Consider the following 144,179-nt stretch of genomic DNA (forward strand, 5'->3'; position numbering starts at 1 on the left):
CTTTAGTATGTGCATGTATTTAGCTTTTCCAAGACTGCCCACATTTATAACACTTTTGAAGATAATAAAAAAGGAAATTGCATTTTGAACAAAACATAGCTGTCACCAAAGTCACAAAAATGCAGACTACAGTGTCAATCTGAATTGCCATGCTAGGCCAAGCTTATTTTATTACATACATTCTGCTTTCTAAGTACTAGTTAAGTTCATAATGTAAACATGAAGCATACAGAGTTAAAATTCAAGGCCACAATATTTCTGATTGTCCCTTTCTGTGTCTTTGGTTGGCCGAGATCAACTCGTAGTGTATAAATGCATAAGTTATATAATTATTATATAAAAAGGAAAAAAAATAACGTTGACTTGTATATTTCATTCTGACAAACGCACAGCGTTCGCGACTCGGAAAAGAAAAACTGGCGCTGCCTAACAAAAATATCTATATGATTTCAGACTTTGGCAAATGGGGATTGTCTCTTACCTCCAACCAGTAGAAAACAAACTCCCTTTAGAAGAATGAGGTCCTAAGTGTCACTTTTAAATATCAGACAATTCCAGTTTTACATTTTTATAAAGAGATGCATACTCTGATACTACAACTTTCCCCTTCTTAGACTTAATAAAAAAATCAAGTCTTTTCTTTGATAATACTGGAAATGGCATAATAGTCAACAGAATATTTCTCAAGTCCAAACAAGTAATTCTTCATAGTTCAAACACTGTCCAGTTTTCAGTTTCCCCTATATCTACAGGAAATGTCTTCTCCTTCACTCTTTCCTTCTCTTACCCCTTTCCACTTCGTGTATCCGACCCAGGGGCTCTTGTGCAGGTCCAGTTCATTTTAGTAGAACTTGCACTAGAGGACTTCCTGGTGTGTTGTGCCCTTTTGTCTACAATCACACACTTGCCCTTCAGCACATTCTCAGTCCCGATAATTGGCTCAGAGCTCTTTAACACTGTCAAGGAATCGTAAAGCTTGCATTGTCTTCACAGTTTTGAAATAGCTGATCCCTCCCTCTTAATAATGGAATGTATTTAAGTTCATCCCAGCTGAAACCGCTGCACTGAAAAACAAATATTTATGACACTGTTCTGTAGGTTTGTTTTTGTTTTGTTTTTTTTTATAAAAAAAATGCAGGTAGTTTTTTTTAATGCATATACTGTACTGTATCCTAGTCTGTAACAGAATTATCCTTATATTGCGGTAGTAGAGTCCCAATATGCATTAGCATATCAATCGTGACATAAAAGCTTATAAACATTTCCTGAAACCCATTTTATAGTTTGTCATTACATACTTTTCTACCTAGGACAGTATTTCATTGTTTGATGTGTAAATTCAATGTCAACATACATTTTACATAATAGCATCTTTAAACTTCTTTAATACTCTCCTGTAATCCTTTTTTTTTAATTAAAAAAAAAGCATTTGTATATGGCATTTTTCAGTCCCAGTCAACCTTGTCATGTCTTTTAGGCACTTTTTGCTCATATCCTCCAATAAAATTCATTGTATTCCTTGGAGAAATGTCCTCTTATTATTTTGTTTCTTCCTTTAGTAGTAAGTGCCAAGGTGAGAAGGCATGTGGGTGGCCGGGAGCCTAGTGTTAGGATAGATACTTCCAGCTGGTGAATTCCAGTATGGAGTGGGTCCGGCAAAAAAGTTGGAGGAAGTGACAGGCAAAGCAGGAGCATGGGGAGCAACAAAGTTCATTTTCTGGGGATGTGCATGGTAGGAACTCATGTAGGGCAGGTCTGATGGATATTTGTACATGGATGATTCTGGAGGATGTGGCTGGAGAGCTTGAGCAATCCCATGGAAGTCAAACTTGTAGGCATAACGCTTACCATGGACTTTAGTCATTATATTTTTGTCGTAGTAGTAACGGAGAGCACGGCTGAGCTTGTCATAGTTCATGTTGGGTTTGCTCTTCCTCTCCCCCCAGCGTCGGGCTACTTCATCAGGGTCAGTCATCTTGAACTCTCCATTTGTGCCCTCCCAGGTGATACAATTGGAATTGGAGCTATCTGATAGAAGCTCCAGCAAGAACTGCCATAGCTGTATCTGCCCACTTCCTGTGGTCAGGAGGAAAAATAGGGTAAATGAATTGAGTACCGGTAATAGCTGGAAAACATTTAGCTTTGCATTTTCAGCTGTGCCAGATTCTGGTGAGAAAGTATTTGAAGGACTGCTCATCAACCCAAATCAAACTGGAACATTTAACCAGATTCTGTAGGCCATGTTATAATATACTGTTTTCCTTACTTATGAAGACCAGAGAAATATGAACAAATTCTGCACAGTAAGATTAACACAGCCAATCACTGGATTTAATAGTATAAACAAACAACAACAACAATAGTGTTAGGGTTGCTTAGTATCTTTTACCAGTTACAGGTAGGTACCGGTAGCCGTGTTGGTCTGCCATAATCGAAGCAAAATAAAAAATAAAAAAAATTCCTTCCAGTAGCACCTTAGAGACCAACTAAGTTTGTTCTTGGTATGAGATTTTAATGATCTAAGGCACCAAGTTACTGCTTATATGAGTCTACTTCTTCTTCTCAAGCAGCAGCCAATATGTTATGGTGCAAACCTCTTTCAATCAGTGACATGGGTGGGTTAGTTTTGGTGATGACCTTCTTAGATGCCTCTATTTCCCTATTTGCTCCTGTTAGCTTTCAGTCAGTTAATTAAGGTCACTCATGATTTTGACAATGCCAACTTTATCTATCAGTAATAATATGCTATGTTTCTACGATGATGTAATATGTTGTGAGGATCTAATGGTTTTTAAAAAGGAAAGAAAGAAGAATACAGTACAGTGGTACCTCGGGTTAAGTACTTAATTCATTCTGGAGGTCCGTTCTTAACCTGAAGTGTACTTAACCTGAAGCACCACTTTAGCTAATGGGATCTCCTGCTGCCGCTGCACTGCCAGAGCACGATTTCTGTTCTTAAGCAGAGTTCTTAACCTGAAGCGTACTTAACCTGAAGCGTACTTAACCAGAGGTACCACTGTATCTGTTTTGTAGAGTCTGTAGCCCTCCAGATGTTGCTTTCCTATACCTCCCATCACCCTTAGCAACTGACTGATGGGAGTTGGAATCCAACAGCATGTGAAGGGCCAAAGGTTTCACATCCCTGATGTATTTCTACCACGCTGGTGTTAAGTGTACAATAAATTTCCATGTGCTTTGCTATATGAATTTTCATGATAAACATCCTGATGCAGTACTATTTCTTCCTACCTGGATTTGCAAGACGGCTGCTGGTTGGGCCAAGAATTTGGTAAGGATCTAGAAAAAGATTAAAAAGAGACAGAGATAAACAAAAATGCTGTAAAGATATTAAGAAAGTTTTTTTTTTCAAATATAGGTTATACAGTAACATGTATAATCAGAATCTGGTTAAACACCTTTGGCATATTTTGCAAAAATAAGGGATTTTATATTGATTAAAAGAAATACATGCTACACAGGTCTTTGTTTTAAACTATATTTTACAAAGCAAAACTAATCTTGAATTATGTTGACTGGCTAAAGATAGATAGGGTTGCACCTGAAAGAACACTCTTATCTATAGAAAGTTGGTGTAACTTATAAGAAAGCTCAAGTTACCCCTATTCTAAACTATGTTCAGATGGAACTTGGAAGAGTTTGCCTTATACCATGTGCTAAGTCATGTGACTGAGCTGAAAGTGGTTTGTAATAGGTATAAGTCTCTTTTTGCCCTGCCCCACCCCTCCCCACACCCCAGAATTCCCCCTTTAGGGGATTTATACCAGTGGGAATAGCTGCAGGTAGACATACCTAACTGAGGGCGCTGGTCTTCTGTTTTGGGCACTGTTGAAGATGATGCTTGGGCTGCTAGGAGGGAAAAACACAACTTAGTGCCCAGATGCAGGAAGTGAGTGGCTTTTGTTTGTAGAGCCTGAGTCCCTATCAAGAAAGTTGAAGTCCCAATGTTTTGTAATTGCATTTCCTATCGACTTCCCCACCCCCAACTATCCAACTCGTCCTCGCTTTTGCCCTACTCAGCATTTCAGACGCTCGCTCGCTCTCTCTCTCTCTCACACACACACACAATTACACACACACACACAATATGATACAAAAACAACTATGGAGTTTTCTAAAGTCATAGTATACTAAAATGAAGCAGCTGCAAAGTCATGGAAGGTAGCCTATGGACCAGGATCAGATGAAGATCAAACAAACAGTAAAACACCCAGGTATAGTATATGAAATCACATCCCTATTCACAGTTACATATTATACTCTGGACGCTAAAGAAAGGATTCACACAATTACTATGGATATTTCATTCTCTAATCAGGCCAAAGTCCAAACAGCAAACAAATGAACTATCATTTGAACCTTTTTATATAAGGTCTTCAATAAGCTGGTTTGCACCTGAAACTTAATTGTCAGAACCAAATTCTTCTGAAGCAGCTATGGCATTTCCAGGCAATGTTATGTGTTATGAAAGAAAAAGAAGATACTTTACCTTTTGACTGGGGAGCAGGATGACTGTGGCTTGTCCAGGCTGACCTCCTGGCTTGTTCATAAGGTATATCTGGGTAAAAAAGAAATCATCTCAAATATGTGCGAGATAGAAAGAACTATCAAAGGTCAAATTTCTCCATGCATGTTTTTGAAATGAGTAATTTTCATGATGACAAACTATTCAACATAGTTGATAGTTGCACTGCAGGAAATCTAAAATCAAAATCACTCCTGCAATGATCTGTCTAATCGCCACTCTGCAAAATGATCTCATATGAGGAACCAGTGGCCTGCCAGATGTTGTTGGATTGCAATTCCAATTTCCAGAAGTCCCAGTCAGCATGGTTCATAGTTGGGAATGATGGGTATCAACATCTAGGGAGCTGCAGGCTCTGTATCTATGTCCCAGGGATGCCACCTTGAATAAAATATTGGGGGTGGGGCCAGGTAAGGCCTGCCCCACATAATCACATGACATGGTGCAAGCACACCATTTGAATGGCAATGCCCATCACCTTTTATTTGGGGGGGGGGGCAAAGCCCTCTCAGCCCCTAGGAGTTGGCTTCTATGCTATTCTTAAGAAGCTTCAAAATTCTTTATGTGCACACACATCTTGCTCACAGTTATGAATTAAAATTGCCACCAGATAGACAACTATGAATCTTTTCTTCCTTTCCTACATTACAAACATGTATAGATTTGCTTTGTAGAATTTCTTGCAGCAACTAAATACATTCTTCTTCTTTGGCGATCACTCATAGCCGGGTAAGATTGTTTTCCATGAACAGAGTCTTAACAGTGAGTCCATAAGTGACTGTGGAGGCCAATTCAGGATCCACACATCCTTCCACAGTAGGGAAATAGGTTTCCGGGCAGGAGTTGATCAAGATGGTTTGCTGGGCGTGCCTGCCTCTTAGCACGTTTCTCCTTTTTGCCCTGAGTTTGAGCGTCTTCAAAGTCCATGACACCTTTGGTAAAGAAAATCCAATTGGAGCGCTCACAGGCCAGTGTTTCCCAATTGCCAGTGTTCACACTACATTTTAAAAAGATTTGCTTTGAGAGTCTTTAAACCTCTTTTGTAGACCACCAGCATTACGTTTTCCATTTTTAAGCTCAGAATAGAGTAGTTGCTTTGGAAGACGATAATCAGGCATCCAAACAACATGACCTGCCCAACGAAGTTGACATTGAAGAATCACTGCTTCAGCACTGGTGATTTTTGCTTCTTCCAGTACACTGGCATTAGTTTGCCTGTCTTCCCAAGTGATATGTAAAAAATTTCTGAGACACCATTGATGGAATCTTTCGAGGAGTTGGAGACGGTGTTTATATGTGGTCCTTGTTTCACAAGCATACAGTAAGGTTGGTAGTACAATATCACTTGGTAGATTGGAGATGGATTCCCCCCTCCCAGCAATTGCACAGAAGTTCATAAACAGTGCTAAAACATGTTCTCCTTCTATTCCTGTCTAGTGTTTTTATGGCCTTGGGCTATCCAACATCTGTGGCTATTTTAACCCAAACCTTAAAATAAAACCTTCTGAATAGTTGGGAACCAGCCCCTGCTTGGGCCAGACATTCTACTCATGTGAGTAAGCACCTCCTGCAGAACCTCCCTGTATAATAAAAACTGACCATGGGTGGCCAACATGCATGGAGACACCAGGAGTAGGGTTTGCTTGTGCACCTCTGCCTCCTGTCCACAGATAACAGCATTTATAACACTTATAATTAAGGCATCTTCTATACAATTATATATGTACTAGTTTTCTGTGTAAGAGGAAAGAGCAGGATAGGAAGAAGATCAGCCAGCCAGACTGTAGCACTTTAAAAAGAGAGAAAGGCAGACAGAGAGAGAGAAAATAGGATGGTGTATTTGCATACCTGGCCTGGTGGTAATTCTTTGTGCTGTTTCAGGATAAACTGAAGTGTTCGGGAAGATAAAAGCTGCACCTCCTAGATACAAGAAGGAAACGGAAATAAGGATAACTTTGCATTTCAATATGTATTGGAACAAAACTTATGACTATATGTGCATTGGAGTTGGACTATGATAAACCATCTGATCTATCAGGTATTCAGCTGAAATCGGGACAGTACATTGAAAGAAAATCAAGGAGGGGAAACGAAAACATATTCATATTTTCCAATTAGAAGACACTGTAGTAACATTTCAATGATTTGATTAGAAGCTTTTTTTTGCTTTGTTTTGTTTTTTGTTCAGTCAAATCTTGTGGAAGTCAATCTTAGGTTTATCAGGCATATCAATTATTTTCCCCACCCTGCATATCCCTAATTATTGCATAAAATAACTCACTATGAGCTGGTTATTCTCAGGGAGAATGAGGAAGCCTGGTAAGCCATATATAGCCACAGAACCATCACTTAATACATACAACTGCTGTACCCAAGGTAAACTTTTTCCAGGGTCAAATGGAATTGGACAAATTAATATTCTAATAGGTGAAGAACAAGAAAGTAGAGTTGGAAGGAACATACAAGCTCCTTACTATTCCTTTTACATGTAGAATGTACAGTGCGGTGGTTTCAGTTTTGGACTAGGACCATGGAGACCCAGATTCAAATCCCATTTAATGGGAACATTGAACATATCATTCCCACTCCCACTCGGGGTTGTCATGAGGATAAAAAATGAGGAGTGGGAAAGAATCACATACAGTACTCAACTTTTTGGAGGAAAAGTGAGCTATAAACTGAATAAAATGAACAAAGAGGGATACTGGAAAATCCATATGTATATGTATATGTTCTCATAGCCCACCCTTCGTCAAATGGTCCCAAGGGCAGGTTACAAATATATCACAATTAAAATAAGTACAGTGTGCAATTATAAAATAAAACCACAAAACAACAAATTTAATAACTAAACAGAAGTACAGAACAGCAGCACGCAACAGGACTTGCTTCCCATATTACTTAAAAAAATCAGGGGTATGTGTAGCTGAGTCTTAAAAAAAGATGCAGTGAGGCAAATGGCACATCATGTCTGTTCTAAGATGACATTTGTATACAGCAAAAGAGGGGGATTGTGATATCAATTTATTTAAAATTGTATCAAGCATATTAATTAGTGCCTAGATGTGGGACCATAGGGAAACCCTATGTAAATTGCCTTGAGTTCCATTGTGGAAGACAGGGAAGATATAGATGTAACAACAACAATATCACAGTGAAAAATCCCTATTTGTTTCTAACATTGTCGAGAGAGAATAATAAACTTTCTATTCCTTATAGAGTTGTTATTTCTGGTCACTATAAGTCATCAAAACCCTCAGGCATGATAATGAGATATACCAAACTTTTATTTAATCAGATTAAAGATACAGAAATTTCATACATCTACATTGTCTTCTGATGCACAATTTCAAGAGTTTCATTTTAGTTTCCTTACCTATAACCCACATACGAACCAAATTTACTTCTAGAAACAGAGAACCAATGGGAAGTTTCTTTCCCTCCAAGTTATAACCTGATCTGCTGAGCTACAAAGTACGGTAGATCCTGGCCAAATTGTGGCCTGGTACCTAACGCAAAGGGATGCAGGTGGCGCTGTGGTCTAAACCACAGAGCCTAGAATCTTGCCGATCAGAAGGTCGGCGGTTCGAATCCCTGCGACTGGGTGAGCTCCTGTTGCTCAGTCCCAGCTCCTGCCCACCTAGCAGTTCGAAAGCACGTCAAAGTGCAAGTAGATAAATAGGTACCGCTCTGGTGGGAAGGTAAACGGCGTTTCCATGCACTGCTCTGGTTTGCCAGAAGCGGCTTAAGTCATGCTGCCCACATGACCCGGAAACTGTACACCGGCTTCCTCGGCCAATAAAGCGAGATGAGCACCACAACCCCAGAGTCATCCGTGAGTGGACCTAACAGTCAGGGGTCTCTTTACCCCTTTACCTTTACTTTACCTAACTCAAACCACAAAATTGGCACAAGATGCCTCGACGTGAGGCATGCCACCGATAGGAGAACAGAAAGTGAAGGACTAACACTCACTTATTCCTTCCATGCTTCTTGGTCTTCTGCAAGAGTGGGGAGATGGGCTGCTTCTCTGGTGCTAGTTCCCCATCCTTACATCAGTATGAACATGGTTTGGGAACAGAGTGGTGCCATAGTTCATTGAAGGGCCATTGCTCAGTGGCAGAGTATCTGCTTTGCATGCAGAAGGTCTTAGGCTCAATCCAGGCAGGGTTGGGAAATACTTATTATGAGAAACCTTGGGAAGCTGCTGCTCCCATCAATGTATACAACACTGAGCTGGGTGGACCACTGGTCTGACTCTCTATAAGGCAGCTTCCTGTGTAGCATGATTCCCTGTACTTTCCTTCCATTTGGGAATATAGGGATATAGGCAATTGAGGACTTCAGTGTTTCTTGCAAGATATATTTTATTTAACATCTATATCTTGCACCTTCAGCAGTGATACTAACAGGGAGGCCATCAATCAGCTACAAATAAAAATGATTTATCATTAAAAAGAAAATCAATAAAACAGCATCAATGCAACAAAATGAATCAGTAAATAACAAATGAGGGAGCCAAAACCTCCAAAAACTAACAGTGGCACAAATGCCTGAAAATACATAGAAGGCCTGAGAGAATTTTTTTTTTTTTTAAAAAAAACTTTCACCTGGCTCTGAAATGATGGCAGTGCAGTTGCAAGGGGGGGGGCGTTCTAAGTAAGGGCATTCTGTACGTGGTGTGCCACATTCAAAAGAGCCCTCTTTCGGATGGGCAGCTCAATACACCACACATTTGCTCCTGCTACAGCAAACCAACAGACCTGCATCAGTCGATCAAAGACACTGAATGCAGATCCCTACATTTAAATTATGCTCTACTTGGATACTGGCTAAGCTTTCAAAAGTGCTTGAGAGGTTCACCATGGCTGTTTGTTCAGATGACCTGTTTCACTCTTCTCTCAGTAAGATGTTCAGTTGCATAATAGATTTATACAGATCTCCCTTACACAGAAAATTTAAAGATTAGGGAGCAGACTAGGCTAGTGCACTTTTCTCTAACATGGGGGTTTTTTTCCCTAGCAAGGGAGACCAAACATACAATCTCCCACCGGAAATGGCACAGCTGAGCTACACATGTCTGCTCTTCTTTTTTTATGTTTCCCTCTTGGGATGAGAAGCAACAGTGAGAGTATTATCTCAGTGCTTGCATGTGTGTGTTCATGCACACAAAAAGGATGTACAGGTAGGTACATGAATATTCTTTCTCAGAGGCCATATTTCCTTCTCAGAAATTAATTGCTGTATCTGAGCCTAAATGGCTTATCTGTGTATGGCTTGTCTGTGTGTGTGAGCAAGAGAGAGAGAAAGCAATTCCCACCAATACTAGGAAGCATATTACACTCTTAAACCCTGCCTTTCTTTCTTAATTTACAGTTAGCATGCATTTGTCACATAGATAACCTGAACTTTTAAAAAATGGCCTATAGGGAGGGGAGTCGTGACAGCATTACCTGTATTTCTAGCATGCATTAACCGTGGAGAGTTTTGTAAGGCCTTATCAACATCATCTGAAGTCAAATGTGGAAGAGGAGCTACAAAACAAAAAGCAACACCAAAATTTTAAAAATATATATTCAGAATTATCTTAATAACCATTTTCTTTTATCCTGATAGGATTGTTTATTGGTCAGTCTAGCATCAATTCATTCTGCTCTTTGTGGGAGTGGGTTTATAATAATGCTGGAAGCAGGGCTTTAATTAAGAATATTGTAGAAAATACTGACAACTAGAAAGCCTGTGAAAAACAATGTCATATTGGTGTTGCACTGCCTGATTTTTAAAAACAGAATTTGTTCTTTGACATTTTATTATTCAGATATGCAACATTGTCTATACCACAGATAACAATTTTTCTTTCTCCTCCTCTCATCCTTGAATGCTGCCTATAAGTTTAATTTTATCTATGTTTGGGGGACTCTTTTGTTCACCCTAACATCATACAAGCCCTTTTTCTGCGAGAGTCTTATAAACTGCTCCTTTGTGCGCACACATTTAAAATCATGCCTGGAATTTCTTTTCAAATCATTATGTATATGATCTCATTTGGAATGATCATTTCAGTAATGGAAAAAGGAAAATGCACGTGACCAGAAAAAACATTACAATTTTTAATATAGATTATGTTTGAACTGATTTTTTGTTTTCTTGTAATATCTAAAATGGTTAAAATTTCCCTGATTTGAAGTCTGCTTGAGCATAGCATTTGAAAGAGAAATCTGAAATAAGCATTACAGTAGAAATTGCAGTGGACAAAACTTATTTTTTTGGGGGGGAGCCATCAACAAAGAAAAGGTTCTTACTCTCTCTGAGGTAGTGTAAGTGTGAGAGGAGAATGTCTGCATTGTAGCTTGGTGTTAGCCTCTGGAAGTCATCTTTGGTCATCTTACACAATTCCTTCCCATCAATATTCTGAAACAGCACAATGTCCACATCTGGCAGGCCATATTCTTTGACTGCCCATTCCAACCACTGGCGTACGTGGTCTGTGCTCCATAATGTAGGATCTGTTTTGAAAAGCAGAAAGTTTCATTGCGTTAATGTTATGGAGAATGAGTTCTGCTACAAAATTGACTGGGCTTCTGCCCCATAGCAAATGCACCACTGAACAATGGGTAGTATCCAATGGAATTGTTCCATTAGCACAAGGGTTTAGGATTCCCCCCTCCCCTTCCCATGCACACTCTGTTACCCTTCCCAAATCTGATGTGGATGATTGGGGGGGGGAAACCCAGAGGAGATTTAGGGGGCACCTGGGGAGAGGAAAGCGGGTAAAATTTTGTGTATAAGCATAAATCTTTGCACCATCGGAATGCGTTACTTAGTGCTACACTGAATACAAGCCAATATTAATTATTCTGGCTCAGTGTGTTCGTCCCAGGAATCTGTTTATTCCATCAAAAGGAACCAAAACTGAGGGGAAAATTGGATGTGTGCCATCTATCCCCATTGAACTCAATGGAAACTCTTTTACTGAATTAAGTTGGATGTAAATTGCACCTAATGCCTGAGGCAGAGTGGTTGGCACACTTTCAAAAACATGCCTGAGCATTCATTTTTCTCGTCATGTATCTTGAATAGTGCTTATTGTGAGAAGACATTATGCTAAAGTGGAACTAACTACCCTTTCCACTGTAGCCCTTTGTACTCTTTAGTCAAGGCATGCCATTTATTTATTTATTTTATTTATTTATTTATAAATTGCATTTATTTATTGTTAAGCCACTTTCCATATTGATTGCAAGGCAGATTACAACCTTAAAAAAAATCAATAAGCAAAACCAGTAAGCTAACATTTTAATAAACACATATTAAAATACAACCATAAAGTTAGTTTCCAGAACAGTTCTCAACAGTCAGGAATCAGTAAATCACACATAATTTCAGGAGGCCCTGAAAAGTGGCAGAAAATGTGGTTCAATAGTAAATAAATAAATAAATAATGGCAGAAAACATCACCCACAGGTCATGACCTCAAAAAGTAGCTATCATATTGACCCATAGGTTTTGAAGTTTTGCCAAGTGTCAAAAAAAAGTTTGAAAGAAGCCATACTGTCCTGTATTAGGAGCATAGAAGCACTCCAACAATGATGTCTAAGGACCAATGGAACCTTTGGCTAGGAGGAATCTGCCTTTCAGGTCAGACAGGGAAGCATCAAATATGTAGGGACATTTCCGAGTCATTAGAATAGCCACTCCTCTCAATTTTGAGGAACCGGGTGTGCACAGCTGTTTTCCTGTCTCCACACACCCTACAGTAAATGGAATTCAGGGTTCGGTTGCTGGTGGTCCTCCTGCAGAAAGCAAATTGTCAGGATGCTCCCTCTTTTGTACACTTTCTACCCTTGATCTCTTGACTACTGATCCCAAGCCATTAACAGGTCTTCCATCACAATTTTTAGAGCTGCAATTCAGACTGATTCCTCACGATTCCCCCCACGATTTGATCCAAAATGACTTCAGTTTTCGCCTCCACTAGTTCCAATGCAGATACCCAATCCTCCACTACTGCACTCCTTATTTTAAAGATATATTCACCAGTTTCCCTGCTTATCTAATGGGCTTGTCAGGTTTCCACCTTTCTGTGTCTTAGAACCTCCCCACACCATGTTGGTCTCATCAGTTTTGTCTGACAGCTCAAAAAGGCATCCATTTCCTGCTGAATATCAAGCCTGGCAAACTTGGTCTTAAGTCTGTGCAGACACTGGAGCATAGCCTATCATCTTCTGACCTTTGCAAGCAAGCCCCCCTCACCCCAGCGTCAACCATTGCTCAATGAGCAGCCCCAACTACAACCCTGCTCTTTAAAGAAGAATGCAACCTTGCCAGAACAGGTAAACTGCTTGATTCCAGTGTACGGAAGCCACCTACTCATAGAACCTCCAGCTTGTTATGATTCAGCTTCAACTCATTAGCCCTCATCCAGCCCACCACTGTGTCCAAGCATGGCCACACCTGATTGAGCGATACAGAGAAACAGAGCTGGGTGCCATCAGACTTACGATGATACCAGACCCCAAATCCTCTACTGACTGCTCCCAATGGCTTCATGCAGATATTGAGCAGCACTGGGGGCAGAATGGATCCTCTCCTGTACCCCTCAGCTTAACAGCCAGAGAATGAGGTATAGTCACCCAATGCCCTCCACTGAAACCAATTCTGCAGGCATGAGTGAAACCACAGTAATTCAGTGTCACTCTCTTCTAATTCATGGAAGTGGTCCAGCAAGACATATGAACACCAGGCCCTGCACAGTGACCTAGCTTAGCTGTGAACTATTAATCTCGCCCCCCCCACCCCTTTTTCTTTTTTGTTTGCCACATCATCCTGCAATCTGTAATGGCTGTGTATAAATGAAAAACATCTGGCAGTCAGATAACAGGACTTTGCTCAAATATTTCTTGTGCAGCTCAGAAAACAGCTGTTTATGCCTACAGACCTCTTGCTCCCTGAACAACATTTACATCAATTTCCAAATGTATTTAAGACAGATGTGGATAGAAGAAAGCTATTTATGATCACTCACGGTTCAGAGACTGGGAAATGTATCAATGGCCCATTTTTGGACCAGATTGTTTGGGAAGTGCTGCTGCTTTGTGGCTTATTTCAGAACATTTTTATCATCCACTGAATCAGTTTGTTAGCAAAGCATTATCTGAGTATGTGTAGAAGATTATGCAACAAGTGTGTAGCTTGACAAATAACTGACAGAATTACAACTTGTCATTTTAGCCACATCTAATTTTCCTATAGATTCATGTCACTACATAACTGGGAAAGTTAAGCAATGCAGCAGAAGTAGAATGTGTTTGTGTGTGTAATCTTCCTTTTAGAGTACCATGAGTAAAGGTCAATCTTCTTTTCATTAAAGATTAGCCCCATATACCAATGTAAACCACAAGTGATAAGGGAATATTATGATTGGGTTTTGACTCTCCAAAATGTGCATAAAACAGAGGAATCAACAACCCCATTTGATGTTCAAGGTTTACCAGCAGTGATAGTCAGCTGGAATAGCTACTTTTATGCCAGAAATTCAACAAAAATTCAACAGAGCACTAGTTTCTCCATCCATATCTGACACACTAGCCGTCCTAGATTATCATCTACTTGTACATCTTTTGCCAGAAGGTATATGTGTGTGTACTAATTACTGCTTTATATTTAGGGGCGCTACCACAAAAGATACAATTGACCAATTCACAGTATAGCTAATAATTTATATTGTACTTATCAAGAATGTAATTGCCTGTTTATGAAAATGCAAAATTGCTGTTATGGAGGCTTGAATTCAGTTTATATATATCTGGACTCAAGGGGGTGTTGATATCCTTAAGAGCTCCAGGGAATAACTTCAGTTCATTCCAACTGGCAGTTCATGTCTCTTTCCTTCTGCCATAAGGCTTATGTGGTCTGCCTATTCTCACAAAATCCTACAGAAGACTAGAAATGCTTAGTTGTGGGCTGGATCACACACAGAGATCCATAACTTGATTACAATACCCTTTATAGGGATGTCAGAAGGCAGAGATTTCCCTTCCAAGCTGTATTCATCACAATCAGTGTTGTTTCCATTCTGCTGCAGTTCAGTTTCTTCCAAATATTACGCTATTTGCTTCATTGTCCACTATTTAATGCAAGTTACATACATTACCTATTTACATGATTTTTGTAACTTACATTGATTTCAATGTAAATGAAGCATCAAAACAATGTTAAAAAGTAATTAATGTACATATTACTTAAGACTTTGAAACACACCTATGTGAATGAATACCAGTCATATTGGCTTGAGTGATTTCCATTCCAGACTGCAGGATAAACAAGCAAACCGCATGAATTTCTGCTTCCTTTTCTGTTTTCACAGAAATTCTCTGACATCTCTCCAACACCTTCTCCCTTCCTGTCTTGGTACACCCCTACAACCAATGAAAAGGCCAGGAAGCTAGCATTGCAGCTCCACCTCACCGGGCAAGCTGCAACTGACATATTCCTATGTACACCAGGCTCCTGCTGAAATCAGTGTGGAACTAAGGGTGTTTAAGCTGAATGGCCAACTGTGTTTAATGACTGGGTGGGCCCAGTTTAAAAAGGCTATTTAAAAACATTTGTCTTCTCACCTGCTGGAACAATAACTCTCCGTTCATTGGTGGTCATGTTTGGTGGTGGGATGTGCTTTTCTTCCATATAGCTTCCGTAGTTCATGCCAACGTTTTCTGTGTTGCTGGCCATCTTTCCTCCTTTTGCCACACTGCAGTTGTCAGGGGAATTCCTAAGGAAACAATTTAAGATTTCCAGAATAATACTTTTTAGTAAGCAGGTTCACAAGTGAAAGAGATGCCGTAAGAGGATTTTTGCTAGATATTGATCTGAAATTCTCATCTATATATGTCTATATATCTATATATGTCATTTCCTCTGGAAAAACAAACAAACATATGTCTTTCCTCTGGAAAAACAAACAAACATATGTCTTTTCTCTGGAAAAACAAACAAACATATATCTATATATGTCATCTATATATGTCAAATTCTCATCTATATATGCCTTCAGCTGGTGGAGGCTGGATCTGTAAAAACTTGACGATCTGATTCCATATTACTTTATTTTTGGAAATGGAAATGGAGTTTGGTTTTGCAGGCATATGATTTAGGCCTGATGGACACACACTGTTGCATCTCTTGAACTTCTAAAAATATGCATACTGTCTTTCTCCACTGGTGCACAAATCAGTAAACCACAAAAATATTGCAAATCAGTATAAATACATTATAAAAGCAGGCATAAAAATAGCATACTCTTAGGAGACAAATTGGCCTAAACTTCAGACTAGAGTTAATGCACTCAGCTCTTCTCAAAGTCTTGGTATATTTGCTACCTGCAAGTGATGTAATATGGCAGGCCTTTTTGAGGAAGTCTTTCCAGTTATGCACCACTCCTACCAGTACTGAGATATGCATACACTAAGTGCTTATGAACCAAGCCTTCAAAAAGATGGGAGTAATGTTAAAGAGTATATATCATTTGGGTTTTTCACAATAACAAAGAAAGAAGATTACATTAATTCTAGAGCAAACTGCAAGCATGGAAGCTGCAATATGTCGAAACAGAATTAAATGTGACAACATTCCATTAAAAAAAAATCAGACATGCAGTACTTTTATTTAAAATCACTGTTACCCACCCACCTCCTCAAGAAAAAAGGTAAGGGCTAAATAGCAATACTGGTAATGTTGATGGGACCCAAATGGACAGTGCAGTCTGATTACTGTGTTTTCGTAAATAAAAATGATTTTGAATAATTTAAAAGAGAAGGATTGCTAGTAACATGCTTTAGATCGTTGTACAAATTTACATTATTTCTTTCCTCTGGAAAAACAAACAAACAATGGAATGTAAAAGATATAAACTTCTTCCTGAAACAATGAAGTATATATCACCAGTTTCAGTCTGTACTATTGCCATGGGCAATCGTGCATTAAAAGTACAATAAACACTTTGCAGTGTACTCTTTAAAAGATTGAGTGGTAGCAATCAGTATTTGGCACACTTCTTGGGAGTTGCTAGGGTGGGTCTCTGAACTGAATATAAACAAAGAAAAGACCAAATTAGCATTTCTCCCTGGAATCCAGAAGCATGTGCTCAATAATTTTACCTTTATAATCAACTAGCTGGCCCGGCCATGTGTTGCAGTGGCTTTTTTTGTGAAATGGAAAAGGAAGATCTATCTATCTACCTATCTATATATATATGTAAATGTAAACTGTCCATGCCCACAGCTTCTCCCGTTGAATTTCTGCCTGCCTCCTCTCCGTCTTCCCCCCCGTTTCTTCCTCCCTCCACACAGCTTCTCCCGTTGAATTTCCGCCTGCCTCCTCTCCATATTTCCCTCCGTTTCTGACTGCCTCCACACAGCTTCTCCCGTTGAATTTCCGCCTGCCTCCCCTCCGTCTTTCCCCCCGTTTCTGACTGCCTCCACACAGCTTCTCCCATTGAATTTTCGCCTGTCTCCTCTCCGTCCCCCCCCCCCCGTTTCTGCCTGCTACTTCCCCCTCCTCCGCACTTTCCCTGGTCACCCCGAAACTCTGTTGCTTACTGCTGTATAATTGCAAATGGAGCTCGCATTCTGGAAAGCGGCTGTCGATTGCTGTGGCCTGGGAAGGCGCGCATGCACACACAGACGGCTTCTTCGGGGGTTGGTGGTCTCCATTTTTGCCCCGCGTTACCATAGCAACCTGGCTTCGCAACGCTGCCTGGCCTCAAAGCCGGGCTTCTCTCTTGTCTCTTGAGGTTTGATCATGTAGTAGCAGCTCTATCGCGCGCCCCCTGCCCCTTCCTCCCGCCTCTCTGCGAACAGCTGCCTGCTTGTTATGCGTTGTCGGGCCCCTTGAGGCGGCGTCTGAAAGTTAGGCTGCAAATGGCGGACAGCCGTTTGAGGAGGCGGCTGTAAGTTGTCGCCTCGGGAGTTGGGTGGCGCCTTTCTATTGGTTGCCGGTTGTGATGTCAGTGCTGTTGCTGGTGACATCTAATAGGCGCACCAATTTTTTGCGTTTATTCTTTATTTTAGGTATGTCAGGTGTAGTTTTTTTTAAATTTAATTATCCTATGTTATTCCCTGATGGTCATGGAATGCTGTGTCCGAATTTGATGCTGTTTGGTCCAGCAGTTACGGAGCAAGTTGGTAACACCCGTGCATGCAATGAGAACATTTATATATATATAGATTGAGGAAAATGACAAGTTAGTAGGGGTTCCAGCCCCAAAGACTGCAAAGTGAACTCCACATGTGCAATGGGAGATCTGAACCCCGGCCCCAACATCCAAACAAATAAGCACCCGTGCTATGTTCTCTGAAACTCATGAGAACTTAGTTCAGCTGTAGTGAGAGAGAAAAATGTGGGAAAAGATGGACAAAATGGATATACCTCATTTCACATGGAGCCAAATCACTTATTTTTACTTAACTCTATGCACGGCAATACCAGTCTCATTAGAGCCAATTCACACTTTATTTTTTGTTTTCTTATAATGGCCTGATTTCCCTGAAATAGACACAGAAGAAGTTGAGGAAAGCGTGGCTCTCCACATTCATGCTCATTGTAAGGAAACCTAGCCATTTAAATGCGGATGTGCCCTGCACCATTGTCAACATGAGTATGTGGATTTTGTTATTTGAAATCTGGTATTATTTCATTTCTAGAAAAAAGTGTGAATCAACTAATTGTAGAGGGTTTGCATTTCTGAAGTTTGACGCATGCTGTAAGTCCTGAGCTGAACAAGGGTAGGCACAACTGGAACCCAACATACCAAGATGAAAACCTAACATATAGGCAGCCGGTAGCTTACAAATACTGTATCAGGAAGGAAGCTGCCTATAAGGTAAAGCCTTGTTTAAGGAAAATCTTTTTGATTTCTGAATAGCCAAGGGACAGATGATAATAACACAAAAGCAGTCTACAGGGAAGTGTGCCTGGCAAAGAGCAAAGCCAAGCTGTAACTCATTCACAACCCTGGGCCCAAACTATAACTCAACATGTTTTGGAATCCATTCTTCCTTGTATGCTTGTTTCTGGTCAAAAATGGTACCAGTGCCTTGCCCAACTTAACACATGGGCCATTCCATTGTCACGGGTGGGACACTTTGACCATGTTTTTTGGTATTCACACATGTGTAACAATGTAAATATACATAAAAATTAACAACCAAAATTTAAACTATGTTCTTAATAAGATACTGAACATTTTAATAATTTTTTATTATTTTTATGGATATTTTTGACAATTTTATTAAATGTTAAAAGTGTTGTCACGGGTGGGACAAAAAAAGGACATGGAGCTTGAGATAAGTTTGATTTATGGAAAAACTCTGTGAGTTGGGAGGTGAATCAATGATAAACTCAGCATATCTGTTTAAATCAATGTTTATTGGTTACAACTATGCAATCAGGAATTAAGTTTAAGAAATTTAACCATACAAAATTAAGGAAAAAATGCTGTCACGGGTGGGACAATCATCAGAAAACTTTTAACTTTAACACTTCTGTGAAGACTACGTGAGTGGACTTTTGAAAAGAAGGTCCATAAAATAAACTTCTTTTGTCTTTAGCTTTTAAAAAAATGTTAGACTGCACGTTTGGAATCTTCCTCACCAAAGTCCAGCGCTCATCTAGCAGTCTTATCAGGCTCATTTTTCACAGAATGGCCCACATCAAAATGCTACAGACAAGTAGGAATAACTTCAGATAAATGAGAGATGGGTGTTTATCAAGATGCACATATATTGCATTGTACTCTATGTTTTTGACACCATAATAAAGTTACGTGAAGGCCGTCCACTCACCGCCCTCCCTCTTTCCTTGATTCCTTTGCACATTCCAGCTGCTTTGTGCCTTAAGGCCATCATAGCAAATTAAGGCAGTCAGCATCTGGCTCACTGGAGGCCAGGCAAGCTATAAATATTACCAGCACTGCTCTTTGCTTTTGCATGGAGGGAAACAGCTGGTTTAAGTTTTACTACACATGATCCTTTCTCAATTAGAGCAGACACTTCAATATTTCTTGTGTATGAGGTTAGAGTGAAGAAAGGGCTGAGGGAGTGGGAGCTCTAACTTGGCAGTTACAAAATGATGTTCCTTATATACTTAATTTATAATTATATTGGTGCTGGGAGAATTCTGAAATCTGATATGCTGGTACCAATACCAAAACCACAATAGCTTCCCAGTTGGCCTACAAGTTTCTAAATCCATTTTTTTTCTTTTTTTCCTTTTATTATTTCATAGAAATTCTATTATAATGGCAATGGATTACATTTCCCAAGTTGTATTTCATTTCGAGAACTTGTAAGCACATTGTGCTTGTGGTTCCATAAAATAAAGAGTGAGCTGGAAGCCACGGCCCTCCTATGCCTGCTTCTGAGAGTAGGAAATCTCATGTTGTTTGAAGCTGCCAAAACAGAGCATGCTGGCCATAAGCAGAAGTGTGTGTGTGTGTGTGTGTGTGTGTGTGTGTGTGAAAACCACATAAGAGTCAGTGTGGTGTAGTGGTAAAAGCTGGGGTAGCCAATGCAGTGCCCTCCAGATGCTTTAGATTATAACTCCCATCATCCCTGACTATTGTCATCTTACCGTGGATTGATGGAAGTTGGAGTTCAGAAGAACTGGAAGGTACCTCTTTGGTTACACCTGCTTTAGTGTCCAGGTTCAAATCTCTACTACACACAAAGCTCATAGGGTGACTTTAGGTTAGTCACTATCTCCTGGTCTAGCCTACCTCGCAGGATGGTTGTGAGAATAAAATGGGGGTGGGGGTGGGGATCCCACATAGAAATCATTTGAGAAAAAGCAGGATATAAATGGAATGACCCAACCAACACAATTCCACACTTTCTCTGCTAAGCTGAACCAAAATACCAGATAAATTAGGTTATCTTTGGAGATGTACTTGCTTACATGAAGAATGAGCACTAGTTGAGAACAAATCACATTTCCTTGAGGCAATTCCAACATTAGTAGGTCTATTAAGTGCAGGGATTCTAATCACTGCCTGAACCAACAGCTTTCCTTGGGGGGGGGGCTCCAACACCTGAATTTCTAGCTTATGCTCACCCACTGAGACCAAAAGGCTGCATGAATAAAACTTGCACAGTTCCTCCATGATTAGACAGCTGGCATCAAACCAAGGTTCTGAATGTCTGGAGAATTTGTTACTTGAAATAAGAACTCACAGATATTTGAAGACTGTGCTACACCAGAGCTTCACATTTTTCTAGCTTTAAGGACCTACCAAGACATTTTGCTGCCCGTGCCCCACCCCCAGTCAAGATGCATCATACCCCTGAACATGCACAGAATTTGCTTTAATGAAACATTTTCTTTCATATCTGTAGGTAGAACAAACATAAAATACTTTACTCAACTGCCTCTGCCACAAGGCCAAATATATCTGCCATTCCCAAACACCAAGAACTGAGTTTAGAGCTGATTTTATTTTATTTGAATCCACAGTATGGTCTATGGGTTTTTGATGCTTTGCCCTCCATTGAGGAATTACTCTTGCAACCTGTTGGGAAGGCTCAGGAAGGATCACTAGGGGGAGGGAGCTGCCCCTGCTGGCACTAAGTGTCTATCACATGAAGTGGTTGCCTCACTGTACCCAATGGTACGTAGAGCTGGACTTATCAGTTCACTATACATTCCATATCAGCTTCATTTGTAAAGTGTACATTTTAAAATATCATGGGAATTTGAGGGCCACTCAAAATGAAATCAGCCTGTATTACTGATGAACTTTTGGTAACCTAGAACATGATGCATTTATGGCCAAAATCTCATGGCAGCAGAATCAAAAGATTCCAACATACAGCCCAGATAATGACCTGGAAATATACCAAAGCAATTAGTCTGTTTCAGACATGAGAGCCAATGCACACAAGTAATTTTATAAGGATTAAAGCTGCATTTGGATAACTCTAATATGCGGAAATTGACCAAAGCTTCTTTCTTTTTTAAAGTTTGTAAATGCATGCTTCTGCCTCAAAGCAAAAAAGATAGCATATAATTTTGAATGGTGTTTGGTCTACAGCTCCTTTAGCCCACTATGGGAACAACATTAAATATGGGGCTTGTCCACACTTTTGCTTGTCCCTTGTCTACAAAGCATGGGTTCAATGGATTTCCTGCTTGTCTTGTGCTTTCTAGGCATGGGTTCAAGTCGTTTTCCATTTCTCCCTCTGCTTTCCCTGGGTAAACAACCCACGCAAAAGTCAATCTGCTGAAAAACTGATTGATGTTTGCTTTAATTCAGCAGTAAAGAGTGGGCTTTATGGGGGGAGAGGAGGAAAGCAGCGGGGCAAGCAGAAGTGTGGTCTCACACTTGGTCTCGCAACCTCATTCTGAAAGTGCTCTGCTGATGCAAACCTTCTTCACAGCAAATCATTTTGAAAAACAGGCTGCATGGGAGGTTAGCCACAAATGGGCTCATAAAACAAAAACACAAAATTTGGATCGAATTAAGGAAAAGCTAAAAAAAAGTTGCACTCTTGTTCAATATACTGAATATTAAGCCTACTGTTACTTGTTCTCCCTCATTCCACTTGCCATTCCACAAGCGGCACTAGGATGTTACAATAATTTGAGTTTCATAAAGGCACTTTTCTATAAAGCACTTTGGGAATATTATTTATTCCACCTTCCATCAGCCTCCTTTAGTAGAGAACCCACATTTAAATAAGCATTGGATCTCCTAGTTTTGGTGTTATTTGCCTGTCTGCCTGGTAAATGAGGAAGCAGGGAAGGGACCATCTAAGTACTAATTCTTCAATTCAGGAGGATTCACAGCGCAAAGCCTTGCCCAAACAGATACAAAGAAAGAATCTTTAAACAATTTTTTATATTATTTTTACCTTGAGCCATTAACTTGATTTGGATTGCATTCCATCTTGATGGTGACTCTGGCTGGAGGTTGCGATAACCAGTCCTGCTGGGGAACCCGTGGACTCATCTTTGATGTCTGTCCATATTCACTAGAAGAGGAGGCTGTCATCTCTGCCTTAGAAAGGTGGGGAGTTCCGTAGGCACACTCAAATAAAGACTGGTCTTCACTCACAACTGATAATGCTTCCTGAAATCCAGAGAAGAGAAAGCAACAAAATGACCTGAGAGAAAAGTTATGCATATTGTACAGAATGTTAAGGTTTTGATCCACAGCAGGACCCATCTGCACGATGCATTTAAAACCGTATCATACCAGTTTAAACAGCCATGGTTTCTCCCAAAGAATCCTGGGAACTGCAGTTTGTTAAGAGGTTGAGAGTTGTTAGGATACCCCTATTCCACTCACAGAACAATAGTTCCCAGAGTTGCTTAACAACCAGGGAACTGTGGTTTGTAGTTGTGTATGGAGAGTAAAGGTAAAGGTAAAGGGACCCCTGACCATTAGGTCCAGTCGCAGATGACTTTGGAGGTCTTTAAGCAGAGGCTTGACAGCCATCTGTCAGGAATGCTTTGATGGTGTTTCCTGCTTGGCAGGGGGTTGGACTGGATGGCCCTTGTGGTCTCTTCCAACTCTATGATTCTATGATTCTATGACTCTGGGGTTGCAACTCTCATCTCGCTTTATTGGCCGAGGGAGCCGGCGTACAGCTTCCAGGTCATGTGGCCGGCATGATTAAGCCGCTTCTGGCGAACCAGAGCAGCGCACGGAAACGCCATTTACCTTCCCGCCGGAGCGGTACCTATTTATCTACTTGCACTTTGATGTGCTTTCGAACTGCTGGGTTGGCAGGAGCAAGAACCGAGCAATGGGAGCTCACCCTGTCGCAGGGATTTGAACCTCCGACCTTCTGATTGGCAAGCCCTAGGCTCTGTGGTTTAACCCACAGCGCCACCCATGTCCCATATGGAGAATAGGGATCTCCTAACAACTCTTAGCACCTTTAACAACATTTTGTACATTGTGTATAACTGTAAACTACAATATACACTTCATGGTCCTTAGAATGATTTGCTCTCTGACAAAATCACAAAAAACCCTACACAATTTCCAATTAGTTAACGAGCCTCATCACCACAAAATAAACAAGGGAGAAAGTTTAAGAGCCAAAAGGTATGCAAATTAAGTACAGCAAATTGTTCTAAATTGCAGAGTTTATTCCAGCTGAAGAGGTTGGGTCTCCTTGTTCCAGACATTGGAGTGTTTTTAGGGAAAATTGCAAATCCTTTCACTGAAGGTGTTAACAACAGTAAATTAAACAGCAGCAGATGCTGGATATGTGCTTTTCCAAGATGAAAAATGTATCACTTCAGTTCTTTTTCTGTGGAGCAGCCACAAAATGAATTGCTGCTGTGTGCTTTTTTTGCTGCTCTGCACATACATCTTTAAAGCACAAAGTCATTCCATAGCTTTTCTCTGATGAGTAATGCCAGACCTCAAGCAAACTAAGGAATGCAAAGTTTCAGCCTTGTTGCAGGTGTGTATGTGGACATATTATCCAAATGGAGGTGGGGAAATGAAACCATCTAAACTGAATGATTTCAATATTAATACCTATTTAATTTCTACCTATTTTTATGAGGAAGTAAATACAAATATCTACTTAAATGGAAACATTATTTTCATGAGTTCTGCTTTACCAGAACTAAGCCTATTAATTGTCTTAGGTTGCAGTCCTTCACTCACTTATATGCAGTAAGTCTCATGGAACTCAATGCAACTTTACTTCTGACTAGGCATGCATACAATTGTTGCATTAAATTGCTAGCAAATGAGACTGTCATCATACATTATAGCATGCTTGAGCTCTTCCTCCCAGTTTTCCCCATTTTCAAAATAGCAACCACATAATGGTCTGCAGTAAAATTGGACCTGTGGCATGAAGAGTACCTTTGAATCTGGAATAAGTCACTTGACTTGTGGATATTGTTCATGCAGGATGAAAAATAGGAGATAATCCAATGTATTTCTAGCCAATGCAGGTTTTACATTTGGATTACAGATGAAGGAAACATGAAAAATGAAATTAAATGTAAGCATCACTTGTGCAAATGGGCAGTATGTGTACAGATGATACAGCTTAAAATGCAAGCACCTGTGTAAGGAGTTGAATACATCTGAAATGCATTCTGCCTCTGTGAAACTGATTTATCAAATCAGACTAAGTACTACTAAGTTATTATATTGCCATAGATCTAGGGTACACCAGGGTCTGTGAATGAATGGTAGAAATGAATAAAATGGTAGCATTTAAAGAATATTTGGGATATGAAGTGAAATAAAAGCTGCAAAACTGTGCCAGACAGGAAATTCCTGGTTTAGCTTATGCAAACCAGCCTGGCCTGGATAGGTAAGTACTGAGCCATTAAGGGCCATTGGAAATGCAAAAGAACTGCCCTTCTCCCAACCCACCCCAGGAATGGACAAAGGCAGGAGAACTGGCAAATTGTCAAGGTGACAGTTGGGTGACTGGCTGCTGCTTTGGAGTCAAGCCTGATGAAGCTATGAGAGGGGCAACAAGAGACACTCTTGGGGTATAATACTCTGCACCCCCTCCATTGAAGACTCCAGGTGTAAATGAGTGTACAATAAACCATATTTCTTGAAGACACTAGAACTTCCTTTTTCTTGGCATGAAAAGTAAGAAAAATGTTTGCCTTAACCTCCCTAGGCCATAATTTTATTGCCAGTTTGGAAAATATAACTTACCTACTTAAAATTGGAACTTAAAAATAATTCTCCCTTCAGTATAAAACTCCTGGTGGGAGGTGCACACACAATGCACCAGGGTACTACTGGAATTAGGAGGTCTGTAGATGTCTATCAAGTTATTTTAGGATCTTGTACCCCGGTGTGAGAAAGGAATGGATAGGAATGTAACAGACGCACAGAGATCACCCAATATCTGTAATGGCTCAGTCATGTGCTATTTACCTAGGGAAATGAGAGGGGTGATTCATATTGGTCCTGTGTGTGTACTAGGGTGGACTGTGTATTTGTACTCAAAGTTTTCTATTTTGGTGATATTTATAGTACATCTATCTATCCATCTATCTATCTATCTATCTGACAATACTGTGTCTATATTAAATATTTTACTACCTTTCTGTGACTCTCCCTATCAATAAAAGGATTCAAAAGCTGGCTGTCTTATGGCTGATGTATGTGTTCACGAAAAGCACCCTACCAAGAATGCAACACTCCAGAAAGCTGGTTTCAAATTGTATGACTGAATGACTGTGCCATATCAAAAACGCCTTGTATGGAATGCTAATTTGTCTGTGCTTTTAAATTGTGAGGTTCCATTCAAATGTATCATCTTCCTAATGACATTCTGAGGTGGAAAAGTCTTAAAAGAGGTATATGGTACTTTTTAATGAATATTTAGATGAGGTATTAGATTGGCAATCATTACTGATGGATGATGGCTACAGTAGCCATATGTTGCACAACCAACCATGAAGATACAGTATCTGCTTTCCATCAAATCTTAGAACACAGCCACAACATAGCAACCATTCATGACTAATTGTTGTTACTATGTAACAAGTCACTTTCAAGATATATCTGAAGGGAAATGCTCTACTTTGTTTATTTTCTATTCTTAAAAATAATAGAGCAAAAGTAAGGAAGGAAGGTCAAAGAAACGTTTTTATAAAATTATGGAGGTCAGTGGACTGCAGGTTTTTCTGCAGGCTACTGCATTAAATTGTGCCATGCAATAAAACATACATTTGGGGAGCGTGTAAGCAGTTGCTCTTTTATTGCTTCCCCAAACAAATCCATTTCCTACAAATTAGTCCCATATCTTTTGCAGCACAGCCAACTTCCCAGAAAAACAACAGGAAAACAAAGTGTGAACTCCAAGCAACCCACAGAACAATGCAGCATACCAAAAAGAAAGAACCCGCTGTTTTGGTTGTGCCTAGAGAAAAAGGAAGGAGGAACCTTAAAAGTAAAAGAGCTGTGTAACTGTAAACATGCAGCAGGCATCTTGCCAGTGGTTTCAAATGCTTTGAGGTTTCAAAATTGCCCAGAAACCCAACTGAAGTGCATTAGGGCTCTTACACTTCCAGGAACATGATAGTACAAGAAACCAGCAAAACATTCTGGGTGATAAACAGCTTGTGCTTAATGCCATGAATATAGTTAGTACACTAGTATCAATTTACACTACTGAGAGTGCTAACAGATTTGTGTTTAGTGTGGGATTGGTACTCCTACTGCACATAAGATTTTTGCAGCATCCAAGAGATACTGGTATCAAAATGTTAGCTCATACTGCCTGCTCCCATTTGGATTTACCCTTTCTGCGGAAAATCGAGCCTGTTGCCAGTGATTCATTTGGGGTTTCTGAAAAAAACCATTTGCAGTATTAAGCCTCTGTCTGTAAGCACCCTGATAGTGTATATCATGCCAGTTTATGTCACATAGCAGATTATTTCATGCAAGCAAGCTCAATGGACTTTGTGAATTTTGAAATCAAATATATGCTCTTTAACTGTGAAGGAAGTACATTTGAAAAACGAGGACCAAGGAGCTTCAGTCCTCAGTTGTCTTTACTGTGCAAACCGAAATATTTTTACAGTCAGTGGGCCTCATTCATTTCCACAGGATTTAAGGCATTCCTTTGCACCCAAGAGGTATATAATACAGATTACTATAATAAGCAACGGAGGACGCGGGTGGCACTGTGGTCTAAACCACTGAGCCTAGGGCTTGCCGATCAGAAGGTCGGCGGTTTGAATCCCCACGATGGGATGAGCTCCCATTGTTCGGTCCCAGCTTCTGTCCACCTAGCAGTTCGAAAGCACGTCAATGTGCAAGTAGAAGGGAATGTAAATCAGCTGCTCTGATTCGCCAGAAATGGCTTAGTCATGCTGGCCATATGACCCGGAAGCTGTATGTCGGCTTTCTCGGCCTATAGAGTGAGATGAGCACGCAACCCCAGAGTCATTTGCGACTGGACCTAACGGTCAGGGGTACCTTTACCTTTACCTTTATAATAAGTAATGACTCAAAATGTACAGTGAAAAACAAATGAGCTTTTGATTTTGATACACACAGATACACATAAACTAGACCTCTCAATTACTAAAAAGATTTCAGGCGACATGCTCTAACTTTCTGCTTCATTTGAATTTCATCCATATTGTAAAATTTAGTGAGCTAAAAAAAACAATAGTTTAGTGTGCACAAGCACTATGCGGAGGCATGCTGCTGAATAAATTCCCACAGGGCTCATCTTGCTGTTGCTGTGCCACCCATGGACAAAAACAAGCCAGCATCTGGGTTGTTGTGCTATGCCCCTTGGCTTATCAACTGTGATTTGTCTGGGAGGTAACAAGCCATGACCCTGATCAGACAACACAACAAACTTTGGCTTACCAGTACAGGCTTCTGGAGAGGAGCTTGCAACCACTTTACTCCTCCTCCCTGGCCATTTTTGACCCCACACCATGCTCAGCCAAGTGAAGATTGGGCTCAGTGTGTTGTCCCAGCCAAGGCTTTTGGTTAAGCTCTTTCTTTATTAGAAGGCAATAAAACTGCTAGCACATTTCCAAAGCTAAGAAGGGATTGGTATGGTTTCAAGTGGGATGGGAAACTGTATGTTGAGATTCCTATATTGCAGGGGGCTGGACCAGATGACCCTTGGGATCTCTTCCAACTCTACAATTCTATGATTCACTAACCAAGAGCTGTAGCCAAGACAATACAATATCAAAAACAACAGTCAAAACAGAACACAATCAATAAAAATCTCTAAATTAAATGCCATCAAATGCTTGGGTAAGTTAGAGCTTTTAAGTGGCATCTAAATGATAATGCATACCTTACAAATGTGCCCTGGGAAGAAATTCTACAAATGAGGTGCCGCTACAAAAAAGGCCCAGTCCTGGGTAGTCATCAATTTCAACTCCAAAGATTGAGTCATCTAGAGCAGATCTTCAGTAAAAGATATCAGAAGCAGGCAGTTTTCTATGGGAGTTGGTTCTTCTAAATGCTGCTTAAAACTATGGCGAACATTTAGAAAATTGCTCCTCCCTTGGGCCTGATGCTGCTGTGCTACCAGGAGCTAAGCCATCCAGACCTGAGTTCATAGTTTATCTCACGCAGACAAACCATGAGTGGCAAGTCAAGAACAAACCTTGGTTACAGCTCATGGTTTGTAGTGAGACAGACTGTTAAATGTTAGAAAGGTGCCACCTCTGTTGTCTTCTTGGTACCTACTGAAGACTTTCCTCTTTCAAGGAAAAGATATTTCCCAGTCTGCATCTGTATTGGGATTGCTTTGTGCATCTTTTTAGATATTTTAGTTGTTTTAGCATTTATGTGTTAGCCGCCCTGGGTTCCTTTGGAAGGGCAGGATATAAATAATAATTAAAATTAAAAACTGGTCTGAGTTTGAACATAGCACTATATCTAACCATGGCTTAACCCATAGTCACAGTTGGACTAGGGAAGGAGCAAATGCAATTTTCTAAATGTGCACCAGCACACTTGCTCTTTCACACTTAGCCATGGTTTGGTTTAGCATGGTGCAAAAACTGACCAGTGTATAAGTGTATGTTTGTGTGGTATGGAGATGGGGCTTATTGTTTCACGACTTACCCAGAGGGTATATTTCCATTTCTGGGGAAGCAGCCTTAAAGAACACGGCTTCTGAAATTGCGCAAAGTGCCACTATTGAATAATCAATATGGAATTCACATGCAGAGCTTATGAGGATAAGATTTGAGCCTTTAACATTATTTTGGAAATGATAAAAATCTGTTGGATTGTCCTTGAATAACCCAGGGTATTCTTGACTTTGATTCAGTAAATAGGTTTTCAGTGGACTGCTGTGGTCTGACATCTTTGTTTCCATTGTGCTCACAATAATTTATGGGCAGTTGACCATAGGCATGGCCTAGAATTCTCCTCTTATTACCCTTTTCCTCCTGCCTTTTGTCCTTGCGAGATCCAGAACCCTTTAAAGTCAATGGAAAGGCTTCTTACAGAAGCAAATAACAGTTGCTGGCTAGAGGTCACGACAGGAAGTACTGTGTAAACATACTTGCTAGCCTGTTGATTGGTATTATAAATATTCTGTTTTCTGTTTTGGAATTTACTGAAGTTTCATGGAAGTTACAGAGCAGGCAGGATCTTTGCCAAGTTGTGTTATTTTGGTTATATCAGAATGCCCAAAATAAACTTAGCTCCAGATAAGGCTATGTGTTCTTCTATGATAGTACGAGCTGTTTGATGGTGGAGCAGAATACCTTGTAAGGTGGTGCATTCTCCTTCATTAGAAGTTATTAAGCAGCTGCTGGATGCCCCCCCCCCCCATCAAGGAGGCTATGAGTGGATTCCCTGCACCAGCAGGACTAGATGTCCTTTGAAGTCCCTTCCAAATCTATAATTCCTTTTCATTTGCTGTTTTTTAAAATGTTTAATGTTGTATTATGTTCTTATATATGTTGGAAGCTGTCCAGAGTGCTGGGGCAACCTAATAAGATGTGTTGGGTATAAATAGTAAAATTATCATTACGGAATGGGACGTCCCTATTTTCATGGAAGAAATATTGGAAGTTATGGGAGATCAGAGATGATGATGATGATGATGATGATGATAAAACTACAGAATCAGGTTTGGGATTATGGTGCTTTCTTTTCAGGAATTCTACTTTTTAAAAATCATGAAAATATGTGTCTAAATTAAAGCACATTTGAAATAAGATGCCTGTAGACAAAACCCTAAAAGCTGTTTTTTTAAAAAGTCCACCTCTCTTCTTTCTGGGGCTGTTTCTGCATTGCAAGCTTATCTATGATGGTTTGTTAAATACTTAGCATTTGAATATTTTAGGGGGTGGAGTCTTTGGCCCCCCTGATGTTGCTGAACTACAACTCACATTGACCCTGGCTGCTGGCCACGCTTGCTGGGTCTCCTGGGAGTCATAGTTCAGCAACATTTGGAGCGCCAAAGTCTTCCCACTCCTTGCATATTGCTTTAGTTCTAATCCTAACAACGACCTTGTCAGTTAAGTCAGTATTATTGTCTCCCTTATTGCACATAGGCATGGTGGTGGTGGGACTGAAGCCGAGAGAGAAAGAGGCTTTCCTAAGGCCACCTAATGAGTTCACAGCAAAAGTGAGATGTGAACTGGGGACTTTCTGATTCAGAGCTCACTTTCTCAGCCACTATTGGTACAGCAACTCTCTAATAAACTGATTAAAATTTCTAGATGAATCAAGTAGTATATACATTTTGTCAAAGGGGAGGAGCTAGACAAAGAATGATCCAAGGAGTCCTCCATGGCAGAAAAGGCGGAAGATAACAAGCGGTATGTTTCAACGGCTGTGAAGGCGGATGAAGGCTGTAGCAGATAAGAATTGGCTGGCCGTCATGATACCCATGCCATCGGAATAGAGCCATACTGCGCAGACTGTGTGTTGGTCAGCGTGCACTAATCTATACACATAAATTCATGCACAGGCACCTTCCAAAAACCCATCCCAAACCCAAATAAGTCCCATGGTGATCAGCAAACGGCAATGGGGGCAGAACCGTGAAATCTGGAGGCCCCATGTCATGTACCGGCACATGGGTGGTGGATACAGTCATTCCGACTCAAGGAATGAGGCAGTTGAGTACCTTTGCAGCTGTATCCATGACTGAGCAGTCCTATTCAGGATCCACTCTGCTCACCCCGAAATGGGGGAAGGGCTAGTTAACGTGTTCATGGAAGACAATTTTACTCAGCCACAAGTGATCACCGAAGAAGAAGAAGAAGAAGAAGAAGAAGAAGAAGAAGAAGACATTTTGTTAAATAAAATATAATACAGTAGCCATTAATTAGATCAAAACAACAGCAAATGTTAACGGATTAAATCCTGATCATGTCCAGTTTGGGTGATACTTGTTTTTCACAAACACACACACACACACACACACACAGAGAGAGAGAGAGAGAGAGAGAGAGAGAGAGAGAGAGAGATTTTGTTTTGTCTATTTTACTCATTACTTTTCTGGCCAACATTGCTTTTGGATTATATATTCAGCCTGTGGAGAAAACAGAAGCCTACCTAGTTTGAAAATAAAACTCAAGAAGCAGGTGTACAAGATAATGTAGCGGCTCCTTTAGTTCTTCAGAGTGTGATTTCCCCAAGTGTTGCTCCTGTGCCTTTTAATCATGCCTGCATGAATTTGGGCATCCTTACATTTCCATATTTATACAACTGCTTCTGGCCAAAACAACTTTTAACGGAAACTGTCCTGCTTTTCATTTTCCAAAAATGGATAGTTCGATGGTTTTTGTGAGCTATCAGGGAAAAATATTTTGAGCGAAACTCATAAATCCACAATCTGTTTTGAACAGCACTGACATCTGAAAGGAGATCTCAAGATGAATCTGCTTAAACCTGGGTTCATTAAAAGAGCTAATTCAAAGCACTGCAATTGTTTCAGTTGTTTATGAATCTCGACCTTCACAATGCTATGAAAATGTGCTGTCTCCTAAAGATGTTCTTTGCCGATATGACACACATTTTGTATTGTTTCATGGCACACAAGCATTAAATATCCCAGAGGTAATACACCCTTCTCTTAACGGCTGATGACAGGTCCAATGCCTGAGCAAAATCAGTTGAAGGAAAGGGAAGTCTTGTCGGAAATGAGATTAATCTTGTAATGAGTGTTCAGTCCTGATAACCCATCTGTGCAGAGAACTGCTTTAACTGGAGTGCAATTAACCTTCACCTGACAAGTTCTGCCCAACTGTTATAAACAACATTAAAGGCAACCCCCGTTTCTGTGTAGACTACGCAGTCACATTTCAATACCATGACTACTGCTATGTGCAACAGGTTACTAACAGTTAAGTCCCAGAGGGAAATTTAAAGTGATCCTGGGAATGTTTTCCAAATTATGGCTTGTATGGAACCAAACTTTTCTCAGAGTAGACCCATTGAAATTATTAGTCATGCCCATTAATGGGTCTACTATGAGCATGACTAACAATGTGTATGGCAAACTACAACTGTACTTTTTAAAAACTAGTCGGCTGATATAGTCAGGCATATATTGGTCATGAAAGTACTTACCACCAGTTTAAAGTGGACTGAGGTTGGTATATACTTTCCTGGAACATACGTGAGGTTACCAACATGATCTATCTTAAGACCGGTGCATATTCTCTGCTGTAGATGCATTGAGAATTACAAACATTTTGACATGACTCCGGTCTCTATTTTTTGTGCTGTCTAAATAAATGTATCTTCATGATTTGATCTCAAATTAGTGGATTTTCTTTTCTTCTTTATTTAACAGCAAATTTCTATACCACTCTTCACCAAAAATGGTCACCAGATGTTGAACAAAAAATAATAAAGACCATAATGTATATTAAACAAAAGCATTAAAATAATTATTTTATATTACACAAACAGCATAATTAAAAACACCGTAAAAATTGCTCAGCCCCTCAGCCACTAAAAGTGAGTTATTTCTAAAATGAAAATAAAAAAGTTTAATGAAGAACCACTTTCTAATTTGGTTTTATCCTTGCCAAGTGCCCAATTTAGACACAATCAAGCTGAATTCCTTGTTCTGTGGTGCAGACAAGTATTATACATACAGCAGACATGAGCACATTTAGTAACCAATGTTGTGTTCACTTTACAGAATCCAAGTTTACTGCTTTTTTCTAAGTTTAAATGTTCATATTTCTTTCTCTCAGGAAATAAACATAAAAGTGGTTTGTAGCCAATGTTAGTCCTGCTCAGAGTAAACCCAGTGTAATTAATGGGCCTAAATTAGTAATTTCCAATAATTTCAGTGGGTTTACTCTGAGAAGCACTAATATTGAGTTTAACATAATTTCTCTAAATACATTAATACCAAACTACAGAAGCAAAAAGCATTTTATAAACATAATCATATACAACATCAGTAAAAGATCAGTCATTGTACATTGTTCTAGGCTCCCAAGTCTGTGTAAGTCTCTTCCTCAAGTAATACACATGGCTCTATCTTTGGGAACGTTTAATAAATGCTTTTTATTATTATTAGCTTTTAATTAATTGCTACTGTTTTTATTAACTGTTTTTATCAATTACCACTATTGTATTAATTACTGCTGCTCAGTTTTTAGGGGGTGTTATGTGGTTTTTAGTGTGATACTTTCCTATGTTTGTTTTTCCTTGGGAGGGCAGGTGTGCCCTAAAAGCTGTCTCTAAATCAGTTAATAATGATTTTTTTTTAAAAAAAATTGCTATGGATCAACAAAAGTTTCCAGTTTTGTGCTCTAAATCTAAAGAAGTGAGAAGTTTATTTTGGACCTTTCTGAACAGCCTTTCAATGAATTACAAGATAATCCTAACTATGTCTACTCAAAAGTAAGTCCTGTTAAATTCATTGATGCTTACTCTCAGGTATGTGGGGTTAGGAATACAGCCTGATATTAGTGAAGAGGAAGTTCTAATTCAAAGAACTTCCTCTATTGGTACTCCCTGATCTGGTGAGCTATCAGAATAGGAAATGGAGGCAGGAAGTATCTGTCTACGGGCTCATTATCATCATAAGTGCTGTGGCAGCGTATTTACTGTTTATCACAGCAATAAACACACACATATATACTGTGTGTGTGTGTATTCTCAAGAATGGCAAATTCCTATGAAGAACAGTATCTTGTTTACGACAAACCTTTACAGCATTGTTCAAATTCCATAGCATTGTTTGCTTTCTATCTAATAAAAAAGGATGAGATGTTTTCATTCAGCATTCCAGTGACGGCACATTGTTTAGAATGCTACTCAACTGTCTTTTTTGCCCTTACTTTCACCCTCCTTCCCACCCTCAATTTAAGGACTGTAATTAGGCACCAAATTTTCATGTTGCCTTTCCGTACCACTTTAAGACTCTGATCAGAATATTTTTGAGAGTGATAGAGCGTAGCTGTGCATTCCAATTCTTGAAAAGCAGCAAAATGTAGTAAGCAACCAGACACCCAGTCAAAAAACACTCAAAGATGGACGGAAAACCAAAGGAGAACGAAGGCAAACAACATAGGGAAACAGGCGCTGCTTGTGATTTTCCTATTTGGAATCCTGTGTCCACATGCGCATGAGCAAACAAACTATGCATGGATCAAAGTCTCTACAAAATGTAGGCGCCCGAATCACAGAGACCCTTGGCTCATACAACTTCCAGAGGCAGAGCCGTATTAATTTGTTTTGCAGCAAAGTCAACAAACACTGAGGAAGACTACTCTAGTCCCCAAAAATATGCCACAATAAGGTATAAGTATTTATGCTCAAACAGATTTATTATTATTATTCTTTATGAAATTTATATACTGCCCTTCATCCGAAGATTAATGGGCAGTTTACAGTTTACAGTTCAGATAAATAACTCATTCCAAGGCCTAATACATAAATAGCAAAAACTAGACTGGATTATGTAATGTCTCAGGTTATGCATGTACAGTGGTACCTTGGTTCTCAAACGCCTTGGAAACCAAACACTGCAAACCTGGAAGTATGTGTTCCAGTTTGCAAACTTTTTTCAGAAGTCAAATGTACTCTGTTTTGAGTGTTACGCTTCCATTTTGAGTGCCACACTTCCATTTTTAGTGTTACGCTGAGGTCTGTCTGTTTTTGCTATCTATTTTGCGTTTTTGTTTTTGCAGCTCTTTTTGTTTTGTTTTTGCGACTGTGGGGAACCCAGTTCAGCTACTGATTGATTGATTGATTCTGTGACTGCAGTACATTGTTTATTGCTTTCAATTTATGGATCAATGGTCTTGTTGGATAGTAAAATTCATGTTAAATTGCTATTTTAGGGGTTGTTTTTAAAAGTCTGGAACGGATTAATCCATTTCCCATTACTTTCTATGGGAAAGCACGCCTTGGTTTTGGAACACTTTGGTTTTGGAATGGACTCCCAGAACGGATTAAGTTTGAGAACCAAGGTACCACTGTATCTAGACACCTCCTTGCAGAAAGCAGGAAGTGGATAAATTACTCAGGGCATTCTGGAAAACTGGCTAGGAATGCAAACATATTCCCCAGCACAAACACTGTAATGGGGTGCCCAAAGTTTTTGAGCCCATTTTTTTATTGCCATGGGCACTTTAGCCATGCACACTCACTCTCCCAAACCAGAAATTAGCCTTGGAAAAAGTGTTTTTGCTTCCCCACCCCACAAGCATAATAAGGAGAGTACAACTAGTAAGAGTTAACCATCTCTCCACAGATGCAAACTCCTGGAAGATCACCCCCCTCAATGAGCCAGTAGAAGGCTTTCACAAGCCTAATTATAGCAAGGAGGGGTTGTAACTGGGAAGTGAAGTGTTACCTCTGCAGTTGGAACCCCTGAGGTCGCCCCTCCTCTGTTGCAATTGAGTTTCAACAAAGCTTTCCACCATAGCTAATGGAAGACTTCTTTCAACCTAATTTCAGCCAAGGGGAGGGACAGAAGGAATGGGACTCTGTTGGAAAGTCTGTTCAGGTGAATGTGCACCTGTGTGCACCACACTGGCAACTCATGTGCTATAAGAATAATTTATGCTGGTTTATCTGCTTTTGCCCTCAAATAATGTTGCCTTGTAACATTGCACTGTGTGCAGCGGTACATATGTTCAATCCTGGGCAATTATTTACAGCTACCATTAGTACTGAGTCTTCATCAATGATGTTACTCTAAATGCATCTTTTCCTCTCACAACAGAGGCAGTTTTAGGGTAGTGCAACTGGTGTAGTCACACTGGGGCCTGCGCTACAAATAGCACCAAAACAAGGCTGTAGAATGGAGCACCAGAGGCGAGGAGGAGTGCCAAATTTTAGCGTCACACAGGGCATCATTGCAATTTGAGAGCCCAAAGTCCGCCACTGCTCACAAATACACATGTTAAGCTGTCTTTATCGCTGCATGGCTGAATTGCTGTTAACCTTAAGCTACATAGTGTAGTACATACTTAAGTAGACCCAGATTTGCAGCTGGTCTATATTAAAGGGGAATAGGAAGTTTTGGCCTTCATCCTACCCTATGAATGCAATTTTTAAGAAACAAATTTGACCCTTTAAAACTATTACATTTCCCTTGGGGGATAGTGTTCAAATTCCATTTGTTTGAACATGCTTAATAACTCAATCAAGATGCACTTTTAATCTAAATTAGTCTCATTAATCATGCTTCTTTTAGCACTGTTTCTTCAAGAGAATAGCTGTTTGTTTAACAAGGTCTAGAAGTTTAAGGGAGGATCTAAGACAGCAAAGACATGGGAATGTAATCTTCTGAGTGCTGCTACCATGAAATCTACATGCACCTCCGTGAGGTTCATGAAGAAGCCCAATGAAATGGGGGTTAAAGAACTGATGGGCAACAGCTACACTAGGGTGGGTTGTTCACAGTATTGTGTGTTACTAGCCATTGCCCTTAGATTTTTGACACAACACAGCACAATAGCTTGGAGAAAACAAAGGATGCAATTTGTTTGATTGGGAGAATAACCTGGCCAGAGATTTTTAAGTCCTATAGAAAGGAGGGTACATAATTCTCTCGTGGAAATAAGTCATTGAACTAAGAATGTTTAAGACTGGCTGTATTGGGTCCTGGTTCTGTAGTAACAGACTATTGTTACCTATTTAACTTCCATCGATTTCCAATGCTGGGATCTATTCTGCAACTTTTGTTATATAAATGAACTTTTTTAGTGAAGTATTCAATAAAAAGTGAAGAAAAAAATTCCAATTTTGAAATAAAAGAGAGAGAGAGAAACACCCAAGATTGAACACAGGATTTATGCATCCTCTAAACGTTTAGAGTCTAATGGTTCAGAAAGAACTTTTGTTATGTTCACAAGTTTAGTGCTCCCCAGACATAATAATAAGCTATGGTTCTACTCCCACCTTGTTATGTGGGAAGTGTGGACTATACAGTGCATATAAATTCTATTTTGCATTTTTTATGTTATCTATTATATGACAAGCAACAAGGAGGATATAAAAGAGTGTTTGTTAGTAAGGGGAGCCTGCTATGTTTTTAACAATCACTAGAATGCAATCCTTGTTATCTGGAGCTCAACTCATAGTAAGGAATTACCTTTCTTATTTTGGCATCTTCTGTTGTCCAAGGCCAAAACTACAGGTACATCAATGCACATAAATACTAGCAGTATGGATGAACAGCATTCTATAAGAATTGTTTACTGGAAGTGCAAATTCATCTCTCTGGATGAGATGAAAAGACAATCCAGAGTAGGGCCACCCATGCATGAACCTTTTTCTGCTCTCTCTTTCCTCCCCTAATACCAAACGGACAATCCAGACTTGCTTAAGCCCCAAACAGGGACCATTTTTTTTCCTGTGGAACAAATAGGTCTGAAAGACTCACAAAAGCAAGCCAAGACATGTGCTACATGCTCATGAGTCCATCTGCCTAATGGTGCAATTCTATCCTAAAGTCACACTAATTGAGCATGCAAATCTCCCTATGCTGCAGAAAGTTATGATAGCATAGTGAAATTGTGATAGTGTAGTAGGGATCCCAGTGTGGCCAATCATGCCATAGCTCCAGCAGTATTGAGAAGCCAGCAAAGGAACGTAGCACATACATGTCTTTCTTTCTTTATTCCCCTGCCACCTCCCCAACTGGTGTCTAGAGAACATTGGTGACAGGGAGCTTTGGTTAAACAAGGTTAAGCAAAATAACCAGAGAAGCCAATGTAGATGAGTAATACTTGTCTTCTGAGCAGAAGCCCATTTCACCAATGTCTTGCTTTGGGCTTAGCTGCTGTGAGAACACAATGCTGCTTTAGAATGCCCTTTGGACTGATCCAGCAGCAGCTCTTCCTATGTTCTTAACTCTTACAGGTTCTTGGCCTCAGAGGTTTACACACAATGCAAACATCAGTTGATTGCACATCCAATGGAAGAGTGAGGAACTGGAATTAAATTTGTATACTGCCCTATTTCTGTAGATCTCAGGGTGGTTCACAACATAAAATTACAAAATGAAAAACACAAAATACACAACAGAAATAAGAACAGAAACAAACCAATAACCTCACCCTTCCACAATACATTTAAAAGGGCATCGGATGTCAATCAGCCAAAGGCCTGGTTGAAGACATGCAGAATGAGAAAGCGCCTAGGTAGCAGTACCTTTCTCAAATATTTACTCACCAACCCCTAATACGCATGTAGTCACAGGAACCATTGGTTGTAGCTGCTATCCACTGGCAATTGGTCAACTCTGCAGCACTAACAGAGGCACAGGCTGTACCTCACACACTAGACCACCAGCAAGTCTTCTAGCAGCAGAGACTAGTGGGAAAGCATCTATTCCTATGTGGAACTGCCATATTTTTGTCCCAACACAAGTCCTATGGGATAGAGAGCTCTTTCAGTAGCAGAAAAGTTGTAGTCATGCCCAGCTGGGGAATGCAGTGATGAGTAAAGCTTTGCCTGGTACTCTGCTGCCTGTTACACAGCTTTCAAAGGCCCTGCTAGGGAAAAAGAAACCCACCACAATGCTTTAATAAGAAGAAGAAGAGAAGAAGAAGAGTTTGGATTTGATATCCCACTTTATCACTATCCAAAGGAGTCTCAAAGTGGCTAACATTCTCCTTTCCCTTCCTCCCCCACAACAAACACTCTGTGAGGTGAGTGGGGCTGAGAGACTTCAAAGAAGTGTGACTAACCCAAGGTCACCCAGCAGCTGCATGTGGAGGAGCGGAGACATGAACCCGGTTCCCCAAATTACGAGTCTACCACTCTTAACCACTACACCACACTGGCTCCATCACTTCACTCCATTACTGATGTTGCCTAATAAAAATGGGGTGTGTTCTAGTTAAGTCTCTGTAACCAACACAGACCCTTCCACACCACTTGTTACTCACCTGAGCTGACCTCAGGATGAAACATTAAATTGGGGGGGGGGAGGTAGTTTTCTACCATCACAGCACTCCAGGGGCTGTTGTGGGAATAGTTCGCTGTCTCTTTTAAGCCGTGCTGAGTATATGCTGTTGCTGTTGCAAACTACTTTGAGGATTTTTTAATTTTTACAATCAAGTATATAAATTTTGTGAAATAAATAACAAATATGTCATCTAGTACAGTCGGAGACTTGTTAAATTAGCTAGCTAGGTAACAGAGAAAGAGAAGCTTGCTCTATAAATGGTTCTTGGTAGCACAGTAAATGCTATCTTTACAAGTAAACAAACAAACAAACAAATGTATTCCCCCTCCCTTAAAAATTCAAGTCTGGTTTATTAACAGAGAAAACAGCACATCTGCAACATGTGCACAGTCTAGCTACTGGAAAGCCACCCAGAGTGAGGTGGCATGATCCAACAGGAGTGCCTTTATGACTCCTCCCCCACTCACTACTGTGATAAACTATATATTTGGGCTGCATAAAGAGGTGAGCATGTAGGAAGAGCTGGGCAACAAGTTTGGGTGGGAATATAACCAAAATGCACTAGTAACCAGCCACAGGAACATGGGGTGGGGGGAGTTGAAAGGATGAGAAGAAAAAGGATCAGAAAAATGAGAGGTGTCAAGAGGCCACTGGTCCTCACACCACCGTCTATGGATACAACACCGCATTGTCTCAGTTGTATGCATATCTTTCTGGGATGCCATATCAATGGATAAGGGCCACATCCTTTTGCCTGTCTGCTAAGTCCATGAAGTTCAACTGCCTACAACTCTATAGAAGACTCTTTAGCACCAAAGTATATATAAATGGGATTGACTTATACTTGAGGCTGCAAGGAAGAGAAAACAGCACATCAGGGGTCACAAATTCTAGTGGACTATGACTAAGATTCTCTTTCCTCTGCTGCTTTTACCACACAGAACTAGTTTTCTGCAAGCTTATCACAGGGTGGCACAACAAAGAGGAAAGGGTTGCCAGCAGGGCTGGTTCAGGATCTAGCAGTTCATACACTAGCCCAGCTCTGCCTCCTCCCCATCCTATGGGGGGGGGGGTTATAATGGTCACTACTGCCAGCTTTTGGGGAGAGCATTGGGGTGCTTCTCATTCTTGGGTTATCTCTGCCTGTGGATGATGGTGGAGCCAGGCAGGGCTGAAGTACTCCTGTGTTCCATCCGATCTTCCTCCAGCATGCCGGATCAGGAGTTTGGATTCTTCTGCTTGACTCTGTTCATCATTCATGTTTGTTTGTAAGAGATACAACATTGGATTGTAGTTTTGTACGATCCAACATTAGGATATTTGTAGGTATTTTAGAAGTATTATTTTCCTCAACATTTTTTAGAGCCCTTGCATTGCTTTTCAGACCCACGTCTCTTCTCTGATTGGAAAGTTTAATCCTGTGGACTGTTTTACTAAATCTCGTTGGATCGCACACACCTCTTAAAACGCATTCTGTGTAAACATGACGCTACTGGAAAATAAATCAAGCACTAGGCCTTTTTTATCGTCTCCTCTGTACTTGGAGACTCTCATTCACCTGAAAGCCAAATATCTGGATCGAATTCATCCCTGGTCTAATCGAGAATAAGCCCTCTTAGGCTTTGTTATTGGGTGATCAGCAAAGATATGAGTGCAGAAGTGGAGATGAGCATGCTAACCCTATTCCCCACCAGCACTGTCCTCCTCACCTTCCAAGTTGTGGAATGCAAACCTTTGCACCAGGGATCATTTTGTGTCCATGGAGGCTCCCCACATGTTCTGGGACCCTGATTTCCCAGATTTCTGGAATGTGGAGTGCCTTCTCTGATACAAAAAAAAAAACAAAAAAAAACACCCTGCTGCAGATAGTCTTCATCCAAAGTTGAGAGGTGCTGAGAACAGCGATCGGGAGAGTGCCTAGAGCTGGGGCATTGATCCCCACTTCCCCACCTCATGTGTTTATGGAACACTGGCTAAGAGTGCCTTAAAAAGAGTTAAGGTTTAGTACACTATAAAGAAAATTCATTCCTGCTACATATATCAAGTGCAGTGCTGGATTTACGTATAAGCTAAACAAGCTATAGCTTAGGGCCCCACTCTCTTGGGAGGGCCCCCCAAAAATTTAAGGAATTTTTTAAAAGTTAGAGCTTAATAATTATTTCACTATTCATATACTTCTTAATTGTATTTCAGTTCAACAATTACTTGGATAAAATACATATTTTGTTATGTGCAAATGGCGTTAGATACCTATTAGCCCCACAAATTACCATATAGCATATATTCAACACAAAAACAGTGACAATTTGTTGTTGACAAAGGGCAGCTGGACATATAAAGGGCCCCATTACCTTCAGTAGCTTAGGGCCTCATCAAACCTAAATCCGGCCCTGATTCAAGTGCATTATTGATTGCTTTTTTTAAAAAAAAAATCTCTAAGCTAGAAACAATTATGGTCCTGATCCTTATTTTAAAAAGAACTCAGCACCATACTATGGATTGCCACATGAAAGCAAACTGTTAAACTAAATGAAACAATATTCTTATTATACTTATTTGCATCACAAAGGCTCATTAGTTCCAGGGTGTCCAAGACCTTACCAAGTGATACAGTACAGAGAACATTAAAAAGACATTCCTCTTAACCATGTGGCTCAGTCCCATATATTTCAATGACACTTAAGCTTTACTAGCTATTTCTCCATTGTTTTCATGCATTTTAATTGGACTGCCATTTACCAGGTGAGAGTTGAGGATATGCATAAGCAATCTGATGAGCTACACAGCAAAGGAGTGAAAACCTTTAATTCCAGTTTCCATGCAAATGGCCTACAATTATGTTAGCAAGAATAAGGGATGAGAAACAAAAAGAATTGCATACTGCTGACTTCTATTGCATTGTAATCAAACCTACCTTCTCATAGAAATGTTTTCCATTCTCTGAATGGGCTGACTTTCCTTAATTGAATTAGCTATATAATCTAAGAAATACAGGACATTCTTTTTTATACCAGAAATAAACAAATGTTGCTACTGTAATTGAGATTGAATTACATAAAATGATATTGTCAGCAAAGGAATTATGCAGAAATCAAATTAGATAACTCTAGCGACTATTGAAACCTCAAACATTACTATTCTAATTACATAGACATTTTATCTCAAATAGCAGAGCGTCCTAACCAACCACAAAAAAGGAAACTAGCAATTAAAAGCTGGCTATTTACATGGTCCAAGGTATATTGGGTGGCTTAAACTGAGACAGCTAGCCACAAGTGTATGCAGTATGCCATTTCAGAATATGCAGTACTCATTAAAATACGTTTTATTGCAAAACTGTAGATGCATCTGCCAAGGGAAGCAAGGTAGCACAGCCTGCTGATGATGGGAAAAAAATCAATTGAAGGCAGGCATTTATTATTTTTAACCTTTATCCCACCATTTCTGAATAAGGAAAAAGAAACATCAGGATAATTATTTTTACTCTAATCAGCTAGCAATATTGACTTTTATGCTAAACGAAAATGAAAGCTCAATGTGTATTACTTTCTGTTCCTTTTACAAATTACAATGTGTCTACAGTCACTGGGTTTATATATGCCATCTGTACACTATACTAATCTTCTGCTTGCAATTAGTGTTAGAATAACAAAAGGGCCTGTAAGCTTCCCAGTTTGATAACCAGACAAAAACTCCACCGTTGGTACCAACGTTTTAAATTAGCTTGTAAATATGGCAATGAGAACATCCAATTGATCTAGATAAGGATATGGGAATAAGATATAATAAATGGAATAGTGATGAACTCCATGCATCATACTGAATTATGGCAAAACATCCCCGGCACAAAACTATTACCATTTCATAATCTTCTGCCACAAAGCAGTTTGCACACTTATCAAAAGCAACTGGGGTTAATATACTTCAAAAACACAAAATACATATGACTCCCACTCCAGGCTTTATGACTGTAGTGATTATGTTAGCAAGGCTGCAGTTTGCAAACTGTTTGCAAAAAGTCCCGCTAAAGCCTGGTGGAAATGGATGAAACTACTCCAGGATCTGTGGTTCAGCACTTACCAGTAATTTATTGTATGTGCATATGACAAGGTCTGGTTGCACATATTTAAAGCATGATGTATGTGCTTGCATGTCTATATAAATTTATGTCAATATTGAGTAACAAAGCCAATGTTTATTATTTTTATGTCATATTGACACTGTAGTACCTAGGACTACATAGAGCATTAGGTGCTGAAATGGGCTTTTAAAAATGCCTATTAAGCATGACACACACTGATTTTGTTTTTGAGGTAAGATTAGTGTAAATAGATACTAATTGCACAGTGGTATTAATTGGAATACCCATACTTTTTGGGACACAGATCAAGTTGTATTTTTGAAATGCAAATTGACTAGAATTCTCATCTTTACTTAGATCATCAGGTTATCTTGCAAACCAACAACCACACAACAATGCCTATAAACTGAGAATATATCTTATTATACTTCTTACATTACAGATTAATTTTGAACCAACAGAAATACATTTAATTCTCCTCATAGTCCCATCACCATCAGTAAAACCAAAACACACATATGTGTGTAATTTTATATGCAATTTCAGCTGCAGATAAAATGTTTACTGAGGAATGAAGAACATTTCCTCTCTTAGGTATCGAAAGAACGAAAAGGAACTATATGACAGTACACTTGCAGAAGTACTGGCTAATAAAATGCCAACTGCACTGTTACATTAATTGTTAACATATTTGGTCCTATATTAGGAGCTAGCAAGAGCAAAATGATCATCAGCTTAAAACACAATACTAACTATTGTATTGTGGTGGTTGTTTTTCAAAGAAACAACAATGTAGAGACAGTAAACAGATTTGACAAGCTATTCTTAGTTTAAACAAGTTGACCCAATCAAAGATCCCATCTGTAGCTAGTTGTTTGTCTTGACATGATCAAACTATGCATCTGTAAATCTAATCCTAAAAGTCTTAAGATCTTCATTTCAAGCTTGATGCTCAAAGCAAAGTCAATATACTTGAATTTTTCATCTTTTGCTATATGGGTTCTACACATTTAATTTTCAATGCATCAATGCAAAGTAAATTTGGGTTTTGATCTCCAGGCAGAATCATGAAAACATCCCTGACTAGAAAAGAGAGAAGAGCGTTTTCAAACCCCACAATTAATATTATCTCCATGAAAGTATTTTCAGTAATTGGGGATACAAAACATTTAATAAATAATAACAAACCAAATAAAACAGTCATTATTGTGAAACCAAACACCAGTTTAAATTACTAAAGCTGCAGCCCTAGCCCCACTTACCTGGGAGTAAAGCTCCATTGAATTCAGAAGGAGCGAGGAGGCATGGCTAGGAATGTGCTGTTTATTCTGGTTTGGTTGCTAATATATTATGTAAAGCCTCAGAAAAGTATAAAGAAAGTTAATGCTGTGAATGAAATAGTGGATCTCTGTATGTAGGCATTTAAAGAGAGTTCATCAATATAAATCCTATATCATTGTCACCAGGCTGTTAATTACATAGGGCTTGTTTCTTCTGCAATTAGCTTATTGTCAAATATGTAGTATGAGCTACAAAACTTCTTACTACAGAGGCACAAACAGCTTATTTATATGTACAACAAAATAACTGAAACCTCCACAAAACTGTCACCTTGCACAGTTTGTTCTAAAAGTAGTTTAGAATAATGCACAGGCTGAAGTCATAAACCTCGACAAATTTTTATTACCTTCAAATTAAAAACAACAACCAAAAAGGCATTCTAAAAAGTTAACTAAATTGCTATCATTATTTCAGTGACATTTGACAAAGCTGTTGAATGTCTATAAAACAAAATCAACAATGGCCAAACAGGAGCAAAATTTAAATTTCTATTTAAATATGTTTGCTTCCATATAAATAAAGGAAATGTTTAAAAGCATCTGAAAACATATCACTTAATTTCTCAACAATTACTCCCCCGTTCCCTTACAGCAGTCCAAGGTCCAAATCAGATACATATCCAAAATTTGTTTTAAAAACGAAGGCAACAAGAAAATTCAGAAGCTCTTCCCACAATAGGGCTTTGCAAGTATAATCCAGAGCACGGAATGGTGAATTTAAAAAACCACCCAAGTTTTTCTGAGTTTCAAGTTTTTAAGGCTTGCGGACAGGGAGTAGGAAAAAGGAAATTTACTAGGCAGTACAAAGGAAATCTACTTGTCCTCTATTGTGGCTGTGGGGGTGTTGCCCAATTCTACCTTACTGGTGTTTAGAAAGGAAATTAAAAAAAAACAATTCTGAAAAAAGTCTAATAAAAAGGCATTCACTTTCTTACCTTAATAGTACTCGCCATAATGTGATCTAGGTTATTGATCGCTAATAATTACCAATAATAATTATTGCTTCACTCTGACCAGAAAGGAGTTTTGATGAAGTTATTTAGAGCGGATGAGATTGTGCTAACTCTGGGAAATGAAGTCAGCCAGTGGCAGGAAGAGGTTTCTATTGGTCCTGGCTACTGCAGTTTGAAGAAACAGGATATTTGGGAGCTAAGAGATAAGAGGTCCTAAAACAATGTTGTTTTTCTTGACGATATGCAGCTACAAGATTTTTTTAAATAAATGTCAATTGGCTATGACAGTGTCAGCAGGTGTGATATGATGTGCAGTAAATATGGTGTGCCACACTGAAGCAGGATGCAGATGTCGCATGAACTGGGCCAAATTTGATATGGGGCTCCCCAGGGGATTAAAGATTTAGGGCCAAATTTAGGTTTGGGGTAAATTGCTGCAACCCTACTAATGTCAGAGGACGGAAGCATACCAACAACACCGAACTTTTCTGTTACAGAAGAAAGTGCCTTCATACCAGGTCAAACTGTCTGTCCATCTCATCCAAACAGCAGCAGCTCTTCAGAGTTGCTGCTACCAAATTCTTTTAACTTCAGATGTGATGGATTGAACCTGGGACCTGTTTTGTGCAAAGCATGCCCTTTACCACTGTGACCCTTTCCCCTGTAAATGGAAAGAATGGAAGTCTGCGTATGGTAGAATTTGAACTCACTACAGCCTCTGCTTTCAGCTCACCCTGGAGCAGCTTCCTTTGGCCGCTGCGGTGGTGAACTCAATGCCTATTGTCTGTTTATAGCCTTCCAGATCTGTTTTAATAGGCTTATTTTCAATAAAGCTGGCCTCATGTCAGGAAAGTGTATGAATGGGGATGGGGTGGGGCAATGTTACAAAAGGGAAATTGTACTAACCATTCAAATGCTTATGTACCATAGTTGGACAACTTGATTGTGTCCCAGTGTTGGATGAATAGCAGCACTGCGCACTGGATCTTCTGTCACACATGCATCATCATAATCAAACCTTCCCATGAGGCGGGGGGGGGGGGGAATGCTGGCTCCACCTCTCTCTCACATTACCCGCTTTGTGTACTCTGGTCTGATTCAGTGAGAATAAATGTATCCTGAATGCCAGACACTTGTGTCAGTACATGCTGTGCAAGTCTGCTCCCACTTCTGCATCATCAAAAAGGAAAAAGAGGAAATGTATCACCTCACCAAAATAGAGACTACAGGTTTGCATATGCTAATCTATCTACACAGATGTTAATGGGTAGCTTCAGGGCTTTCTTGCGCATCTTTATCATTAAGCCAGACTTGTACCAAACAGCCCTTCAAATAGAGGATGTCTTCAAATAGAGGACTGCCATCTATAAAGTGGGACACATGGCCACCATACAATGGAGCTGTCCTCACAGTGAAAGGTATAACAGAATTCTTTCCGTGTGAAAATAATAATCCACCCTGAGCTATTAACATAGGCACAAGCTGTGTATTCTAGATAGAAGAAACTTAATTTTGCTTGCCTTTTCCTTCATTAGCATGAACATGGCATTGGAGACCCAGGCGCAGTGAGCCTAAGGTTGCTGGGCCTGGGATGCAGGAAGCAGTAAAAAAAATGATGAGGCTGCACCTTGGGATTGAGATGTCCGCAACTTTATTGATTACAGATGTCAGTAGGCCTTGGCATAGGCATTGGGTATGTATCCTGCATCAACCAGCCCGATTGTGAGCTGGATACTTCATCAGGACCAATCCTGGGTTATGGGTCCCTCCATAACACACATCAAACATGCCCTTTTAAAATGTGGCTCTTTGTGAGGGGGAGTTATTAGGTTGTTGTTTTTATTTTGATTATATATATATGAATGAATGAATTTATTTTTACGGTCACAGACCAACTTACTAAATCAATAATACAAAAATAATACATTAAAATTTGCACAACAAAAACCATGCATGTATATATATGTATACAGCAGCATTTAAAATATATAGATTAGAATTGGGGCATTAAAATGTGGCCTAAAAATTGCCATTTAAGGTCCTATTCATAGCGATAACACCGCTTGTTCTCTGAGCTTTATGGCTGCTACACAGTATTTAGCTACTTTCAGGGTAATCTCAGGGCCCATATCTTCTACAAGGCATTTAAGGCATAGGTATTCATTTAAAGGATTTTGTAAAAGCGGCAGCGTAATAAAACATGAGAAACAGATTCTACCTCCGGCAGGCCATAGGGGCAGACTCGTTCCGCATATGGTTTACCTGCAAATCTTCCCTGCAATAAGGCAGATGGTAATACATTTAATCTAGCAAGGGTAAATGCCCGTCTATATTTGGGTATTTGTAATTTTGTCAAATACTTTGCTGGAGAAAATCCTCTCCCATTGTCCCTTATAGCTAGATGTTTGTTCATCTCACTCGTATGACGTTGGAGTTCCCCATCCCAGACTCGTTGGCGATTGGTTGCTCTTGCTTTCTCGTATCCTGCAGCCAACAAGGCCTGAGGCGAGAATCCCAAGTCTCTTAGCTTTCCATACAGAGTGACTTTCCATTTGGATTAGAAAGCCTCCAAAAGTGTTAAGGGTGCCAACCCAACAGGAAAGAAAATAAGTTTTAGCCAGTAATGAATCTTCAGAATCCATATCCGGGTGCTGACAGGGATTTGCCCAACCTCCAAGCGAACCGCTATATTGGACACACAAGCGGGGATCCCCAGCAAACAGCGGTAGAACTTAGTTTGAAATGATTCCAGGGGATCATAATTTGAAAAGCTGCAGATCTGTGAGCCAAACGTCAGTTGTGCTAGTATTTTTGCAGCAAACACCTGAGAAGCTGCCGGGATATATTGGCCTCCTCTCCTATAGAAAAATCTTATGGTAGCTTTAGTAGTTCTTTGGACATTAGCAATGATGTTTTTAACCTGATAAATCCATGACCCCCTTTCCTGGAAGGTTATACCCAGGTATTTAAAAGTTGCTACTTGTTCAATAGGTTGATTGTCAATTCTTCATCTGTGTCTCTTTCTTTTCTTAGAGAACACCATAACTTTAAACTGTAATTAACTGTTAGTTGTTCGGCTTTACAGTAAGCAGTAAGTGCTCTTAAGAGTTTCTTTATATTGTGGGTTTTATGTTGATCTTTTCTGTGAACTGCCCTGGGACTTCTGGGTATACGGCAGTATATAAATTCAACTAATAATAATAATAATAATAATAATAATAATAATAATAATAGGACAATCCCTCTAGTATGCCATTTGGGGAGTTTTATGGCCCATTAGCGCATGTCTGGGCATTCAGACAGACACCTTCCCCCTGGATCCCTTTACTGGGGTGCCCTGATACTTTGATTATCAATAGTGGGGTAGGGCTCCCTCCCAACTACCTCGCTTAGACAAAGGGTCCAACTCAATGCCTTTTTTCCCACTAGCAAGTTGTGACAATTGCTAAAAGGTGGTAGGCAAATCCCCCAGACAGGCCTGATTTGCATGCAGGCAAATTCTTCCCTGGCCCGAATACAGTGACTAAGTCAGGCTTCCTCAAACTCGGCCCTCCAGATGTTTTTGGCCTACAACTCCCATGATCCCTAGCTAGCAGGACCAGTGGTCAGGGATGGTGGGAGTTGTAGTCTCAAAACATCTGGAGGGCCGAGTTTGAGGAAGCCTGGACTAAGCAACTCCACAGCAAGGTCATACACATGCACTGCCTGCTTACCTTCAGGCAGAGCCAAAACATACAGGATGCGGCAGGTGGGACTGTGCTGCTAAATGCAAGTGCAGCTGGTTTAAATAAGTTGGAGGCAGACCTGAGTGAAGCCAGACTTCACCCATAGTGGCGTTCCTTCATAGTAGCCTCTATATTTTATTGAGAATCCATTTGTTGCTTTGCATGGAAATGGTGCTAAAGAATTAGAATGACAAAATAACCCATATTTTAAGGCAACACAAAAAAAGAGTTTAAGTAAATAAACATGTATACAATGTATACATTATCTGTCAGACTATTTGGAATGGAGACAAGCATTTTGATTTAAAAAAATGTGTCAGTCCCAAACATTTGAAATTGATACATAATTTGTATTTTAGCTGATGCTTCCTATATAAGAAGTTTTAAAATTTCCTGTTTTTTCTTTTTTCTTTTTAACAGATTCCGAGCTTCACCGAATTACATAACTCAAAGAAGTCAAATGTAAACATCACCGATTTATGATAAAAATCAAGAAAACTGTAAACAGTTAAAAGGTAGTATAATAACTGTTTTCACTGCGATGAGTAAGAAAGTGGAAGAATGAGGAACAATGGTATTTCTTGGAGTTTGTTTATTTTCCACCCTTTTCATCTCTAAACAATGGGTAAGAAAACCCAGTTCAAAACATTGTACAATACTTGACCTGAGACAATTTCACCAAACTCAAAAGAAACTTTTTGTGCTCTACAGATAAAACATAAAACGTCCATTCATTCCAGTTTTGTAGATGAAGATTATCTAACATAATATTTAAAACAACAAAAACATGCATTCTTACTCTTCAGTCTCAAGTGGAACTCCATCCCCTCACTGTTTTAGGTACAGAGTAACATAGAAGTCCCAGGGGTTTGTTTAAATATTGTTTAATATTTTAAAAGTATCTACTGTTGAATTGCATTTATTTTTTCAGGATATGTAACTACCCTTCAACTTCTAAATAAAGCATCTGACGGAGCTAATATAACTGATTTTTTTATAACTGAATATTTTAAAGCACAAAACAAAAAAAGCATATTTTTAAAATCCAGAAAAAAAGACAGAGTTGTAGCCAATTGCTGTCCCTCTCCACTGATGCAATGGAATGACGACAGATGTGACCTTCCCATCTTTGGGAATCCTCCAGAATAATAGCGGCAGGGTGCTGCACAAGAGAGGGGGGAAATCACAAAAAATCCTTTAAAATTGCCTTGATCCACTGACTCCTGCTCCCCATTCCTATGTTTCTTCATTGAACCACCACATGAGCTCTTTTCTCTGTGTACAGTTCTAATTGCTTCACCTCCAAAATGATATTGTAGAGTTGGAAAGGGTATAGAAAAGGGGAAACCCAAATGAGTAAGTGTTGAAGCTTTTGGAACTTTTACACCAACTGCACAAATGACTTTGACTGTCCTGGTCTTCAAAAGAAGAGTTCAGGGGGCATGTCTGCTGTTAGGATAATGTCTGGGCTTGTACCTTATATCTTGTATCTTGGAGCTCTGACATAACCGCTGATTGCATACATTGTAACCTATGTTTGGGCAATTTAGTGACTTCTAGAATAATGATTTTGGCAATAATCCAGCCAATAGTCCAATTAATTAATAATATTAGTATTGATGGTGGCGGTGCATCCATGAATGGGAGTCAGGACACTTAGGAGAAATTTGCATTAAAATGCTGGTGAATTTTCATGAGGATTTTCTTTTTTAAAAAAAAATTACAAATTGCTGCTGAAATGTGGAGAACTGAATTTAAGACTGGAAACATGAGAAATTGAGAGAACCAAAAATGGCAGATCCTTCCATCCCTATGTGAAGGTTAGATAGTACCAGGTTTTTATTAACCATTTGTTCTTATTTGCTTGGGACAATTATCATTTGTCTTCATTTGCTTGAAGGGTGTTTACATGTCTTCCCGTTAGTTATTCTTTCATGCCACGTTTTCCAGTGCATTTTCCTGTCACTTTCTCAACTGCAAAAAGTCCACTTACTTTAAAGTAATTTGTTGTGCTAGTGTTACAGAGTGTTTTAATCCACTTTAATTGTTTATGCCTAAAATTCTGGTATGCACCTGAATCCCTCTTACAAAACAAAGTCTGTTTTTAACCTATTCTACATTATTTTAATTTTTGTATTTAACACTTTCTAATCAAGTTTCAAGCCCAGCCAGGAAACTGAGATGTCTTTTCCTTTCTTTTTATTATTATATTTCAGAGATTAAACTTTTTTTTAAAAAAAGTATAACAGTTATACATTCAGTTTTAAAGAGCAAAGTGTTATTCTTTTAAAAATAAGAATGTAAATGTTTGTGCTTTCAAAGTTCCATTTATAAATGGCTTTAAGCAATTAGTGACAGATTGCTAAAGAGAAAAGGCATGTTTAGATTCAAATGTTTCCAGGAGATGTGGAGAACCCTGGGGATGATTTAGTTTTTTTTAAAAAAATAAAACAATGAAAACTGTTTTGGGGGTTTTTTCTTAGGAGGTATTAATTTTATTTAAATAAAAGCATACATTTATAATACTTTGCCAGAATACATTGACCGCTCATATACTTTTTTGGGGGGGGGGGCTAAATACAGCAAAAATGAAACAAAACAAAAGCAGTGTATATATTACAAGTTCTACGCGGGTGACGCTGTGGGTTAAACCACTGAGCCTAGGGCTTGCTGATCAGAAGGTCGGCAGTTCAAATGCCCGCGACAGGGTGAGCTCCTATTGCTTGGTCCCAGCCTCTGCCCACCTAGCAGTTCGAAAGCACGTCAAAGTGTAAGTAGATAAATAGGTACCGCTCCGGTGGGAAGGTAAACGGCATTTCCGTGCGCTGCTCTGGTTCATCATAAGCGGCTTAGTCATGCTGGCCACATGACCCAGAAGCTGTACACCGGCTCCCTTGGCCAGTAAAGTGAGATGAGCGCCGCAACCTCAGAGTAGGACACGACTGGACCTAATGGCCAGGGGTCCCTTTACCTTTACCTTTACTTGGCTTTTTACATATCCGTCAAGCTAAATATGTGTAGGGTAATTGCATCCTTGCCCTGGTAGGTGCATTGTGTGACCCAGAAGAGCAGCAAAGGAACAGAAAGGACACTGAGTGCTGGGATGAAATTAGGCCAAATTTTATTGACTGCAGCAGGCAGGGTAGAACTTAGCATGGCAGTAGGGCCAGGATCACTTCATCATCCCACTGCCCAATGCTGGTAGAATGGAATCTGCAGGGTTGGACCAGGTCCAAGCTGCTTCATGAGAGTTGGCCTCTTTGCATACTTTGGATACTGCCTTGTAGTTAGACCATTCTTTTCCCCAAGCTTATTCCCCAAACATGTCAGATTCTTCTGCCACTTAAACACTTGATGATTTCTAGACAGTTTTAAGGTCTAGTATAGCTGTTCTCACAAGCACAGTCATATTTCAGGTTGTCCCTGAGGGTTTATCGTTAGCATCATATAATATAAGGTAAAGTAACCTTTTCCTACTCCTCCCTCTGTAGTAATCTTCATGTCAGTATTGTACGGTCCAATCCCCACATCTCTGTGGAAAGATGACAAGTGGATGGGGGTTGGTTTAGTCCAGTGTTCTTCAACTCTGGTTCCCCAGATGTTGTTGGATTACAACTCCCATCATTCCAAACTACTTTAGCCAATGTTCAGAGTTGACAAGGTCCTGTGTAGTCAGCATCTGGGAACCCCAAGGTGAAAATGCTGCCTAAGAAGAGTTCAAGTGAAGTTTAATTAAACAGTAAAAACTACTGTTAAGCTCTACTGATAACTAATTGAAGCTATGTTACGTTAGTTAAAGTAAATTTAATATTACTAGCTTTGGGGAAAGGTCAGGGTTAATCCTTCAGCTTAACTACATTTTATTCAAGTAAAAGGATCTCTATTTTCATATTGCTACTTTTGTGAATTATCATGGTTATTATTTCTCTGCCCTTTTCTTTGATTCTAAAAAAATGGCCTTTTTTTACAGAAAAGCACTGTGATTCAGCATTACTTAAAAGTATCAGAATTTATAATTAGCTGTGATACTAAAGAAATAAATTTTAAAAAGAACTTTCTTCTAGTTATCTTCATAAATAATTTTTAATAAGTTTAAGATCTGAGCAATGGAACCGTTTAGATGTGTCTGTTTTAAGGTAATTTCAGGTGTGCTTACTTACAAGTAAATATGATTAGCCTCACAGTCTGTATATCATAATAGTGAAGAAAGATGGCAAGTATTTTCAAATGGAAATTGTCCGAATCTGAGCCAATTTGAAATCTGCAGATCTGAATGTAAATATGTGTTTTAGTCACTAGATGGTGCTCGATGTTCTTCTAAAATGAAAGATTTAGCTGAAGTGATTAGGCCACTGGAACAGGCTGAGAATATAAATTCTCCTTTATTTCACAACAGCATTTGACTCCATTGTTTGTCCTCAGCCTGCTCTGCTAAACTAAATATTGCCTTCCTTCCATCCACCCAGTCGACCTGTACGGGCTTCTTCCAACATATCCCCCAGGCCCCTCTGGATCAATTAATTCCCTGTTTGCATTTTCAGAACAGCAAAGGCTGCCTTACACAGATCATAGATCCTTCTTGCTCAGTGTTGTCTCTACGGGGTCTCAGACAAGACCCAGCCATACCTAAATACTGTGGGGGAGTGAATATGGGATCTTCTTATATGCAAATGACATGCTCTATCATTTCCCCCATGCTCTTTAGACACTCTGCAAAGAAGTTTGGGGTCAACACCCCTATCCTTTTTTTGTCTTTCACTTCAAGCACACCCATCCCTCCATGCTAGACTCCTTCCAGCAATCCACGACTAAGTCCTCTTTAATCTTTTATGGAAGTTAGTGATACTGTTTGAATATCAAACTAAAACTAATACTAATAATTTTATAATTTATACCCTACCCATCTGGGCTGGGTTTGCCTTTTTCATATTTGTGTGGTTTCCATACTGGGTCATGTATATATTTACAGATAAGTAATACCTTAATGAATTCAATTTATTTTGCTTCCATGTTTGCATAAGATTATAACTTTAATCTGCAAATTTGGAGGGCAGGAACAACCACATTTATTTTGAAACAAGCTAAATTCTTTATAGGATGGGGTTCCCAGATGCTGACTAAAGGTAAGGTAAAGGGACCCTTGACCACTAGGTCGAGTCGTGTCCGACTCTGGGGTTGCGGTGCTGATCTCGTGTTACTGGCTGAGGGAGCTGGCATACAGCTTCCGGGTCATGTGGCCAGCATGACTAAGCTGCTTCTGGCGAACCAGAGCAGCGCACGAAAACACCGTTTACCTTCCCGCCAGAGCGGTACCTATTTATCTACTTGCACTTTTGACGTGCTTTCGAACTGCTAGGTGAGCAGGAGCTGGGACCGAACAACGGGAGCTCACCCCATCGTGGGGATTCGAACCACCAACCTACTGATCAGCAAGCCCTAGGCTCTGTGGTTTAACCCACAGCGCCACCCGTGTCCCTTTATAGGAGCAGACAGACATCTAATACTGGGATAGTATACAGTTTGTACTTCTTAGTGACTGAAAACATGAAACAGATGTGAAATATTTGAATATAGATCCTAGTGAACCAGAAAGGCTGGGACTAATCCAGATCATTCATAATAATTCAAAGCTGTCACCCTTTGGCCACCATGACTCTCTCTCCCCCTCACACGTGCTATGGAACTTATGCAATGAACATGCAGATCCAATTTTCTTTCCTATGACCACGCTTAGCAGTGCTCTTTCTAAACACAAATAGTTAAAAACTATTTTCTGTCACAACAACCTGTTCTGATGTTGAAGCAACAAAAAGCAGTTCTACGTTTGACTTATTTGAACAGGAGACCACAAAGTGGCATCAAACTTCATAGCATTTGCACCTAGAAATCTTGATGGAAAATGAAGTCATAGCAAATCTGCTTATTTGATTCCAGTAAATAAAAGTAGACCATTTTGGCCCAAGGCTGGTTTTATAGCGTCCAATCCGTTTGGTCATATTCAGCACTCTACTCAACACCAGCTCACCAACAAACAGTTTTCGTAATGAAGCATTCTTACAACTGTTTCACGATGAGTGAAACAGCAATCCTGATTATTTCATCACAAATTCTGACACACACACACACACAAAATATTCACATTACTTGACTTAAATTTGAGCTGCTTGAAGGCTTATTCCTGCTCCTTCTCAACTTGACTCTCCAAAGGAGTGTATATTCCAGGCAACACACTTACATGTGTCCACTCTGTGAAACATTGAGCTAGCTTTAGAAAACAATTACTTTGCAGTAATGTGAAACTACATCTTCGAGTACCACATTGAAGCACTACCCTAATTATTACAGTCCAGTAAGGGGCTTCTGCAGCTGGTTCCTATTTGCAGCTTAAAGGTGAAGAGCCATGAATGCAAGCTGTTCTGCAGTCCCCTCCCCCCAGCCACAGAGCAGAAGCCCTAACAGTACGAACTAAGTAGAGCAAAGCCTAAATTGGGGGGGGGGGGGATACAGTGGAACCTCGGGTTAAGTACGCTTCAGGTTAAGTACGCTTCAGGTTAAGAACTCCGCTTAAGAACAGAAATTGTGCTCTGGCGGCACAGCGGCAGCAGGAGGTCTCATTAGCTGAAGTGGTGCTTCAGGTTCAGAACGGACCTCCGGAACGAATTAAGTACTTAACCCGAGGTACCACTGTATTAGTTTCCCCATACCCTCATATTTAGGCCCCCCTTTTACTCAGATTTCATTGTTTCAGATCTGTCACATCTTCCAATGGCTTCATATGCTGTGATCCAAAAATCATTTATAGCTACCATGGAATACAGAGAAGCTTCCACAACACAAAGCAGTTAGCTGTGCTTGGCAAGTCTGTTTGGCCACTGATCATCTGCAAGTTCATTGTAACAGGCTTCTGCTAAACAGTAGGCACACAGGATTTGCCCAGCACAGCTTGCTACAAGCTTCTACACTTCTCATGCTTCCTCTCCATCCAGTTCTAAGCAGTGTATGATCTGGAAAAGATGCCTACTATGCCAAATGCCAGAGCAAAATCATTGAACTGCCATAATTTATTATGTTTATCATTAGCACTATAAACAGAATGCCCATTCTTATTAATTTGGTTTGAATCTCTACTATGTCATACATGGCAGATGGCCACCCAACCTCTGCTTAAAAAGCTACAAGGAAGGAGAATCCACCACCTCTTGTGGGAGCCCATTCCACTGTCAAACAGCTCTTACTGTCTGAAAGTTTTTCCTGATGTTTAGTCGGAATGTCCTTTCATGTAAGTTGAATCCATTGGTTTGGATCCTACCATCCAGAGCAGGAGAAAAGAAGCCTGCTCCACCATCCATGTGCCTGCCCTTTAGATATTTTAAGAAGGCTATCATGTCTCCTCTTATCTAAATATATTCCAACTCCCTCAACTTATCCTCCTAAGGCTTGGTTTTCAGATGCTTGGTCATCTTGGTCACCCTCCTCTGCACATGTTCCAGCTTGCCAGTATCCTTCTTAAATTGTGGTGCCCAGAACTAGACACAGTACTCCAGCCAGGTGTTGTCTGACCAAGGCAAAATAGAGCAGTATTATTACTTCCCTTGATTGGGACTCTATACTTCTCTTGATGCTTCTGTTGGTGCTGTAACAAGTCTTACGGACAGGGCAATGGAAGAAGGATTAAGAAAAACAGTTCATAAATTACACAGTGGAGGCAAATGGCCCAATCTTGAAAGTTTCTTCACTGATAAATAAGTGCTTGTGTACGCTAAGTGGGGCACCAGCCTATTGCCATAATCTGTTGTATTGCACTGGCCCTGAAAAGACCTAGGATATGGGAGAAGGAGGGAGTTCCAGCATGGCAGAACTCATGATGCCTGCCATGCCAGGGCTGTTGTCAGGTGTTGAGTCCCAGCACAAGAATGAGGAGACAAGTAACACCTTGTGGCTGCAAGCATCTCTATGCTCTCCACTATGAGCACCAAGTCAGGGCAGCAGCAGCTCAGAAGTAGGTTTTAAGAGCTATGTTTTTTCAGGCTATGTTAATGCCAGTGTTTTATTAAGCAAACACATTTCTCACAATATTATAAATGTAATCTAACTAGCCAAAGCAAAGTTTGCCTGCTCTCTCAAAGTCTCTCTAGGAGGGGAAAACATGGAATGCAATATTTGACTTAACCCACATAATTGCATTAAAATTTGCTAAATGGTTTTAATCGGTTGCCAAGAGGTTGGGTCTCGTGGTTCCTGAGTTTTGAAGAGATACAGCAAGTGCTGTGATATTGCTAAACTACCCTTCTAGAACCAGAAGACCATGAACTAAATCCTGAGGGAGATAGCGTGCTGTGCACTTTCCACTGATCTCACTCAAATCAGTGGCTGCTGGAAGCCCTCAAAATTACTTGGGATGTGGCCCATTGAGAGTTACAGCTCGAGGCCTCAATAATAGAAAAAAGAAGCTGCTGCTTTATAAAAGCCAAGCAGGCCTTATAAACAAGAACATTGTGCTGGAAAACACCCAGATCCAACACAAGCTTGAGTATCCTCCAGCACTACTTAGAACAGCAGATTCACATAACTTGGGGGGGGGGGAGCATACTTTCCCAAGCCTCTAATCTAGCAGGTCTAGTGATCAGTAACACAAGCACAGAGGACATGGAAAGCCAAGAGAAAAAGAAGTTGTAGATAATGTTCAATAAGTCTCTGGATTTGATGACACTTAGCTTTAGCACAATACATTTGAATTTAAAGAAATGTGCTACTAAAACATTACAACAGTTGGCCCTGATGTAAGAATGCTGATGGAGCAGCCCACTGTAACTTCTTAATATTTAGTGCAGACAGTTTCTGGTTCAACTTGCAAGCCAAGCGGATTGGTGGCAAGTGGGAACTGAATGTGTTTGTCAAGCAAGTGCTTAGCACTTGAGGCCATGCAGAATATTTGTACTCAGAAGGAAAGTTTGTGAACTCAGAATAAAAAGCCGAGCTTTTCTAACATTCATGGAATGCCATTTCAGCCTCAGGACAGATACGAGAAACGAGTCAACAACAGGGCAGTGAAAGGATACAGAGTACAGAAGTATTCTAGGTGAACACACTGTATATAAACACAGGAAGCTGCCATGTTCTAAGTCACAGGGCCCCTACAGGCTGCCACGCAAGCAGCAACCCGTACAGACTGTGCATGTGCGGCGACTGTATGGACGCCGCGCCCTCGGCCGCTCTACAGCTGGGGGGAGGCAGGGGCCATCTTGGCGCCCCTCCCAGAGTGGCACCCGGAGCAGGCCCGCCCCCTTTGCCACCCCTTCCTACGCCACTGGCTACAGCCACTCTGGATATTTTATCATCTGGTGTACTATCTGCCATGGCGTACCTGTAGCAGCACAACCGGACATTTTCATCTGCCCCAGCTGCAACACAACACATCTCTCCCATACTGGTCTCTACAGCCACAGCAGGCACTGTAACTCTCCAACAGTTTGACTTCACCCCCGGAAGGTGCACATTTCCATAGTCATCCAAGACAGATGAATGCCAACAAACCCTTTTAAGCTAACGGTCATCCCCACATCTTATGGCAGCAAATTCCATGTTAATTACGCATTGCGTCAAAAAGTGTTTCAGTGTCCTGATTCAATTGCCCATCAGTGTCGTTAGGGGTCCCTGAGTTTTAATGCTACAAGAAGAAAATCTACCTATTCACCTTGCAGATACCATGCATTATTTTATAGGTCTCTATGATGACTCCCTCCAGTCTTTTTCCCCCCCTAGACTAAAAAGCTTCAGTTACATAGTCTTTCCTTGTAGGGAGGCTATTCTAAGCCCTATCACTTTGGTTGCACTTTTCTTTACGTTTGGCAAGATTGCATTATAAAATGGAACACTCTGAATTGTATACTGTATTACCCATGTATCCATAAAGAAACTATGATACTGAAAGTCTTATTTTCAATACCTAGCATGGAATCTGCCTTTTTCACATCCACTGTAACTCTGTTGACATTATCATTTACTAGCCCCACCCCACCCCAGCCACCACAGAGAATAACAGACACTTCAGATCCCATCAGTGTATATTTTAAAGTTAGGCTTGTTTGCCCAAACATGCATCACTTCACACTCATTTTCACTGAATCCCCTTTGCCATTTTGTTGCCTGTTCACCCAGTTTAGAGAGATCTGTGCATCCCACTTCAGCTCTCACTGTCCTGAATAATTTAGCATCATCTGAAAAGTTAGCTACTTCATTCTTCAAAGTATAACTAAGATTTAGGCTTTTCAGTATGGAACCCTAAGCGGTTCCTTTGCATCACTTGTGGGTTTAATCCCATGAAATGTCACCCAAATGATAGAAAAGCTATTTTCTGGGAGAGCTGAGGTGGCAAGTTCCCAAATGCACATGCCATCGAAATGGCAAACCAAGATTATTTTAAGGGAGCCTTCCAAAAAGGGGCTTGAAGATGCTTGCAAGTAGGACATTGTGCCTCACAGCTATAATATCATAAAATCCATTCAATTTAAATTAATATATTTGGGCAGACAGCTATATTAGAATTCTTGTTGTTTTTTCTGTTATAATGGTAGCCTGTGGTATGACGAGTCCGTTTCAAAAATCTGTGCAGTTATTGCCTTTCTTTCGCCTGGGGCATATCATGTGTTTTCGATTTCAATGAGCTGCACTGCACTACCTCATTAAAAGAAACACTTATGCAAAGCGAAAGGATGTGCATCATGACACAAGGTATGCTTGCCAGCTTTGAAGGATGAATGGTTTCCAAGAAGAATATCAAGCAGCTATACTGGCAGTTAGTAGTTGTGGACATTATCTGAAACACACTAGAGTTCTGTAGGTAGGCAAAAGTAGGTCAGAGGATGGAAACAACGTTTTGCAAGTATCCTCAACTTCTTTCCCAAGTGCTCCTATGTGGGGTTCTTGCCACTTTACCATGTCCTCCTCCGGGATACCACAAGTTCTAAGGATCTCAAGCAGGGTACTGCTCTATCCCACTTCATCAGTTGGAAAAGAAAAAAATGGGAGAACATTCTGTGGATGCTGAGTATGTTCAGTTCTTAGTGAGCTGTTTTTTGTCCCCTTGGGTACTCCCCCCCAAAAAACCTAGGTGTGGGGTCCAGTACTCCCCTCTTGATTTCTAGTGCTGCTGCTTTGTCTACGGTGTGGTCAGTAGTGACCATCTGAGTTTCTATTAGAGGGTGCCAGTGTTGAGGAAGATGGGGGCGTACTGAGAGAAACTCAGGGAGGGGATCCCACATTTATTATTTGTTTTTCTTAATTTATATCCTGCTCGTCTTCCATAATTGTACAGAAGACGCCATTGAGCCTAAGGCAGCAAGAAACGCTATTTTAACTTAAGGCTGCATCCCATATTACAGGGGTGTCCAACAGGTTGATTGCGATCTACTGGTCAATCACGGGATGTACCTGGTCGATCCTGTAACAACTTTGGCTCAGCCTCCTCCAAAAAAAAGCTCAACAACTTTGATGGGTAGATCACTGCCAGTTTATTTATAGCGGGAGTAGATCATGGTCTCTTGGAAGTTGGACATGCCTGCCATATTACATCACCTCTGGTGATTTAATTGAAGAACACTATTCTGTTGAAATGATTTCACGAAAGCAAAGACTGCTTTCGAAGAAACAAATCGAAGATTATCTCTCTTCAAATTTCAATTTCTGGTTGTTGTTTGTTTAGGAATTTCTAAAAGTTTGAATGGAAAAAATGGCCATACTTAGAAAATTTAGTTTCAGCCTGTCAATACAACAGATGAATGCAACCTTCAAGAAATTCAAGTTAATGGGAAATTGTTTCATTTGCATTTTTGAAAGGGTGAACATCAAAATTTAGAAATGTCAAACCTGAATTTTAGAGCTATGTAGGGTTTGGTTTTTTGTTCTTTTTAAATGGAAGTCCATAATTACGTTATTTGTAGAAAATAATAGCTGTTTCCAACAAAGTCTAATCCAAAACCAACTCAGTATTTTGAAGGTCCCCCCCAATGCTGTTATTAATTTATTAATATTTTTATAAGCCAACCTGCACAGTTTACAAACATATCACTAAATTTCCACTGAAAGGGGAAAAGAGGTTGATTCTTGATGCTACATAAAACAGAGTCTAATGCACTATGAAAGGAAGACAAAAAAAATTTTTTTTGATTGTGTCAAGAGCTCAGAAGTTAGGGGCACTGGCTGCAGTGTGATATCATGAGCCCAGAGAAAGACTCAGATAAAAAACGAGGTAACCCTCAAATTCTCAGAAGTTGTCTCATGGGCCATGACCCTGAAATCAGTGGTGTTTCCTGTACAAGGAAGCAATGTTGGAAACTGCTGCACTCTAACTACACACACTTCATTTTGTTCTAGTACAAGAGCATTAAAGCACATTTTCTTCTCTGAAGAATCCTGGGAACTTTGGGTTGCTGAGGGTGCTAGCAACTGTAGCTCTGTAAAGGGGTAAACTACAGTTCCCAAGAGACTTGGAGAGGAGAAACGTGTGTTAAATGTATGTTGTGTTTGTAGCCTTTAGTTAACTTTCCAGCTTGTTCTCCCTCACAACTTTTCTGCTGCTGCTCATTTCCAATATACCGGTACTTCTGGCTATTTCTTCTCCCTAAAGGAGTCTTGACCCCACAATATCTATGTAAGATCTGTGTGCAGTACTAGAGATTCACCTGTCATTTCTTACATGGGCAAGAAGGACTATTTTAGCATATTTCACCCAGCAGTAGATCCCAAAGTGGTGTGCTTGCATGAGCCAATAAGCATGTTTGTAACTAATTTGAGCTTCTACTGTCATTGGGATAGTGGCCCTAGTAAACTGTATCTCCTTCCATGTGCAACTTGTGCATAAAGTGCTGTCATCAACCAATCCATCTTCACCAAGTAGTTAGTTTCCTTCTCCCTAAAAATATGAACACTGCAAGGGACTAAGAACTGAACTAATGAAGCTAACACAAACCTTTTAATTAACCATCATAAAAATTTTGCAGTTAAGTGCCTCTTGTTCACAACAACCAGCTATTTGTGCTAAGCCTCTTTGTGGGCGTTCCAAAAATTATTTTAAAATATATGCATCAAACAATGAAGATAATCTTGTAATGTACTTTTTTGTTTTGTAGGTGGGGAACCTTGTTCATAAATGCTAGCAATCGGACTGATGAATTTCAGTGGGGTTTCTCAAGCTGTTTACAAGACAATTACATCGTTTTTACTACAGACTTAACAATGTTTATATCAACCACATTTTGGAAGGTCGTCAAAATGTCAGGTAATCTCAATGATTGTTACATCTGTGACATGGTTTCAGTGTTGGTGCAGATGGTCATTCTATGTCAAAATAGCAAAATTAATTAAGGGAATGACATTAATGTTTGCATAGTTTTGCAGTCTCAAACTCAGAGACGAACCCAGGCTCCTTGCGCCCTAGGCAAGGAGCTATAATGGCACCTCAAAAGCTAGGAGAGACCATGGACCAGAAACTCAAAAAAGTTTGCTTTTCGCTGCCTTTCGTGCTCCACCAGTGATTTCCTCCATAGCCATTTGGGTAAGGTCAGAACCTCTCTGCTCCTCTGTTATATGGCCCCATCTTCCCTCCTCCTCCCGTCCGTTCAGCTGCCTGCCTCCTTTCCTCTGCTCACTGCTTTCCCTTCTGTCTCCTTCCTTCCTTTTTCCTCTTACTGAAACTCTCACCGACACTCTTTTTTTTCTTCCCTCTCAGCCCTGCTAGGTGCTCTACTCACATTTCTAATAGTGCTGCTGGCTGACTGGGGAGGAGGCCCCATAGGGCTGCTATGATGGTCCATGGCAGCAACTTAATTCCTCCACCGAGGAGTAGCCTCTGTGCCTCACCTGACCACCCAGAGTGGAGCACAGGGGCTGGTGGACTCTTAGCCACGTTGGAATGAAGAGGCATGATTCTTGTGCTTTCCTGTGCCTGCACACTTGGCAGGAGCCAACCTCGCCAATTCTTAGGTATATCCCTAAGAATTTTAAAAAGTTTTTTAAAAAGTTGTCTAGAATTGTCATATTCTGAATTTTCTGTTGTAGATGCTTCAGCAATTGTAATACAAAATGGATGATTCTGACTTTAATGTATTAATTCAAATTAACTTGCAATCAACCTAAGACCTCTTGCTATGAATGCATTTTGCTAGGTTATTATATTTTATTCATTGCATAATTAAGGGAACAAATCTAAAGAATTTTATACATGTTCCTATATGCTTCTTATTATCAAAGCACTACTCCATTTTTATTTTTGTTTAGGCCAAGCATCATAATAATTCAAATAGCAAGTCCTCAGTCACCAGCAGCAACTTAGTATCATCACATTAGATGATACAATGAAATTGATAAGCATTGACTTGGTACTATATAAATGCCAAAACTAAAACCTTTCATTTATGGACAGCAGCTACGCATTTCAGAAAAAGAATTTCAATAGTTTTCTCTCCTTTTATGCAGAATTTTCTTCACCTGTCATAGAATGTACAATTCTATGCAATTAAATGCTTAAAGATCATGTTAGCTGTACTGACCATACAAATATTCTTGCATTTTCTGATGGGGTTTTGCCTCTCAACAAAATAATGATCTTAAACTATAACCACATGCTGTCTTTTAAAGGGGGGGGGGAATACAGAGGAAACTATTTGCTCAGCCAAGTCAGTCACACTTTTGGCTATGGAACAATTTTCCTCTGTATCTGAAGCCAGAGGCACTAAAACAGGCCTCTGTTATATGGCTTGATTCACAAGACAGTTAAGCCAAAGTTCTTGAATATAACCTGATTTGAGAAATCAGTGTAAATCCAACAAGCTGGGTAAAACAAGGTTATCATCAGAGCAAGAAATTCCACAGCAAAATAAGTGTGTGTGTTGTTAATTGTAAATCATTTTTATACAGAACATGACACAAGCTGAACATCCATCCTGCAAGGTCAAGGACTAGCAGACAGTGCACAAATAAATAGTGGTTCCGTGCAGCTCCATGTTTCTTTACCCCACCCTGCTTCCTGATATTGTACAGTGGCACTGTTGCATTGCACAGTTCCCTACCAGCAAGTAATATCAGCTCACACATTATACATGTGTATTATACATGGCATTACCAGGAAGAAGAGAAAGGCTGACATGTGGTAGTCCAGTTCTTTATGGGGGGGGTGTCCAGTTGGTGTCTGTTCACTGACCAAAAGCATCCATTAGTGAAACTGGGAGGGAGGCTATTTTTGGCAATTCTTCCTCCCTCTGTGTGCTGCAAATTTTTCTCCAGGTGATCACCCAACCATGCAAAGTATGTTGTGGGGGACGAGAGAGGAAAGGGAGAGGGGTAACTGCCTCCATCCATATTCCACTGACAAATGCTTTCCTTCTGCACAGGGACACCAACTGGATACCACCTTATATTTCTGCCATATTAGTCATTTAGATGGTCAGTGCAGTACTAGTTTTTTTTTTACTGTTGTTTTAGTATCAGAAAGACCTAAATAAGAAGATGAAACAATAGTTTGTTATAATTCCTATTTATTAGCTTTGATCCGATGCCTGTAAAATGCTACAGTTAGAGAGAGCTACAGTTCAGCTACTTCTTTATTCAAGCTCTATAATAACTACTCAGTGGCTGAATAAAAAGTGGTGTTTGCAATTTTGTGAATATTTCTTGTTTCTAAAAAATCTATTAGTTCCTTAAGAATTTTAGGAATGTAGCTGTATTGCCATTTCACTACAGACTCAGGCTGTGTTTACATTACCATTGTTTTTCTCAATCTGGATTGAAGCTGGTTTGGGAAATGCCATCAAAATGCAGTATTTCATAAGAAATGACAGGATAGGTATGGGTTGTGACCACTTTTATGCACGCGCCGCTCCCCAAATGAACACATTGGAGTGCACTGGACACAGAGTGAAAGGTAGTATGTGCACAACCTAAGTTATCATATCTCACCATATTTCAACCAGGCATATGTTTCAATTCATTAATGAAGGACAGTTTTCCTGCAAACATTCTTTAATAGCATGCTCAGTAATTCTTTCAGGATAAAAGCCACAATCTAAATTATTCCACATGTAAACAAGAATGCTATGCCTCATATATTATCAACAATTCAATATGTAGCGTATTACACATTAGGGATCCAAGATACTAGGCATACACAACCATCTCTATGCTTGCCTCAGAAATGACTGGGTTGTTTGCAAACATTACCTTTTCATGAAAGGCAATGTTGTGTGGACTGAAAAAGAATTCTTGCAACAACAACAAAATGTATTTCCCTGCAATAGTCATTTTTTAAAACACAGCATCTTTTAACTCTGTCTAGCCAACTCAGTGGAGAGCTAAAGTTGTGGCACCCCAAAAAATGGCTGGTGTGAGGCAAAAAAAAAAAATCAGCACACTACTGAGGACTCTTGGTCCAAGTAGCAGCATTGGGTTGTTTCTGCCCTGTACCAGCCATTTTCAGGCAGACTTAAGAAGGGAGGTCTGTTTATTAAGGTGATCTGTGCCTTATTCAATCTGCTAATATTCCAGCACCACTGCTTGAATCTTTGAGCACCCCTGCTTAAAATGCTTTCCCTATCCATAGCAGTTACCAGCTCTGCCATAAACCTGAAGGGATGGGAGACAACTCTGCATCTCTCATTAGGACATTTATTTTTCTGCTCTGATTTCCCCTGATGTTCTATATCTCAGAATGGCATTCATTTTGAAAACTTAACAATTCACTTCTCAATTGTGAGAATTTAATAGGTTGCTCTTCAGCTCAAGAGCTCTCAGAGCAACTTCCAGAATTTAAAAGAAGACCAGATCTTAATACTTTCTAAAACCACAGCAATCATAAAACAGCAGCAGAATCAGCATTAAAAAGGGAGGGAAACACACAGCAGAATGAATCAATGGCAAATGTTTTAAAATCCAAAAATATCTTAAATCATCTTTAAAGGCCTGCAGAACTATGAGTTATGGGTTTAATACAGGAATGAATCACCATCTTTCTCTAATACTACCCAATGCTCCCAGACTGAAATAACGCCACAAACATTAAAGATTTTGAAACTTCATTCTCTATGAAGCCACGTGAATAAGCTAAAAATTGACAACTTTTGCTATATTCCAAAATGTAAGGCAGCAGCTTAACAATTCAACGTGGAAATGTTTGCCACAGCATTAAGTGCATTCAAATTACCTCTGCAGCTTGATATAGCATAATAATTGCCTTGCATTGCTTGGATTTCGCCTGATTCCAGTGATCATAGAGTCAAGCATATTACTGTAAATGAATTACTGCAGCTATACTGTACAGTTGCCTGAAAAGGCTACCAGATTTTGGTTTAGCTATTTGATCGGGTTTATTCACATTTGTCTACTGGTTAGGCACTGAATAGCCAGCACAAGTGCTTTCAAGTCTGGTGCAGCAATTCTTTTAACCATAGTACCTGTATACTACGAAGGTCCTAAGGAAATGTGACATCAATGGGCAGCAAATATTGCATGTTGGTGCACAGATTTTGTGAGACAATCATACTGTGGGAATTTGCCCACTAAATGCTGTCAAAATTTCCAAACTGGCAGTCCAGTAGCAGTGCAGGACACCTACAAAGTGGTGTGTGTGATTGCTGCTGTGAAACTAGCCCTTTACTTCAACAGTGTTGCAAGGATAAATACCTTAACGAATATAGCGCTCAGAAATTATAGGAATGGATCAGTGGAGGGGAGACCATTTGAAACACTTGTATGTACATGCACATGACATCTAAGGTTCTTGCTCTTAAAATACCATTGGTTTGCAACCATAGATACAGTGGTACCTCTGGGTGTGAACACGATCTGTTCCAGGGTGCCATTCGCACCCCAAAAAGTCCACAACCAGAGCGGTGCTTCTGCGCATGCTAAAGCGCACAGAACGCTTCTGCGCATGCACGCACAGCGAAACCCGGAAGTAAACACTTCCAGGTTTGCCATGTTCTTAACCCGAAAAAAAGCAACATGAAGTGTTCGCAAGAAGAGGTATGACTGTATATCAGAACTACCTTGAAAAGTTTAATTTCCCGCCCCATTATCTCACATCATCAGTTTTAGCTTCATTAGATAAGTGCCATGTTTTAGGGGTGGTGAATTACTTTGATCATCACTTCAAGCATATTTTTATTAATAGCCACAATATGTGGCATAATTTTTGTAATTACTGTTGCTACTATAGGAAATCTAATAAAGTTCTAAAGCATATACCTTTTCCATTTATGGTTCTTATAGCAGCAGATGAAAAGCTTATTTATCAGTCTAATAGATCTGATTGCTTTAAAACTGTGTAGTCGAAAAGCATGTTGTTGCTTATCCTAAAGCATCTCATGGTAAACATAGAATGTAAGCTAAAGCATAAGAAATACCTTTTGTTTTCCTAGGAAGTCAACATGCTGACTGCTATTGATAATAAGACAATAAATATGTACTGTTTCAATAAGAAAATAAAGAGTATTCATAATTGTTTCACTGAGAAATGTTTTAATAAGATCTAGCATGATGGCCTTAATTTCAGTATTGAACTTTGATTCTGTTAGAAGAGGTTTGGCTTGATTTTGTTAGGATTTTGGCTTCATAGTTCCAAATATAGGATCCATCCCAACATCTGGTTAGCACAACACACACAAGTGCACATGTGGAAGAGAATGTTGCTGCTACTTTGCTGGTCCTAAGGACAGACACATTGTCTCTGTCTACATTTCTGCCTTCTGTGTCCTTTTTCTTACTTTTTTTTTTTTTTTGTAAGACTGCACATGTGTTTCTTGCTTTCTGCTCTGAATGTGACCAGCCTATGATACAAGGAACATTCATTCAAAGCATCTGGTGAAGATATTGCTAAGTGTTTCTATTCTACCCAAATTAAGGGTATCTGAAATTAGAAAGAACCAATGCCTCTGGTTATTTCCACAAGAACACATACACTGTGCTAGGCTGGTCATATGTTTCATACATCACTTTTATGAATATTAAAATAAAATAAAAAATTAAGAATATTATTGAGCATGCAAAACAATAATAATCACAAAACAAAACAGTCATTACTACACCTATCACTAGATGCAGCAGCAACAAGAGTTCCTTGTTCTTCCGCAGCATTTGCTTGTAAAGCGTGAGTTTGTCAGGACTTGAGGAACTGTCTCTCTCACTCTGGGTTAGGCTTTGCAGCATAACAATGCTTTGGGCCTAGTCACCTGAAGTTTCATGAGGATTTAGAGCTCTGACCAAAATCCATGCAAGACATGGGAATGCAACCTGCTTCCTCCTTCTGAACAACGAAAGTTGGTCAGTCAGGCATTACATACTGTACTCTCCGACATTCCTCAGATGAAAATAGCGACATTTCTGACTCTCCCCCAACTGACCCTCCGCAACCCACCCCCAGCAGAGCATTTCTGCCTCCACGGTCCTAAGAAAACCCCCTAATCCAGATTTTATTTTACTGTGTTCTTTGGTAGATTTACAAAAAGAAAAACACCAATAAATAAATTTTAGAAAGGGGCAAGATTAGACATGGACACACAAAGCGTTTAAAAAAAAAAGGAAAAAAACCCAGACTCCTTGCGTGCTGCTCCCCTTTCTTCCCGCCCAGGGTAGCCCTGCCTCTGCCTGAACCTCAGGGCCAGCGTCTCGCATGAGACTGTGCCTTAGTGGGGGCAGCCTCTCCTCCTCCTGGCCCACTCTCCAGCAGCCAATATGATCTGCCTAAGGGAGGAGTCTGGCAGCAGCAGCAGTCATGGAAAGGCCATGGAAAGGTAATGGGATGCTCCTCTGCAGCCACCACTGCTGCTGCTGCCACTCAGCACAACCACCAGCTCATCCTCCTCCCTGTCTTCGGCGGCAGTGGCACTGGTGGGGGAAATAGGGACATTCCAGGATGAAATTGGAAACTGGGGTGGCTTTTGTAATTCCAGGACTGTTCCTGGAAAATAGGGACACTTGGAGGGTATGGCGTTATGGAGGATGGGAAGGAATCTGTAATGGCCGCTTCAGTGGAGGTTTGTCCATTGTGGCAACTGGAGCCAATCATCTCCCTGAAAGTATTAAGCATTTTTTTTTAAACCCTCTTCAGAATCTCAAAGCCACACGTTCAGGGCTATCTTACCCATAGGCGCTAGAGGTGCAGGGCACCCGGGCGCCGGGCTCTCAGGGGCACCAGGCCGAGAGTCCGGGGCCCGAGAGTTCAGTCGGAGTGCCACGGTGGGCTCTTCTGCTGCGGACAGCCCTGCGCCGCAAGTTCGGGGGCAACCGAGGCAGCAAGACGCTGAGGCGGCCTGCCGGCTTTGCCCTCCTGCGCACCTGGGACTAGGAAACCGGGGGGGGGGGATCTTTGCACCCTGGCACCACATATGCTTAAGACAGCCCTACACACATTTTATAATTCATTTATGTTCTCTTATCTGGCCAACCAGTTCTCTGCACCACTCATCCAATCCTAGTCCAAAACTATACCTCTGGCAATGAGGTCCCTCACATGTGTTTCTAAACAGAAAAGCATTGTGACTTGTTGGGCTGCTGTGAAATCAGAACAGCAAATTGTTGGTTGCAATGTTGGGCAAGCATACGAACTGGCTCACTGAGTGGGAAAATGTAAAAACAAAACAAAAAGCCCATACGAAAATCTAAAATGCATTCAATCTATAAAGGATGTTTATAGATCCAAAAAAGATAATTTCAGCCACAACTAATTGATACAACTAAGCAGGGACAAATTCAGAACATCTTTCCTTTCCTTTCCTTTCCTTTCCTTTCCTTTCCTTTCCTTTTTTTAAAAAAAGACCATTTATAAGGACAGAAAAAATGGAAAGCTTAGCCATTTATTATAGACAGGACAGTGGAAGACAACAAACTTTTGGAATGCATTTCTCTGTAGCTTTCTAAATGGTATGCCAGCATCAATAGTAGAGATGAAACCTAGTGTGGTAGCTCAGCTCCTCCATTACTGTATAGATAGCAGTGGGAGGCCTAGGAAAGGGATGAGGGGGATGCTCACCAGCCCTGGATATTTAATAGAAATCATTAAAATCTATAAACGAACTCATATCAAATTCAGGGGGAAGATTAAAGTAACATGTTGCCCTTTGAACACATCATTAGCACTGTTCTCCATCTGGCTGCTGGCAATGATTTTTGGATTTGTTCAGAAATCCTGACTTATAAAACAAAGAAAAGGTTCTTTCCCTCTTCTTCTTCTTCTTCTTCTTCTTCTTCTTCTTCTTCTTCTTCTTCTTCTTCTTCTTCTATAAAAACCAATGAGTTTTGTGCTGGTTTTCTCTTTCTTAATTGACACACAGAGAGAAGACAGAATGGCATTCAAGAATTTCCTTCTGGAAATTTCACTAAAAATTCCATCAATCCACAGAACCAAAAGAAATTTAAAAGCAAAATAAATGTGAACGACACACATTGTAACTTGTTTGCTATGATAAAAACTTGCTTGCATAACAATCTTTCTGCATATTTATGAGCAACCCTGATTTCCCCCCATGTTTCTTATTTCCGTAAGAATTAACCATGTCAGTATCAGTCAAGTTTGAGCATATTTTATTTAGCTTAAAAATATGGATATCTAGACCTGGGAGTAAGTGCCATTGAACTCAATGTATAGGGTTAGATCCTGCAAACTTTTTATTCTTCTACTCATAAAAGCAAAAAAGACAGCAAATAAAAAATAAAAGCATATGCTACACAAGTTGCCATATAAAGAAAGTCAGTTTGCCATATGGTGATCCATAACTGATTTTATCTTGGAGAGAAAATAGGCCCATAATTAACTTAAATAACAGTAAAAGAAGGTGTGACTTTTAAATAAATCAAAGATAAATGAAGTAGAGCTGAGCTGAAATTTCTTGTAAGACATTCTTGTGATGAAACCTGAGATTTTTTCGTTTTATCATCCTGCAAGAAAAAAGCCACTTTACTTAATTTTCTCCCAGTATTTTTCTAATGGACACCATTCCCCCCTCCCAATGGCCCAGAATGACATGAGGTCAGAGGCAGGGGTATCAGAAACAAAGTGATGACCAGGCTGCCACTTCTGCTCTTTCAAAAGGGTCCAAAAATCAATATTCCAGTGTTCATTCTCAGAAATAAATATTGTGCTTCTGTACTGTACATATACAAAACTGACAACACAAAATATAAATGGTTTATAACTAAATAAATCACTCAACTGAGCAGGGCTGGCCATGGCAGCTCTGGCCTCCAAGAAGCATGCCACTCACTGCCACTGCCTCTTCTGACACCCACTGACACCTGCTTCTCTACAGCCTTTTAGGGGAGGGGAGGGGAGTTTGGAGGGGAAATGGTGTCAGCAATGGAAGGATGCAGAAGAGGAGGAGGCAGGGGGCTGCAGAGGAGGAGGAAGTAGCATTTTCTTTTTTGCCTCAAGTGGCAAAACATACTGGGCCAGTCCTGCAACCACAGGCTACTATTATTTAGCAATCTAACCTACCAAATCTGTTAAACCCTTCAACAAACTTATTCAGATGATGAACACACTTCTCATGTTATAAGAACTTATTATTACTGTATTATTATTATTACTGTAGTACTACTGAGCATCTGGGTCAGAATTCAAAACTAGGAATTAAATATTTTTAATGGCTGGTTGGTAACAAAAAACAGTAAGTTCTCATATGTTCAGTGTTCAACAATATATTAATGGCTCTTGTAGCTGCTCAAATCTCTCTCTCTCTCTCTCTCTCTCTCTCTCTCTCTCTCTGTGTGTGTGTGTGTGTGTGTGTGTGTATGAGAGAGAGAGAGAGAGAGAGAGAGAGAGAGAGAGAGAGATTCAAGTTAACATCTAAAGGGGATGAATAAAATAAGACTGCATCAACTTCAGTGATTTGAAAAATTGCATATTGCTGGGTTTTCCTATCACAGAAGTAGCTAGCCTTTGAGATATTCCAGGAGTCCATAATTTGGTAGAAATTGCATATACACAGTTAATTACAGGAGGTATCATTCGGCTAAGTTTTATTCAGAGTAAATCCACTGAATATGACTTGGTCCATTAATTTAATTTTGAATAAATGAAGCTGATTACAACCTAAGGTAATATATATCTTCATTACCCCAGTCCCTCAAACACAATTCTTGAGAATTGTTCATTAAAGCTAAATATCAGAACCTGGCAGAATGAATGTTCTCCATCTCCCCTTGTCTTATTACCCACAAACCAAATGGAATCCTTTTGGACTCAAAGCAGCAAAGCATTCTGTATTCCTTGACTTGTCTTCACAGCAAGTCATGGGACAGTTCCATTTACTGCCAATACAATGATCCATTTTACCTGCTGAGAACCAAGCTCATCCAACAACACAGTTCTGAACATATTCACTTAGATGTAAGCCCTGTTCAGTTCAATGACATCTGAAACTTCCATGTTCACCTAGGATAACTGGAGTGGTTAATCAATAGCATTATGAACCAAACCAAACCAAACCAAACCTCCTTTACACAGAAAGCTAAAGGAAGGGTCAAATGACAGAGACTAGCTATATGCTGAGCATTGCTTCTCTCCAAAGGTACCAACAAAAAAAGTATTTTCCACACCAAATCACTGAAAATAGAACTTGGTACAACTTGCCTTCTTTTACAAATGAACAACATCACATTGAATTATCATTAGTGCAACGTGTTTCTATAGTTACCACTACTTGTTCCTTGTTTTTAATGAACAGTAGAACAAAATACTGTAGTCACTTGAAAGCCAACATAAACTGCAATTAGAATTGCACTTGCAAAAGGAATAAGGCAAGTTCTGACCTTTCCAAAAACATTTATAGTCTTCTTTCTCATTATGAAAAGTTTAAGAAATTTTCTGGTTTGGTTACCTTTTTAAGAATGAAGTTCAAAGGAAAAATAGATACGCTAATGGCAAAGCCTTTCCTTTTCTAACAGGCATACTGTTCTTCCATTAAACTGCCTTTGTGTTTGATCCCATACTTTACTAGCAAAACCAAACCCTGTTAAAATGCACATCTTGATTCAGTACAAGCAACCCAATCTTCATTCAAAAAGCTATAGTGATACAAGCTCCAAGTACTGTAAGTGAATAGGATCTAGCATGCTCGGTGTTTTATAAACACGTGGAAGTACTCATTTTTTAAAATGCATGTTACATAAAAGCACATAGATTTCCACTTTAAAGTGACATCTCCTTTATAGGAGAAGTCATTGTGTTTAGACCTACCAGAGCTATGCACTCATTTAAACATTCAGCACTACAATATCAAAAGAATACAAAGAAGGGAGAGGAAATTCAATTCAATCTGTACTGATGGGCTTCATTCACACTATTACATTTCCACAATATTTCTCTTGTGGTATCTGTAACTTTACAGGCTGTGCCTTGTTACACAAGGAAGACACAATGCAGGAATGTGCAGCAAAATGACAATGGAATCATGCATTATTAGGAAATGCAAAAGCAGGACCTGCAACAAAATGTAGTGCATACCCACCCTTAAGAGAATTCCTATTGTTCATGGCTCCCGACCATTTGCCTGATATCAAGTAAGTTGCCTAAAATACAAACCATACTGTTGTTTGTGGCAGGAGTGCTCAGTGATATTTCTTTTTCAATTGCAGCCTGACCTGACCTACATATTGAACATCTTCTAATTCTCACTCAAATTTGCAGATTCAATCAGTGACTCTAGTAGGCGGTGAAATGGTCTGCAAAAAAAGTGTGTTCAATCTATAGGGATTAGCAATTTGAATATTATCAAACTGCAGCACAGACAGTAGTTTTCTGTGAGGCTTACTTAACTGATACCCTATCTAAACTTCTGGAACCTCCACACTTTCTGGGAAAAAAGCCTTAATAGTTCAAAACACTTGTTAAGGGACAGCTTTGGAAGATAAAACCATGTCAGTTGTGTTGCATGCCTGTTTGTTTTGGGTTTTTGTTGTTGTTGTTGTTGTTGTTTTAAAAAGCTCATTCCCCACTTTTGTCTCTTTGTTACAAGCCAGCATGATGGAAGGGCTGGAAAATGGCTGGTGTGTGGTGGGACGGAAATGCCCTCCAGACTAGCATGGTTGTAGACTACCTGGACCACACTGTGGTGGGGCAAGGCAGTGGCAAGATTGGGGCTGCATGGATCCATCAACAGGAGCACTAGATTCACCCCAGTGGTGCACCTGTGCACCTCTAATTTTGCAGCCACCCTTCCCCATCCCAGCACCATCCAGATAAGCTGCAGTTGTTGGGAGGCTCCATCACTATTGAAGGGAAATAGCAGGTCCAGAGCTACTTCAACTTCTCGTCTCATCATATTTTCCCACCTGCATTAAACTCAAAGAATGCCAAGGCCACCATGAGTGACTTGAGAAAATTAGACACTTTTATGTAGCATAGATAGCCACTTGGCCTTCTTTGATCTCTCCCTGACACAGTTGGTAGCAAGTTCTAAGGCAGAAGGTCCTAGCTGGCTCCCCGGACAAATTAGATATAGAAGAAGCTCTAGTGGTAAGCAGGAGGAGGAGCAGAAGCTGTGTAGTATCTCCCCAATCCCCTTTCACTGGTCTTCTCTTGCCATAGCCACCTTTGGATAGACATTTAGCTAATGCGTAATCAGCCGTCAAGAGACCTGTAAGCAAACATGAAATTTACCTTGATATGAGCTACTGGATCTGGGACAGTTTGAATCATGTCCTTTAACAGCCAGCGTATGTACCAGAAGGTCAGACCCCAAGGCAACTGTAGAGCCAAGAAGATAGAATCATGTAAGTACAAGATTTTTTTTAAAAAAATATATACTTTGAAGAGAAATATAAGACCATTTATAACCCAACTGCTCTACATACATAGAATTATTAAAATCAATATTGATTATATCAATTACATTGGCATTCCATTTACAGAATTCTGAAGCTGCTGGGCTCATTCTTTTCTTTTCTTTTTAAGCCATCCATTGATCTAACTCAAGACAATTCATAAATTGTCTGTAGCCATGCCTTGACAGCTAACCAGATTCAGCTTATCTCTGCTGTAATGTGTGAAGCAGGGGCCCTAGGAGGTAATAGAATAGTGAGAAATAGGTATTCCCACCAACACCCAAATGTCAGCTCTAAATATTGTGCTAAGCACTTTATAAATTAGAAACAATTATCTTCTTCCAAAGAATAATACAATAATTCATTCACTCATTGGCAGAAAAAAACACATTCAGGAGGATCCTCCGAAATACTGTGAAAATCACAGGTGTATGATTAAGGGGTTCAAGAAACCAAAACCTCCCTCAAGCATTCCCCAGTGTGAAATGATGTTGCTGTATTCAGTATTCGACCCTCTAGCAATGAGTTGGAGGTACAGTACCTCATGTTCTTCTTTTACCAGGGAAACACATGGGTGAGATGCAGGCCAATGACAGCTGGGGATGGAGGAGAAATAAAACTCAGTTCATTTAAAGGTGAATCAACCTAATTTGCACTTTCTAAAAGTGAACTGAAACACAGCCATCTTTTGAAATTCACTCCTCCTTTGCAATGCAGTTCTTCGGCCAAGTAATGGATAGGAAAATGTATATACTAGATTAAAGTGTGCACATATGGGATCCTTTGGAAGCTAGAGTGGGATATACATTTAATTAACAACAAGTTTCTATGCACACCCACCCATCCATTCTATCTTCTAAGTAAATAGGAAGCATTGTCAGTGTTGAAGAACACCTTTCTGCCCAGGAAAACACTCAAAAAGGGTGTGAACAGGACATGTGGGCCCTGGAAGGTGTTCAGGGGGCCAGCCAGGAATGAATTGTACAGTATCAAAAGCTAAGATGTCTGAGCTTATTGGGAGGGCAATCAGCTGGTGCTATGGGGAATGATATATTGTTGCTGTCTCTACATACATAGTCCATGTCCATGTCCTTAAGGTCGAGAGACAATGGAGGGGTATCCTTAATATTGATCTGGAAGCTGAAGCTGGTGCAGAGCACACAACAGAAAGACTGGCAGGTAATGACTTATTAAAAGAAATGCACAGATTGCCAATATGCTACCTGGCAAAGTTGAAGTTTATCTTACTAATTTACAAAGCCCTAAACAACTTCTTACATAGACCCCTAAGAGATTGCCTTCTCCCCATAGATGGATTCAGTTACTGGGATTGTCAGATGAGACCTTCCTGGTGGTGCCATGTGTTCCACAGATTCATTTGGTGGCTAGTTAGAGCACAGCTTTTACTTCCATGGCTCCTGTTCTAGGGATTATTCTGCCTCCCTAAATTAGGTAAGCATTTTTGTATTTTCAGTGTTTTCAGCCAGCTTAAACCTTGTTTGTTTGTTTGTTTATGGTTGCCACTGACATTTGAGTATCCTGTTGGACCTCTTTTGTTGTATCATGTAGGCTATTGTATTTTTTTATTTCACATATACTGCTTTGAGATTTTTCTAAATATTGAGCTGTTTGTAAACATTCAAAATAAAATAATAAACAAAGCACTTTATTGTGACAAAGTCTTATATCTTTGGAGAACTCTCTTTTACTTAAGAGACCCAAACCCAATCCCAAAGAATAAAGGAAACACAGTTTTAAAGACCTAGACAATCATTCACTGTGCAGGCAAAAATCCTGTTTATATGACCACTGGTGTGACTTCTTTGGGTATATAAAATTTCACGCACACAAATGTGATCTTGCTTTTCTAATGATTGATTGCTTCACAAATTAGCCAAATTTATTTTTTAACTGCAAAATCTTTTCTAGATTTAAACAATATTATCCATTGTTCTTTTTTGCAGAGTGATTATTTTTAGCTCTTTAAATGTCATACATTAAAATATAAGAGTTTATGAATTGGAAAATGCCAGACTTGACAGATGATGCCAAAAAGCTGTTGAAAGAGGAGCTAGGCACACTTCTGTGTGGTTTTTATTTCACTTTCTTGGTTGTGTGGAACATTTTTATAGCCACTGGAAAAATGTGACGATGTGACAAAGAAAATCCTAATAATGAACAATCGCTTATTTTTGTCATCACACTATGTGCAAATATTGCCACAGATGAATAATTCACACTATTATTAGGTACATATAATTTATTTTCCAAATCTGTTTTTTAAAAAATCAACTCAGTTCATAAGAAATTCATTCCTGAAACTTTGCCTAGGTCACCTGGAAAACATTTTTTTTTAAAGTTTTAATAGTTTTGTTGGGGTAAGCTGTATGCCTGAGTCCCTTTTAATTCCTGGATCCAACAAAGATTCAATTGCTGGTATAGCTAGAAAAGTTTCTTGGTAATGACCCCCTAAGTACAGGCTGTAAGTTAACAAAGGAAATGGCTCTATGGCAGAAGCCAAATGGGTGGGAGCCCCACTCCCTCAACTGACAGCTAGTTAGTTCAAAAGAACAACGGCAAGAGTTGAGGTGTTTGAGCTATAAGTAGAAGCAGGAGGAAGCAGGCTGGGAAGCCAGAGAGACAGAGCCATGCCTGATCTTTGCTTGAATCCAAGACTGTGGCTGTGGGAGAAGCAAGACCTCTTTGGGTTGTTAATGCTGTGAGCCCCTCCACCATAGACTCAGATTGTATATGTGTAAATAAACCACATATCATAAAGACACCACAGTCTCCACTGTCCCTCATTCTGAGAAACCAAACCCTGGGTGAGCACCTGAAACTCCTGGAACATCTCACCACTTGAGACTGGGGTAGTGTTTAACAATATGTTTATATGATTGCTTTAATAGCCTGCTCCTGTAAGCTGCTATGACAACAACAAATAGGATCAAATATTAGAATCACATGGCCAAACTGCACAGAACCTGGGAGACAATGGCTAGACCTCTCAACCTATTCAAAATGAAGAGAGAAAAAAACCTGAAAAGCGTACATATGCAGGGCTCAAACTGGACCAAAACAATGATGCTGTTGCAATAGGAGGAGAGGGCTGTTTTACCTTTTCTTCCCACATTATTTTCCTGACTGAAACCTCTTCTCTGCAAAGCTGCTAAAGCCCTGCTAGGGTGAATGGGCAGATCCATTTACCATGCCTGTCTTTCCATCAAGAGGGTTAATTGCCGCCTTTGTATAAGGAATGGGTGGCTGAAAAAATGGTGTGTACGGAAAGGATTAGACATCTCCCCACGTACAGTAGAGAGCCTCAGATAAGTCCTTCTAGAATGAATGAAGCACATGAAACAACACAACTGATGGTCTGCACCCAGTCCCACTGAAACTGGTACTCATCTGACTCAGACTTTGCCATTACACAAACTCCCAGGAGCTCAGATATATTATATGTGCTCTTGATAGTATGCCAAAAATTCCCTGGGCCAGATTATTATTGGCTTTCTTAACTTCGCAGTCATAAAATACATAATTTGTGGCTGTAAATGGACTAATTTGTCATAAATTGGCATATTATGCAAACCTAAACAAGGGTACTTCACATGAAATAGTATCTGTCTCAAACACAATAAGCCATGTGAGCCTAAAAATGAGTGCTTTTTTCATGGTCTATCTATCTACACTTTCTGTTCTCTCATCATACACAACCAAAAAATAAAAGAAAAAGGGTTTGGGCAGAAGGTGCCCACTAGGAGGAAAATATTCTGAAAAACCTCAAGTTTTGCCAGTACTATGACATCAACCCTGGCTTCAGACACAATTGAGCATGCCCACCCCTGTGAGAGGGAGGCAGCTGGATGAGTAACAGTGGTTGCTATGTTAACCAGTGAACACAGAGACAGGCCAACTGAAAGAAAATCAATAGAGAAGTTATTGGAAGTGACAGTTGGTTCTGCAAGCTGCTGAAAATCTCTTTCCCCAAGTTGACAGATATCTTCAGAGCCTGCATGAGAGGGAAAGCGGGAGTTACTACAAAGGGAACAGCTGAAACCATTTTTCAGGTGGAGCAACAGTGGTACCTCAGAACAGCACACTGGTTTGCATCCTAATGTGAGTTAAGGAAGTTCACCAAAGGAAAACATATCATCCCTTCCTTCCCAATACAACTACCTGCTTCTCCAAAAAGGTCATCTTGGAGGGTCAGTGGGCCTGCCTGGACAATGTGAGATGGAACATGGAGGCTAGAAGCCAGAGTCAACAATTTAGTCAGAGCCTCCACATCAATCAGGGAAGGGAACTGTTGAGACTTCAGAACAAATCATCAGTTTTCCAAAAGGGGCAAACTATCAGCACAATCCTATGCATGTTTACTCAGAAATAATAATTTAAAAAAACTAGAGAGAAGACAGCCATAATACATGCATCACTAAGTGGATCCTTGTTCCTGCCTGCCAGGAATACAAAGATCTGTTCCACATAAAGGAAATGACCTAGGTCTAACTCTCACAAATAGCAGGTGACATGGCAAATCTGACCAATAGTATTTCAGACTACAGGTAGGGGTTAACATAACTGAAAGCATTCATATACAAATTCAGCTATTATTAGCATGAAAAGTTTCTGACAATTCAGCTTGAAGAACAAAAGTAATACTGTACAGTTTTGTTTTGTTTTAAAGCACACCTGGGCCTGGAAATAGATATGCAAGTACTAAATGAACAATACTAGTCCCTTGTTTTAAGAGGGATGGGCATGGGCTTCAGCTACCTCTATCAAGTGATATATTATTTATATCAAAAGGTGGGACTACTAAGAAAAGGGGTGGGACTTCTGGTAGAAAGGTGATGGGGCACCTGTCACTTTTTAGGTTGTAGAATAGTAGTCCCTCTATTTTTAGAATCATGGAATTGTACAGTTGGAAGGGATCCCGAGGGTCATCTAGTCCAATCCCCTTGCACTACAGGCATCTCTTGCACAATGTGAGGCTCGAACCCATGACCCTGAGATCAAGAGTCTCATGCTCTACCCACTGAGTCATGAGTCGTGATCCATAATCTTCTACTGTTGATGGTAAAGGTACTAGCTACCTGATCTGTGCCATGCTTGTCATTTGCTCAGAAGGGGATGCACATACACAGAAGCCTATTTCCTCACGCTATCTGAATGGAGGGGTGGGAGTGAGATTCATATGGCCCAAAAATGCAAGTTGATAAATTGCCTTATTAGGAAATGTTCTCTTCATCACTGAAGTCACCTAGGCCTCTAGTGACAGCCATGCATCTAGGAGCACCCCCCAAACTATGCACCTGCTCCTTCAGATGGAGCGCAATCTCATCCAGAGTTGGTACACAACCCAATCTTCAGACTTGGGCACCATCATCCCTGGGGTCTCCGTCTTGTTGGATTCACTCACTGTTTATTAGCCCTCATCTAGACCATGTCTGCATCTAGACATTGTCTTAGGACATACTGATCCTCTTGGGGCTATCTACATAAACAGTGAACTAAATACTGAATCATCTGAAAAGGATAGAGTAAGCATTTTACAATATCTGTGAACAGTGATAATGCCTGCTCCTTCAAAAATCGTTAGTACACTCTTCAGATAGGTGATAGAGAATTGCTATTCAGTAGTATTTCCATTTATGTATGTGAATGAATACAGCTACACAACCATGCCATGCTCCTAGAGGTTCACTGAATGACTACATCTGTCTAGCAGATGCTCCGTAAATCCCTGTTCAGAATGTGGATGTGTGCGTAGAAGTCAAATTTCCACACTACAAGTTAGATAAATCTATTGCTTTATTTATATTCTAACCCTCACATCTTAAGAGAGGAAATGATACTAAAGTCAATTCTCCTACAGTAGGAACTTTAGGCAGCAACCTGTAAAAGGTTATTATTAGACCCTTTCATCTATCTTCCCCCCCCCCCAAAGACCACATTCTTATTCAAAGCTATATAACTTGGATTATGCATCCATATGAAATGCAGTGCAGCTATTCCTGGATCTCCCAAAATAGCATTAAGAAGCTCAGTATCCCCGAAGTGTATATCTTCAATCCTGACCACTTGCAAATGTGGTTAAAATGAAATTAAAAGAATGAGGAAAGGAAAGGAGACCTCTGAGTCACATCTGACACATTTAACTGTAATGACCGCTTTCCATATTTTGGGAGTTAAATGTCTCTCTCAATACTGTACTAAAATGTTCACCAATGATTAATCTCTGATGCTTATCCTGTTACAGGATACACATATACATGAATGCGATACCAAATGGAGGTTAAAGAATTTTGTGCATTCCTAGTGGGAAACCACACAGCCCATGGGAATACACACACAAGAGGGGGTGGATCAAATTAAAGCTGTACCCAATGGGAACTGCAGTTCTGTTCAGTTGTGAACATTTTCTATTCTTGGCCCATTTATTTAGAAATAAATTCTACTGGGATCAATAAAATGCATCCCATTTATTATTTAATTTAGAAGATGCCTCACACAAAATTAGTCCCACAGTGACTTACATTTTTTTTGAAAAGATACAAAATAAATTAAAGCAAATTCATAACAACAATTTAAACAAAATAAAACAACATCATAAATACTTAAAAGACACCACTGTAATAAAACCAGGATAAAAGCATATTTTGCATAATACCAATTCACAATTACCAGCCAAAAGCTAATGTAATTTGCCTGTCACACAACACCAAGTGTCTGGGAATAGAGATAGGTTTTAATCTGGCAATGAAAAAGTAAGATCAGCCCCAGTCAGGCTTCACTGGGAACAGCATTCCATAATTGGAGAGGCACAACCAAAAAGGCCTCTTTCTTGTCACCATCCTCCAAGCCTCACTCAATTTCAGTGTCTTATTTTGCCACTCTTAAATGCAGATGTTCACTTTTCTACAGCAATCTGAGGTTGTTATTTTTAAGCCTCATCAAAATTCAACAGCATTTTACTGCAAATTTCTCCTAATAAACACATTGTTGTACTCAGTTTTGATTAGTATACACATTTTTGCAAATGATGTCCCCTAATATAATGCAATATTGTATGGAATTCTCATGAACAGATCCATTTTATGCACACTTTCTCCTAATGCATGCATTTTTGTAAGCACTCTTCAGTTGGAAAACTACATCACAAAATTCAGGTAAGTGTGACTTTCAAAGGATGGCTGTGTTTCGGTTCTCATATTGTCCCAGAAAGTGTGAATTCAACAAATTCAGCTGAAAATGTGAATTGAATGGTATTTCTCCCCCATCCCTACTTACAGCTAGTCAACATCTATGATGCAAAATGAACATAGAACTCTGGTTCAAACAAATGCCTACTAATACTTGGCCCAAACTAGGCTGTGTGCCTTGCAGCTACCTAGAATCCTACAGAGTTCCAAATAGTGTACTGTGATGTTTTGTAACAATGACTGCAGTTTCCCTTCTCTGTCCTGCACAGCACTCAGTCTGTGTGGCTTGCTGTCTCTGGATCGAGGTACAGTGGTACCTCTGGTTACGTACTTAATTCGTTCCGGAGGTCCGTTCTTAAACTGAAACTGTTCTTACCCTGAAGCACCACTTTAGCTAATGGGGCCTCCCGCTGCTGCTGCGCCGCCAGAGCACGATTTCTGTTCTTATCCTAAAGTAAAGTTCTTAACCTGAAGTGTTATTTCTGGGTTAGCGGAGTATGTAACCTGAAGTGTATGTAACCTGAGGTACCACTGTAACTACATGCAGCAATGCTGTTATTTACTTCTCTGTTATTTAGTGACATACTTCAGATTGTTGGTTATGATTGTATTCAGAAGCTCAGGATCTGCTGTGGGGAAGGAATGACTTTCTTAGTTCTAACTCACAACCTAACAAGGCACTTTCAAACTCCTCCTATCTTAAAGCTATTTTATCAGTTTACAGAAATGAGTTGCTATTGGAGCAAAGACATAATGGTTTGTGTCTGTAAGCCACCCAGAATGGCTGGGGAAATATATACGTATATATAATTCTCTGAGCCACCAAAATAGCAACAGTTTGACCAATAAAAGTTTTATTTTGAAACTTGTGTCATTGTGAAGAACCTGTATAATATTTGAAGCAAACTGCATTAGAAATGCTGACATTCTTGGAATCCTTTTTATTTACAATATTTCATGCTTTCTATCCATGTTATTCTTTGGCATAAACTCCTTATTTCTATTTGGATTTTTTTGATGTTGGCACCTGCATTTAAAATGAATTTTAAAAGGGAAAAAATAACAGCTGTGCAAACATCAAATATTTTAAAAGGAAAGATATTTTCAATAAGTGTTCATTTTATTACAAAAAATATGGGAGGAGATATATAAAAAAGGCTGTTTTTGCCCATTGCCATTTAAAAATTAATAAAATGCTAGCATATATTGCAGAAATAAAAATATGTTATGTCCACACCTAAACCATGTCTGCTGGAAAAATATGTCATCCTCAGTAAATAATGCTGTGATTTCTGGACTTTACTGTGTTGTTTTCATTTTGTCTCAAGTACAGTACATCTTAATAATATCTATAAATACTTCACAGTGATCAAATGCATAATTTTGGCCTCACATCTTTTCCACTTGCCAGGAGATTAAACCAGTTTCATACATGAAGAACAGAATCTCTCTCCTTTTTGAGGTGTAAAATCTAAGACCTTGAAGATAATTATTTTCATAAGTATAAATGCAGCTCGTCAATTTCTTTGTCCTTTGAAAGGGTGCTCACTATCTAAGACAACACAGCAGGGGAAGTTCCCTGCCTAAGAAATGTCCACATCAGAGCAGATATTAAATGGCTAGGGATGTCCAAGAAGTGGAAGCAGAAATAGCTCATTTGCTTATTCATCCCATATCCAGAACAAAAATCAATTCAGCAAATACGATTAGCATGTTGTTTTTAGTCCACAAATGATACATAATTGATTACTCCCAGCACTGCATTATATCCAGATTGCCAATTGCATAGGAGATTCACTCATATACTGTGTTTTCCTCTGGTTGCAGCTAATAAATGTATTCTGCTGCAATCTTACATGTCTGTAAAGGTAAAGGGACCCCTGACCATTAGGTCCAGTCATGGACGACTCTGGGGTTGTGACGCTCATCTTGCTTTATTGGCCAAGGGAGCTGGCGTACAGCTTCCAGGTCATGTGGCCAGCATGACTAAGCCGCTTCTGGCGAACCAGAGCAGTGCACGGAAACACCGTTTACCTTCCCGCCGGAGCAGTACCTATTTATCTACTTGCACTTTGACATGCTTTTGAATTGATAGGTTGGCAGGAGCAGGGACCGAGCAAGGGGAGCTCACCCCGTCACGGGGATTCAAACCGCCGTCATTCTGATCGGCAAGCCCTAGGCTCTGTGGTTTAACCCACAGCACCACCCGTGTCCTTACTATGGAGTAAACCCTACTGAATTTAGGGGCACTCATGAACAGGGTTATGCTAGTAGAGACTCAGTTTTCAGTTTGATTTAAGTAAGGCAACAGTTTCCATCTGCTCTGTTGAGGTGGGGCTTTTGCTTTGAAGCAAATAAAGGTCACTCTACAAGTTCTTAAGTGTCATGATAACAGAGACTAATGGATAGCCTAAGAGTTCCAAGTTTCAAAGAATTTCTGATTACATTTCATTGGCACCAATCCAACTCCTCCAGTCATGCTTTGCTGTGTGGAGCTAATGATACTGGATAGGGATGTTCATCACCATTTACAGCCATTAAATTCAATGGCGACCAGATGAGCATCTGAATCTGATGTTCAATGCATCTGCAGCAGCTGGTCCACAGGACTCTTCCATGCTACGTGGAGTATGCAGTTTCACTATGCTTGGAAACTGTCTCACTATACATATATGTATGTACACACACATGTATACAGGGAATTGGCAATATTATATCAATACAAAATTGAAAATTTATTATCAGGCATATAATAACACTATCAACACTTTCAAAATAAAAATAGAAGTATACAATTAGAAGTCCAAATGGAGTTTACAGACTGGTGTTATATATAGCAGCACAGACTTTGGAATGCACAGTATCACAAGTTGGACCCAACTGTTGTCAGCAATGCCACAGCAGACTTCAGAGTTGCTATATGTGACACAGTTGTGGCACACAAGAACCATTGTCCCACCCATGGCACATTCATAATAATCCACAAAGTTCTCAATGGTAGCATGTCAATCTTAAGACTACCGTTAAAGGTTGAAACAATAGGACAGTCCTTTCCACCATGAGCAGTAATAATACAGAGCACAACTACAAATGTGCTTCCTAGCTATGTGATAGTTTGACCTTAATCACAGGCACAATCCATCCTGTATGAACAGGGGCTGGGAAGGTGAACTGTAGGTGTTCAATGAACTGTGAACAAAAGTAATTTAACTAATATTCCCCATTATTTTGAATCCACATGGCAGATCAGACCATTCCAAACTGCACGCTGTTGAAGATATTGTAGCACAATTTTGTGTGATTGTTCTCGAGATGGAAGAGAGAGTTTTGCTCTTTGTTTGCCAGTCTCGCACTGTTGTTTATAGCCTGCATGGCATTGGGTGATGCAGGACAGTTTGTGGGGAGGGGTGATCAGTGAGGTGGGTCCAGCTCAGGTCGTCACTTCCATGGTTTTCCCCTTCCGTCCCGAGCCAATCACACATTGGATGTAGGAGCCTGTTTGCCAGCATAGTTGCAATCTCTCTCTAGCATAATGTAAATATTGCATTGCTCTGCACATTTCCCATTGCAAACACAGAAAATATATATTAGACATATGGTAACATTTTTCTTATAGAAATTGTACCCTATCAAGAAAACCACCCCAAAATCAAGCACAGTCTTCAGAACCTTTGAGGCAGACCTAAAGTCAGGTAATATTATGCCACTCTAGGTAAATCCTCCTTAACAGTTGTCCCTTTCTGTTTCAGTCCTCAAAAGTAAATAAGTATTGGGGAGGGGAAGCTACTCCTGATATCTAAAAGCACAGGAGGTCCACAGAAAAATCATTAATAATCCTGTTCTCCAATCTCAGAAAAAGGCATGAAAGATGTCACTCAACTAGCAAAGCAAACAAAGCCAACAAAAATTTGTTCTCTCTAATTACTGTTGGTAGAGCATGAGACTCGTAATCGTGGTCATGGATTCAAACCCCACATTGGGCAAAAAAAATTCCTGCATTGCAGGGGGTTGGACTAGAAGACCCTTGTGGTCCCTTCCAACTGTACTATTCTATTACAGTGGCACCTCGGATTACAAACACTTTGGGTTACAAACTCCGCTAACCCAGAAGCAGTACCTCGGGTTGAGAACATTGCCCCAGGATGAGAACGGAAACTGCGTGCCGGTGGCAGCGGGAGGCCCCATTAGCAAAAGCGCGCCTCAGGTTAAGAACGGTTTTGGGTTAAGAAGGGACCTCCGGAACAAATTAAGTTCATAACCCAAGGCACCACTGTATTCTATTTTAGAAATTATTACTTTATGGATACTAAGAGGAAAGTTTATGAAGATAATAGAAATAAAACAACACTACTCAACAAAACATATTATTTAAATGTATTGCAGACTGTACCAGTGAGGATATGGTGAGTTCTGCTTTTGTCAACAATAAAAATAATATGAGCAGCTTTTATCAGACAACTAGCTGGTGATATGTGCCATGATTTTTAGTTGAGTTTCAATTGGTTCTGTTGGAAGGAGAGCTTTGTTGGGCTCAAAATGTTCACTAACAGAAATTGTCCCCAAAGAATAAAGTTTTCATGTGATAGTCAGTCCTCAGTTGCCAGGAATTTTGCTGAATAGACTTGGGCACATAAACACCAAAATATGTAAACAAGCCAAAATGAAGCACTTTTAAATCCCACTTAATTTGCTTACTTTTTCCTGTTGAAAAAAATGCAATTTAAAATCCTTCTCTTCTACACTTTCCTGACCAATATGAGTGGATATACAACTTTTGGTTTCTTCAGCTAATACCACTATGATGGTACTTGCCAGCTAATTCTTGCTATCCACCTCTATCATTTAATTTGGTTATGAACGTGCAGCTTGTTTTAGTAAGCAGTGTTTACTCCCTCTTTCACCACTTTGCAATTCTACTTTAGCATGTTATGAATCAGATCCTGTAGAAAATTGAACTGAACCTCTGAAAATCAACTTTATGTACTCTTTATGTATGCTTTCTAGGTGGAAAATACTTAAGTGTACCATTGCATAAATAAATAAATGAGCATGCAACACTTAGTAATAATAGCTCTTGGGACTCATAAGAGCCTTTGGGGGGAAATCTCACTAATATATTAATAACAGAGAACAAGCAACACTAAAAATTATAAGCTTGTTTCACTTTTTAAAGTACCTTCGAGATGGTTTTCTCATGCAACAATTGCAGACTCAATTATTATATAGTATACATGTGCTCTGAATCATGTTTAAGCAGATTTCATGCAGTACAGGAGAGAGTCCTATATTCCCAGCAGCAACAGTATTGGAAGAAAAATGAAAATGACTAAAGATAACTGGCATAAAATTGTTTAATCTTATGAGGAAACATCAGTGCATTATTTATTTAAGTAGATTCCTGGCCCCATCCCAAGGACACAAGAGTCTAGACATGCATATATTGTCACAAATTTAATTTTTTTAAAAATCATAAAGTCTGCAATATCTGATTGACAAAAGGAAAAAACCTCCACAGTTTTCTGTCTACCTCACTCAACCCTCTTATTTAGGGGGTAGAGATTTCAACAGTTATCCCTGAAGGGCCACAGCACTTCACAAATACCTCCCTCCCCAACCCCCTTAAAATATTTATTTTAATTTGTATAAAATATCCATAAGCTACCCTTCTCATGGTGAGCTGCAATAACCTTCACCTTAAAACAATAATTCCAATACAATAAATGAGATAATAGATAAAACAATAAATATAAACATTGTTGTATGTTCTCTTGTTTAAAGATCTAGATGCAGAAATGAGCATATCCCACAGACTGAGTGCAGGCATACATTCCAGTTTGCATATACTGTTTAGATCTCCCATCACTGCTGAATTGATTTTGGATATTCTCTCCTTTCCACAGAGCTATTCTTTTAGAATCATAAAATTGTAGAGTTGTAAGGGACCCCAGGGGGTCATCTAGTCCAACTCCCTGCAATGCAGGAATCTGAACACACAGTCCCCCATCCAATTTGAAATCATACTGGACTCTGCTTAACTTTGCAAATTCCTTACCTACCATCTTATTCCTCCTGGTGCATCACTCCAAAGATCAAGGTCCTCTCACTTAACTCCAAATGTTCAATTACTTGGGTCCCTCACAATAAATATCCTGTAACATCAGTGCAGGAAAACACTCCCATTCTCTTAAACAAGGCTAAGGGATGAAGAGTAGACCGCATGGCTTTGTGCTTCCTCCTCATTCCAATGGGAATCTCCTACATCCCCTTCCGGCTTTAACCATGGTTAGGGCTTACTAACCTTCAGCTTCGATGCAACTTCTGAGTATCATTCAAAAGTCATGTGAGTAATGGTAATACAATTCACTCTGGCTGTTTTATTGAAGGCCACTTATTTCCACTGTCTGTTTAAAAATACAAATTCTCCAAAGCTCCGAATAATACAAGTTTGCTGTTTGTATCACTTAAAACAGCTGCTCCAAGAAGCCAGCCAAGAAAACTGGCAGCCAGGATTCTGCGCTTAAGAATTCACAGCTCTCAAAATATTGATCCAAGCTGTCAGCAGTTCTTGGGTCATTTCAACAGTACATAGCAACCACTACCACCAGAGGTGGTAGTGATGAATGTTTTTTACATGCACAAAGTGACAAAAAAGTTTTCCAAGCGATTTGTGGTAGGTAATAAGTAATCACAGTCTCTACAGAAGAAAATAATAACTACCTTTCTACCCTATCTTATGAATAGGTCTGCATGCTTTGGCCAGATGAATCATGTTGCACATCTGATTTTTTTTTTCTGCAGCTTTTCCTGTTCAGAAGCTGCCTGCACAAAACCCCAAACTACACTTAGAACTTCCTCCGTGTTCAGAAAAGCCATTTTGGGATTTAGCACAACAGCAGTTTGGGGAGTGACTGGGGAGGCGAGGGGTATACCATGCAACATTGCAGAAGCGGTCTCCATTCAAAACGATCTTCCTCAAAATTCTCAAATGCTCTGAGAAGAATTTGGAGATTCCATGGGGGTGGTTTCTGCAAAACTAAACTGTAGAGCGCATGCAGGGCCCTTTGGATCACAGCTCTTCTTTATCATTCCATGGATATAGGAACATTTCACATCTTCACATCCTTAAAAGACATACGTAGCTAATCACTGATGGGCTTCATCAGCCTGGGGCTGACTGGATAAGGCACTCTTCTACCCCTAACACAGCCTGGGCAATGCATCAGTACAGTGGTAGTTGTTTTGCTTTACTCCAGGTTTCTTGCCAGCAGCAACACTGCTGCTTCCAAAACAGAGCCACTAACCTGGATTACTGTTAAAGGAGATTAGACAAATTCATGCAAGGTAAGGCCATCAATGACTACTAGCCATAATGGCTGTATGATACTTTCTATATTGGAGGTGATATGCCTCTGAATAGTGTGGCAGAGTGTTTGTGCTCATGCCCTGCTTGTGGTGTTCATCTTACATTCTCTCTCTTTTTAGAATCATAGAGTTGGAAGAGACCACAAGGGCCATCCAGTCCAAGTTTATTCTCTAAAGTATATTCTAAATTATTTAAATTGTATGACCTTCACATACATGCCACTCTCTAAGTGAGAGGGTGACGGGTGGAGGGGGGGGAGAAATGCTGTCAACCCTCCCTGCTGTTTCCCAATGCTATAATAAGGGAATTTCCCGCAAAAAAGGGGGAAAGGTTGACAGCTATGAATGACTAGATGGAACTGCAAAAGTAGGAGTAGAGAGGAAGATTTAGTGGGACACTCTATGACCTAGTTTTGCAGCCAGCAATTTAGAAAGAGGTTTAAATGTGCTTACTCACTACAGCTGGTTATGAGAACTGCATAATAGGGAAATATTTTTATCACTGTGATATCTGAGATGTGTTGCGACGTAAGTTTCTACAGCAAATATATTCCCCATTAAAACAGCTTAGGAGCTACAAAACATTTTTGAGACTTGTTGGTAAACTTTGCCAGTGAAACCTATGAGCAAATCCCTAGAATTAATAAGCCTCCACATGTGGCAAAGACAGGAACAGGCAATTCTCTACAATTGTCTGCTTAACAGGTTACACTTCTAGCCAACTGGTAGCAATCAAGCAAGACACTGTAGAGGGCAGGAAATCTAAAATTAGGTTTTACTACCTATAATGGAGGATTTATGGGATAATTTAATTGGCAGTCTTGGGATAGAAACCCACGGTGGGGGGAACAAAAACATCTTTCTTAATGTACTCTATGAACCTTTCCTGCAGAGCACTGAAAAATGAAGGCTCTTGGAAATCAGTTTAAAGATGCAATATCCCCCCTCTTTTTTTCTTAACACAAGGTAGTATGAAATAGGAGCAGAGACACTGAACTGAAACACATTATTTCCCCACTTTTCTCATTGGGAGAAACATTACATTAATTGTTTCTTTTTTTGCAAACCATGTCTTTAACACATTGTATAACAAATAGCTCTTGAGTAAACAGAAGGCTGTAATTCACCCCAGTGCTTTCCTGACATCATAAACTACAAAAGCACTGCTCAACAGTTTGTAAATGACAGCAAATTGAATTCAGCCTTGTATTTGTTAATTCAGGGGCAAGTAGCAGTGGTTGTTGTCACTTACGCACAACCCCTATAAAATGCTTTATAATATCTTTTGTAGGGAGTTTTATGCTAAGTTCTCAAAATATAAAGACAATAGTGGCATTGTAAATAAGCTTTTATTTTTCTGGGATAAACTGTAACACCTTCAGAAAAGCAACTTGCTGTCCTTAAGCAAAACAATCTACAGTACTTTCTCAGCCATCATGAAAATTCTGCCACAAAGCCCAACCATGTTATTAATTTCATATTCACAGCTATCCTTGACAGCTGACACATCTGTCCTTTTCTGAAGGCTGTAGCATTTTGGTACTTTTTGTGAAGCTAACACCTATAGGACATGAATATTATTCATAGTGGCTTCGCCCATAAACTTTATATTTATTTTAAAATTTTCTATCCACTAGGAAACTCAAAGTAGCTAACAGCTTAGCCATAGATAATCCAAACAAGCTCAAAACAAAACAGAGACAAAACAAACAAGAACAGTCAAGAATATCCAGCTCATCAGCATAAAAAACACACACACTCGTAAAGCCTCTAAACCAGGCTTCCTCAACCTCAGCCCTCCAGATGTTTTGAGACTACAATTCCCATCATCCCTGACCACTGGTCCTGCTAGCTGGGGATCATGGGAGTTGTAGGCCAAAAACATCTGGAGGGCTGAGGTTGAGGAAGCCTGCTCTAAACAGTCAAATTTTCACCTGTTACCAGAAGGTGCTTAATTATGAGTTCATATGGGTCTCCTAAGAGAGGGGATTATATAGAGCACCAACCTGAAAAGGCCTTTGCTTCTTGTGCCTATCCAAATCATAGAGTTTTCACTGCAACAATAAATAACCTTTAGGCTGTAGTATAAGAAAAGCAGGGTTCTCCACCAGCTCTGCTAAGACGCTCCCATCAGCAGTGCCACCAAGAGGTAGAAACATGGATATTAATGTACTGGGCCCACAATGAGAAAGGGTCAAATATTTCTCTCTCTCTCTTTTTTTTACTGAAGAGAACAAATACACTTAAGTCTGATATAAACATGAGAATATTCAGAAACCAGCGCGAGAACATTGGGGTTGTGCATGGGCCCGCAATTCACAGCTCAATCCAAGGCTTCTGAGTAGCCCCAATCAGACCCAGGGTCAACCCAGACCAGATCTAGACTGCACACAGATTTAAACCTGATTAATCAGGGTTTAAAATCTCTTCCAATGCTTTGCTAACCTCCAGGTTGGATTATTTCCAATGCACTCTATGCATGAAGACAACGCAGAAACTTCCACTGGTCCAAAACACAGCAGCACCTTACTGGCTAGGTTTCCAATTAAAGGTTTTGAAACAGCTGGACTGGTTGCAAGTTGGTTTATGGGTGCAATTCAACATGCTCACTTTGGTGTTTTAAGCCCTAAATGACTTATGCTTATGCTCCAAATATATGCAAGACCTTCTCCTTCCTTATAGCTCCTCTTTAGAGTGTTCATAAGGTGTATGAGAGCTATGTCTGGAACCATGAATGTATAGTTTTTGGCATATGTTGAATATGTGCCCTTTCCCCCTGGCCCACTTAAGATACACTTTTAGGACCCACCCTATTTTTCTGCTCTATTCTGATATGTTTTTAATGTAATTTAAAAACTGATTTTAATACTATATTACTGAGTTGTAAGACGGACGCAGGTGGTGCTGTGGGTTAAACCACAGAGCCTAGGGCTTGCTGATCAAAAGGTCGGTGGTTCGAATCCCCACGACGGGGTGAGCTCCCGTTGCTCGGTCCCTGCTCCTGTCCACCTAGCAGTTCGAAAGCACGTCAAAGTGCGAGTAGATAAATAGGTACCGCTCTGGCAGGAGGGTAAATGGCGTTTCCATGCGCTGCTCTGGTTCACCAGAAGCGGCTTAGTCATGCTGGCCACATGACCCGGAAGCTGTACGCCAGCTCCCTCAGCCAGTAACGCAAGATGAGCATCGCAACCCCAGAGTCGGACATGACTGGACCTAATGGTCAGGGGTCCCTTTACCTTTACTGAGTTGTAATCTATCCTGGGACCTTGTGCTGAAGGGCACGTAGGAAATGCCATTAAATATATTGGTATTATCTTCTAGGACTGAATACAATTTGCAATGTATGTCACAGACATACTACACATTTATTTGCATTGTATTTTATTCTTGGACTCACTATACATACCCACCCACCTCTATATATACTGTAGATATCTGTCAACTGACTACAGCAGTTCATGCACCTGATGATGTGAGCTCTGGTCCATGGAATTTATATAACAATAAATCTGTCTTTAGGGCACTCCAACACTCAGTTCTTCCTTTTATTTGTCATGAATCTTCCAAAATCCAGCTTCATTGGACAGCCCCAAGTTCTAGCACTGTGAGGCTGTGAATTATCCTTTTTGTGAACACTGGTCAACTTTCTTTCCATAATTTATTTGTCAGCATTTCCAAAGTGCACACTCAGTAACATTTCCATCTGATGATTCTTATTGGATGATGGAACTAATAAGCCGAGGCATTCCAAAGTCTAATTCTGAACAGAAATACAAATACGGGATTTGCTGGTAAACGCCAAACTAGCACATAACAATTTTCTTTAAAAGTTGGATCAGAACTTTCACTTGGTCTTTCTTTCTCACTAGGCAATTGCAGCCTCCTTCCATCACAAGAAGTTCAAAGCAGAAAAAGAATTTCCCAACAGAGAGGTAGTCATGTTTCTTGCAAATGAAAAAAAAAAATTGTCCCTGAATGTTGTAACTGCATGTATATAATTTTCAAGAGGCAATTGCATTTTGCAGTTTGAAGCTTTGAATAGCTGTAAGGCAGGGCTTACAGCTCAGCTGTGCATTAGCATTATTTGCATTCTTCTTCTTGAATTATTGGGCTATTTTTGCCTTTTATGCAGTCAAGATAAATAAGGGGTGTTGGAAAGTCTTTAAAATAAACTTTGTTTAAAAAGTCTCTGGAGAAAATGGAAGGTGAAATATGAGTGGTGCTACTAGGAATAAAATATATGCCTATGTTTCCATGAGAAATAGCTCTGTCTGTATTAAGTATGTATGGTTGTATGTGGCTCTGGCCCCTCTTGCTACTGGACTGTGGCCCCCAACAGCTTTCCACCAGAAGGAACCACACCTCTGATTAGATCCTTTGGCTCTGGGGTAGAGAACCATTTCCGACCTCAGGGTCAAATTTCCTTGTGGGGAACCTTCAAGGGGCCACATAATATTACAGATATTAGTTGAGAGGGGGTATGGCCAAGCAAGAGTCTTGGGCACCAAACAGAGAGCCTTAAAGGCCATATTTGAGGTCCAGGTCTGAGGTTTCCTATCCCTACTTTACCTCTTTAGGCTACAAACACATATGAGCTAAAGGCATTGGCACCCAATTCTAGCTAAAGTTGTTGATTGCTCTTATGACCAAAGGACACACTATGATTGCCATGAAATAGGTTTGATCCTGGCAGCAGTGATTTCTTCCTACCCTTCTGCTACCAACTGAGGTAAATAAAATTGTGGCTAGTGTTAATAATTGATTTGAAAATAAGAGATAGGCTAATAATATGGAAAGTGTAGAAAGGCTTTTCAGTATAGCACTATTAACAAGTAACACTTGACTTTAAAAACATGTACCATGGAACCACATGCATCATAGAAGTCATATATTCTGTAAGTTTCTATATCCTGTTGTTTTTCCCTTCTTCCTCCTGACTACCTTATAGCTCTTGAAAAAGTAGCATCAAAACAATGAAAGCACTTAACAATCTCCTCCCCTGCTATTTAAAAATATGGGTGGGAGGGGATATAGGCAGTCACCAACACGGGGAAAATCTTTGAGCTGAAACATTTTTCCACATACAGTTTTTAACAAAACAGTGCTGTTTGAGGAATGGAAGTACAAATAACCACATCAAGATCACATCTACATTCACATTGTGTCATATTCAACTGGGTCCATAAGGTTGCTTTCATAATGTATCTATTGAGCATTCATCTCAATTTGCATAAATTTTGTGGGGAGGTCTTCTATTTATTGAGCATTTGTTCCAATTTGTTTACAGGGAAGTTAGACAGTGTTGCATCAAGCAATCTTATCCCATACTTTCCAGTGTCCACTTTTCCTTATCACAAAAAGTCCAATTTTCTTTTCCCTCTTTTGGCACACAAGTTTGTTTGGCAAGAACACCTACTCAACTTTAATTGCACAATCTGAATTTACTGGTATATGATTGAAAATAGCAACAGTCTGGAAGTGCCAGCACCCTACCTCTCAGTTCTTAAAGCATCAATCCCCTTGTCTGGAAGGGAGAAGGACTGATTGAAGTTATTTTACCCACCCTCCATAACAGATAATCAACACTGTCAAAACTCACAGTGCTGACCATCTGCTGGGCAGAGAGATCCTGGTGCAACATTGCCAATGTACAGCACACTGCTACAAGCAAGGACGTCTTTATTAGAACTCTAGTTTTTTTGATGTAGAACCATATGCTGTGTTTCATGAAAAAGCCTCCATCTGTAAGCATCTATGTTTCCATTTCATTGGAGTACTGTTCAGAGAGCAATAATTCACCCTGTATTGCTCTATTTCTCTCATCATTTACCCCAATATGTTTTTTCTTAGATTGGTTTTCATTTTGAATAAAAGGCACAACATCTATTTTAAAAGAGGGAAAGTTTCTATTTTTATAAAAATAGAAAATATCATATTCAATTTCACACAGCTGCATAAAACCATCAATAATGCCGGCTGTGTATGTATTACAAGCACAGATAGTCTAAGAAAACACTCCAGTTCACATCTGGTATTGAGAAAAAAATACTATGAGAATAGCATATAATGTCCTACAGTAACTATCCAAGACACTGTTGAAATACCTCTGTCCCTACTTAGTCAAATATATTTGGTGAAATTATTACATTTCCACTTTATATTTTCATGTTGGATTCATCAAGATGTATGAACCCTTATGCCCTTTGGGTGTATGGACTCTGGGCTCTTTATTAAACTTAATAAAACCTAATGAAATTGGCAGTGATTTGTAGGGGATTGATCCAATATTTTCTGAAGCCCAGCAAAGCCTATAGCTATATACATAGTATGATATCCATTTAACATGTTGAGTAGCTCTACAGATTCTGTTCCCATTCTGCTGCTAGAAGAATGGGAAAAAGAAAGTTTCTAGGTGGGCTTATAAAATAACGAGAAATATGGAAATGGTCACAGAAGGTCAGTCTCTTTCCATCTCTTTTTTTTCTGGCCACGGTCAAAGCATTTATCTAGGTTTCTGCAACCTGGTGCCCTCCAGGTATAAACATTCCACATCACTGTCTTGTTTGAAGACACTTTCAATGTGTGTTCTGGTCTCTTAGGTTTTAAGTCCATCTAGTCAGCTAAACTCACACCCAGGCCACATTTCCAGGTAAACTAATCTTTAACTTTAGCAATAACTTGAGCACAACTTGAATAGTAAGTTGGGCACATCAATGCAGGTGATAAAATATTAGCTGTAGAAGAAGGATTAATAGAAGGCTGAATCTAACTAAGATAAAAGAGAAGGTATGGACAAAGTGAAAAGACAATGCAAAGTCAAGCCCTTCAAGCTACAACCTGGCGTTGCAGAGTACAAGGCCAAGGGGGTTATTATTTTCCTCTTCTCAAGAGAAGAGGTCTAAATACAATTAGATGTACCAGACAGGCACAACCAACAGATTCATAATAATAGAAAGCTCTGTGGCCTATCAGATCTACAAAGGGAAATTTAAAACAGTTCTAAATGCAGAGACATGGGGACAATATAACGAAGAATACAATGCCTAGCACTGGCAGAACGGTATGTGTTAGCCCATATGCACCTGGTGTGTCAAGCCATCTATGGCATAGATAGCTTGCTACCAGGAGTGGCCAGTGTAGTGGGGCAGAACAGCTGCTGCTTACCAGGACAGGCAGGGAAGGATGGTGGCATGGTTAGAGCTGTGTGGGCACACCAGCAGAGCCAATCTGATGCTCCCTCCAGTGAACCCACATAGCTACAACCTTGCCACAGCCCTACCCTGCCCTCATATCATTATGGCAAGAAGCAGCATTGTAAAGAGAGCAGTGGCAAAGTTGTTGCTGTGTGGGTGCACAAGTGGAGTATTCCCCGGCTGTGTGCCTGCATAGTCCCAACTGCACCACCATTCTGCCACATCCACACACTGTATCGGTAAGTGGTAGTCATACAGCTGTTGGGAGTGCAGCAGCACAGCACTAGCCCTCTGTGCCAGCCACTACCATTGCTAACACTGCACATGTATGAGTATTCCTTTATTTGCTGATGGACTGTATTGCTTCACTCTGTGTTTGAATGCTACTCCAAGTACACTTAGTTGGTTAATTAAGCTCCATCCATATCCAAAACAGGCATGTGTGTGAAGTTTTTATGTAAGGAGATCACCCAAACATTAAGACTTTCACATTTGGAATTTAAAATGGCAGCACTAAACATATCACATAAGCATGTCAATTGCAAGTCTCAGCTCTCACTCTTAAAGACACCAACATTGTTGAAGGTGCTTCCAGAACAGACCATAACACCTGAGCTACTAGGAAAGTCAGCAAATGTTATATTGTTATATCCAGTGGATTGAAACATCTTGCAACACACACAGATAATCTACTTTATAATTCTAGGCTGGAAATCCAGCAAAAGCTAAGCCAAAATCATACTTGTAAGTAACAGAAAGCAGGTGTATGGGAGTTCACCCTTCATAAACTTGAGTCGTGCTTACATGGATGGGGTTGGGATTTGAAGGACCAGGTGCGCAGCCTGGGAGTCATTTTGGACTCACAGCTGTCCATAGAGGTGCAGGTCAATTCTGTGTCCAGGGCAGATGTCTACTAGCTCCATCTGGTACGCAGGCTAAGACCCTACCTGCCCACAGACTGTCTCACCAGAGTGGTGCATGCTCTAGTTATCTCCTGCTTGGACTATGGCAATGCGCTCTACGTGGGGCTACCTTTGAAGGTGACCCAGAAACTACAACTAATCCAGAATGTGGCAGCTAGACTGGTGACTGGGAGTGGCTGCCAAGACCATTTAACACCAGTCCTGAAAGACCTACATTGGCTCTCAGTATTTTTCCGAGCACAATTCAAAGTGTTGGTGCTGACTTTTAAAGCCCTAAATGGCCTCAGCCCAGTATACCTGAAGGAGCGTCTCCACCCCCATCGTTCTGCCCAGACACTGAGGTCCAGCTCTGAGGGCCTTCTGGCAATTCCCTCACTGCGAGATGTGAGGTTACAGGAAACCAGGCAGAGGGCCTTCTTGGTAGTGGCGCCCACCCATCAGATGTCAAGGAAATAAACAACTATCTGACTTTTAGAAGACATCTGAAGGCAGCCCTGTTTAGGGAAGTTTTTAATGTTTGGTGTTTTATTCTGTTTTCAATCTGTTGGGAGCTGCCCAGAGTGGCTGGGGAAACCCAATCAAATGGGTGGGGTATAAATAAATTATTATTATTATTATTATTATTATTATTATTATTATTATTATTATTACAGAGGCAGCTAGAAACATGTCTATCTTTGCAGCATGGTTGTATACCCCTTTAGCAGGTATGACTAGAAAAATGGTTAAGGTACTATCATGACACTGGCAGAAAGCTGACATTTGGAAAATGCAGCACAAGATCAAATCCAAATGTTGAATTTGAAGTCCACATCATAATAGTGACCAACAATCCAGCAGTGAACAAACCAAGTCATAAAAGCAAGAGGATAGAGGATAACAAGAGTCCCGCCCACCCCATGTCACACTAAATTTTCAGCAGTGGGAAAGAACTGCATGCTGGGATACCACTCCAAATGTCATCATGTGAGCAGTGATGGTGTGATAATGCAAACTGCAGAAAAATTACAGCACAAAACTCCCACAATTTTCTGAGTTAATGGGGCTGCAAGTGGATTTTTTCTGGAAACAACCAACATGGAAATGAGTACTAAACTTCCACTAGATTTCCAGAAGTGGCTGTTATGTCCTGTGAAAGATCACATAAGATACAAAAAATTAATAGGTAAGGAAACATCAAGAAGACAGGATAAAGTGCTGTCTGAATGCAGCCTGGATCAGTGTTTTCATTGAGCTATCTACCTGCAGAGAAGAAATCCACCCAAAGTGGAATTTTCTGGTCTGCGTTAGAAAGAATTGTTAGAAATTCCTAAGCACTGACACCAAATGCAGGTGCCTCCTTACCAGTCCTTCAAGGCCAGTGCCAGTGCTAACGAAGACCTGTGATGGAAGGGAGTGTTTGCTCCTTCAAGATGGGAGAGGTGTTGATGTCTCGAAGGTTCCTTTAATCAAGCATCATGATTGGTTACATCAAGTCATGGGAGCCATTTCCTCAAAGTTTGTGCATATGGATTCTGTCTCTGCACTTCCCAATTAATGCTAAAATTAGACCAAGTCACTGCATATTTTCAGTTTCATATCATGGCCACTGTATACTCTTCTTTTCCATATGGGGCATGGAATGCAGATGGAATTTGGTGAACAATTCCAAATCTAACTACTGTTGCCTTACTACTGCAGGTTGCCCAAAATAGATACAAAGGAAATATTATTTTTGTCAAGAGTACTCAAATTGATTCCCCCCACCCCAAATTGGTCTCTTTTGCACAACTTGTGTCAAACTTTGAAAATAAAATGCTCAGATCCTGCAAAGTTTCCCCCCTCCGTTTTACTAAGTTTTCCAAGAAAAGTGCCTGAGCAAATATGCTATTTTAGTAAGAGTTTAAAAGGCCATTATGGTCAGAAAAATGACTGTGTAAAAATGGCACCTTTTTTACTTCACCACTCTATTCACTGCAAGTATTCTGAGTCATGTCTGCTTATTTTAGTGCTCAAAATAGGTCTTTATTACTTTTCATTCCTTTTTAGCCCTGCAGTACCAAAACAGGAGAGAGAGAGAGCTGGATTGACTCCATTCAGTCGAATGCATCATCAAGAGACTTGTTAGCTAAGTTGCTGTTGCAAAACCTTTACTCCCGGTGATGCTCCATGAGCCAAAAAGCACACAACTTGGCATTTGATTCCCAGTTTGCGTTTGCAAGGCAGCTAACTAAATAAATCACCCTTTTATGAGAGAGAGCTGGACAAAAAATTTATTACAGGGAAATCACTAAGAGACACCTACTCCATGTATCACACCTCAGAAAGCAGGATATATTCTTTGCATTTCTGTTATCTTTTAGGTCTCACTTTATTCATTTGGTCTTCCCCCCCCCCCCGTACCTAAAGCTATCTGTACCTATATCCATACATATAATAGTTTGTTTCTATTTTATACAGTTACATTTGCAAGGCAGCATAACATCAATATTAAAAATATGTGTAAAAGCTAAATAAAACAATATAATCAGCAGCAGTAAAACAAGTGAGCCTGAATAAGGCCACAAAGTCATCTGCTATTACAAATTCTCTGCAAAATAGCAGGATTTTTACATACAGTGGTAGGTATGCAACTAAGTTTTACTCAAAGCAGACAAACTGAAATGAATGAACATGACTATGTTAGATCCATTAATTTTAAAAGGTCTACTTTGAGTAAAACTTAGCTGAATACCACCATACACACACACACACACACACACACACACTTTCGTCAACCTCATGATTTTCATGAAGTGGGCTTCTGCCTTCAAGAACTTGTGTTGTAATAAACTACTTAGATCATCCAAGTTGAACTTGTGGCATGTTGGCTGTGCTTCCTGCATAAGTGTGCCTATTTCTCTTTTTTTATTATTAAAATAGGGCTGTTTCCCCCCATAATTTTTGCCTACTATTGTTCTTCATTTTACCAGTGGTAGCATAGTAAAACTATATTGGCCACATAAGCAACTGGCTCAGTGGTGTTTGAAACACACAAAATGGCAGGTGAATGATGCTCAGTTATTTATCGGTCATAGCACTGGCCCATCACTTAACCCGCTGTGGTATTTCACAAGATATATTTCACAAAGGTCTGAATGGTGGCAATGCACTATGCATACTGCCTCTACTGAAAAATTAAATGCATTTGCTGCATTAGATAAAATGGTAAGTCTCTAAATACTTCAAAATAAAAACTAGTATTACTAAGCAATATCTGCTAGTGTATATTGTGTATAGTCAAGTCACTTCAATTTCCATTTTATTTGCCAATGCTGGTTAAGAAAGGAACATGGGCTCTGCTGAGGGGATACTCAGCTGGTGCACAAGGCTAAATGACCACAACAACATCACTGTATTTATTTCCTTATGTGAGGAAAATGCTCCACAGAATCTCATGAGTAATAATACAACCTCCCATACTGAAGACTTATACTGAAGATACAACACTGTGGGCAGGATTCCTGTAGTGCAGGCGGTTGAACTAGATAACCATTGGGATCAATTTCAGCTGTACAATTCTATCATTTTTTGAAACAAGGACTCATTACACAGGACACCTTGCATTCAAATGCACATCACTATGTGAATATCCAGGTGCACATCCAAATCCAGCCTGCAGATTCAATCTAGCAAGGGAATCCCAAACTTGGAAGCTACTTCTGCTACTTCTGCTACTTTGTCCCTTGCTGAAGAAAGACAGGATGAATGTGCATAAAAGAGCTATTGCCTTCATTAAAAAACAAACAAACATTGTAGTGGTTCTCCTTTATCTGATTTTGAACTCAAGAATTAAGTTTTTTGAACCAACCATATGAAACCCTGAAAAATAAACTAGAGGCACAGCTCTGACCACAGTCTAGGGCTGTGCACCGTGCAGTCCCACCACTGGTGTGGAAAACAGCGTACCCACAACATTTGCCACAATCCATATCTGTCCTATATCTACCCTGTCGTTTCTTAGGAAATACTGTCTATTATTACATTTTCCCCAATAACAGCATCAATCTGATTTGAGAAATAGGTACCGCTCTGGCAGGAAGGTAAACAGTGTTTCCGTGCGCTGTTCTGGTTAGCCAGAAGTGGCTTAGTCATGCTGGCCACATGAGCCGGAAGCTGTATGCCAGCTCCCCTGGCCAGTAAAGTGAGATGAGTGCCGCAACTCCAGAGTCGTCCACGACTGGACCTAACGGTCAGGGGTCCCTTTACCTTTACCTTTACACACAGCCACAAATAAGAAATAAGCCCTTTTAAGAAAGCATGCCATTATTTTAAGTTTAGTTGCTTCAGATTTTGAAACTGCTCTGTACATTGCAGCACCAATGCAGCACCAGCGGTTTTTGCTGGTGCAATGGATCTTCCAATTTCTCTTTCCCCTCCCCTGCCCGCGCAACACACACACACATTTGTCTCGAAACAAAATATAAAAAATCCTTCCAGTAGCACCTTAAAGACCAACTAAGTTTGTCCTTTGTATGAGCTTTCGTGTGCATGCACACTTCTTCAGATACACTGAAAGAGAAGTCACCAGACACTTATATATAGTGAGAGGGTGGGGAGGGGTATTACTCAGAAGGGTGGTGGGAATGGGTCATTGGCTGATAGGTGAACCGCCCTGAAACCTCCGTGTATAGGGTGGTATATAAATTCAATAAATAATAATAACAACAACATACACAAGCAAGCACTCACTCACTCAGCTCTGGAGCATCCCTCAACTCTCAAGAACTGATTTTGAGGGCATAGAGGGACTGAAGGGAACAGAACAGGAAGACCTTTGATCGGGTGCTTCGAAATTCCAGCATTTGATACAGCCCTTTGGGTCACAAGACCTGACCAGTACATATGCAGTACCCTGCAATCCTGAATAACATTTGTACTATAGAGAACTGTCCCATTCATAAACCTTTAAACCAAAAGTTTGTATCTATTATGAGTTCAACAAAAGTGCCTTATAAGTTGCTATTTCCTAAAGATCAGGACAAGAAATTATTGACAGTAGCACCACAGCTTCACTCCAACTGTCCATTGCTGTCCTTCAAGCATTGCTGACCTTCCAAAGATTATTCTATTCAAGCAAGCCATGGGTTGCAGCTATCTATTTTCAGGAACACTTAAAAGAAACAAATTAATATTCAGCACATGTGCTTATCGTCTCCCCAAAACTTAAAAAAATAAAGAAATCCTTGTGTTTTTTTCTGAAGGGTCTAAACATCTGATCTAGTTTGACCAAGATTTTCTGCTATCAAACCCATGTTCAGGCTCTGCCCTACAAGGTTTTATCTTTGTTCTGCCCCCAGTTTTTTTTTTAAAAGAAAATTCTGGCAACTCTTTTAAATGGTTTTAAATGTAACTGTTGTTTATTTTATAATATTCTGGAAACTGCTCTGGGATCGCTATAAGGGCAGGTCTACAAATATAATTATTTATTTAATAATAGATGGTATGTGGAACAACTATTTTTTTAAAAAAATAATAATGGGTTAGCTGTGTTCCATCCAGATCCATATAATCCAGATTTAAATGTACCTATTTCTAATGGCCAGATACATTGAGATGCAGAGCATCTAAAAGTGTTGGGGCAGACTGAAAGATATGTGGCTGATGAAGCCTACAAGTGCTTGATTAATCATAAGCCTGACCTGAAGAAGCCAGTTCTAATGTGCAGGCATAGGCATTCAAAATGTTATTGAAATATCTGGGGGGTCTATCACCTGCATCAGTGTTCCATGGTTTGTCTTTCAGCAATGCAATTCTATGTATACTTGCTCAGAAGTAGGTCCTGCTGTGTTCAATGGGGCTCACTCCCTATTAAATGCATTTTGGATTGCAGTCTTTAGTTGTAGTGCTAAAACTGCAAGTACACAAGTAATGTACAGGTGCAATAATTTCCTTCCACAAAGAGTATCTCATAAATCTGAAGGAACCCACTTATATGCATCATATAAAATAAAGAGTTCAGTTTTGTACAACAGAACTAGCAAGGCTGCTACCCTGGAAGCCCTTTTAAAAGAGTGTGTTGGAGTTTGTCACCACCCCTCAGTCCACCCCCCCCACAACCCCCCCACAGCAGTTCCTTGGCCTGTGTCAAAGGACACTTCTGAAGCTCCCAGAGTTTTCAGGACCAGTTTGTTAGGTGCCACAGGGGGCGGAGGGTGTGCTGTCAGAAAGAACAAACTCAAAAGCCCTGTTGTGAATGCAGAGCTCAATGCCTGGTGCTCTGGATCAGGACCATAAGCTTGAGGGATTTTCTTCTTCTTGGAGTCAAGTTATGCTGAGAAAGAGATCTATCTGATACAAGCAGAATTCAAATGCAACATATTTCCAGTAACAAATCTCCACTTAAAAAAAGAAGAAAAACACTGACACAGAAAATGTGGTAATAATATAAGGCTGTTTTCCCTTTTTGGGGGGAGGGGGGACCCTTTAGGGCACAATCCCAAACAGAGGAAATTCCACTGGAATTAAGGGGGGGGGGTTGCCTTCATTCAGATATGGTATGGGGCCCAAACCTTTGGCAAAGTCGCTCATGTTTATTCTAGATCAAGTATCTTTTTAGTTCTCCAGTCAATGTGAAAAATGCCAGACCCAAGGGGATATTTTATTTTATTTTTCATTATAAGTACACATTTGTGACAATTGGCTCTCAGAACAAACTTGAGTTCAGGGATGAAAACACCCCCTGGCTTTCATTGTTAAATTACTATTTCTTGTATTCAATCAAACTTTCCAGATTATACACGTGCATACCACTATAAAAGTATAAATAGAAGAAGTTAAAATGCAGCTCACAACAAATACATCCAGAACACCCTATTTAGATATATACCCTTTCATTTCCCCACCCCCACCCAATTCCCTACTTTTTAACTTGCATGTATATTTAGCCAAGTAATTTTAGGCTGCCAACACTATACCTACAATAGTCTTACTATGCTACCAGTAACATATTAAATTTTGTCCTATTCTGCCTTTTCACAGAATGCCAAATGAAATATGAGTTCATGGGCAGCATACAAAGAGAACTTCTAAGGAGTTTTTGATGTGCATCACTGAATGCTCTGCCTTTCTTAGGTGTCTAGAATTGGAGCTACAGTAGGATAGGGTCACCAGAGTGGCTCTGCACCCAGTATAATTTCCTTGATATAAAGGTAAACCACAGAATAAATTATCATAGAATTAAAGCATCACTGAATGAACTCCCAAGTTATGGACAGATATCTTTATACTACATGGTAGGAATATCCTGCTGTTTTATTTTATGGACGCTAAAATCTCTTTGAATTAAGCAGATGTGAAGAATTCCATAAACTCCATGGTATAAAAATCTACACGGTGGAACTAAACCATTGAAGTCAATGAGGCATATACTAAAGGATTAGGAGGAAGCTGGATTTGGCCTATTGTGTCCAATATTGCAGATAATGCCATATATGTAATTTCCAAAACAAGAAAGCCACCTGAATGTCCAGACTGCTGCATGGTCAAGGTTTCTGTCCGTTAACTTAGACCTACTACACAGACCCAAGAAGGTTGGAGGTGCTACTCTACAGTCTGAGGATCACAATATGATGGAGCAAGGTTCGTCCTAATCTGCATTTATTCTTCATTATTAGGGAATTGTGCATATATGCTTATATGAAAGCATTTCTGAAAGATGATCAATAACCATTAATTTTGTCATGCAAATAACAAAAGGAGATCAACAGCACTGACTAAAATACCCTTTCCCCCCTTCATACTGATGATGCAAAATTTATCCGATGAAAACTTTCAGCAACAAATGTGCTTCTGCTGCTGCTGTCAGATTTGTGGCAGCATGAATAACTTTCCCCAGTTGCTGCTGGATGGTAGCTACTATTATTTTCCAAGGTGGAAGCTGGCAGCCAGCAGCTACCACTAAGAAGAGCTATTGCTGCCATTGCCTGTAAGACCCACATTTTGTCCCCCTTTAAAACCTCTGAAATCTCTCCCTCCCCCTTTGCATTCCATGACCAGGACAACAAAATCGGGGTGGGGGTGGGCGTGCACTCAGCAAAACTCTTGTTTTCTTTTGCATTTTGGGAGTATAGTTTTTTAAAGTAGGGTTAGCATTGTAGCCGTTGACTGGTCAATTGGAAATACAGTATTGGACAACCATCAAATACTGTACAACTCACAAGAATGCTACTGTGTAGAATCTACACCATAGGTGGAAGCTAACTTCCACAATGGCATTATCCTTCAGTAAAGGCAACAATGAAGGCAGCTTATACCCAAGTCCTGCTACAACAAGGTGCAAGGTTAAAAAGGTAAAGGGACCCCTGACCATCAGGTCCAGTCGTGTCCGACTCTGGGGTTGCGGCGCTCATCTCGCTCTATAGGCCGAGGGAGCCGGTGTTTGTCCGCAGACAGCTTCCGGGTCATGTGGCCAGCATGACTAAGCTGCTTCTGGCGAACCAGGGCAGCGCACGGAAACACCGTTTACCTTCCCGCTGGAGCGGTCCCTATTTATCTACTTGCACTTTGACGTGCTTTCGAACTGCTAGGTGGGCAGGAGCTGGGACCGAGCAACGGGAGCTCACCCCGTGGCAGGGATTCGAACCGCTGACCTTCTGATCAGCAAACCCTAGGCTCTGTGGTTTAACCCACAGCGCCACCTGGGTCAGAAATGTTTCTTCCATTGCCTAAATGAGGGGTGGGAGAGCTGTGGATTTGCAGTTGTTGGTGGTCTACAGTGCCCATCATCATCCCTGAACATTGGCCACAGAAGTTGGAATCTAACAACATATGGAGGGAGGCACAAGTTCCCCCCATCCCTGGGCTACCCGAAAGGCATCTCCAGAAAGGAACACAAAAAGTCATCATTGGCAAACATCACTGTCTAAAGAACAAAATTCCAGACCAAGTTCTAAACCTTAATTAGCCATAAAACTCATTAGGTGAAATTGGACTAGTCACAAACTCTCAGCCTAATAACCCTCACAGGGTCATTGTGGGGTGGGTGATGTATGCCACCCTGAGGGGGTTGAAGGAAGAGCAGAATAAATTTATAATAAAATACATAATTCACTTCAACTTTTTCAAATCAATGTAACAGTAGTAGCTATCTAATTTGCTTTCTGTAATCTGTGCATGTAGAAAACCTGTTGATTATTTTCTTTGTAACTCTCATAACACAAATACGTGACCATTATTTCACCAGATTTGACCAGGTGACCAAATCTTTATTGACTGGTCAAGTGCAGAACCCTATTTTAAATTTTAAAAATTAATTATAGCTTTTGTCGACTGCCTCATCTACTGTATATTTTCCAGATTTCTAATTCAAACCAGTTAGGCTACAAATGTAGATTACCGGTACTTGAAAAAATAAGGTGCTATCAATACATTATTTATATATACACGCTTCTACAGAAAGAGAATACTCTCAGTCAACTCAATTAATGATGTAAACATATTGCATTTCTTTTTCAAGATGCATTCAGAATGTCAACAAATTTAGGCTGCTATCCGAAACCAGTTTACCCAAGAGTAAGTCCCATTGAATTTTAGCAGGACTTCACTTCTGAACAGACATGCTTGGGTTTGGGTTGTAAGACTGCAATCCTATGCAGTACTTCTTCTGGGTAGACATGTACAATAGGACATATATAGGACTGTGGTGTGAGTGTTACTTTTTATCAGTTAAAATACAGTACTACGGTAAAAAAAAAAACTTTAACTGTGGCAAGTTTTCAATTGACTGGTAAAGGATACGCACAGATTTCATAGAACAATGTCATAAGCACGATCATAGGAGATCACTCTGATTAAAATGAAGCTAGTAAGAAGCAAAGTTTGAATGTGCATTTATTTATTTATTTATTTATCATACTGATTATTATTTTCCACTGCTAAGATAAAGTAACATATTTCCAAAAACAATATTAATGGCAAACTTTGTGTCTATATGTATTTTGCTTTTATAACATGTCACTGCTATGCACTTATATTTAACCATTAAAAAAAAAAAAACACAAACTCTGCTCAAAGTGTTTCAACACAGGAAAGAACTGAAATCCTGCTAAAGATATATAAAGAAATATATTAAGGTCCAAAATGATTAAATAAGACAGCAAAAAATAACAAAACTGAGTACCTTGCAAAACAGCAAAATTCTCAGATAAATAGCTAATTACGTATAAAACTAACCATGACAGATCATTCATACAGTTCTTGCAGTACTATGGGATTTGTTTGAATTTGGGGAGCAGATCTGACAAAGTAGAAGAGCTATTCAACGTTGTAATCTATAAAATACTATTTGAACTTTTCCTCCATTCAATGAATCCTTCATAAGTATATTTTCCCACACTGAGTTTAAATAAAGTGACCCAAACAATGCTAGCTTGCTGCCCATTACTGCCTATTATGACAATAAAAGAATTGTCATGATTTAAAGTATTAGCTAGTTAGTAACAGCTATATTCATTTCTTTTAAACTGTCCTTCTTTAAATGCACAAAGATGTCCCAAAAAAAATCTTTGTATCATGTCGTGCCAATGATAAGATGGCTTTTATTTGTAAAGCAAAACATAAATGTACCTAAGTTAATAACAGTATATTCACAAACCAGGTAAAAACATATTAATGGAGTTTAGGGTTGGTTCTTTATCTGAACTCAAAGCGCTCTTTGTCTGTTGCTTCAAACAAACCATAGATGTGTGCTTATAGGGTTAAAACTCAGGAATGTGACAGTTCTCCATGTGCAGTCTATAGACCTAACTGTTCCACTTTCCCTGGTGGGGCTCCAAACTACATGAAAACAATGCAGCACACAAACTACTATTCCGACACTGAAGGTTTTGTTAACTCCACAGAATGCTATTTAAACCAGAATTATTATTTTTTCATTTTAAACACAGCAATTACAGTACAGGTACTTGGGATTCCTAGTGAATACAATCATGAATAGGGAGAAGTCTTTGCTTATTTTACCACATACTGAGAGCATCTGATAAAATGATTTATATTTACTTGACAATCGCCTGATCACAGAAATTAATTTCCTGTATCTGAGTGTGCCATTTGTGAAACCAAATCTGAGACTTTTACCAAACCCAAATCTAACCCTTATTCATTATATTACTTCAAACACTTAAAAGCTGGAGAACAAAACTAAGAGTCTTTTTTACCTTGGACTGGGGGTTATGAAGATTTTTTAAAAGGCACCATTGTATCAGTTAATTGAATGATGTCGTAGTTACCTACGAAGTGTGTGTGCATGTATGCGATTATGTAGTACAATATGAAAGATGCAGAAGGGGAGTAAGAGTGGCGGTGGGTCTGAAATGAAATGACTGAAATGAATGAATTTAAATGTAAATGATTAATTTGACTCATTCAGACCTAAGTGACAAAAGATCCTGACTGAATAGTTTCAAATGCAGCAGCCATTCTGAAAATAAAATAAGCAAAATGTAGAACTGGAAAAAATAAAAATAAAATACTGTTTTAAGAACTGAGGCAAGTAAATGTAAGCACCCACAAAACCATATAGCATTCTCCACTTTAGCATCAAATAAGCTTTTAAGAATTAGTTTAGAAGAAGGTACAGCCAAGTCAAGAAAAAATTTATGGCTAAGGGAAAAGGGGGTGAGGTTGGGGCACAGAGGGAACTAATAAGAAAAACCAGGTAGTAACTTCAAAAGTGCAGGATGTTCTTTAGCACTTCACATGTGGCAAAATGAATGTGTAAACTGTGTGTTTTTCACAGCTGCCTTGGATGTTGCCCAAACATGTGTACAGCTTAACTACATTCAGATGAATTTTTAAAAGAAAAGTATGACTTCTGCAGGTAATTTTTAAGAAGTACTTCAGCAAGTGGCACTACCAAGAGAGAAGGGGCAGAGGAGAAGGTGTGGTTAAAAAAAAAACCATGTGGTCATGCTTAATAATCTTGTCCTACAGAAGAAGAGCACAAGCCATCCAAGTATGTACTCAGAGGCAGCTAGCAACTGCTTTTAGGATTCAGCACAGTAGCACACACAAAAAGTATTGTCTCCTTCTACACTTCTTGAGCTGTGGGACCACCAGCACCTTCTGCCAGATCACAATGCTTCCCTAGTCCTGTTCTTTCCTTCTCTTGCCCCAGAGCCTGCCTCTTCGCTTTGGGTCCTGCATCTAGGGCAAGAGCTACACACACACACACACACACACACACACACACACACACACACAGCATCCTGAAAGATGCCTTGCTTTATTCGGAATTCAGTATTCCAGAAAATCTCTGGAGGCCAAAAGCAGGTCCCTACTACACTGCATTGGGGCTGAGCTCCAGGCCCTCCTTTCAGATGCACCTGAGGAAGGGGATTGCAGGGCACAACCCCATTCAGAATCGTGCTAGGACTTTAAGAAGCCACAAAACTGTCCTGGTTCTTTTCAGTGCTAATACAGTCTGAAGAAATAAGAGTCCGGGGTACCTCTGAGCATGTGCAGAGCTCCTCTCCCTTCCCCCTCCTCAAATAAAGACAAACCCTCCGAATCATCGGGAAAGGTCCAAGCAGGAACCCAGCCAACCAGCCAAAAATCGTAGATTTGGAAGGGACCACGAGGGTCATCTGCCTGCAATGCAGCAGCAGGAATCCTTTTTGCTCAACGTGGGGCTAGAACCCACGACCCCGAGATTAAGAGTCTCACGCTCTACCGACGGAGCTTTCCCAGATTGACTTCTCCGCCCCTCGAAGACAGTCTCGGCCGTCGAAGCGCTCCAGCCACCTCCAGCCTGGGCGCTCCGAGGCTGGACTGGGTCTGCGGGGCGTCCGAGGTGCCCGCTGAGCTTCTTCCTTCCCCCCATTGCGGAGGAAGCGCGCCCAGAAGTTGCCCGCCGAGCGCAGCCACCCTCACCCAACCCCCCTCCCTCACACTTCACTTTGCCGCCCAGACACGAGAGCCTCGCGCAGGCGCCCGCTCCCTCCCTCCCTCTCTCCCGCCACCTACCTACGGGCACACGGTAAAGAACTTACCTCCCGCCCTGAAGCGGAGGGAGCGCGCCCGCAACAACAGCGTCCGGCACCGGGACTGGCGGGAAAGAAAAGCTGACGGAGGAGTTGGGGAAGTCCCGTCCCCCCTCACAAGACGTCTCCCCCCCCCCCTCACCACTCCGCCCGGCCGCGCTGACTCGCGACAGGGCTCAGCCCCGTGTGACGGCTCCGGCCTTCGAGAGCCGCCGGCAGCCTCCAATCATGGCTCGGCGAGCGTCCCCCCCCCCCGCACCCCGCTCGAGCGCCGCGGTCCGACTGATCCCCTCAGCAAGGGCGGCCCGTCAGGCCTCCTGAGGCAGAAGCTGCAGAAGTGAGCGCGCCACACGCGCAAGGCGGCGGCGGCGCCTGTGTTGACTTAGCGTAGGCTGCGTGAGGGCTGCGCGAGCCGGCGGCTCCCTCCACATCCACGGCCGGACTCGGGCCATGGGCTCCGGTGGGAGGTGGCTTGCCGCGCGCCCGCCAGCGGCGAGGGGCTCTCGGTCCCCCCCACCATTCCTGTGGCGAGAGGGGAAGGGGATCCTTGGCTCGCACGTGGGAGCGGAGGCGGCTGAGGGAAGAGCGCGCTCGGCACACGGCGCCACGGGGGGAAGGTGCGCGTGGCCCAGTTCGCGTTAGGCCGCCCATGCCAGGAAGATCGCTTCAGAAACAAAAGCACGCACCCTCTCAGAGATCGCTCCATAGCCAGCTATCCAATGTTATTTCTTTTAAAGCTCCGTCGGTGGGAAGGACAGACCGACGTGACTGGAAGAGAGAAGGCTTCGGATGGAAAGGCGAGCGGGGAAAGCGCAACTTTTCAAGAGTTTGAAGAACTTTCTCCCTGCCTCGCCACGGACCTAGGGTTTTTTGTTTGTTTTTGGGTTGTTTGTTTGTTTTTGCTACAGAGCTCTGGGCAGGAGCTGTATAGATTTTAAATATTCTAGGCAAAAGATGCCCGGGCACTGTTTGGTGCTGAGCGATGCTCCCTTCAAGAGGGAGCGAGCGCTCTTGGGGTTTACTTCTGAGTAAACGTGCTAAGGAAGATCCAGCTGGAGGAGGGTTTTCAAACACGACCCGGCCGGATCCTAGATAGAAAACGACTCCGGAGCGACGACCTGAGGTTTAGAAAAGAGCTCGGCGTGGGTTCAACGCAGGCTAGGGAAACGCAGCGCGCCGAGAAAGCTCCAGTTGTAAACAACCAAGTGCGCCAATCGTGCCTTGTGAGAACGTCTGGGATCGGTCCGATTAGTACTAGGGAAAGAAAAGCCATGCAGGCTGCCTTCTTACCGTGATGCCTCTTCTCCCACGATCGTTGCCATCGCATTTCCCTTTTCAGGACCGTTTTCGTCACCAAACCCCATTCATCTGTTGCTTCTCCTGGGCTGAAGCCCTGAAAGCTACCTTCCTTCTTTTTTTCTCTTTTTTTCCTCCCCCTCCTTCTGCTCTGAATCCCAGCTACGAATCCCAGCTGACAGTCCAGGCAGACGCGAGGGCGAGCAGGCAAAGAAGAAACTCGAGTACTCTCTTAATTAAAAAACGAGCGGCTAAAAGTGTCTTGGGCTCTCTTAAAAAATAAAAAATAAATAAAAAAGCAGAGTTACATAATGTATTAATTGGTTGCTATTAACGCACTTTTATTGAGCATAGCACACAGAAGTCTGATTGTGAGCGAGGAGTGTTTTCAATGAAAGTGGAGTTATTTTAGCTGCAGACATGTTTACATTTCTGTGGTTTAGTCTATAACTTTCTCTTTTTCTTGCTTCAGAATTCTGCTCCATGAAGCAAAGCCCTTAGCTCCCAGACATTCCAAAAAGTCTGCCAAAATAACAGAAAAAAGAGAGATTTTCTTTTTAAAAAATAAAAAATAAAAAGCAGGCACACATAGACCCCCAAGTCTGGGTCAGGCAGAGGGCTGTATACCCCCTCCCCACTCTCTCTAGTTCAAAAGCCTTCAGGGCTCCATTTCCTGTTTCTAAAGGGGTGGGGGGATTAAGTGCCTCTACAAGTAGTGATTTTTAGGCACTCCCTAGAACAGATCTAATTCTGAGTAATTCTGCCTATACCAATTGACAGTATTATTTTCTGGCAACAGCCTTGTCTCACAAAGGACAAACCACATGAGCGATCTCAATTTTGCCCCAATATAGCTTCCTCGTATATGCTAGCTATTTACTGTGCACCAGAGTTGATCTGAAGCACCTGCAATGTGCAATGTGCACCAGCAACATCTGGAAGATCAATTTAGTGTGTGCTATGGTGCTGAAACATGCAAGGATTTGAATAAGAGCAAATTTATCCACATCGATTTTCCATAATACAAAAGGCTGTGGGTGGGAATCCTGTATAAATTATCTTATAGCAGGTCACCAGTGTACACAGCTCGTCTGGCCCTTGTTATCTTCTTTATGCACTAGCATTTCTAAAAGCAGGATTTCTAATTTTTGCACATTTTTTTTCAATCTAATAGGATAAGTTCACTAGATGAGCTCAAGCAGGTGTTTGACACTCAATAATGACAACCTTCAAATATCTCCTCCCAGATAGCTTTCCTTAAAGCCAAATCAAGTTGCCCTAGAAGGCTCTATGTGGATATTTTGTGGATGGCGTACCAATACATTGCAGTGCTCAAATATGAAGGCACTACAAGCAATGCAGGTATGCAGGTGGTGCTGTGGGTTAAACCACAGAGCCTAGGGCTTGCCGATCAGAAGGTCGGTGGTTCGAATCCCCATGGCGGGGTGAGCTCCCATTGCTCGTTCCCTGCTCCTGCCAACATAGTCATGACCCGGAAGCTGTATGCCGGCTCCCTCGGCCAATAAAGTGAGATGAACGCCGCAACCCCAGAGTCGTCCACGACTGGACCTAATGGTCAGGGGTCCCTTTACCTTTACCTTTACCTTTACCTTTACCTTTACCTTTACCAGCAATGCAAGCCTAAATGGCACCAAGTAGAAATCAGCCTGCACTGCAGCTATAGGCTAGATGATTGTCCTGACAATCATAATAATCAGTGTGTTATATATTCATTTGTCTGGTTTTTTATAATAATAAAAAAGAATAAGACCCTGTTAGGTCCAAGCCCTCACAAAGCAGCTTCAACCACATAAAACCACAATGAAAACTAACCACCAAAAACAGAAAATGCAACATATTTTAAAAATACATTTATTTGGCTCTTATGTCTTGCCTTTCCATTATAATATAACAACATCCAAAAAATGCCAGCAAACAAACAATGGCTGTGATAATCTTTCTTGGGCATAAGCTCCGTTGAGCTCAATGATACTTATGAATAAACATACATGTTATCATGTATACACTGTATAAGATTATGTTGTAAAACAATCCCATTTTCCTTAGGCCAAGTAAAGTGCCTAATGTTTCTAATGGGTAGTCTACTGAAGACTTATTAATGCAGTAGGATGAGAATGGCCAAAGAGGGTTCCGGGAGGCGGAAATGGTTTCTGAATATTGTCCTTTCTGATTTCAGATTTATGCCTGTGTGTGTACGTTTATGGAGAGAGAGAGAGAGAGATAAACTAACCTCTTTGTACTGTGTTGAATGCAGAAAGGCACTGCTGACAGATGATAGTATATATCATGTTGGAAGGTGAGCAGGTGAATGAACCCTCAATGTAATGTCTAATTTGGTGCTACCTGAATGGGGTCAGAGTCGGCACCTGGATTCATTGCAGGATCTGGTCCCTGTGCTTGTGTCTTTGTTGGGTGGCTTGCTGTTGCTTGGGAGTAACTCTTCTAGATTAGGGGGTCTATCTGTAACTCTTGGCCTTTCCATTTGGACTTCTGAATGCTCTGTTTTCATTGCTCTCTGGAAGCATTGGTTGACCTACTTGGATGTTACAGTGAGCCTGTATTGGGAAGGGAGACATAGCACCTCTGACTGCCATGGGTTTAACTGTCCTGATGTAGCTTAAGTTTAGGCCAGGGGTCACCAGCTTAAGTTTAGGCCAGGGGTCACCAGCGTAGTGCCCAGAGGCTTTTCCTGGTGTCCACACAGTCCCCTCCTCTGGTGAAATCAGACTGGTGTGTGGTGTCCACAATAGTTTCTCCAGTTTGCAAATGCATTCACAGGCCCCAAAAGGTTGTGGTGGAAATCAATGAATCTCATATGGTAGATTAAACTTCCAAATGGCACCTTGCTGATGCAGAGTAGTTAAGCAGTCTCAGAGGCAGCCGTTCCCTAGAAAGAGAAAGATCACACTCACTGCTTGTGAATGTTATATATTATATATATTTTTCTATGTGTCAATCTAATCAACAGCTATGGTTATTCTTTCTGGACAAAGATTTAAGGTAAGTAGAAAATTATCATATACTTTCAGGTTTTGCCCTGCTTTCTGTTAAGAAAATTGTTTTTGGGGTGTCCGCTTTATATTAGATTTATGGTTTATGTAGATTAAAGTATATTAGTGTGTGTAATCATTCTCAACTACCTTATATAAAACAGAATCTATCACTTCCTCCCTAGTGTGCACTTACCATGGTGAGCCCATGCTACTTACTCATATTGAACTTGCCCGTAAGCAATAAAATCAGTGCACAAAATATCCACCCAAAGAACTCGTAGAATGAGAAACAGGAGCTTCCACCCTGCCTCCACCCTCTTCATAATAGAATCAATGCTCTACTTAACACAGTGAATTGTTTCAAATTTCAGTCCTCATGCCCTCATTGAACAGCCGCTTCATCTTTGAAATATCCAAAATTCTGAAATTTACAAGGCCTTTAAAAAAAAAACTATAAATGAAGCAATTAAACCTCCAGATTGGAGGATGTAAACCTTTAAAGGCCTCTTTATAGAATTTCAAAAGAAAGAGGGGGTTATATTTAGCAGGTGTGGCAGCCCACGCAAGACATTTCATTGAGAGAGAGCCTGACATTATCCAGTAACAAATACTTAAATTAATATAAAACATCTTCTGGAGAGACCTTTTTCCTTCCTTCCTTCCTTTCTTTTTTAAATAACTGCTGGGTGATCATAACCCTTTAGGTGAAATCCTTATGCACACACATACACAACACTATACTCAATTACTTTAAAATCCCCTTGATTTCTTGCAGGATCAGAATTTCATCCTTTGCAGTTCCCTCAAATGAGAAAAGCACAGACACACATACACACAAATCAAAAGACCTTTATAAAAAGGAAATCTAATTCAAAGTGACTTCAGGAGAGTAAGGGAGATGGAGAGCATGAATAAACTGTGCTATTTTCTTGTACGCTAACATCTTTTTTTCTGCCTCACAATCATTCTTTTATTGGGAGAGGAAGAGGAGAGCAAATGATCAAATGGAAAGAAATGAAACAAATGCTGCCCTCTGCACAGAGCTCTGGTCAGCCATCTTAGTTTGGAGATGATGTGGGTGTGCTACCTACCTGTAAGTGGAAATAGGAGAAATAACAGCAGTTTGTCCACCTTTTGTCTCCATTCTGCTCTCAGCTCTCACCTAAATATCTAGTGTCATCATGAAGGCTTTGCCAATACTGCCGAGGTATCGTTCCTGAAATCTCAGTAGTGCCACTGTGGAATGCACAGCCTTCATGATGATACTGGGCATTTAAATCCTCAGTGGTGATGTAAATCATATTTTAAAATTAGCCTGTCATATTCCCTTAGAAAGAGTCTTCCATGAGGATGCTTTAATTTTATAGCACGGGATACACTTTTGATTTGATTTGTTCACAAAGCACCAGCAGGGTTACAATCCTTTGGTTGCACATGCTGCAAATCTTCCTTCTTCAAATTAGAAGAGTTTGGATTTGATATCCCGCTTTATCACAACCCGGAGGAGTCTCAAAGCATCCAACATTCTCCTTTCTCTTCTTCCCCCACAACAAACACTCTGTGAGGTGAGTGGGGCTGAGAGACTTCAGAGAAGTGTGACTGGCCCAACGTCACCACGAACAGTGGAGGAGCGGAGACGTGAACCTGGTTCACCAGATTGCGAGACTACCGCTCTTAACCACTACACCACACTGGCTCTCAAGTAGATTATTATTATTATTATTATTATTATTATTATTATTATTATTTGGTGGGTGGCTCTCAAGTAGATTATTATTAGGTAGATTATTCATCTTAATGCCTAGTGGCAGAAGTACAAGATTGAAGAACTGCCCTGGAGAAGCGCCAGCTGATTAACTACTCCTGCTACACTCATCTATTGACAGAGTACCTTGATTCCTTCAATGGCTTCCTCAGTCCAAGAAACCACCATGTCTCCATTAAGCCTTTGCTAAGATAAAGTAACAACATCTATGTTTAGGTAGGTAGCCGTGTTGGTCTGACGCAGTCAAAATAAATTTAATTTTTTTTAAAAAAAATCCAGTGGCACCTTAGAGCCCAACTAAGTTTGTTCTGAGTATAAGCTTTCGTGTGCAGGCACACTTCTTCAGATACCTATGTTGTTCCTGCCAGCACATTAATAAAGATTAAACCCGTATGTCAACCAAGCAGCATGAGATCAATGTCCCATGGAATTGAGTTTGGCATGTGTAAAATGCATATGAGTAGCTTATTATCTTTACGCGCAGTAAATCTGGCCCCATACAGAGGATCACGAACCTTATCCAACAATGACCATTTCAATGTAAAAAGTTCTAGTTGATGTACTGGACACAGTTTCATTCTGAGCCAGACAGTTTTCTGCTTGTGAATGCAGCAGGATGGCTTGTCTCAAAATAGTCTTTTAGACTAGCATGGTGCGTTGCTCCCAAACAATTGAGAACTTTCATCAAACAGAGCTCATGTTCTTCTATTGTCCCTACCAAATACTACTGAGTCTTCAAGATACACAAGTACTTCAAGGAGTTTCATGCTCCTACAACTTTCTACATCAGTTGTTGAAATGTAGCTGGAGCCCCAGTTACTCCTTGAGGCATCTTCTCAAACTGGATAGACTCCCAGAAAACAGATGAGGGCAATTTACGCATTGTCTCCTTCTGCCATGGAATTTAATGGTAGCTGCACATGAGATCCAGTCCTGAAAACTATTAACTTCCAGTCAAACTGCCCGATCCACCATCTATTCAAGGCAAGGCATTGGTTTTAAGTCCTGTAATCAACACAAAGCCATATGGCACCTTATTTTTTTGCACACTGTTAAATAGGTGATGACTCTGGGCCATGGATTCCTTAAGTCTAAATTGTTCAGAATGGTCAGTTAATGTTTCTTCATGGGAGCTAACTGTTAGAAGAGTTTCCCTTCTTACAATAGGATCTCTCCTTATATTAATCTCAGTAGCTGTCGGGGCCTTCAGAAATGAGTTTCTCTACTAGCTAAGAGGAGGGGGCTGATGTAAGGTATATGTAAGTGAAGCAGCAGCTGTTTCGGAGAAGGAAGGGTGAGGGTGCGGGGTATGTGATTCTGGTGAAAGTGCAGGCCTTCTTTCTGGGGATCTGATGTGGCGTAAAGACCCTTGTGCCTTGCAGTGCCTGCTGTTTGACTCTGCTTACACTTTACTCTGAAAATGAAGAAAATATTGCAAAAATGCCATAAATCCCATGTTCACATTTCCAGAAGAAACCAAACCTACTCGCACTTTATTGGGAATTCTCACTGATCAGGGAATTGTGGAGTGTTAGCTAAAAGCAGCCATTCTATCAGGCTGCAGACAAAGTAAAAGCAGCACTATTTGAGCACTTCTCTTGAGATACTGGTTGCTTTTGATTCTCCTTCAGCTGTCCCCTAGTGGCAGCTATTCCATCAGGCTACCTGAACCATTTCCATCCCAGCTGGTTGCTATAAAAATTGTTAAATTTAAAAACTGGTACCTATGCTTTCTCTATTTCTTTTCCTTGCCCCATTTATTTCCCCTCATGTGTCATGTCTATTGGACTGAAAGCCTAAAGGTAGGAACTGTCTTACTCCTTATCTCTTAAAGCCATGCCTTTTCAGCTCTGACTGGCAGCAGCTCTCCAACGTCTTTCTTGGTCCTTCTATCAGAGATCCTTACGATTGGAAAATATATTTGGGACATTCCACTGGAGACATGCTGATGTTGGCAATGTTTCACCCCAGATTCTAAATGGAAAATATTGAGAAAGCAATGACAAAATGAGCTGGATAACGTTTGAAGGTAACATCTGGAGACTTTGGGACTGTGCTGACAAACCTGGAATGGGAGAAGACATCATGTGTAAATTAAAACCAGAAAATCAAGTCACACAATTGACACTGACTCTCTGTATTGGATTCAGGGTTAAATAGAGTGTAATCCTAATCTCCCTGTGTAGATGGCTGGGGGAAGGGTGCAGGATGACACATTCATTGCTTCTCTGCTACCATTGGTCAGCAGTGTCCATGTGGTGGAGACCTCTAGTTTTGTCACGGCAGATGAGAAGTTATTGCCTCTGGTTCCCTTGCCAGTGGTAGCAGAGGATTGGAGAAATTGGTTTCTCGAGATCCAAAGCTCCATGAACCCTGCAAGGGGGCTAATCCTCAGGCCCGTCATGGTCCTGTAAAAATAAGAAAGAAAACTGCCCCATTCTGCTGGAAGAAGCAAGTGGGGCTTTGGATGTGGTAAATATCCACTGCTCTGTGCCTCCCTAGTTCTTCAGTAGGACTGCCCTGGAGATTGTACTTGGTTCCCATTTAAATCACTGGTAAAAGTATGTCATCATGACGTAAGTTGCATTGATCTCCAGTAAGAACTAACCTAGTTTGCATCCACTCAATGAAATCCAAGCAACAGCATGCCAGAAGCTAAGAAAAGGTGTATCCCAATAAATATGCCTGAAGAGCAAATCACTCCAGGCAACTCAGGCATGTGAGCCAAACCATGAAGTTGCCGGGAGGGGGCGGAGAATGTGGAAAATGCAAAGTAATCTAATATGCCTCTGAATACCAGTTGCAGTGGATCACAGCTGAGGAGACTGCTCTTGTACTCATGTGCAGCTTGCAAGCTTCCCACAAGCCTGTGAGAACAGCCAACCTGTGAGAACAGGATGCTGGACTAGAAGGCCCATTAGCCTGATCCAGCAGACTCATCTTATGTTCGCTATCATTTACTTTGTTGTTTTGGCCATCACACCAAAACACAAAAGTAAATTCCCTTCAGGACATGTCATTCTTACATCGGTTTAGAAGTAGCATCTGTAGGGCATGAAGTGCAGGTTTTGATAAAGACAAATTCAGTGCAAATGATCATGATTTTGTCTAAAACGTTTGGCAAGTATGGCTGCTGCAGTTTAAGTCTTCTGCACACGCAGTAGTTCCCAGTAACACATGGTGACCACAAAGGGTTCCATAAAATTGCATAATGCATAACTCCTATCAACTGGCATGGTGTGCAAAAAGAAGACAATATGAAACACATTGTACATCTGTACTGAGCTCTAGAGGCAAATTTATGCAGGATAAATCAAGGAAACAAATTTTTATTTTTTTGTGGAGGGGAGGGGAATCACAAACATATTTATTATTTAAACCAAGAGAATCAGTATACCATTATGTGTGGATAACTAGTTGTGTGCTTCCACTAAAGCTTCAGTTGTATGCTTACTTTCTAGGAAGTCAATATTATTGGATTCATATTTGTTTTCGTTTTATATTTAAAGTCATCCTGTAAGACATAATGCAATCCAAGGCAGATTTAGGGCAGCACGACAAGTTCCTCCATACTGGGTGTTGAGCCTAGTGGGCACTGCAGGGCATCACAATTTTGACATAGTGAATTGAGTACTGTAGAATGGAAAGTGAGAGGCAAGAGATGCTGGATTTTGGCCTCTCACATTGCACTGCTGAAATCTGAAAGACCAAAGTCCACAGCTGATGCCATATTTACATATTAAAAGAACTGTTGCTGAAATTATATTTAAACTGGAGTCACGTTTGTTTGTTGTTATGCATTTATACCCAGTCCTGATCAGGAAAGATTCTCAGTTAAAACACACACACACACACACACACACACACACACACACACCAAGGTGATTAGTACAAATTAACCATTTGTTAAATTGTTTCCTTGGGCCAGGCTGAAATTTCAATATATTGCGCAATCAGCCCTATCTGCTAACACACTGCCAAGTAAATTGTGCAAAGCTGCCAGCTGCTATTGGAAAGAATAAGGATGCTCTTCTGGGTGGGAGAGTTCAGGGTACCCATTAAAGTCCACAGGCCTGAAAGAAATAGCCGATTCAGGACAATGGTGCTTGTTTTAGCATTGCAGAAAGGTTAATGAGAAATGTGGGAGCATTTTTCTAATATTCTTAAAGTTTGCCATATAAAAGAAAGCAGGGTTGCCCCCTCCCACATTGGACAGTGATATTTTAAGTGAAAATACTTCTGAAGAAGTGTGCATGCACACGAAAGCTCATACCAAGAACCAACTTAGTTGGTCTCTAAGGTGCTACTGGAAGGAATTTTTTTGTTTGTTTGTTTTGACTATGACAGACCAACACGGCTACCTACCTGTAACTGATACTTCACCTACGTTTCACTGCTTTTTCAGCTTTACGTCTCTTTGCTTAAGATGTAGCAAGATGGCTCTTCAAGGCTAAAGAGAAAGTTGCCAAACTCAGAGGAATATCTATGCAGTTTTTCTTGTCATTCTCATATTTGTTGCTTTAGGAAGAATTCAGGCAAATCTGTATACTGGTTATGAAAAAAGAATGGTTTTGAAAGAGCATATTTAATACAAGCCCAAAGTATTAGCTATATTTAGTATAAGTCCTTGTATCTTTAATACAACCCTGAAGCATTAACTATCAGTTGTAAAGATTGCACTACCAAGAAAGCAAAGCATCAACTCTCATATCATGATTTGAAAAGACAAACGTGCTTTTGTGAGGGGAGAGGGGGGGGGTCTGTTTTCTACATGTAAGATAATCATTCCAGCAGTTGCCTTCACCATTAAAATAAAAGAAATGAACATTTTCTCAATGAAAATAACTAGAACCCAGCAATTGTATGAAAAGCTGACAACCCTGCTAATGTCACCTATCACACATTTGGCTAGCATTCATTAAAAAGATTCCCTAGTTTTCAAAATGACATTTTAAACCAAAGCAGAGAGGAGTAGATTGACACATCCCTTTCTCTGCTGACAACCTTTTTGACATGAGTTGGACATTTGAGCAGTTTCTCCAAGCTGCTTTGACAGGAACGGAATAACATGTTTTTTTCTCTTTGGAAGGAGCTCTTATGCTGTACTTCTGTACACAATTACCTGGAAGTAAGTCCCAATGAACTCAGTGGGAGTTGTTTCTGAGTAGACCTGAATAATATTGTGCTGCTAGGTTGTAATCCACTACACGCTTGTCTGGGAGTGAATCCCACTGATTTCAGTGGGACTTTTTTCAAGTAAAAAAGAACCTCAGTGGGTGTGAATAGATATATTCTTTCTGAATCCACTAGTGGTCTGGATCAGTCTCAAACTTATGGTAGAAAAGCCTCAAAAGTATGAGACATTTGATCCAGGGAACAGCCTGATAATTCTGATGTTTGGCTGAGATGTATCTAAATTGTCATAAGATTCCTTAGTGATCAAAACAAGGATAAAGATCTCATGAAAAGAACTGTTTTCATGGTATGTTGGTACCATAGCCTCCAGGCTTGGTAAGAACTCTGAGGAGCAGAGGAATTAAACCACCACCAAAATAAGTTCAATAAACTGATGTCCTACTGTGTTCACACTGCAGTGTGAGGAGGACATTTTATCCAGCCATTGGAACCAGGATTGAACTGACACTTTGTTTTTCAAATTAACATTTTTAGTTAAGGAATGAATACTTTGTTGCAGTCAATGACCAGCTTACACAGAGAACAAAAAATATGGCACTCTCCAAATAAGACAGGCAGCTGTAAATAAAACAAGTTAACCATCAGTTTCAGATTGTACCATAATTAAATCAAGTACAAGTCAATTGACCTCTCACTTTAACTGCAATGTAATAGCAAAACAAAGACCTTTTTTAAAAAGGTAATTGCAGGAATGTTATTGGTTAGGCCAGTCTTTGCTACCTGGTGTCCCAATATTTTGGACTACAACTCCCATCATCACCATACCCCGGCAAGGGCTGATACAATTTGTAGTCCAAAACATCTGGAGAGCATATGATTAACTTAAGTAGGTTTTGATAGGTCTACCTAGTCTGGATCTAACCCATGATAGGTACTTTCTCTACCAAGGATCAGTAAATTATTTCTATCCTACTATTGTTGCAAAAATTACAGTATAACAATACATGCAATATTTAATAAGCAAATAAATTGCATAGCAAGATGTAGGGGCTGTGCCATTTTGTATAAAAAAGATGCATATAATGCTCTGCTCTCCCCTCTCCCACGAAAAACTCCCTGCAGTGGAGAGTTACTGTATCAGAAGAATTGTAGCTGTTTTTCCATGCTCCTTTAAAAATGGGGCCCAGCCAAACCCCATTCAGGAGAGTATTCCTACAACCTGGATGTCGTGATGGGAAATGCCAGTTCTTTCTTTCCCACTAGCTGAACTGCTTGTCAGAGAAGGCTCTCAGAAGCATGAGAAGAGGCTCATATGAACAGAGGCAATGTGGATCATGCTATCTTTCAAGATGAAGAATGCTTTGGATGGAAAATGTGGCAGATTAGAAGAATAATCTTCATTTCACAGGGGAGGGGGCGGAAATCTGTTTGGAAGCAGAAGACGGGAAGTTTCTCAATATTTTCCCCAGAGCAGAAGAATTAACCTGGAAATAAATGGTGATAAAACAAAAAGGCTTGGGTAGAAAACAGCAAGAAATAACACAGACCAGATGGATATGTCTGCATACCTGAGACGCTTAATTTCAAAGAAAAGAATTTAAGGGCTGTGAAGAGAAGAAAGGGACTAACATGAGAAATAAGAACACTGCAACAGCTGAAATGTAAATACCTGTGAATAAGCCAGTTTGAACTGAAAGCAGCCAGTTGTGTGACCCTTCCCTCTCCTGTCAGCAAAGCAGAATAGGATCACAACAAAACCCTTTCATGCAACTGGGCATTATGATGGCACAGCAATGTCATGCTGAAGTAACTTCAAGTCCCCATAGACCTACGTGGTCATAAAATGTTAGCATGAGGTGTGCAATGGGCAAAGATGGAGCGTGGCTGGCGGGGGCAGTGGTTGAGTTAGAATTTGTGCTGGAATGCTTCCTCAAGGGCTGGTCCCACCCACTTCAAAAATATGTAAAGAAACTGGCTAAAACCACACCCATTGCAACCACTGGACTGGACAGCCTCAGACATCAACCTTCTTCACACTCCTCCAGTCATAACAGAGGAGGGGATTCGAACTGAGCATACATTTTCTTGTTTATTATATTTGAAATGTCTAATAAAATAATTTCTCTAGGTGTCACACACATAAAAGAGAACACCATAACAATAGAACCATATCACCATAAACCGCCATAAAGAGGCAATGAGCATAGAAACCCAACACATAGCCAGTACAATAAAGCAGGCACTGTAAAAAACCCATCAAATACATCAAAACTGCCAACTGGACCACAGTGATCTAAAACCAGGTCTTAAAATGCCTGGGAGAACAGAAAAGACTTAAGCTGGTGCTGAACCAGGTTAGTTTCCCTAGGGAGAGCATTTGAGAGTTGAGTTGTACAGCTTATAGCTACTTTGTTCTGCCTCCACACCTGTAGAGCTGTGAGTAATCTAGAGCACAAGGGGGAAGTTGGCTGATGGGGAACTTTAATGTAAAGGCAATATTTAGACTACCTGTATGTGTGCGACAGTGTTCTCGAAGCGACTAGCATGAGTTTGGCCAAACTGAGGGAGACAGTGAAAGACAGGAATGCCTGGCGTGCTCTGGTCCATGGGGTCACGAAGAGTCGGACACGACTGAACAACTGAACAACAACATGTGCGACTTACCTCCAAGTAAACATGGCAAAAGGTTTCGAACCTCAGCAATGTACAGTTCAAGGGCAACAACTATGGCCGGGTATAAAGCCTGGAAACGTGATTAATTTTGCAGTTGAAATGAACATATAGGATGCAGACCACTGCAACATTAAAGCGAATGGAAATAAAAAGTTGTGCCCCACCCCTGCTCATGAGTGGCAAAAAGAAAGCAGAGAAGGTTGCACAGTTTGGTTTTCCAAAATGAAAACAAACAAGCAACAACATATGACTGTGGTTTTGGGAGGCATGGTCACTGCGACATTTCAAACTGTAACAAGGTTTTGGGATAAACGTGGGGGGGGGGGGAGACAGTTCTGAGAAATAACCGAATTTCATTGGGTTCCATTGTATTTGATAGTTTTTAATGTTTGCAAGACACCTTGAGCCTAAGCAACAATGTGGAGTATCCAATTTCAAATAAATAAAACTTTTGCTCATGCACCTCTTCGTTAGAGGAAATAAATGACACGGCTGGAATAAAGGATGCTGAAAGAAAGAAAGCCTGTAGGTCAGCAGCAAACTGTTGTTGCAGTGTCAAAAACTGCCCCCAGTGATCTGTGAAATCATTTTTAAATCTTTTTTCCCCTCCCCAGGGATAAGATTTACTGTTAAAGTACATGCTGTGTACGTTTGGAAGTATAATAAAGTTGGAAGGTTTTCCATAGAGACTTCTTTCTTGTTCAAATCAGCTGTACTTTGCCTTGATTATAAACACTTTCTGCATGAGATGCACCTGGTTTTTGGACAGCATCTATTGTTCCATTTTCCTTCAGTCCCCAAAGCAGCCTTATAAATTCTACAGCAGTGTAAATAATGTTTCAGGTTTTTTTTCTTCTCTCTCTCTCTCCCAGTCTCTCCCTCCCTCCTTTTTTCATCTGAACTGAACCACACCTCTCTAAAAATACTCACTTTTTAATGAAAACCATATTTTTAAAGCCATTGTTTGTGTGTGCATGACCTGCTGAAAAGCTTGCAGAGTCTTTAATGTCAGTTTCAGATGACACGTGTCTTAAGAAGTCTGGGATCCAGCCCTTGTCTGGGCCTGGGAGATCCGTCCCAAATCTTTATGAGAAAGACGGACCAAAAAAAAAATAACTTCTGGTTTTGGCATTTTGTATTGGAGCCTGTTTTAGGCTCAGAAGGCAGGGAGGGGGCAGGCAGAGGGGGGAGAACCAGCAACGTAGAGTCTAGACATAAGAGATTGGGTTGAAATCTGGAAGCTATTCAGTGAGGCTACAGCACATGGCAGCTTGACTGCAGAAAGGGATCACATTACACTGCCTAATTACACATGAAAAATGTACACATCACTCCTCTTAAATGCTTGGAAAAATAGATGTTCAGATGGCAATTGTGAACTGCAGCTACACAGGCAGTTTGCACATAACTGGAACATTTCAGAAACTGACATTTTACAACCAAAGTCCTTTCTCTCCTCCCTCCCCCACCATCTTGTGTTTTTAAATGCATTTCTCCCAATATGTTGGTAAAGTAAATTGCATTTTTGTAGATATAAAAAATGTTCTACAACTACTACTATTACTAGTACTTCTAAAAATAATTTCTAAATATAGCAGATAGTCACTCTGAAAATGGCTTATTAGAAATGAAAATAAAATGAGTCAAATAAAAACTCCAAACCTATTCCAATTTACATAAGACAGAGAATCTTAAAAAAAAAATTTACTATAAGACTAGAGCAAAAAGAAGAAGAAGATATGAATGAAAGCATACACTTACAATTTAAATAACCCTTGTTTGTCATCAGACACTGAATTTCTCACTAAACGAGACCATTTTAGTAGAGTAGTGGGAGATGTATGGCCAGGTTTCCCTTGGATTTTGGTTTGCTGTTGCTCTCAATGGTGGTAGTGGTGATGATGATAATTTTGTAATTAACTGTGTAGTAGTAGGGATCAGATTGGGGAGAAGTGCTGGCAATATTTAACTCTTTCCCTGTGATGCTTTCATGATCTGAAACATCCCTCCCTTGCTATTTGCCCCGCAGTGAAACATACAAAATTAAGGTTACTAGTTATAAAATTCCCAGATTGAAGAGACTGGGAAGAGGGGCTTGGGGTTGATTGATGGCCCCTCTGGACGCTATTTTTATTGTGCATTTGTGACAATTTGTGTTTGTGATGGCATCAGGGCAGTTATATGGAATCCTAATTTCAAAACTGTTTACGCCTGCAAAGTTTTGCTCTCATACAGCTTCATTTCCATTTGGTGCATGTCTGTAGCTTCCTACTGAAATCCTGAACATTTTTCATACTGCTATAGTTCAAGAACGCCCCTCCTGACAGCAATAATACAGCACATTGGTGGAAATGCAGGGAGGTGAACTTAAGACTGGGGAAATGAGGAACTGAAAGAACTGGAAGCGACAGATTCACCCATCCCTATCGAGGATATAGTCTAGCCAGGCTAAAACACCCATGAAAGTCATGGAAATGCATTGGTGAGAGGCATAGCTTAGGGAGTAGGTGTGACTAGGTAGTGTCCTGGGGGCCAGGCAGAGAACCTTAGAGAGTGGCCTTTGGCTCCCAGGCCTGAGGTTCCCCATCTCTGAGCCAGTGGATTTGAGGATCACTGTTCTATTCACTCATACATACGCTACATACTGTACATGTATACGTTCTAACACCCTCCTTTCCATTCAATTGGCACTCTCGGGGTGGCTTGCAATGAAAGAGCAGACAAATTTAAATACAGGAACAAAACCAGCTTTCTAAACGCATGTGTATGTTGTCAGCACTGACTAATGCAAAACTCTAGAAGTCTATGAAATAAAGCTCAATGCTAGGGGTCCACAACCTGTGGCTGTCCAGATGTTTCTGGACTACAACTCCCATCAGCCCCAGCCAGCATAGCCAGTGATCAGGGGTGATGGGAGGTGTAGTCCAACAACATCTGGAGGGCCGCAGGTTGTGCACCTTTGCTCTACGCAAACATCCAAGACTTGTGGATGAGGCCGCTGCTGCAGCTGAAGCCCTTCTTACTCCCCCTTCTGGCAGAACTTGCACATTTAGTGCTCCTTGACATGAGGGGGGAACCTGTGTGGGATCCCACTTGCATGGAGAAACTATGCATGCTTACATCAGTATGTAAATGCATCCCTTCTCACATGTGCTGAACATGCAAAAGGTACGGCTTGTCCCTCAGGGACCATGGGTTTAGCCCAGGCATAGGCAAATTCGGCCCGCCAGATGTTTTGGGACTACAACTCCCATCATCCCTGACACTGGTCCTGTTTGCTAGGGTGATGGGAGCTGTAGTCCCAAAACATCTGGAGGGCCGGGTTTGCCTATGCCTGGATTAGCCTGTAAGATCTGCATCTCACACATGCATTATTTCAGTTGGATTGGGGTGGGGTTGTCTGACATCTTCTCTGTTTGTGTCTGGGTCACAAGAATTTGAAGAATCCTCCTCTGAACTGGTCCCTGTATTGGTTGGGTCTTTCCCCCAGCCTTTCACAGACCTAGTTCCTAATGGCCTTCCCCTTTGCTCTAGACCAATTTCCCTCCCCTTCTTGCCTTAGGAAAAGAGGAGAAAACCTAAATGGTAGGTGATAAAAGACAGCCCCCCCCTTAAAAAATAAAGGCTAATTGGGACTAGGGCTGGTTTATAAATTAAAATACGTAAACGTTTGAGCCTAAAACTTACATACCCTATTAGTGAAAGGTGGTGTTGGTGATGGGATGTGAATGTGAATGTGAGCCATATGATGAGGGAAATATTATCATAGCAATGTAGATGAATCTATTAATGAGTTCCTTATGATATACCTTAAATTATTTTCAGTCATTTCCTCTTCAAAAGGCAGGGGCATGGGAGATGGAGCCAACACAGGAAATATACCACTTCCTGTAATAATATTGCTGCCCATGGCTAAGTCATTTTTAACAAATCTTAATAATTCTATCTTATCTTCTGGGCATTTGCAGGACAGAGCTAGCAACAAATAAGGCAAACCAAAAGAAGAAGAAGAAGCTTTTTGAAGTGCCTTTTTATGGATATGGACTTAGCTCTCCTACAGTAAAGTGCTCTGGAACTCCTTCTTGTGGCCATCTTTGTTGGCAAAGAAGGGGAAGGGCCATAGCTCAGGGGTAGAGCATCTGCTTTGCATGCAGAAGGTGCCCAGTTCAACCTCTGGCATGTCTTTGTAGGGCTAGGAATGTCCATTCTCTCAAGCTCTGGAGAGCTGCTGCCTGCTGGTGTTGACACTACAGAGCTGGGTGGAGCAGAGAAATGATCCATTCACCCAGACTTCCTACTAGTTTATTGTTTTCTCTATACAAAGAATAAGCTACCACCCCCATTATAGGATTTTCACAACCATTTTATAGGTTAGGAGTCCACAGTTTGTTGCCAAAATATATATTAATTCACACAACTTCTTTTATTTATTCCTTTTTTTTTAAGCTGCTCCTGAACTATTGAAAAATTGCAGATCTTCTCTGGAATTCTTTCTCTTCTGAATGTTCTGTCTGTGTAAGCATTGCTGCTTGCCAAGCGGGGTGATTATTCCCTCTCCTTCCCCAGTATGCCATTCTGGGGGTTCTCCTGACCCCCTCAAGTCAATTTCAGTGGGCACAGGTGGCGCACAGGCGGAGCAAGTGGAAGTCCTTGCAAAGGGCTTCTGCTGATGGGGACATGCTAGGTTCCTCTGTTTGAAGGTTGCAGCTACAGCTAAATCTACCCCATTGTCCCTTTTTTAAAAAAAATGCTACTTCTCATGTTCAGAGATCATTTAAAAAAGAAGGATTTCAAATTTCATTATTATATTTTTAAAAAAGAGATTAAAACTATAGCTCTTTGATTTTTCTTTTTTACACAGTGTAGTTTTTAAACATATTTTTGGAAATACACTCATATAAAGGCACTATTATGAGAGTTAGAAAAGGCCTTTCAACAGCAGACTGCCAGCTCAAAAGGCTCGTCCAGTATTACTCCACACATATATAAAAATGAAACATCCCAGGGGTTTCATGAAACACCAGTTCACACTTTTATAAAATGTGCTTCTAAACTACACTACAAATCTGGCAGATCATAGTGTTACAAATCTTGCGGAGTTGGGTTTGGATTATTTGTCTCAGAGGGGAGAATTGTAATGGGGCTTTCCTGCTGTATGTTTGCATTTAAAAAAAAAGGGCATTGAGGCGTAAACATTGTTTAAATGTTCTTCTTTTTTCTGTTATTTGGAATCCACTCCTAGGAAGAGCCAAAGATCCAACAAACATTCAGAGTCTTTTAAACTCAACTTTTAATAGATGAGCATGAAGCACATTTGAATTCAAGCATTTCTAAATGAGAAGCAAGACTTCAGATGTTGTGGACAGAACCAAAAAGTCTTTTCTGCTCTTGGCTGAAATCTTGCACACAATTAGGCTGCTTATAAATTCCCTTGAAGTTGACATATTTTAGGATCGGCCTCAGATTCAAGACAAGAAATCAGAATAATATTTAGACACTGAGGCTGCAATCCAAGACCAGCCATATGTGCGGGCATGAGGAATGTAAGCATGGGGTGCCTTGAAAGTTTTCATTGCAGTTGATCACTTGGTTAAAAAGGCAAGCAGGTTTTAAATAAGGAAGTGAGTTGCCCATTCAGCTTGGTAATCAGCTGCAGGGAAAACTCTCAAAACAAAGACCCAGGTAACTACCAACTGGTGAGCTTGATGTAGGTACCAGGAAAAGTCCTAGAACAGATACTGGTAATTAAATGGTTGGCCTGTGAGCATTTACAAAAGGATGCTGTGATTACTAAGACCCAGCATGGGTTTCTCAAAAACAAGTCATGCCAAACGAATCTCTCTCTCTCTCTCTCTCTCTCTCTCTCTCTCTCTCTCTCTCTCTCTCTCTCTCTCCTTACAAGCTTGATGGATCAGGGGAATGCTGTGGATGTAGTGTATCAAAAGTAAGGCTTTTGACAAAGTCCCTGATGCTAGTAAAATGTGGGCTGGAGGAGGTGACTGTTAGGTAGATTTGTAGCTGGTTGACTGACTCAGTGGTGGAGGAAGCTGCTCAGGCACCTGGGGCGGCACACCGAGGGCCGGGGTGAGCTGTCCAAAGTGGTGGGGTGAGCCGCCCACAGGGGCAGGGCGCACCGCAGGGCCTCCGGAGTCTGCCTGCCTACTCCCACTCAGCCGCCCTATAGCTGGGGGGAAGGCAGTGGACGGACTGTTTGGGCAGCACAGAGCCTGTGCGTGCCCAAGCCACCACATCTCTCACAGCAGAGGTGTGTGGCTCGGGCGCGCTGCAGGCCCCGCGGTGAGTGCCACCCAGCATTTTGTCACCCCCCCCCCTGGGTGGCCTGCACCCACTGCAACCCCCTTCCTCTGCCCCTGGACTGACTGAACCCAAAGAGTGGTGACTACTGGCTCCTCCTCATCCGAGTAACAAGTAGGGTGCCACAGGGTTCTGTTCTGGGCCCATTGTTGAACACCTGAACAACTGAAAATGATGAACTAAATGACTTGCCATTGATTTCAATCGATCTAGCCCACAAATGACTGGACATTACCTATGATTTCTAAGTCTGCTGCTTGCATCTTTATCCTGGGAACTGCCCTGAGACCTGCAGGTATGGATCAGTATATAAATTCAGTAAATAATAATGATGGTGATAAATACATATAGATCAACATATGGACATTTTATGCAAATTAGGACTAATTTCTGTACTCTATTTTTCCTTTCCTCTTTCTTGGCACTGCAGAAGTGGTCACCTTAGGTATGTATGTGCTTCTCCCATGCTTGTATATGATCATCTAGTGTTGCAGCTGTGTCATTTAATTCAATGCATATTTACTCAAAAGTATGCTCTGGTTACTTGCAGTGCCCTGCTTACTTGTCAGGGGGCTTACTTCCAAGTAAGTGTGGATAGGACCACAGCCTTAGTGTCCAAACATTACTGTATTTTTTTGGTAACAGACCATCAGCTTGGTCAGGAGTGTGTCCTGCTGAATTCAGTGGAACTTTCAGGATAATTAGGCTTGCAGTCTTAGACTTCATACACATTACCATTTCCTCTGGCTCCAGTGTTCTCCCACTGCTCATTTTTGAATCCATGTACACATAGTGTTATCCAGGATCCAGAGCTATCCTGTAGTGAGGTACTGCATTTTGATGTGCCTTTCCCCAAGCCAGCTTCAATCCAACTTGAGCACGGTGTCCTTATCCAAGTCGCACTGAATCCCAAGTGTGCCTACATTTGAGAAACCTTCCTTCCCTTCTGGATTTCCAGGGGCAGAGATGGGGCAAGGAAATTGATGAGGCAATTCCACCAGAAGACATTTCCATGCAATCTCTGCTCCCTGGTGTGGACATATAGCAGGTGACTTCAGTACACCTTAGCCCTTGTTGATGTGCAGAGCAATGGGCAAATTCAGCTTAAACACAGTGAGGGGGGGGAGACCTAGCTGCTTTGCAAGCTGGTAATGTGTGTAGCCTAAATTGTGCAAAGTGCTTCATAGGAATTATTCTGTTAATTCTCATGTAAGTCCCTAAGAGGACATTTCAACTTTAAATATGAGAAACCTATGACCCATAAGGGTCCTGTGGAATGTCCTTCCCAAGGAAGTGTGCTTTGTGATGTTTCAATCTAAGCAATTAAACTCCCAAGAAAGACCTTTCTTTTCTGACAGACACTGGCTGAGCTTTTGTGAAGAGTTATAGCAGAGGAATTTTTGTAAGCTTTTGGAGGATCTGATTTGAATTGAAATGGAGATTCTTAGCTACATTTGATACAGCTTTTATGTATTTTATTCACTACTATGTGTATTTTATGACTGTAACTTAGGGATGCTTCTTTCCATGGAAATGTGTTCAGGATCAAGATGAAAAGAACCATTCCCCAAAATAATACTAATATTCAGCAACTAGATGGTGTTTTTATAATGCTCCACATACATTATTGTGATGTTTTGCTCCTGCAGGATGGTGGGCCAGTAATGATGCCCTGTCTCTCCTAAGGCTGATGAATCCAAGAGGTTTCCATGATCCTATGGGTGTGTTACCACCTAACTTCGCTGTCCACCCTGCTGTCCCACAAAGGTGGTGGTGAGGAATTCCACCCAGACAAAATGAAACAAAGATGTGATGGGCCCAACTGATCTGGGAGGTGGTGATCCCCTTCTACAGGATGGAGTGCACAGAAATGCCGTTTACCTTCCCACCACAGTGGTACCTATTTATCTACTTACACTGCTTTCGAACTCCTAGGTTGGCAGAAGCTGGGACAGAGCAACGGGAACTCACCTTGTCATGCGGATTCGAACTGCCAACCTTCCGATCAGCAAGCCCAAGAAGCTCAGTGGTTTAGACCACAGCGCCACCCGCTCCTAGAGAATGACAACCTGGCCACGATGCTTTGTGCCTTGATAGCCTCAGCAGTAGAGACCACAGCAACTCACTCTTTGTGGGACTACCTTCTGAAGACTATCAGGGATTTTCAGTTACCACAAAACGTGGCCTCTTGCTCTAAAGCTTTGGAAGTGAGATGAAAAGAGCTTGTTAACTCCTGTACTAAAACAGCAAAGTTAGCTCCCAGCTTGTTTCCAGATCCAAGCAGTGTTGTGTTTAAGCTTCAAGCCCTAAACAGTCTGGGTCCAACTTACCAGAGGAAATGCCTTTTCCATTACCAGCCTCCTTGTGCACCGAGGGCAAATTAGACACAACACCATTCATTCAATTAGCCATTTTGTGAACAGCTTTTTAAAAGTAACTATGGACCCCCTGATTCAGATCAAGATGCTGATAGGAAGGGGTGGGTGGGTTTTAACCCTTTGCCCCTCACGGAAGTCCTGATCTGAATTGAGGGCCTTGACCCTGCTTTTTAAAACTGGTTTCTAAGAAGCTCCCATTTAATGCAAATGGGAGCTTTTTCTTCCAATGCAAATACCAGGTGCATGCTGTCTGATCTGGATTGAGGACCTGAGGGAAGGGGGGAGATTAGACCTCACCTACCCCTTACACCAGGGTCCCAGGGTCCTGATCCATATGAGGCCATACATGACTACTTACACTTTGTAAAGGGTATTTCGAAAGAGGCGGGAATGGGCATCTCATCTGGTTTGGCCCTGAAACCCTCAGAAGTGACTCTACTGCTCCAGGTTGCCTCTTTCTGACTGAAATCAACTGACAAGGTGAAGAAATAGGGATTTCACAGCTTCTCTCTACATACCCACCCCACTCTTCAAAAGGTGAGCTCAAGGGGATATGTCAGGTGTTGGGACATGGTCTTTGCTTACACCTAGCCACATAGGAGCCAACTCCAAGGGTTCAAGGTCCCTTCGCCCCCCAATAAAATATTTGAGTAGGCTGCCCCCCCTCCAAAGTTGATGGGCATTGCCATTCAAATTGTGTGTGTGCGCTGTGTCATGTGGGGCAGGGCTTACCTGCCCCCCTATTTTATTCAAGTTGGCACCCCTTCCTAGCCATATACCTTAGAACTCTGCTATGAATTTCTGAACTGTGCAACCTGTAGCCTGATCTATGTTTGGGCAGTGTGGTGAATTTTGGAATAAAGCGTTTGGGGGAAACTGAGCTGAGAGCTCAAGTACAGTGTCCGTGAGTGGGAGCCAGGGCAATTGGCAACTATAGGTTAGGTATCCTTCACACAGGGGCAGAGTTTGGTCTTTCCAATTTCAGCAGCTGTCGGGGTTTGGGTGCTGGAGCTCCTCGTGCACAAACTTGGACTGGTCATGCACGAGGTACCAGTTGCGGGGAAAGCGGCCAGCGTTCCGCGTGCTTTTGAGCACGGTCGCCGGCCAAGTCTCACAATCCGAAGGAAGCTGAGTAAGCCAATTGATGACTCCGAAGGTGTGTGAGTTCCTAGTTGCCTTCTTAATGAAAAGTTGCCTCGTGAAATAAAATATACCCTGACTCTGAATAGATGGACCAACTCAAAGAAATAAAATTTTTTACTTTAAACCTTTTACTCCCCCCTTTTAACCCCAAAGGAAGACAGACACCGGTTGTATCTTTAGTGGCTTCGGCAGAACCCGCATAGGCTCGTCCCCTAAGCTAAGTTCTCCTAAGCTTAAAGTCCCTGCGCGCCCAATCTTCCGCGAGGCTAGCTAAATAACTCTAAAACCGAAATATCTTCCGCGAGCCTAACCCTAGGCTAAACCTAAAAGGAACCTGTCTAAAACTAAACCGAATGATCTTCCGCGATCTAACTCTAACTAAAGAAAACCCATCCAACCCGTCCAGCCCGCTCCCAATACCCTTAAACTAAACCCTGAACTTAAAAGAACGTCGACTGACTAAACCAAAGAAACCAAGGAAAAACGTGCCTAAGCGGGGGTGCCTCTGCCTTTTATTAGGGAACAAACGTGACATCATCATCAATGCCTCAACCAATAAAATCACTGTTGCTGCCCTCCAAAAAGGCGGGAAGCAAGTTTAACGCTCATTAACAACTTTGAACATGACCGGAACTATAAAATAAAGGCGGATTAATCTCATAAGTGAACCACATTATTCATTCATGCTTTCACTTTCGCTTTTGCGCGCAGTTATACCAAAAGTAGATCTCGAAAACCTCATTAAATAATTAAATAAATATGAATCCATGGCGGATCCGTGAAACGTATTCCGACAAGCAGCACTCTATTTCTGCACATCCCACCTCTGGCCTTCCATTCTGCTCAATTCACTACATCATAGTTGTGGCATCCAGTGCAGCGGAACCAGTCGCTCTGCCCTAAATCCGCCTCTGCTTCACAAAATATTGCCTGGCATTACTAGGCCTTTCTTTGAGGAACCTCTAATAGAAGGATCTCTTCTGGTGCTTCTCAGAACACAGCATGAAGACTACTAGGTTAGTGAGGTTTTCTTACTTCATGAAAGAGGGGGAAACCGAGTCTCTGCTAAAAGCAAATCCGACAAACACCAGAGAAAGGCAGTTAGAATAAGATATTCTGCCAAAGAAGTAAAATAAGATTTAGTCAAGATGTGGTGTTTTCTTAAAGAAAGCCGCAGTGCGTGCACTCACGCCTGCACATAGTTAATATTCTATAGGGACAGTTACTATAAGATCTAGCTGTGAGCCAATGTTCAGATCGGCACATAGAGAGTATGACATTTTCTCATCATAATTAAATGCTAGCAAGGAGGAGCGTGTTAACATCCAAGTTCAAGGGGTGATCCATCATGGACCCTTGCTGTGTGGGCTAGTGAGGGCGATGCACATTGGACACATTCTTGGCCAGTGGCATGAGCCAAGAGCAGCCAACGCTTCTCCTCCGGATTGCGTCTTGTTCTGCCGTTCTGGATCCGAACAGCCTTCAGCTGCACAGGATGCTTCTCTTTCTGGCTGCTCCGAGAGATGAAAAAAAGATGTAGGGAATCAAATCGCTGGAAAGGGTGGGTTTTTTAAAAGGATTAAGATGACAGCCAAGAATATGAAGGGTGGTGGAAAACCCAGGAGGCCCTGCAGCTCCTGTCTGGTGCCTGCCTGCCAAGTCACACAGATCTGTAGTGTGACACATGTCTTCCATTTTGGATCACGTGGCCACACAAATAACTCACTTGTTCATCGTGCTTTTTGCAGGTTCCGTCTCTCTTGGCTTAATGTGCCAGCACCACACACTGTGTGTACTACTGTATGGTTCCTTTCTTCTTCTTCTCTTCCCTAAAGTGTTTATTGATTTTGAGAATAAAAACAACACACGGAACGTACCACAGAGGTTACACTGATGTAATTCCTCTGGAGTGCTCCCATTTCAATGTTCTCTCTTTCCCTTTCTGTATCTGCTTTCTCGGGGCAGGGGAAGGGGAAGGGGCAGGCCCAGAGGAGATGAGAAAAGATAAGAGCTTTGCATCAAGGCCAGTGGTAAGGGAGAAATTTAGTTCCTGTTCTGATGCAAACCTCCCTCATTCTCCCTTTCTGAAACAGTATGTGAACTGAAACACAGCTCCCCCCCCCCACAAATATATATGGTAAATTTGCATTCAAAAATGGTGAATATTAGGAGAAATGCACACTAAAGTGTTGATGAGTGTTCAGGAGTACTTACAGAATTGTACTCCAGTATGGGAATGTGGCAAGATGAACACAAGACTGGTGTGTGAGAGAGAAATGGAGAGAAACTGAAATTTACAGATTTGCCCATCTCTCGTTGAGGCTTGCCTTTTATTTTGCTCCAGGAGTGGACTAATATTTCAGTATTATGCTCAAAGACAAAACAACAACAACAACAACAACAACAACAACAACAACAACAACAACAACAACAACACAATCTGATTTACCTAAAAAAGGAGAAATTGCCACCACAAATATGGCTGATGATAGACAATGTTTTCTAAGCTGAAAGAGGTTTGAGAGAAGCATCACTTCCCTTATTGTAGTACACACACACACACACACACACACACACACACATTTTACCCCAGCAGGTTTCTGAATCTTTTTTTAAAAAAAAACAAAAAACAAAAAACAAAACCATGTTCACCAGAGGTAAAAGATGGATGAATACACACACCATATGCAGTGGCTCCTCTTTCAAATCACCAACAACTCCTTTAAAAAAAAAAAAGTGTCTGTCTCCAACCACAGTGTGTTGGCCTTGGTCATGGGAGACTCAAGTTTTTATCACCACATTGCCACAAAGCTCTCCAGATGATTTTGATTGGCACCATTTCCTATGCAGCTTAGGGCGTTTTCATATCGTCATTTATTGTGGATGCTGAGGGATTTGTGCAGCATCCAAGTGATGCTGCCCTCACCGACATGCTGGCTCGTTTTAATTGGATTTGCTGTTTTTGCAAGCAGGGGGATAAACTTTCCAGATTTTCCATGGATTAAACAGGACAATAGTAATATGGGATGGCATTGTGTGGACGCTGCACAAAAGTTGTGTGCTGGAGCACTATCAAGACCCCTGTGAACACGCATGTAGTCATGCCTGTTTACTCTGTACAACTATTGGGTCAGTAAACAAGTTAATCAAAATAAAAATTGGTAACACAAGGTACACTGAAAGGTAGCATACTGACCCCTGATGCTGGATTGGGGTACCTAATGCAAAGGATTTTGGTCAAAAATATTAACAGTGGGTTGGAGAATAACACCTCTTGTTTCTGTGTGATGTTAAAAGGTCCCCATTGCTCAGCTGCAGTTTCCCAGCTGTGGGATAGGAATGGAGCTGATGTACCTCACTGAGTTGTTCTGGGTTTGAGTTGCCAGTCCAAAATGTGGTGCAGCACACTGTTGGGTTAAACTACTCTTAATTGTATCAGTTCTGAGCAAGCAAATTAATTCTGCCCCTGTGCATGTTGTGTCCTCTCACAGCCACAGTTGAAAACCCTTTATGTTTGTGAGCACTGAGCAGCAAAGGCTACTGGAAACAATAATAATCAAGCTCATGGGTTCGGCTTTGAAATTCACTTTCCATGAATTTGTGCCAGTGAAACTCAATAACGCAAAATGTTCAAAGAAAGGGAACATGAAAAGCGACACGAGCATAGCCAAAATGAATCTATTTAGTGACGAAAATGAATATGCAGGGAAAATCCGTACAATGTTCCCTCAGCTCAAAGGCAAAACGAGTCGCAAAGCCAAACCTCAAAGGGCATCGATGTTTTGTTAGCTGACTCTTTCACCTTAACACAAACATGGCAAACAGCATGAGCAAATGAACAAAACCCTCTTCCAAAGAAGGATTTGTCACTATGTGCTCCAAAAGAAAAGCAGCTAAATCCTAGAATTGTAGAGTTGGAAGAGACCACGATGGTCATCTTGTCCCGGTAAGACAGGAATCTTTTGGCCCAATGTGGGGCTCAAACCCATGACCCTGAGATTGTTTTCAACAAGTCCGATTCTGATAATAAATTACAACATTTGTCAATTTCATCAAGCAAGGCCCATAACTCTGGTGCCACTGAGCAGGGCCTGAAGGTCAGTGGGAGAGTGCATACTTTGATAGCACAAGGACTTAGGTTCAATCCCTGCCATCTCCAGAATACAGTAAAGGATTTTGGTGGCGGTGATAGGAAATGGGCTGTTGTCACAGGTAGGCAATTGCTGAAGCTTACATCCTAGCAGGAAGTTGACAGTCAACTCCTGAAGCCTCCAGGCCCTCACGCTCCTCCTCCTTGCTGTCACTCAGGAGCGGCATCAGCACCTGGCATCCTTGGGCAACTGTCCCCTTTAACACCCACTCTCAGACCCCTTTAATTTCTTCTCTCACCCTGCTGTTCCAAGCGATTGGACGACTGGGTCTAGCTGCCATTTTAGTTCCTCACAATGCTCTGGAGTGACACTACATTGAGGACATTGAGGGAAATTAAAATGGCAGCTAGACTCAACCACCAGAAACTGCTTGGAGCACCACTGCTGCCCCCACAGCACCACTAGGTAAGCCCACCAGGGCCTTCCACTCCGCCATACTACTTATTGTTTTGAAATGTCCCAGGGCATGTAAACTATGGGGACAGATTGGTGTGTGCGAGCCCTCCTCCAAATCTAGAAATAAGCACCACACTCTTTAGCGTGAATCACAGGCAGTTCAACACATAATAGGAAATGTGGGGCTGGTGCCAAAAATGTCAGCCCTGTGTGCCCTGATGCCACCAAACAGCACATTTCCCTGCTCCTTTTGTTGGCTGTCGCCAGTGCAGGGATCGCCAACTTTTTGGTGCCTGTGGGCACGTTTGCAAATCAGAGAAACTCATGAACACCACACACACACACGACAACCAAGCACACATTGCAGTTAATTCTATTGGCTGCAACAGAGCGTTTCTCTCAAGCATGGGGGAGGACCCTGTAGGCACTCGGAAATGCCTCTGCAGCCACATGAGCACCCATGCCAGTGTAATGGATTCAGGACAAGGAGTGAATTGTACTACATCTTATGCAGGCCAAGGAGGAACCCAACCCAACCAAAGACCAACCCCCTCTGTATCCCGCTTTCTTTCCAGAGTGCCCAACCTGATGGCGCTGGGAGGCCCAAAACAAGACTGGAAGGAAATAGCCATGAATAAACTTTGTCCTGGTTTCATTGGATAATACACCAATTTTCTGGTAGAATGCACAAGAGGCTACTTGTGGTAGAAAGTACATTGTTTTGGATTTTTTAAAAAGTAAAATGCATACTTGAGGTGCTTCAGAGGAAAAAGCTGGGCTATCCCCTCACCTGGATGTTCGTAAAAGAAGTGTTTTCTAAAAAGAGAAGGGTAAACATTAGCAATGGCAAAAAATAACAACATAAAATAATGATAGTAATAGGAAAGGTGTGCCTTCAACAGTTCAGGCAACATTTGTGCATGCACAGATAATGGTGTGTGTGCAGATGAAAGCTTCATGAGACTGGTGTTTGGCATGGGGAAGGAAATCATCAGCTGAAAACATCACCACACAGCTCTGGTGTGAACAGAGAAAATGGTGTGAACAGCAGGGAAGATGACCTTTCAGGGTTTCAAGCCACTAATGTGAACATATCCTAAGTCATACTCAAAAGAGACCCACGGAAATCGATGGATATACTAGTCATATCCTCTGATTTTAGTGAGTCAACTTTGTACAGTAACTTAGTTGTATACAACCCAAAGTTTCAACACCTGGAAGCACATATCTGGACAAACATTTGTTCTAGAACTTTGTTACAGAGTTTCGAGAGATCCTGAGAAGGTTATCCCTGAGTTACTGCCATTTTAGAAAGTACTGACTGGGACAAGGTTTGTTTTGTTTTTGTTTTTTTCTTTGAATGTGAGTGATGCTCCTCATTTGCTGCACTAACCCTCCTTTCCCATATGGTTTCTTCATTCCTGGACATAATTTAGATAGCCCACATCATACTACCAAGAGAAGAAGCATTTGTCTTGCCCAGGCATCAGAGGGCACCTTTCTAGCCTTGGAAAAATATTAATTCCATTTTTTTTAAAACACACACACATACCTGACTGACATTTAACAATGCAAAGCCTTTTGTAAAACTAGCAGAAGGTCACTGTGTATTTCCTTCTCAAGGAAAATGGCATAGGCCATATTTATACAAATTAATGTTTGCCCAGACAAGTAAGGCACTGGAGAAGAAATTCCTACTTTATTTGCAGCAAGTCAAAGCAAAACATTGTCTTTTATGCGAGGCAAATATGTCAACCGCCTGACCTCACGAGGGAGATGCCTTCCCTTAAACGGCTTCTCCTCTCAGTCTATATTGCTTTCCCAGAACCAGAGGTTACCAAAATGACTGACTGAATGAAAGGCAAAATGGCCCATAACTCTCCAACAGTTGAAATGAAGTTTAAACCTATTCTTCATTTCTTTCATGTGCTGCGTTGAAATATGAGTACAAAGGGAGGCCAGCCGAGTTAAATATTCTGTCATGAGGTAATTCAGCTTTGAATGAGAGAATACAATGATAGCAGTGTGCTTTCTGTTTCCATAAAACCTCATATAACAGTGAGCTCAACGGGCGCCTTCAATGCGCGGCTGAAATGGGAACAGGCAGGATTTCTCCAAATCAAAATGGTCAGATTGAATGTCCTGTTTTGGTGGCAAATCAGCAGCTAATGGTCTCTGAGTACCATCCACATGAAACATACAGTTATTTTCCCATTCAGAAGCAATTTCCGCCATGTTTTTTGTTTACGAAGTATTGCAGGCCTCCACCAAGAATTATTTCCATGGAGAAAAAACAACCACATGTTGTGATGGTGATCAATCCACATGACCAGCTGGCACCCATGAATGACTCATAGCATGGAGTGCTGGTAGTTTTGACAACAACCCTCCCTACCAGCTGCCAATGGTAGTTGCACCAGAAGAACAAGCATCCTTCAACACAACAGGAAAACAAAAGCCGGTTCACCCAACTGTGTTCAGGTGGTGAGATACAATAATGTCATAGTGTTTCTCACATCAAGGCAAGGTAGACACATGGCCCCGTTCTTGTGCTTCACCATCCTCCAAGTATCCAGCTCTTCATTATGTACCTATCTTTTACCACTCCATTACTCATGAGTGGTGCTATGGGTTAAACTACAGAGCCTAGGGCTTGCCGATCAGTAGGTCGGCGGTTTGAATCCCCATGACAGGTTGAGCTCCCATTGCTCGTTCCCTGCTCCTGCCCACCTAGCAGTTCGAAAGCATGTCAAAGTGCAAGTAGATAAATAGGTACCACTCTGGCGGGAAGGTAAACGGCATTTCCGTGCACTGCTCTGGTTTGCCAGAAGCGGCTTAGTTATGCTGGCCACATGACCCGGAAGCTGTTCCCTCGGCTAGTAAAGCGAGATGAGCGCCGTAACCCCAGAGTCATCTGCGACTGGAAATAACGGTCAGGGGTCCCTTTACCTTTACCTTTACTCATTATTAGCTTCCCCAAGTTTAGGCAGCAGGGCAATAATCCAGGATCTCAATGCAGTCACATTGTCAGGCATCCAAAGAAGAAGAAGAGGAAGAAGAAGATTCTGACTGAAAAGCATAATACAGTGAAATCAGGCATCTCCAGACCATCCTATTTTAATTTATAATCAAATAAAACAGAGTTTTCACATGTATGAAAGCTCATTTCAAAAATCGCTTGCTTGCTTTGCTCAGTACCCTGCTGTGCTCTGGGGTCTTTCATCCTTAGCACTGATTTAGTGTTAATTTAGGGCTGCAGTCCTATGCAGTGTTAGAAACTGAGATGTGAAAGCTAGGAGCTAGATGGCACCTTAAGGCTAGGTTGTGGTTGCAACAACAGAATGTCTAGGCACACTTTTTAAATAGCCAGAATACAAAGCTGAAAATGAATGAACTGCAGCTAAAATATTATGTTCATTTTTCACATGGTCTAGTCCTTCCCCTGCCCATCCCCTAATATTCTTAAGAAGGTCTCTTCTCCAGTCTTTGGAGAGTAGCTGGAAGTGGTGAGGCAGAAAAAGGTCCTCCTTTCCTTCCACTCTGCAGTTTTAATCTGAAATCTTAGGTGCAGTCCAGCACCCAGAGCTCAGAAACTGATCGTGCTAAAGAAATTCCCTGTTGCAAAATATGCCTAGAACAATGGGAGTTTTGAACACTGGTCCTATGTGCATTTACCTGGGAGGAAGGCCCATTGAAGTCTATGGGTCTTAACTTTTGAATAGACGGGCACAGGCTGTAAGACACTTTTTGCCTGTGTTATATGTGGTGGCAGTGCGGTGCAGTGGTTAGAGCGTTGCATGAGAATCAGGGAGACCCAATCAGTCGTGAAGCTCAGTAGATGAACTTGGGTCAACTTCTTATCTAACCTACCTCGCAAGGTTGTTGTGATGATAAAATGAAGGCAGGGAAAACCAGGAATGCTGCCTTGACCTCCTTGGAGGACATGCAGGATACAAATGAAGCAAGTAAATAAATATTTAAGAGAAGGTGAATGGCAGTCAGTGTAGTCCACACAAAATACTATTCAGTCCTGAAGAGGCTAAGAATCCTCCCTCTCTGCCCATGGACTGAACGTGCACATGAAACCTGTGCAGACGGCCGACAGGGCCACGTGAACAGATCAGGATAACTGGTCACAAGGAAAAACGTCAAGCTCAAGCACTGCCATAGCTATCTGGACTCTTTAAGAGCTGCCCTTTCTACACTTTCAGCATTCATAAAAAGTAAAGAAAAAAGTGTATAACCAAGGTATAATGTTCCCATGTGCTAACTTAAATGAAGACATACTTGTGCCAAAGCAAATTGTAGCAGTTCAGTTTTCAGCCAGGTGGTGGCACTAAAACCAAATACTTGCTTGCTGAATTCCAAAAAGCCACTTGTGTTGACTGCAGCATGATTTTACAATCACCCATCTTGTCCTCACTGAGAAAAAGCAAGGTGCATGTGTCTTAATCTACAGACCTTAGAGCCAGTGTGGTGTAGTGGTTAAGAGTGGTAGATTCGTAATCTGGTGAACCGGGTTCGATTCCCCGCTCCTCCATGTTTTTGTCCATCTTGTCCTTGTTTGTGATACTGCTTCCTAGATCGTTTAATGTCCATAATCCGGTGCTGTTGGTAGGATCAGATGAAAGGATGAATGTTTTTTTTATATATAAAAGGGTATAAAAGCCTAGTTAGCCAGATTCATAAGGTACAAATTCAGATGGATTTGCCATTATTTTAAAGCTGATGCAGAACTTTTGGTATGTTGCCAAAAATGACTAGGCTGCTATGATAAGAAAGCATTTCCATATTAGCATATGTCAAAGCAGACATAAATAGATCCTTCTGGAACAAACAAACAAAAATCACGCAAACAAGAGACTGGTTTCATACACCGAAGGTCAGG

The 144,179-nt window shown here is 40.8% G+C and overlaps 1 protein-coding gene across 9 annotated transcripts; it reads right to left on the reverse strand.

Moving 5' to 3' along the window:
- Positions 1–1,418: 1,418 nt before the first annotated feature.
- ERG (ETS transcription factor ERG) lies at positions 1,419–112,409 on the reverse strand. 9 transcript variants are annotated; one of them, XM_033147026.1, is made up of 12 exons: positions 111,034–111,092; positions 75,856–75,939; positions 75,180–75,266; positions 22,447–22,664; positions 15,163–15,314; positions 10,846–11,049; positions 9,997–10,077; positions 6,392–6,463; positions 4,508–4,576; positions 3,811–3,867; positions 3,250–3,297; positions 1,419–2,076 (listed from the first exon to the last, which is right to left on the reverse strand). In XM_033147026.1, the coding sequence occupies exons 3-12, from the start codon at positions 75,216–75,218 to the stop codon at positions 1,556–1,558; spliced, it is 1,461 nt and encodes a 486-aa protein (XP_033002917.1). In that variant the 5' UTR covers positions 75,219–75,266; positions 75,856–75,939; positions 111,034–111,092; the 3' UTR covers positions 1,419–1,555. The 9 variants fall into 9 exon arrangements, with proteins under 9 accessions (XP_033002917.1, XP_033002916.1, XP_033002918.1 ...); XM_033147025.1 differs by lacking the exons at positions 75,856–75,939; positions 111,034–111,092 and adding an exon at positions 112,315–112,409; XM_033147027.1 differs by lacking the exon at positions 75,856–75,939 and having other exon boundaries at positions 3,811–3,864; positions 111,034–111,129.
- Positions 112,410–144,179: the final 31,770 nt, after the last annotated feature.

Source organism: Lacerta agilis, chromosome 4 (genome assembly GCF_009819535.1).
Source record: "Lacerta agilis isolate rLacAgi1 chromosome 4, rLacAgi1.pri, whole genome shotgun sequence".
NCBI classification, from domain to species: domain Eukaryota; kingdom Metazoa; phylum Chordata; class Lepidosauria; order Squamata; family Lacertidae; genus Lacerta; species Lacerta agilis.

Bases quoted from the DNA above. Each gene is read 5' to 3' on its own strand.
- ERG (XM_033147025.1), bottom strand. From the start codon at position 75,218: ATGATTCAAACTGTCCCAGATCCAGTAGCTCATATCAAG. The intron at 3,868-4,507 runs GTAAAGTATCTT...TTTCCCTCCTAG, and splicing joins TCCTGCTCCCCAGTCAAAAG to CAGCCCAAGCATCATCTTCA. The intron at 2,077-3,249 runs GTAGGAAGAAAT...TCCTGACCACAG, and splicing joins CAGCCGTCTTGCAAATCCAG to GAAGTGGGCAGATACAGCTA.